This window comes from Moschus berezovskii, chromosome 12 (assembly GCF_049115385.1).
Source record: "Moschus berezovskii isolate FMDL1 chromosome 12, NW_MosBer_1.0, whole genome shotgun sequence".
Lineage (NCBI taxonomy): Eukaryota > Metazoa > Chordata > Mammalia > Artiodactyla > Moschidae > Moschus > Moschus berezovskii.
Genome location: NC_142471.1, coordinates 57,680,992 through 57,825,170, shown reverse-complemented (window position 1 = coordinate 57,825,170; position 144,179 = coordinate 57,680,992). Strand labels below are relative to the sequence as shown.

Here is a 144,179-nt window from a genome sequence, read left to right as displayed (position 1 = left end):
ACAGGCTGGAATCCAGATTGCCGGGAGAAATATCAATAACCTCAGATATGCAGATGACACCACCCTTATGGCAGAAAGTGAAGAGGAACTAAAGAGCCTCTTGATGAAAGTGAAAGAGGAGAGTGAAAAAGTTGGCTTAAAACTCAACATTCAGAAAACTAAGATCATGGCTTCTGGTCCCATCACTTCATGGGAAATAGATGGGCAAACAGTGGAAACAGTGTCAGACTTTATTTATTTATTTTCTTCTGAGGTATTTTTTTTTTAAATTGGAGGCTAATTACTTTACAATATTATATTGGTTGGTTTTGCCATACATTGACATGAATCTTCCTGGGTGTACATGTGTTCCCCATCTTGAATCCTCCTCCCACCTCCCTCCCCATCCCATCGGCTCCAAAATCACTGAGGAAGATGATTGAAGCCATGAAATTAAAAGACGCTTACTCCTTGGAAGGAAAATTATGACCAACCTCGAAAGCATATTAAAAAGCAGAGACATTACTTTACCATCCAAGGTCTGTCTAGTCAAGGCTATGGTTTTTCCAGTGGTCATGTATGGATGTGAGAGTTGGACTGTGAAGAAAGCTGATCGCCGAAGAATTGATGCTTTTGAACTGTGGTCTTGGAGCAGACTCTTGGGAGTCCCTTGGACTGCAAGGAGATCCAACCAGTCCATCCTAAAGGAGATCAGTCCTGGTTGTTCATTGGAAGGACTGATGCTAAAGCTGAAACTCCAATACTTTGGCCACCTCATGTGAAGAGTTGACTCACTGGAAAAGACTGATGCTGGGAAGGATTGGGGGCAGGAGGAGAAGGTGATGACAGAGGATGAGATGGCTGGATGGCATCACCGACTCGATGGACATGAGTTTGAGTGAACTCCGGGAGTTGGTGATGGACAGGGAGGCCTGGCGTGCTGTGATTCATGGGGTCGCAAAGAGTCGGACACGACTGAGTGAACTGAACTGATGCCACTTCTGGCCTGCATGGTTTCTGATGAGAGATCTACTGTTTGTTGTTGTTGTTTTCTTATAGTGTTTGACTGGGCTAGAACACTTATTGGCTATAAGTTTTATATCTTGGTAAACTCTTCCTTTCCTGGTCCTTTGACTGGAGAGGATCAGGACTCTTATTTCCTTGGGGATATTATGTCTGTTCTCACTGGCATCTCCTGATTACTGGCTTCTCCAGCATCCAGTCTTGGATATATGAGTCAAAAAAGAAATCCCAAGGTAACTAAAAAATATGTCACTCCTTAAACTCCTAGCCAGTTTGCCCTCTTTATCTCACCACTCAGTCTCTTATATTTGTTTTGCATTTAAGGCCAATCATTTCAGCTGTACTTAGTTGGAGGACTAGGAAAAAATACGTCTACTCCATCTTTAGGGAAGCAGAAGTCTTCATCCCTATTGTTTAATTTTGTTTTTCTCTGTACACTTTTACAGGGTTCTGCCATGCCTGGCCCTCCCTTGCAGTGTTTTGTACCTCTCTTTATTTTACTCTTTTAACAGAATCATAATAGACTTCATTCATACAAAGTTCTTATCTATTCAAGAAAAGACCTGATAAATTAATTCACTCAGATATTAATGGCTAAATCTGACTTACTATGGTATACAAACAGGTCTATTTTCATTTTAACAGATAAGAATTTCTAATACCAAGTACAGTAGTCTCAAGTGCTTGATTTAGTGGCCCTAGAGCAATCCTATCAAGGTAGACCTAATGGTCAAAGGTAACTTCTTTTGATAACCTCAGACAATGTCTGTTTTGACCATATTTGTAGGTGAGTCGCTTTGCATTATAAGCCAGATTCTTAGTTTCAGAATTAAATCTGGGCCCTTTAGGTATGTCCTCAAAGTGGAAGCCTGTCCTCTCATTTGGGGTTGATATTGCCACTGAAGTGTTCTAAATCAGCAGTTTTAATGGATATTTTTTAACTCACTTAAAATGACATTACTGCATTTTAGTTCAATTCAGTCCAGTTCAGTCGCTAAGTCATGTCCAACTCTTTGTGACCCCATGGACTGAAGCACGGCAGGCCTCCCTGTCCATCACCAACTCCTGGAGGCTACTCAAACTCATGTCCATTGAGTTGGTATCCATCTCATGTCCATCTCATCCTCGTTCATCCCCTTCTCCTCCACTCTTCCATCTTTCCCAGCATCAGGGTCTTTTCAGATGATCAGTTCTTTGCATCAAGTAGCCAAAGTACTGGAGTCTCAGCTTCAGCATTGGTCCTTCCAAAGAATCTTTAGGATGGACTGGTTGGATCTCCTTGCTGTCCAAGGGACTCTCAAGAGTCCTTTCCAACACCACCAATTCAAAGCATCAATTCTTCAGTGCTCAGCTTTCTTTATAGTCCAACTCTCACATCTATACAAGATTACTGGAAAAACCTTAGCTTTGACTAGACAGACCTTTATTGGCAAAGTAATGTCTCTGCTTTTTGATATGCTGTCTAGGTTGGTCATAACTTTTTGTCCAAGGAGCAAGCATTTCACTACCTATTAAATAGATATATTAGCTGAACATGAGCAATTTTTCCCCTCACTTGGTTTCTTAGGGAAAATTAGGCCATGAAAAATTATTGAAATGTAATACTTGTGACAAACCTTGTCCCAGTGAAATTTTCCACCGTGATAACTACTAACCCATGATTAAGACATCGGCTAAAGACTTCCAAGAAGTTATCTAATCTTTTGGAAGAACAGGTGTACCTTGGGAATAAAAGATTTGACAAACTATCATTGTTTACCTGGTAGCACTATTGTCTTCTCTCTTTGATCCTCCTGTCTCCTTTCTTCAAACTGGACAAACCAGGCACAGGCTGTGACATGGGGGGACTGGGAAAGTGAATTTTGGTGGTAACAGAATGGCTAGATATGGAAATACTGGAGGAAAAACAATACCTTGGGAAGCACTGAAACTCAGCAATAGACAAGTGGGCTTCTTATCACATGGGAAATGAAGCTGAGAACATTCAGAGTCAGTTTTTATTGGTATTGGGTGAGGTTAAAAAGCAGGTGGGGAAAAAGGGGGGTGGGTAGGGAAGTGAAGAAAATTCACAGGACTGTATGTGTGAGGAATAATTCTGATTTTTTGCTGACGGTTGTTTTATTATTTAGCCTAATTTAAATGCCGGACCTAAATCCTGTATGACCTTAAATGTGTGCCTGGTGAAATTTTCAAATTATTTTGAATGGAACTGTGTAACTCTGTGTGCACACATGTGTGTGCATATGTATACAGCATGCAGGCACAAGCACATTCACATGTACACATTCATGTCAGGGAGTACTGGGTGAAAAAATAACATTGAAGGAACTTCAACCTGCTTTTTTATTTCCAACAAGAATCTAAAATATTGGAGATTTTTAAGTACCTGCTTCTTATTTGCATTTAGAAAAGAAGGTCATATAAAGTAAGGAAATAGATTTAAATCAAAAGTGTGCTTAATTATGAGGTGATATAAGGGTCAAATAGGCAAAGATATTTTCAGTAAATCACAACCTATCTTTGCATCATGACTAGTTGCATAAAGTGTGCAGAAATGTAATGGCCAGTCTTCAAAATCATGACTTCCAATATGACGAAAACCAGAAAAAGAAGCAATTAACCCACAAAACAAAGATTTAACACTTAAATAGAAACTGTCAGTGATTACTTAGGTTGAAGTCATTCTAGTGCCAATTCATTTAACAATGGTTTGAAAATTAAGCAATTTTTAGTCTGCAGCACATGTCCAGGAAAAATTTGGTCTGCTTGATTGATTGAAGCATTACAGAAATTTCTAATTTAGAATTTAGAGATGCAGAGACTTGAGTGGTTACCATTACAAGAATTATTTGTCCTATTTCTCAGTCACCTCACTATTAGTTTGATTATTGAACTTAAAGGGATTCAGTTTGTTTATAAAACAAATTATTCCATTGTCAAATAGCTCAAAAAACTGAAAAGTAAATATTCCTCCTAATACCTTCACATCTGTAAATTTGGCCACTGGAGAGTAAGTACAGTCATAGTGGGCATTGGATCAGCAATCACAAGTTTAAGTCAACATTCTGGCTCTCCCAGTCACTGGCTTTGCTCCCTTGAAACAGTGTCAGACTGTATTTTTTTGGGCTCCAAAATCACTGCGGATGCTGATTGCAGCCATGAAATTAAAAGACGCTTACTCCTTGGAAGGAAAGTTATGACCAACCTAGATAGCATATTTAAAAGCAGAGACATTACTTTGCCAACAAAGGTCCGTCTAGTCAAGGCTATGGTTTTTCCCGTGGTCATGTATGGATGTGAGAGTTGGACTGTGAAGAAAGCTGATCGCCGAAGAATTGATGCTTTTGAACTGTGGTGCTGGAGAAGACTCATGAGAGTCCCTTGCACCGCAAGGAGATCCAACCAGTCCATTCTAAAGGAGATCAGTCCTGGGTGTTCATTGAAAGGACTGATGATAAAGCTGAAACTCCAATACTTTGTCCACCTTATGCGAAGGGTTGACTCACTGGAAAAGACTGATTCTGGGAGGGATTGGGGGCAGGAGGAGAAGGGGACGACAGAGAATGAGCTGGCTGGATGGCATCACCGACTCGATGGACAGGAGTCTGAGTGAACTCCGGGTGTTGGTGATGGACAGGGAGGCCTGGCGTGCTGTGATTCATGGGGTCTCAAAGAGTCAGACACGACTGAGCGACTGAACTGAACTGAACCCTTCATCACTTTTTGTTTGTTTCCTCCTGTTTGAAATTGGAACACAATCTCATTTCTAGCCTATGGAGCTGTTATGAGATTTCAAGAAATTAAGTGAAAGTGCCTTTTAAATCAGCAAGTGTTGAATACAATACATTGTTGCTCGTTCTAACAGACTTACAGGTAAAATAAGTCTACAAGCTCTTCCACATTCACAATGAGACTTAATTTTAGTAAGCCAGTGATCATAAGATTATATACTAAAGGCTCATAAATCACTTCCTACATAAGCAGTTTCAGGATTCTGCTGTTGGTTCAATTACATGCTTATAAAATCCATAATTTACAGCATTTTATCTTTTTTTCCTCTTTAAAGTATTATTTGCCAGTCTCTAATGCAAGAACCTATGTAACAATGCCCTCATTCTCCTGTTCTCTCAAATTCAAGGGTATAAACTTTGGATTATAAAATGAATAAATTCTGGGAATCTAAAGTCCAGCATGGTGATTATAGTTAACAATACTCTATTATACACCTGATTAGCTAATACAATAGATCTTAAATGTTCTTACTATATATACACAAACACACAAATGTGAGATGATGGAGGTATTAATTAGCTTGATTATGGTAATCACTTCATAGTGTATACTTCATATATAAAATCATCACATGTGCATCCTAAATATGCACAATTTTTATTTGTCAATTATACCTCAGTAAAGATGAAGGCAGGAGAACAGTGGATGTACTATCACAACCACTATTTGAGAGATCTGCCATTTTCAAAGGAAGTGGAGTTTCTTCTAGTATTTTATGTTAGGAATTTCAGAGTCTTTTTGAAGCCAAAGTTAAATTAAGTGGGAAATGAGAAGATAGGACCCAAGCCCCTAAAATAACTGCAAATTCTTTCTTTCAGTCTGAAAATTATTCATTTAGATTGAAGCAGAAATAAATTAGGGATAATACTTTTTTACCTTCTCTACAACTTCTGCAAAATTCTTGGCACTGAGGACCATAGGTTAAAGGGAATATTTAAAAAATAAGGTTCACATACTGTTTGCTTTATCCAAATCACTTGACAGAAATATATATTTAGTCCAATATTTTATATTGCTCAGAGAAGTGACTAGTTATCTCCCAGGGTCCAGGACCCAGTAATGGTATCTAACTGGATGTGATAGTTCAGCTGTAGAAGTGTGGCTGCTCTAAGACCCAGGTGCCTTGCTCATACTTGATTTTAATGTAGGTCATCTCTGTAAGGCAGGGAGAAGTGGACAGATTTGGCCTAGCATGGAGGTGGGCCAGGCAGACCATCACTTACAGTGTAACAGTATATGTGAGTTTGAAGGGCATCAGGGATGGTTGTTCATTCATGAATGCACTGTTTACAAATATGTGATCTCTGTAGATCCTGTGGACAAACTATTACTATTATAGTATCTAACATCAGAAAGAAACTGTGACCCAGAGGAATTAAGAAACCTCAAGTGATAAAGGAAGTGGCAGATATGGGTCTCAAACTCAGGTCTTTAGATTTCCAAATCTCCAGCTCATCTGACACCACTGATATATTAAAACACATATTGATCTGTGATGTAGCTCATATTGTTAGTTTTTAAAACTCTGGTGTTAATTAGGTGTTCTTATTTATAGTCTCCCAAACTTGAGTATAAGAACCATGCTTGCTATTTATTTTTCTCAAGAACCTAACATGTACCCTTATAAGAAAGTGTTTGTAAGAAAAGATTTCTTTTGAAATATAGTTAGTATATTAGTTCTTTAGCATCAATTGGTATTTAACAGATATCAAGATGTATGCATTTTGACAGGTAAGAGAATTATAAATCCTGAGCAGATGATATGGACAGAAATAATATGCAATCCTAGGAATTATGAACTTAAAAAATTCATAAGGGGAGCTGAGATTGGGCTCCTGGTGGAACCACTGAAGAAGAAAGTCAGGTGAATGATAAGAGCATATCTGAGGCGGAAGTGATACAATACAATATTTTAACATCTGGCCAATAGACCTTAGCCATAGACTGAAGCAACTTAGCAGCAGCAGCAACACAGAGATGAACTCAGGGTAATTAAAGGGCAAATTTCTCTAGAGGATTTTGTCTTTTATTCTGATCTTCTTATGTTTTCCCCTTTAGCATTCTTTGCTGCCAAATCTTTAAGTTAGGGGATGTCATTCCAGATACCTCTTCTCTCTCCTTCCATCTTGTCTTTCCTTCCTGTATTTCTAGCAATGCCCATAAAGCTTAATAAGTATCTAATTATAAAAGAATACATATTCAAAAATCACAAAAAGTATGACCCTGCTTAAAAATTAAAAAAGAAAATCTCTAAAAGGTGTTTTAAGAAATAGCCACCATTCCGATTATATGGCACTTCAAACTTAGAACTGCATACAGAGTAGAATTCAATACTATTTTATCAACCTCTGTTTTAACCTAGCATCATGTGTGACAGTTACATAAGATGTTATTGCAATGCCTGGTCCATACTGAAAACCAATTTCCTATTATTGGGTATTGAGGTTGTTTTAATGAACATCTTTATACAATCATCCTTGTCAATTTGCATGATTATTTTTGATGGACAAAGTCATAGAAATGGAATATTTTTAATATTTCCTTGAGAAGTCTGCTAACAAGGTTGCCCTTTTTACTCTCTTTGATACAGGCCATTATCAAACTTTCTAATTTTTATAAGAGTTTGTTTTTTTTAAAGTTTCAATTTGTTGTTTTATTGAAGTATAGTTGATTTAAAGTGTCGTGTTAATTTCTGCTATATAGCAAAGTGACTCAGTTATACATATATATATGTAGACTCTTTTTATATTCTTTTCCATTATTGTTTATGTTAGGATATTGAAGTAGTTCCCTGTGCTATACAGTAGGACCTTATTGTTTATCCATCTTATATGCCATAGTTTGCATCTATTAACCCTAAACTCCCAGTCCATCTCTCCTCCACCTTGCCACCCCTTGGCAACCATATCTGTTTTCTTTGTCTGTGAGTCTATTTCTGTTTCATAGATAAGTTCATCTGTGTCATATTTCAGATTTCACATATAAGTGAAATCATATGGTATTTGTTTTTTCTGACTTACTTCACTTAGTATTATAATCTCTGGCTGTATCTTTATATTTATATTCAATTACTGGTAAAGTTGACCATTTTAAAAATAGAGATGGGACATATATTATTTCTTATTTTGTAAATTTTCTATTCATATTCTTGCTTTAGTATTATATTCTTTCCTGATTTGCAAACATACTTTATATATATTTATGTCTAGATAATATTTTGAGATATAAATTTTATTTTTTTCCTGCATTCTTGTGTCATCTCCCTGGCATTTTGTTCCTTCCATTTATGACTCTGTGCTTTACTACCTTAGGGGAGATATGAGTTTTAGGAAATAGGAGTAACCTACAAGAAATTCTGGTTTCCTTTGTACCTCCCTCCACCTCAAAGCCTTAGATTCATTGAAGAGCACAAGATTTGAGAAAACTATTGAGTGACCAGAAGTGGGAAGGGGAGAGAATTTTCTCCTAAGAACCCAAAAGAGTGATTATTTTGTCTGGAGAATTAGCAATATTTGACAACCAAATGTTCATATTCATGAGTGAGTGTAACTCATCTGGCTGGGCAGCTAACTTTACAGGAAGCAGCTCTTTTATAGCTATCTCCAACACAGACACGTCTATGAGACTTGTTACATTGTTTGCAAACACTGTGGGTATTTAACTCTGTCACTATCAAGTTAAGACAGGAGATTGCCTGGAAACAGGATACTGTTGTGGAAAGGTCACTCTCTGAGGACAGCAGAAAGATTGTCTAAGATTTACTTCTGCCTCTGATACTGATAGACCTTGGATAATCATAGTACTTCTTAAAACTTCCCTTCTCACTGTATGAGAGACATGATCAATAATACCAACAGGAGTAAATCAGAATCTGTCATGTTGACCTTGGGTGACCTCAGCCTGCAATGGCTTAGAGTGGGACTTGAGTTCCCAGCCAGAAATTGAGACCAGGTCGTGGTGGTGAGAGCACCAAAGCCTAGCCAGTAGACCAGTGGTCAGTGACAAGGGCCCTGGCCTTCAGCTTTGCAGAAAGGAGTTCCTGCAAAGATGGAGAGTGGTGAAGCAAGTATTTATTAGAAGGAAAAAGAGTACAGTGCATGTGGGTAGATACACAGGCAGACTCAGAGGGAGAGTCCCTGAATCATGCCATCATAGCAGTTTGCATTACTTTTATGGGGCGTTTCTTCTGGTTTCAGTTTGGCCAGTCATTCTGATTTACCTGGTTCAGAGTCCGTATTTGGTATCTAAGGATCCTCCCATAAGTGCTCATGCATCTCTAAGCCAAGATGGATTCCACTAAAGAGGCCTATGGGTAGACCATTCCTTAGCATCATTTCCCTTTGACCTCCTAGGAGCCTTTCTGCACATGTGTGGTTGGGGAGGTCTCCTGATTTTGAGATTGAGAATTATGTGATCTGGGCAGGGCCCAGCCTCCTCTCTTAATTATCCTGCTGTTCTTATCTTGGTGTTTCAGTCCAAAGGGAATGAGTTTCCTATTGCTTTACCCAGTGGGTGGGGGAGCCCATCTGCCTCCTAACTCAGTGTCATTTATCAAACATTGATTAAGTGCCTGCTGTGTGCCAAGCATTGTTGTAGGCAAGAAGCTACAAGCAGGAAAGAAACAATTTCTGTGCCTTCAGGGAATACAGACATATACACAGGGAATTCCACTACATCATAACATCTATACTTTTGTATTTTATATTTTATGTGTTTTTTATATAAAATGTTTATTGTGATTTTACAGTAGTATTTTTCAATGCTCCAAATGAGATGTGAACAAAAATCATAGAAGAGCAAGTAAAACAATAACTGTTTATAAATTATAATTTTATTCTCTAAAACTCAAATGGCTTGGTACTATAGGATTTTTGAAAAAATAATTATCTTATTCAGTGCTTGATGATCTAACTGGTAGGGAAAGTTTATGCTCATGGAACAGTAAAACAATTGTAACCTCAAAATGAATGAGCAAAAATATCTGTTCATAATTAAATATTAGATATCTCCAGTGAGAGGGAAAATAATCATGAAGAGTTTAAACTCTCTCAAAAATGAGAGTTTTGTTGAGTTTCACTGCATTTCATCTTATAATTTAGAATCTTTTTACTTTGAATGAACAATGATGGGAGTACCAAAGGGCTTCACCCAGTCAAGCTGCCTCCAGGTACCTGATTTACTGGCAGTCTGACTGTTACAAGATTGGTTCTTTAGATATATGGATCACTCTCTGGACTCTCCTTGTAATTAATGGACATTTTGTCCAAGCATTCCAGCTGCAAGGTTAGTAGATGTGGGCAAAGAAGAGAACACCAAAAAAGCCTGATTTTAAAACTTGCTGGCAAGAGTTTTTGTGGCAGGAGCTATTCTAACAAGGCCTTTCCTTGAATTCTCTGCTATATTCATGTAAGTGATTAAGAATTTGGCCTTATATCTAAAATTCATTTGGGAACCTTCATTCCATTAGGATTACCATCAGTGTCTCCAGACTCTCCACTTCCAAAGTAAGAGTCTAGATAACAGGATTCTTCAAAAGTCTCATTCCTTAAGAAGGTTTGCTAATACTCAGTTGGAAAGGTTAAAATCTGCAAGGTTGATGACTTAAATGTTTTTGAAAAATCAATTAAAAAATGGTACCTCCTGCCAGCCGTTGGAACCGTTGATGAGTTGAAATCCTTTCAATTTCTCTTGCTATTCAAAATGAGTCTCTAGTGTTTTTGCACTTTAGCCAAAAGCTTTTAGGCTTAGTAAAAAGCCCTCTGAGTCACAAGATAAAATGTACGTGCATTTCCCATTGCCTATCTTCAATCCAGATTTTCTATGTTTGAAAAGAAAATAACAAAAATGGAAGATTTCAGAAGCCCCTGGTCGCCTGTAGTCAAAATTGCATTTTACTCAGTTAACATTTTCTAAGCTGAACATATGACTGAATGCTGCATTATCCAAGTAGCTTCTTATTTTTAGCATCAGAAGAGATTTGATGGTCTATATTAGCTTGAACACTCTTTTTAGCAAATATACTGAGTTATAAGAAAGTATTTAAGCAAAGTGGGCTTTTTAAAGTTTGAAACCCATTGTGTTCTATATTACTTCTTTGTAGGATGATGCTTAACTTCGTGTTTTCTTGAATCAGGAAGGAAGATGGGCAGGCTTGAACCAAGGCTGTGCCCTTGTGCCTCAGTGGGGTGAGGCGGCGAGGGCGTGGGTGGCAGGAAAAGGCAGTAGGTGTTGTACCCAAGATTCATGTGGCACCATGCACATATTACATACCTTGTCTTATTTCATCTTTATAACATGCTTACAGATTTGGGCATCATTATTCTTGTTTTACAGATTAAAAGGCCAAGAAAAGTTCAGAGACTGCATAAATCATGTAGCAAACACTTGGTTATGAATTAACCTCAGGCTTAGTCTACTCAAAAGTCTATATGCTCCATGCTGGTTTTCTACATAAGCCTGGGAGCTCAGAAAAATGGAAATCCTCTTCCAGGTGTGTTCCTAACAAAATGACCACATGATTATTCTGATGAGTTAGTGGAAAGTGTACCAGATTAAGGATCAAAGGATCTTGGTCCTGATCTGGGCCTTGATCCTACTGCTGAACAACCATGTGATCCTGGCCAGGTAGAACTTCGCATCTGCTTAGTTCAGTGGTGGGTAAGGAGAAGGTGAGAGATCAGGCATCATGCTGCCCTAGGAATCTAACAGTGAAGTCTGCTCCTTTTCTTCTGTTTTTGTATTAGAATTTGCTGGCTCAAAAGTTGCTTTAGGCTCAAACTAGTTCTGTATTCTCTAAGAAAGGACTTTGTACACTACAAAACACAGTGTTGATCTAAGGATATGTTTTAAAACTGAAATTTTCATATTATCACCTCTGCTTTAAGGCACTAAAGATACTTATTTAAATTAAAATGTTAAATTGGAGTGGTAAACATATTAAGCCATTGTATAACATTAGTGATTGAGCATAATTCATGACTAGATTAGTTTTCTGGTCATCTAATTTAGGTTCAAAGAGAATTATTAGAAGACAGTGAAGAGGTTCACTATTTTTTTATTTATTTTTTTATTTTATTGGAAGCAAATTACTTTACATTAATATATTGGTTGATTTTGCCATACATTGACACGAATCCGCCTCGGGTGTACATGTGCTCCCCTTCTTGAACCCCCCTCCCACCTCTCTCTTCCCCATATCCTCCTTCCAGGTCATCCCCATGCACCAGCCCCAAGCGTCGAACCTGGACTGGTGATTCATTTCACATATGATAATATACATGCTACAATGCCATTCTCCCAAATCATCCCACCTTCACCCTCTCCCACAGAGTCCCAAAGACTGTTCTATACACCTATGTCTCTTTTGCTGTCTCGTATACAGGGTTAAGGTTACCATCTTTCTAAATTCCATATATATGCATTAGTATACTGTATTGATGTTTTTCTTTATGGCTTACTTCACTCTGTATAATAGGCTCCAATTTCATCTACCTCATTAGAACTGATTCAAATGCATTCTTTTTGATGGCTGAAAAATACTCCATTGTGTATATGTACCAAAGCTTTCTTATCCATTCATCTGCAGATGGACATCTAGGTTGCTTCCATGTCCTCGCTATTATAAACAGTGCTGCAATGAACATTGGAGTACATGTGTTTCTTTCAATTCTGATTTCCTCGGTGTATATGCCCAGGAGTGCGATTGCTGGATCATATGGCAGTTCTATTTCCAGTTTTTTGAGGAATCTCCACACTGTTCTCCATAGTGGCTGTACTAGTTTGCATTCCCACCAACAGTGTAAGAGGGTTCCCTTCTCTCCACACCCTCTCCAGCATTTATTGCATGTAGACGTTTGGATAGCAGCCATTCTGACTGGTGTGAAATGGTATCTCATTGTGATTTTGATTTGCATTTCTCTGATTATGAGGGATGTTGAGCATTTTTTCATGTGTTTGTTAGCCATCTTTATGTCTTCTTTGGAGAAATGTCTGTTTAGTTCTTTGGCCCATTTTTTGATTGGGTCGTTTATTTTTCTGGAATTGAACTGCAGGAGCTACTTGTATATTTTGGAGATTAATTCTTTGTCAGTTGTTTCATTTGTTATTATTTTCTCCCATTCTGAAGGCTGTCTTTTCACCTTGCTTAGAGTTTCCTTTGCTGTGCAGAAGCTTTTGATTTTAATTAGGTCCCATTTGTTTATTTGTGCTTTTATTTCCAATATTCTGGGAGGTGGGTCTTGGAGGATCCTGCTGTGATTTATGTCGGAGAGTGTTTTGCCTATGTTCTCCTCTAGGAGTTTTATAGTTTCCGGTGTTACATTTAGCTCTCTAATCCATTTTGAGTTTATTTTGGTGTACGGTGTTAGGAAGTGTTCTAGTTTCATTCTTTTACAAGTGGCTGACCAGTTTTCCCAGCACCACTGGTTAAAGAGACTGTCTTTTGTCCATTTTATATTCTTGCCTCCTTTGTCAAAGATGAGGTGTCCATAGATGCGTGGGTTTATCTCTGGGCTTTCTATTTTGTTCCATTGATCTATATTTCTGTCTTTATGCCAGTACCATACTGTCTTGATGACTGTGGCTTTGTAGTAGAGCCTGAAGTCCGGCAGGTTAATTCCCCCAGTTCCATTCTTCTTCCTCAAGATTGCTTTGGCTATTCGAGGTTTTTTGTATTTCCATACAAATTGTGAGATTATTTGTTCTAGTTCTGTGAAAAATATTGTTGGTAGCTTGATAGGGATTGCATTGAATGTATAAATTACTTTGGTTAGTATACTCATTTTTGCAATATTTATTCTTCCAATCCACGAACACGGTATATTTCTCTCTCCATCTATTAGTGTCCTCTTTGATTACTTTCACTAGTGTTTTATAGTTTTCTATGTACAAGTGTTTTGTTTCCTTAGGTAGATATATTCCTAAGTATTTAATTCTTTTTGTTGCAATGGTGAATGGAATAGTTTCCTTAATTTCTCTTTCTATTTTCTCATTATTAGTGTATAGGAATGCAAGTGATTTCTGTGTATTGATTTTATATCCTGCAACTTTACTGTATTCATTGATTAGCTCTAGTAGTTTTCTGGTAGAGTCTTTAGGGTTTTCTGTGTAGAGGATCATGGCATCAGTGAACAGTGAAAGTTTTACTTCTTCTTTTCCAATTTGTATTCCTTTTATGTCTTTTTCTGCTCTGATTGCTGTAGCCAAAACTTCCAGAACTATGTTGAATAGTAGTGGTGAGAGTGGGCACCTTTGTCTTGTTACTGACTTTAGGGAAAAAGCTTTCAGTTTTCACCATTGAGGATAATGTTTGCTGTGGGTTTGTCATATATAGCTTTTATTATGTTGAGATATGACCCTTCTATTCCCACTTTCTGGAGGGTTTTTATCATAAATGAATGTTGAATTTGTCGAAGGCTTTCTCTGCGTCTATTGAGATAATCATATGATTTTTATTTTTCAGTTTGTTAATGTGGTGTATTACACTGATTGATTTTTGGATGTTGAAGAATCCTTGCATTCCTGGGATAAAGCCCACTTGGTCATGATGTATGATCTTCCTAATGTGTTGTTGGATTCTGATTGCTAGAATTTTGTTAAGGATTTTTGCATCTATGTTCATCAGTGATATTGGCCTGTAGTTTTCTTTTTTTGTGGTGTCTTTACCAGGTTTTGGGATTAGGGTGATGGTGGCCTCATAGAATGAGTTTGGAAGTTTCCCTTCCTCAGTAATTTTCTGGAAGAGTTTGAGTAGAACAGGTGTTAGCTCTTCTCTAAATTTTTGGTAGAATTCAGCTGTGAAGCCATCTGGACCTGGGCTTTTGTTTGCTGGAAGATTTCTGATTACAGCCTCTAATTCCGTGCTTGTGATGGGTCTATTAAGATTTTCTATTTCTTCCTGGTTCAGTTTTGGAAAGTTGTACTTTTCTAAGAATTTGTCCATTTCTTCCAAGTTATTCATTTTATTGCCATATAATTGCTGCTGCTGCTGCTAAGTCGCTTCAGTCGTGTCTGACTCTGTGCGACCCCATAGACGGCAGCCCACCAGGTTCCCCCATCCCTGGGATTCTCCAGGCAAGAACAATGGAATGGGTTGCCATTTCCTTCTGCAATGCAGGAAAGTGAAAAGTGAAAGTGAAGGTGCTCAGTCATGTCTGACTCTTCGTGACCCCATGGACTGTAGCCTACAAGGCTCCTCTGTCCATGGGATTTTCCAGGCAAGAGTACTGGAGTGGGGTGCCATTGCCTTCTCCGATAATTGCTGATAGTATTCTCTAATAATCCTTTGTATTTCTGTGTTATTGGTTGTGATCTCTCCATTTTCATTTCTAATTTGATTGATTTGGTTCTTCTCCCTTTGTTTCTTGATGAGTCTGGCTAGTGGTTTGTCAATTTTATTTACCTTCTCAAAGAACCAGCTTTTGGCTTTGTTGATTTTTCCTAGGGTCTCTTTTGTTTCTTTCTGCCCTAATTATTATGATTTCTTTCCTTATACTAACCCTGGGGTTCTTCATTTCTTCTTTTTCTAGTTTATTTAGATGTAGAGTTAGGTTATTTAGTTGACTTTTTTCTTGTTTCTTGAGGTGTGCCTGTATTGCTATGAATTTTCCCCTTAGCATTGCTTTTACAGTGTCCCAGAGGTTTTGGGTTGTTGTGTTTTCATTTTCATTCATTTCTATGCATATTTTGATTTCTCTTTTGATTTCTCCTATGATTTGTTCATTATTCAGCAGCGTGTTGTTCAGCCTCCATATGTTGGCGTTTTTAATAGTTTTTCTCCTGTAATTGAGATCTAATCTTACTGCATTGTGGTCAGAAAAGATGCTTGAAGTTATTTCAATTTTTTTGAATTTACCAAGGCTAGATTTATGGCCCAGGATGTGATCTATCCTGGTAAAGGTTCCGTGTGCACTTGAGAAAAAGGTGAAATTCATTGTTTTGGGGTGAAATGTCCTATAGAGATCTATTAGGTCTAACTGGTCTATTGTATCATTTAAAGTTTGTGTTTCCTTGTTAATTTTCTGTTTAATTGATCTATCCATAGGTGTGAGTGGGATATTAAATTCTCCCACTATTATTGTGTTATTGTTAATTCCCCTTTCATACTTGTTAGTAATTGTCTTTGATATTGCAGTGCTCCTATCTTGGGTGCATATATATTTATAATTGTTATATCTACTTCTTGGATTGAGCCCTTGATCATTATATAGTTTCCTTCTTCATCTCTTTTCACAGCCTTTGTTTTAAAATCTATTTTATCTGATATGAGTATTGTGTCCATATGAAAGTTGTGCATGACTCTTTGCAACCCCATGAACTGTAGCCTGCCAGGCTCCTGTAATACCTTTACATTAAGAAGCATAAAGCCTTGTGAAAAATTTTAGAAATAGTTAGAAATAAAAGATAAACTATTATTTTATTATCTAAAAATAAATAGTAAAAGTTATTTACATATTTCAGAGGGCTTCTTTTTCTCCCTTCCCTTCTTTCTCTCTTTGGAAAGTAGTTCTATATATGTGTTTTTGTGTTCATACGCACACATGTCTCTGTGTTTGAATATATGATATAGGGGTCATTCAATAAGCATAACTATATTCTGCTGATTTCACTTTCAGTCAGTTCAGTCACTCAGTCGTGTCCGACTCTTTGCGACCCCATGAATCACAGCACATCAGGCCTCCCTGTCCATCACCAACTCCCGGAGTTCACTCAAACTCATGTCCACAGAGTCGGTGATGCCATCCAGCCATCTCATTCTCTGTCTTCCCCTTCTTCTCCCACCCCCAATCCCTCCCAGCATCAGAGTCTTTTCCAGTGAGTCAACTCTTTGCATGAGGAGGCCAAAGTACTGGAGTTTCAGCTTTAGCATCAGTCCTTCCAATGAACACCCAGGATTGATCTCCTTTAGAATGGACTGGTTGGATCTCCTTGCAGTCCAAGGGACTCTCAAGAGTCTTCTCCAACACCACAGTTCAAAAGCATCAATTCTTCAGTGATCAGCTTTCTTCACAGTCCAACTCTCACATCCATACATGACCACTGGAAAAACCATAGCCTTGACTAGATGGACCTTGGTTGGCAAAGTAATGTCTCTGCTTTTTAATATGTTATCTAGGTTGGTCATAACTTTCCTTCCAAGGAGTAAGCGTCTTTTAATTTCATGGCTGCAATCAGCATCCGCAGTGATTTTGGAGCCCCCAAAAATAAAGTCTGACACTGTTTCCACTGTTTCCCCATCTATTTGCCATAAAGTGATGAGATCAGATGCCATGATCTTTGTTTTCTGAATGTTGAGCTTCAAGCCAACCTTTTCACTCTCCTCTTTCAGTTTCATCAAGAGGCTTTTGAGTTCCTCTTCACTTTCTACCATAAGGGTGGGGTCATCTGCATATCTGAGGTTATTGATATTTCTCCTGGCAATCTTGATTCCAACTGGTGCTTCTTCCAGCCCAGCGTTCCTCATAATGTACTCTGCATATAAGTTAAATAAGCAGGGTGACAATATACAACCTTGACGTACTCCTTTTCTTGTTTGGAACCAGTCTGTTGTTCCATGTCCAGTTCTAACTGTTGCTTCCTGATCTGCATACAGGTTTCTCAAGAGGCAGGTCAGGTGGTCTGGGATTCCCATCTCTTTCAGAATTTTCCACAGTTTATTGTGATCCACACAGTCAAAGGCTTTGGCATAGTCAATGAAGCAGAAATAGATGTTTTTCTGGAACTCTCTTGCTTTCTCCATGATCCAGCGGATGTTGGCAATTTGATCTCTGGTGCCTCTGCCTTTTCTAAAACCTGCTTGAACATCTGGAAGTTCACGGTTCACATATTGCTTATGTCTGGCTTTGAGAATTTGAGCATGACTTTACTAGCATGTGAGATGAGTGCAATTGTGTGGTAGTTTGAGCATTCTTTGGCATTGCCTTTCTTTGGGATTGGAATGAAGACTGACCTTTTCCAGTCCTGTGGCCACTGCTGAGTTTTCCAAATTTTCTGGCATATTGAGTGCAGCACTTTCACAGCATCATCTTTCAGGATTTGAAATAGCTCAATTGGAATCCATCACCTCAACTAGCTTTGTTCGTAGTGATGCTCTCTAAGGCCCACTTGACTTCACATTCCAAGATGTCTGGCTCCAGGTGAGTGATCACGCCATCGTGATTATCTTTGTCGTGGAGATCTCTTTTGTATTCTTATCAGTGGTTTCTAAAAGTCTGTTTTGCTTTATCCTTGTCTACACTGAATATTTTTAGTAAAAATTTTACTAATTTTTTAGTAGATTAAATAGACATCAAGTTACATTTTAAGAAATAGAATTAAAACAGACAGCATAGGATGAAAAAATAATTACAAAGATGCCTATGATTCACTGAAAGTATGTACATAGTGATTAATGTGGAAAATCACTCTTACACCTCCAAATTTTTTCATTTCACTGTGGTACAACTAAACAAAAAGTTAGGAGTAAAGTAGTGATTTGTCACCTTAAATGCCATACAAACACTGTCTACACTGAATATCATTGTTTAAAATCATAGCTGAATTGGTAAATAACAGCTTGCTGTTTGTTTGGTTTGATTTGTAGTTCTTTGATTACTAGAGACACAAGGATTTTCTTCTATACTTAGTCTCTTCATTTATTCTCAAAAGACAATACTTGCGGTCTTTGAGATTGTAGTCTTTGAAGGCAGGCAGCCTGGTTTGAATCAAGGTTCTGATACTTTCTTGATATTTGACCTGTATCAAGTTATTTAAGCTTTCTGTGCTTTAGTTTCCTCACCTAAAATATGAGAATGCTATTAATAGTATGTATCGTAGAATTAATTCATATGAGTAATCAGTGTATTAACCCACATGCATATTATAATGTTTGACATTTATAACATATAAGAATGGTATAGTAATCCTTAATAGATGTTAATTTTAATTTTATTTATTTATTCATTTTGTATGTGGATTCATTGATAGCCTTTTGTATTTTTTCTATTACAGTTCTTTTCTCCTATTGATTAAAAAAAATGTTAACCTTAGCTTTATAATTTGCTGTTTTCCTTCTCTTGAGAGTGGGCAGTAAAGTAGGAGATGAGAAGGAAGATGAGACTCAAAACTGGCACAGACAGCATGCATCCTTTTTTCTACAAGGACTACCCTGGATATCACCTTTCATCACTAGCATATAACTAGTGCAGTGGAAGGAGTCTGGGACAGCACAGATAATTGAATCTGTATGCATAATGAATTCAGCTATCCTAAAGACATTCAAGGTATCTCAAAGCATCCAAGATATTTGTGTGCTCTTTTGATAGACCTCATCTTTTGTGTAGGTGCAAGATAAGAGTCATTCACAATGTAATAAGGTGATAAAGCTAGTGCAAGTCAGACTGCAGGCCTTAATGGTGTGGCTTGTCAGTCCACTATTGAGGTTGGGATCTAATATGTCATCAATCTGTGCAGCTCCCATATGAAGCAGTTGCTGGGCAACCAGACTGTGATTTGGTAGAAATAGTAAGCAATTCTTTGAATTATGATTCCACTTGACCATTTTCACTAACATATTTACTGTTCGTCACAATTTCCTTCCATTTGATTTTCTGACAATCTAATGCCAATGTTCTCTGACTAAAAATACTTTCAAGTTTAATGAGATTTCCCCTCTTCACTCTGTTCATTCTCATCAGCAAAACTACTAATGGGTTGCCAAGATATATTTATTTTTTCTGTGACAGAGGTTATAACCATAACTTTACTTACACTCTGAACTAGAATTGGAACCTCATGATGATCTGGACCTGCCAGCTCTAGATGGCTACAAACCCAGAAGCCTGTTTATGAGCTATATGTGATAAATTTGTATTGTGATGTTGACCTAGGCAATGGTAGAGTGAACTAGAAAAAAAATCAGTAATCCCTTGATTAAATTTATCCATGTAGCCTCATTCATTCCATCAATCACCATTCCATAGGTGTTTTCCAAGTGTCTGTTATATGACTGGGTTTCCCCAGGTGCCTTAGTGATAAAGAATACCCCTGCCAATGTAGGAGATGCAGGAGACGTAGGTTCAATTCCTGGGCCCAGAAGATCCCTTGGAGGAGGAAATGGCAACCTGCTCCAGTATTCTTCCCTGGGAAATCCCATGGACAGAGGAATCTGGCGGGTCACAGGCCATAGGGTTACAGAGTCGGATGTAACTGAGCAGTAGCAGTGGTTATGTGACTAGCCCTATACTCCTGGGTTCTGAGGATTCAATTATGAGTATAACAGAGCCTCTGTCTCCAATTTGCTTGTTGTCAAGAGGAAGAGGCAGAGAAGGAGCAAAACCTTCATCAATCCGAGGGACATGTGCTAAGTGAGCACAAAGGAGGGACACTTATCTAAGACTTAGGTAGGGGAAGCTCTCTCAGAGTGACAATGTGAACCATGAAGTATGAGTTAATCAGAAGATTAGAAGAGGGCATGGGAAAGGGAATGAGTTGTACAGACTGAAGAGACTTCACAGCAGGGCTGGGGATCTGTAAGTGGTTGAGTGTGACTGGAGAATGATTGGAAGATGAGATAATCCAGACTGAGTGTATCTGTATTTGGGGGAGAGGAGTTAGGTCTATTCTATAACCTGCTGTCTCCTTAGTTCAGTTTTAGTTTTCCACTCCAGACAAAAGATAATGTTTTATGCCCATTGGCTACTGCCCTTAAATTTTAGGAAATGTATCCCATAGAGAATAGGGTACTATAGTTATAAGATCCAAGCTTTTCCAGATATATTTCTTGTAATAAAGATGGTGGTTTGCCACTTGCAGTTTGAACATGGATTCTCTACATTTTATTTATAGCAAATATAACAAAGCACTGTGCTTTCAGTTAATTATCACCAAGGAGCAGCTTTCCCAGTTGTACACCCAAGTCATCAGATCCTGACTCTTCTTTTGCAGAACCACATTGTATAGGTAGGCAGGTAGGCAGAGAACCACACATGGTTTTCAATGAAAGTAACTGCCCACAAGACATTTTATTAATGGTACCTGCCAGGAACAAATGACCATCCTTTGGATTATCCATCTATACTGTAAAAGCAGCTGAAATAGATCACTTCCTTTAGCAATTCTCAATTTTCTGACTTGAGAGAAAATGATAGTTGTATTCAAATGAGCACCATACTTTTGAATGGGAATATTACTGTGAGACTGAGCAAAACAATATTTGTTCAGGTTCCTTTTACTTACATGGTGGTTGCTCATACAGATCTACTCATGCAGGTATGAATATGTAAGGGAAGCTTGCTTTCTTTCAGAGTGTGTCTTTCCGAGTCTTCAAGTTCAGGAGAGTTTTCTATAAAGAAATGTGTTAAAGCAGTGTATTAGCTGGAACAATGATTTCTCCTTCATTTATCCCTGAACTGCCTGTAACACCCTTGAGTTAAAGAGCAGAAGTCAATTCACAGAAGGGGAAGCAGATGCTATTAAATGACTCACTCAAGATAGCACAACAAGTAGAGCTGGAGCTGAAAATAGAGAAGACTCACTAGGGTTGCTTATTGGACAGCAATTATATTTGACCAGAAGTTGGTGCTCTGTCCTCTGGTTTGCTGTTTGCAGATACTCCCAGAATGTGGGAGTTTTTCTTTGATTGGAGTAACCAGTTGTCTCAAAGGATAAAATTCATGTAATAATATTGGCTAAGGTTATATCATGTGCTTTATGCCAGGCACTGTGCTAAGTTCTTTTCATGTCCTTAAACATTTAATTCTTAATATTTACTATTTATGAGGTAGATATGATTATCTTTATTTTACAGTGGAACTGATTATAGTGCAGAGTGGTTAAGCAACTTTGCTAAGGTTGCACAGCTAATAAGTTTTGGGACCAGGAATGCAGATGCATGCCCATTATCTTCATCACTTTATCCCTAGTGTTTGCCACATGGTGGGCTTCCCTGGTGGCTCAGATGGTAAAGAATCTGCCTGCAATGCAGGAGACCTGGGTTCGATCCCTGGGTTGGAAGATCCCCTGGAGGAGGGAATGGCAACCCACTCCAGTATTCTTGCCTGGAGAATCCCATGGACAGAGGAGCCTAGAGGGCTAACAGCCAATGGGTCACACAGAGTCAGACATGACTGAGCAACTAACACCTTCACTTTCACTTTTTTAGGAATCATTTAAATATAGTTTGCTATATATCCAGAAGCTATGGCAATTGGAGACAGTTTTGATACAATGAGCAGATTCTTGTCATCCACACAGCCTCAGTTTCCCATCTGTACAGAACCCACTTAGCCTCACCTTTTCCATACAAGCTCATGGAGACTCAGCACATTGTTTTCCTCTTCTCACTCAGTATATCACCTTTCTTGTTCTTTCTTTTCTTTTTTTGGTCTTTATTGAATTTGTTATGATATTGCTTCTGTTTTATGTTTTGGTTTTATGGCCCCAAGACATGCGATACAAACCCACACATGCATTGGAAGGCAAAGTCCTAACCACTGGACCACCAGGGAAGTCCCTCACCTTTCTCATTCTGATGGCACTTTATCATCTCTCTGTTAACTTTGGACGGCTCATGTTATGGTTTCCTCTTTCTTTACTCAACTTACTATCTTTTTTTTTCCTACCATGTTCCTCCCTCTGCTGCACCTCTATTTTGCTCTGCTTTAAGATCATACCCCAGGATGTTTGACCATCTTATTCTCTTCATCTGCTAGAACATAGACTTTGGAGGCAGACAGTCCTGGGTCTGAATCTCAGTCTAGCTGATTTCTAGCTGTAGTAACTTTGAGCAGACTATTTAATCTCTCTTTAAACAACTTGCCTAAACATCTACAATAGCTAATTCACATGTCCAAAATCCAAAAATCTTGAAAAAAGTATTTTGGAAATATATGACAAACATATTGATGATTACTGATGTAATACTTTTTTCAGTGGGTGTGTTTTTAGCCCCGCTTAATAGGCTAGTAAAGTCATGCTCAAAATTCTCCAAGCCAGGCTTCAGCAATATGTGAACTGTGAACTCCCAGATGTTCAAGCAGGTTTTAGAAAAGGCAGAGGCACCAGAGATCAAATTGCCAACATCCGCTGGATCATGGAGAAAGCAAGAGAGTTCCAGAAAAACATCTATTTCTGCTTCATTGACTATGCCAAAGCCTTTGACTGTGTCGATCACAATAAACTGTGGAACATTCTGAAAGAGATGGGAATCCCAGACCACCTGACCTGCCTCTTGAGAAACCTGTATGCAGGTCAGGAAGCAACAGTCAGCACTGGACATGGAACAACAGACTGGTTCCAAATAGGAAAAAGAGTGTGTCAAGGCGGTATATTGTCACCTTGCTTATTTAACTTATATGCAGAGTACATCATGAGGAATGCTGGGCTGGAAGAAGCACAAGCTGGAATCAAGATTGCTGGGAGAAATATCAATAACCTCAGATATGCAGATGACACTACCCTTATGGTAGAAAGTGAAGAGGAACTCAAAAGCCTCTTGATGAAAGTGAAAGAGGAGAGGGAAAAGGTTGGCTTGAAGCTCAACATTCAGAAAACCAAGATCATGGCATCTGGTCCCATCACTTCATGGGAAATAGATGGAAAAACAGTGGAAACAGTGTCAGACTTTATTATTTTGGGCTCCAAAATCACTGCAGATGCTGATTGCAGCCATGAAATTAAAAGACGCTTACTCCTTGGAAGGAAAGTTATGACCAAACTTGATAATATATTGAAAAGCAGAGACATTACTTTGCCAACAAAGGTCCGTCTAGTCAAGGCAATGGTTTTTCCCGTGGTCATGTATGGATGTGAGAGTTGGACTGTGAAGAAAGTTGATCGCCAAAGGATTGATGCTTTTGAACTGTGGTGTTGGAGAAGACTCTTGAGAGTCCCTTGTATCGCCAGGAGATTCAACCAGTCTATTCTAAGGGAGATCAATCCTGGGTGTTCATTGGAAGGACTGATGCTAAAGCTGAAGCTCCAATACTTTGGCCACCTCATGCGATGAGTTGACTCACTGGAAAAGACTCTGATGCTGGGAAAGGTTGGGGGTGGGAGGAGAAGGGGACGACCGAGAGTGAGATGGCTGGATGGCATCACCGACTCTGTGGACATGAGTTTGAGTGAACTCCGGGATTTGGTGATGGACAGGGAGGCCTGGCATGCTCTGATTCATGGGGTCGCGGAGAGTCGGACACAACTGAGACTGAACTGAACTGAACTGAACTGAATAGGATGACTCTTGTGTTTTACTGAAAATATTTATTTGCCTCCAAAATGTTGTACCAGCACTCACTTGGTTGCAAAACATGGGATACATGTACCTTATTATCTCTCTCTTTCCTTATTTTTTTTTGGGGGGGGGCATGTCACAGGGATCAAACTGGGGCCCTCAGCAGTGAAAGCATGGAGTCTTAACCACTGGATAGCCAGGGAATTGCCTTTTCCCCTTTATTATCTTTTAATATCTAAACCATTCTGAATTCTGGAATACACAGGGTTATAAGGTTTTTGGAAAAGGATTTCATTATCTGTAATACTATGTAATAAGTTTAGCACATTGGCACAAAGTAGGCACTTGGTAAATTGTAGCACTTAATTCCAACGTTTCTTTTAAATTCCTGTTTCTGTGTTTTACATAGGAGGAAAACCTCAATAAAGATTATGAGAGTGCAATGAAGCAGAGTGAGCATAAAGCCCTGCAATGCAGCATTAAAAAAAAAATTAACTGTTCTATAAATTATTTTTAGTTTGCTCATGAATGTTGTCATGCATAAGTAAGCTATTCTCTCTATTAATGTCCACCCCAGACCTAAAAATTGTTTCCAGGCTCGATACCTGTCTACCTCTTAAGGAATGATTTGGTCGCAGAGAAAACATTGATGGGGAAACATTGTGTTTAATTAGACTTGAATTCTCTGCTCTGGGAAATCACTCTGTAGAAGCTGGGCTTGTTTTAAGCATAAATCAGTATTTTGAACCAGAAAGTTAAGTGCTGCTGCTCATCTGGAAGAAATTATGCATAATGACATCAAGTTCACTACTGCTAATAGGAAACAGGGTATCCTCCAATGAGTGATTAAAAGAGATAAATGCAAGACCATGCCACCTCTGGGAATAATTGCAATGACTGTGCATCATGTATTGTGAGCTTATAAAAGAGGAAAAAGTAAACTTTATTGTTGGTGTTAAAGGAGTGAAAAAAATAGAAGGAACTATTGCATAAAGTGTCACAGCTGTCTATGACAAAATGTGGTTAAAAATGGCCTGGCATTTCTTTCTGCTAAACAATTAGAACTATGCTCGGAGGAACAAACTTCTCCTGCTCCCAAAAGATAATTGCTCTAACACCTTCTTTCAGCATTTCAGTGTATTATCTTCCTGAGCGGTCCTAAGTCTCAGCTCAAAGGATGCTTCCTGGCAATGAAACAACCGGAATGCCCACACTGAATGTCTTTTTGGTGTCCGGCTTTGTGCTAGAAACTGGAGCAAAGTAGTCGCCAAAGATAAAAACTGATCAGCAGGACAATTTCCACCTCTGATGAAATCCACACTCAATTACATCGCAGGTAGTGTTTTCCTCATATGAAACCTGCAGTCTGTCTGTTTGCCAATCTCATGGCAGTAACTCAATTTCCAGTGACTGTAGAAGGGCAAGTTCTGTGAACGCCTTTGTCATCAAGATACTCATTGCTAAAGCAGGCCATTAGAGCCAGAGCTCAGATCTGTAGCGTGTGGAGTAAAAATGCTTCACTAGTTCTTCCTATATTTAATCAGTCAAAAGAAAAAATAGGAGATAATACTTTCTATTAGTATACCCATGCCAAGCATTTTCATCTAATTTTTATTTTAGCCCTCCAAACTGTGTTACCTAAAAACAGTTCATCATGAAAAAAAGTCTGCGAGAAGAATAGAGTTCAATGAAGAAGTTAAAAATAACAAAAATGGCAAAATTGATTTAACATGAGATTAAATAGAGATAAACAAAAATAATTTTTGTTTGCTGGTTTCTAAAGGGATCTTGGAAGGAAAGAAAACATTACTCTCTTCCAGTTGTTAAAAATTATGTTTTGTTTTTCTCTGAGGTCCTTCTCTTCATAGCCTATGAGAATTACTATTGCATGAAATAATATATTCAATGTTATCCCTCCATCCATATATTCAGGCCCTAATCCCAAGGTGACAGTATTTGGAGATGAGCTTTTGGAAGATATTTAGGTTTTGTTCAGGTCATGATCAAAATCAGGTCGTGAGAGAAGAGTCCTCATACAGGATTCAGACCCTTACAAGAATGGGCACCAGAGAGGATGCTCTCTCTGTCTCCTTCCCTTCCTCCTCCTGCCATGGGAGCACATAGTGAGAAAGCAGCCACCTTAAAGTGAGGAGAAGAATCCTCACCAGAAAACAGCAGTGCTTGTGCCTTGATTCTGGACTTCTAGCTTCCAGAACTCTGAGAAATTAATCTCCTCTTGTTTAAGCCACCCAATCTATTTTGTTACGGAAGCCTGCACAAAGGAAGACAAGATCCAACCAGTCATCGCTGAAATTTAGCTCATGTGGACATGAAGATCAGGCCTATTAGATTGTCTTATTTAAACGTTGTAGGTAAATTGTTAACCAAATGAGCAAATATGAGCCATCCATTTGTTGTACAGAGAGAAACAGCAATGCCATGTTAAACCAACTCTGGGGTTCTAGTGGAAATCTAGCAATTGACACATATTTACTACAATGATGACCTCAGTAGATAATGACATCTTAAAATGGGAATATTAGTAGTCTCATGTAGACACACATGCACGCGCACACACACACACACACACAAACACACATATAATTATTTATCTCAGAGCAGGGACAAAAATAAGTTAAATCACACAATCATAGAATGTCAGAATTAGAGCCTTCATCTTTGTCTACCATTGAGTCTTTCAACCCACCCTTGAATCTCTTATTTTCTTGGACACAGATTTGGACATTTCAGTTGGCTCAAGATCACTCTTGCAAGGCGAAACTCCCTCAGTCTGGATTTAACAAGAGTGTCAGTAGGTTATTTGCTTTACATATAGGAACTTCAAAAGACTTCATTTGAAGACATTGTTCTCAGACCCTTTGCTCTACTTCAGCCTTTAATTTTGCTAATGAGAATGAATTTCTGAAACTAATGGGTCACTTCCTTCTTTCTCTAGCCCAGGCCATATGTATATAGTCCCCTCAGCTTCTCTAACAGATCCACTTTGCTGCTGGCTTCAGCATCACTACATTGCCATGGTCTTCCTCCTACCTTCTGTTTCCTTCTCTCCCCGTCAAGAGCTTATTGTGACAGATATTGACTTAGGCAAATCTCTTTCCCTCCCACCCTAGGCAGAAAGAATAGCCTAAGCTAGAAGTTGCCAAATTACAACCTATGGGCAAAATCTGACCCACTACATATATATATATATATTCACACAGACACATATACATATATTGGAGGACATCCACTCTGATTTTTGTATTTTCTGTTTGTCATGCGACAAGTTAACTCCCTGGAAAAGACTCTGATGCTGGGAGGGATTGGGGGCAGGAGGAGAAGGGGGTGACAGAGAATGAGATGGCTGGATGGCATCACCGACTCGATGGACATGAGTTTGAGTGAACTCCGGGAGTTGGTGATGGACAGGGAGGCCTGGCGTGCTGTGATTCATGGGGTCACAAAGAGTCGGACACGACTGAGCGACTGAACTGAACTGAACTGAAGCAGTTACAGCAGAGATCATGTGGCCTGCACAGGCTAAAATATTTATTATCTGACACTTCATGGAAAAAGTTTGCCAATTCCTGACCTACATCTTGAAGTCTGAACAGCCTACTGATTACTTAGAACTGAAAGCTACAATTTAGATCAATTTGATTCTGATATTTTTCCTTCTTGTTTCACAAAGATCACAGGTAGGTGATCATCTAACTAGACTTTTCACCAGTGAAAGTAGTCATCCTATATCTAAGCAACATTTAGAAGGCTTCAGTTCAGTTCAGTTCGGTCACTCAGTCGTGTCCGACTCTCTGCAACCCTGTGAATCACAGCACGCCAGGCCTCCCTGTCCATCACCAACTCCCGGAGTTCACTCAAACTCGTCCATCGAGTCGGTGATGTCATCCAGCCATCTCATTCTCTGTCGTCCCCTTCTCCTCCTGCCCCCAATCACTCCCAGCATCAGAGTCTTTTCCAGTGAGTCAACTTGTCGCTTGAGGTGGCCAAAGTATTGGAGTTTCAGCTTTAGCATCAGTCCTTCCAATGAACACCCAGGATTGATCTCCTTTAGAATGGACTGGTTGGATCTCCTTGCAGTCCAAGGGATTCTCAAGAGTCTTCTCCAACACCACAGTTCAAAAGCATCAATCCTTCAGCAATCAGCCTTCTTCCTAGTCCAACTCTCACACCCATACATGACCACTGGAAAAACCATAGCCTTGACTAGACGGACCTTGGTTGGCAAAGTAATGTCTCTGCTTTTTAATATGCTATCTAGGTTGGTCATAACTTTCCTTCCAAGGAGTAAACGTCTTTTAATTTCATGGCTGCAATCAGCATCCGCAGTGATTTTGGAGCCCAAAATTAAAGTCTGACACTGTCTTCACTGTTTTTCCATCTATTTTCCATGAAATGATGGGACCAGATGCCATGATCTTTGTTTTCTGAATGTTGAGCTTCAAGCCAACCTTTTCACTATCTTTTTTCACTTTCATCAAGAGGCTTTTGAGTTCCTCTTCACTTTCTGCCATAAGGGTGGTGTCATCTGCATATCTGAGGTTTCAGAAAGCACCAAAAATATCTTAAAGTTGTTTTTCTTTTTGTTATGTCTTATTTCTTTGATTTATAATACACCACTCAATATTTGGAGAATTCTTTCCCAAGAATTGTTTTCTTTATTTTCTGGGATGTATTCAGCTTGACAGATGGGCTAAGTGGAAAACCTGACATCATGATGATGATTTTATGTATAAGTTTTTGTTACTCTGTTGTGAATTGCAATGATTTGCACTGGGCTAGATTTCACTATGCTCTGTAGGAATGTAGTCAGATCTATTTCCCTTGACCTTATGCTAACAAGTTCAAGTCTACAACTTAATCAACAAGGAAAGCAGGTGACACAGAGAAAGTGAGACAGGAGGATGGAGTTGTATGGACAAGGACTTTAGCATGAAACAGACATAATTAGAATTCCAGCCCTAGTACTCATTAGTTGTTTCTGAGTCACCAGGGAAGCCTATGAATTATTTATTTGGGGGCAGATTATTTACCCTCCTGAAATCTCAGTTTCTTCGTCTGTAAAACTACAGTTCCTTTTGTACTGTAAAGATTAAATAAAATTGTGTGTGTGAAGCTACTCCCCAATATTTGTCACAGAGATGTTCACAACATTATATTTAACTTCTTTTGTTCTCTTCTTCCTTTATTCTCTTCTTTTTCTATTTACTAGGCTTGTTTAATTATTAACATTTAGAATATAGAACTTCATCAATACTTGGAGATAGTAAATTGTTGGAAAGATTGTTGGTGAAAAGGGTGAGTTTATGTAGCTTGAGGTAACAAATAGATCAGACATCACTAAAGTTTTTTCATTAAACTTGATAAAGTTCAAAGCCTTCAGTTCAGCCAACAGATAAATTGAGCCAGCTCAACCAATACCATGGTACAAATCACATCCTGTGCAAACATCATTTAGGGCTGTATTTCTTATGTGTAGATTGAGCTAGACAATTAAGATAGTATACGTGTTCTTCAAAGTGACCAAATATCACTTATTGCCTCAACATTCCAGGTAAATGTGTTTTGTGCTATAGATGTCCCACAATAATTAAGTTACTTTTCATTTTCATTGGGGCATATACAATCTTCATGACTTAACTGAGTGGATAACTTATAATTCAGTTCAGTTCAGTCGCTCAGTTGTGTCCGACTCTTTGCGACCCCATGAATCACTGCACGCCAGGCTTCCCTGTCCATCACCAAATCCTGGAGTTCACTCAAACTCATGTCCATCAAGTTGGTGATGCCATCAGCCATCTCATTCTCTGTCGTCCCCTTCTCCTCCTGCCCCCAATCCTTCCCAGCATCATAGTTAGATATACTTTGAGTTGATTATTTGTGGCTTACTTAGGAGTAATATGGACTTTATGACTTTATTGTCTCCATCAGAATTACCACTCTCTTCTGTAAAAATTTCATTTATTATGAACTTTCCTGAAAAGAAGGGGGAGGGGACTTTCCTGGCAATCCTCTGGTTAAGACTATGAAAAGACTATGCACTTCCATTGCAATGGGCACAGATGCTATCCTTGATTGGCGAGGGAGAAATAGAGAAAGAGAAGGGTGATGGGAGAGGGGAAAAAAAGAGAAGAGAAATAGAGAGAGACAGACAATATATATTGACATTGTCTCAATTCTGCTAGCAACCTTTCCCTATTGCTATTCTAATTGAAAGGTTGTTGCTGAACCACGAAAAGATGCCAGGATTCTTGGCCTCTGGAGGAGAAGAATTCAATCTGGGGCCAGAGATGAGGCTTGATCCCTCAGAGCTTTTGTGTAATAAAGTTTTATTGAAGTATAAAGGAGACAGAGAAAGCTTCTGACATAGGCATCAAAGGGGGCAGAAAGAGTACCCCCTTGTTAGTGTTAGCAATGGAGTTATATACTCTCTAATTAGTTATTATCTGTGAAGAAAGCTGGTCGCCGAAGAATCGATGCTTTTGAACTGTGGTGTTGGAGAAGACTCTTGAGAGTCCCTTATACTGCAAGGAGATCCAACCAGTCCATTCTAAAGGAGATCAATCCTGGATGTTCATTGGAGGGACTGATTCTGAGGCTGAAACTGCAATACTTTGGCCACCTCATGCGAAGAGTTGACTCACTGGAAAAGACTCTGATGCTGGGTGGGAGGAGAAGGGGACGACGGAGAATGAGATGGCTGGATGGCATCACCGACTCTGTGGACATGAGTTTGAGTGTACTCCGGGAGTTGGTGATGGACAGGGAGGCCTGGCGTGCTGTGATTCATGGGGTCACGGAGAGTCGGACATGACTGAGCGACTGAACTGAACTGAACTGAATTAGTTATTACAGTGAATCAAAAGAATGTCTGGAGGTTGTAAAGACCTCACTGGACCTACTCCCATAATTTACATTTTAAGATAGCAGGATTAGCCAGAAGGTTTTTACCAGAGACTGTCCTCAAGCAGGATACATTATTGTTATATAATCTTAAGGAATGTAGAGGGAAAAAAGTTTGTCCTTTCTTCCTCCTTGAGAATTCCAGACCCCTCTCTCCTTGGGGACCCCTGGGCTTCTTATCTGCCTAGGAATTGACTCTCTCATAATGATGCAGGATTTGACCTTCCACAGTGATTCACCAGCATCTAAAAACAATTTAGCTATACTTTGGTGACCTGGCACTTAGAACAGAAGTAGTAGACAGTACTTTAAGAGGTACAATAAGAACCAGTGCCTATTTCAGTTAGATAAATATGGCTTAATGTTCTATAAATTACATTTGCTATCAGAAATGACAGAAGATGTTTTACTATTTCTCCAAACTGACATAAAGCCAAAAGCATAATGGGCTTTAACCTTTATCAATATACAATAAAATTAAAAGATGAACACAGCAAATTTCCTAAAATTATTGACCTAATTAACTGTCATTTACCTTTTTTCTTCTATATGTTCTGAATTAAAGGTCTTTTGCCTCATTTTTGGTACAGATGCCTTTTGAAGTTGTTTGCGGTAGAAAACTCCCTCTTAGTTGTGTGTTAATCACCAAAAAAGGTCCTATATCACTAGAGTGACAAGGGTCAAATTTGCTGGCCCCATCATATCAGACATCATAACACAGCAGTCCAAATGTTCTTCAAATGGATTGTCTTAGCATTCCTATGTGTGAGCTGCTGGATAGTGGAACTCCTGGATAGAGTGGAATTGACAATTGCCTTCTGTCTAGGAGACACTTGAGACCCACCATTCTCTGTAGCAGACTTTATTAGTTGTACAACACAATTGTTATTTGGGGCTCAACTGTAATCCAGAAATTCAGATAATGCCTTTTCACTGAAGTCAATGGATAGTGATGTTAGGTTCTTGATAGCAGATACTGAAACTCAGCGGTGCTTGGTAATTAACTTGGACTTCCTGTCCATGTTTTTTCTCTCACTTAGCTACTAAAGTATGTCTCCTGCCATCTGATACCACAGTAAGATTCCCTATAACTTTTATCAGTTAAATTGTGCCTTTTCAAAATCCATTAGAAAACTGGCAGTGTTTCTTTGATTGAACTTGAGGACAAGAAAATGAAATTTCAAGGGGCTGAAGCTGACTGTCTGCAAACACATTTCCCCTCTCTTCCCATGTGTATGAGGTCTAGAAGAGTAGGTGGGTTTGTTACATAGATAGGAAGCTTAGCTAGGCAACTGGGTACAATTCTAAGCATCCACAGATTGGGTATGTCCAGTTAAATGGTAATTGGCTCAGATGGAGTTATAGATAGTTTCCTTGTTAGTACCAAGGTATTCATTTTGGAGCTGGGTAACTATTACTTACTTAGCTACTATAACAGACAATCTGCCAAACTGCAGTAGCTTCATACAATATAAAGTTTATTTTGCTCTCATGTAACAGCTTGATGTCTATGTTTGGCAGGTGGCCTTCTATGTAATCATCCAGGAAACCACACTAGTTCTGTTCTCTGCTTTAGCTTTCCCTTCTCTTTCATCCGGGCTTCCCAGGTGGCTCAGTGGCTAAAGAATCTGTCTGAGATGCAGGAGATGCAGTTTTGATCCCTGTATCAGGAAGAGCCCCTAGAGGAGGGCATGGCAACCCACTGCAGTATTCTTGCCTGGGAAATACCATGGATAGAGTCTGGTGGGTTACAGTCCATAGAGTCACAAAGAGCTGGACATGACTGAAGAGACTGACTGGACAGACATTTCTTTCACCTAGCACCTGGGGAAAGATACCTCTCCCAACCCGTGGGCCACACAAACAACTTCCCCTGTATTCCACTGGGAAAGGACTAGTTGCAGAGTTTTACCTACGTGCAGGTGGCCTGGGAAATGCAACCACTGGCAGCACAGTCTTTCCTTAGAAACAGCTCTATCAGTGGTTAACTGATAGCTTTCTTTGTCACAATAACAGATTTAAGAGTGAGTGAGAAAGGGAACAAAGATGGAGGAGGTGCATCAGGAAGAAAAATGGGCGTCTGAAGGGATTTCCTAGGTTGGTCAGAGTTCAGATGATTGCAGCCAAATTTACTAAATTTCTGAATCTTTTAACATGTTCTGTGAAACTTAAAGGAGTAAAAATGGACCAAAATGAAAATTCAGGAGAAAGAGTCTTCTTTTTTTCATTCATTGTGACCTAAAGTATGGATCTTCTTTCCATCCGTCTTTACACAGTGCCCTGTCATTCAGAGCTTTTGCAGAACCTTCTCTTCCCCATCATTACACACAATAAATTTGTCTTTGTGTGTGTGTGTGTGTGTGTGTGTGTGTATCTTGCTGCATGCTGATCTTCCTTGCCTTATGCACAATCTTTCTCATGCTGGATATTTTCGTTGTGGTCCATGGACTATCCAGTTGTGGCACCAGCTCAGTGATTGTGATATGCAGGCCGTTTCTCCTCAGCATGTGGGATCCTAGATTCCCAACCAGGGATCACACTCACATCCCCCACACTACAAGGTGGATTCTCAACCACTGGACCACCGGGGAAGCCCCCAGACATTCAGACAGTTCAGTCACTCAGTCATGTCCGACTCTTTGCTACTCAATGGAACCCATGGACCCCATGGAAGAATGCCAGGCTTCTCTGTCCATCACAAATACTCAGAGCTTGTTCAAACTCATGTCCATTGGGTCGGTGATACCACTCAACCACCTCATCCTCTGTCGTCCCCTTCTCCTCCTGCCTTCAATCTTTCCCAGCATCAGGGTCTTTTCCAGTGAGTCAGTTCTTCGCATCAGGTGGCCAAAGTATTGGAGTTTCAGCTTCAGTATCAGTCCTTCCAATGAATATTCAGGCCTGATTTCCTTTAGGATTGACTGGTTTGATTTCCCCAGACATTAACTTTTAAGAAAAGTACAGCTTAGAGAAGTTGATTGACCCAGGCGCTCCTTTCCAAATTGTTATCATTACTGAGTGCTTGATATGTAATTATCATTTTGCCCTTTGATACTGTTCATGGGGTTCTCAAGGCAAGTATACTGAAGTGGTTTGCCATTCCCTTCTCCAGTGGATCACATTCGGCTGTGGTCCATGTGATCAGATCAACTAGTTTCCTGTGATTATGATTTCAGTGTGTCTGCCCTCTGATGCCACCTCTTGGAGGAGGGGTAGCTCCTCTCCACCGCCCTCTTCCAACAACACAAGAGAAGACTCTACACATGGACATCACCAGATGGTCCACACCGAAATCAGATTGAGTATATTCTTTGCAGCCAAAGATGGAGAAGTTGTATACAGTTAGCAAACCAGGAGCTGACTGTGGCTCAGATCATGAACTCCTTATTGCGAAATTCAGACTTAAATTGAAGAAAGTAGGGAAAACCACTAGACCATTCAGATATGACCTCAATCAAATCCCTTATGATTATACAGTGGAAGTGAGAAATAGATTTAAGGGACTAGATCTGATTGATAGAGTGCCTGATGAACTCTGGACGGAGGTTCATGACACTGTACAGGAGACAGGAATCAAGACCATCCCCATGGAAAAGAAATGCAAAAAAGCAAAATGGCTGTATGAGGAGGCCTTACAAATAGCTGTGAAAAGAAGAGAAGCGAAAAGCAAAGGAGAAAAGGAAAGATATAAGCATCTGAATGCAGAGTTCCAAAGAATAGCAAGGAGAGATAAGAAAGCCTTCCTCAACGATCAATGCAAAGAAATAGAGGAAAACAACAGAATAGGAAAAACAAGAGATCTCTTCAAGAAGATTAGAGATTCCAAGGGAACATTTCATGCAAAGATGGGCTCGATAAAGGGCAGAAATGGTAGGGATCTAACAGAAGCAGAAGATATTAAGAAGAGGTGGCAAGAATACACAGAAGAACTGTACAAAAAAGATCTTCACGACCAAGATAGTCACGATAACGTGATCACTGACCTAGAGCCAGACATCTTGGAATGTGAAGTCAAGTGGGCCTTAGAAAGCATCACTACGAACAAAGCTAGTGGTGGTGATGGAATTCCAGTTGAGCTATTTCAAGTCTTGAAAGATGATGCTGTGAAAGTGCTGCACTCAATATGCCAGAAAATTTGGAAAACTCAGCAGTGGCCACAGGACTGGAAAAGGTCAGTCTTCATTCCAATCCCAAAGAAAGGCAATGCCAAAGAATGCTCAAACTACCGCACAATTGCACTCATCTCACACGCTAGTAAAGTCATGCTCAAAATTCTCCAAGCCAGGCTTCAGAAATATGTGAACCGTGAACTCCCAGATGTTCAAGCAGGTTTTAGAAAAGGCAGAGGCACCAGAGATCAAATTGCCAACATCCACTGGATCATGGAGAAAGCAAGAGAGTTCCAGAAAACATCTATTTCTGCTTCATTGACTATGCCAAAGCCTTTGACTGTGTGGATCACAATAAACTGTGGAAAATTCTTCAAGAGATGGGAATACCAGACCACCTGACCTGCCTCTTGAGAAACCTGTATGCAGGTCAGGAAGCAACAGTCAGAACTGTACATGGAACAACTGACTGGTTCCAAATAGGAAAAGGAGTGCGTCAAGTCTGTATATTGTCACCTTGCTTATTTAACTTATATGCAGAGTACATCATGAGGAACGCTGGGCTGGAAGAAGCAGAAGCTGGAATCAAGATTGCTGGGAGAAATATCAATAACCTCAGATATGCAGGTGACACCACCCTTATGGTAGAAAGTGAAGAGGAACTCAAAAGCCTCTTGATGAAAGTGAAAGAGGAGAGTGAAAAGGTTGGCTTGAAGCTCAACATTCAGAAAACAAAGATCATGGCATCTGGTCCCATCACTTCATGGGAAATAGATGGAGAAACAGTGGAAACAGTGTCAGACTTTATTATTTTGGGCTCCAAAATCACTGCAGATGCTGATTGCAGCCATGAAATTAAAAGACGCTTACCTCTTGGAAGGAAAGTTATGAGCAACCTTGATAATATATTAAAAAGCAGAGACATTACTTTGCCAACAAAGGTCCGTCTAGTCAAGGCTATGGTTTTTCCCGTGGTCATGTATGGATGTGAGAGTTGGACTGTGAAGAAAGCTGATCGCCAAAGAATTGATGCTTTTGAACTGTGGTGCTGGAGAAGACTCTTGAGAGTCCCTTGCACCGCAAGGAGATCCAACCAGTCCATTCTAAGGGAGATCAATCCTGGGTGTTCATTGGAAGGACTGATGCTAAAGCTGAAACTGCAATACTTTGGCCACCTCATGCGACGAGTTGACTCATTGGAAAAGACTCTGATGCTGGGAAGGGTTGGGGGCGGGAGGAGAACGGGACGACGGAGAATGAGATGGCTGGATGCCATCACCGACTCTGTGGACATGAGTTTGAGTGAACTCCGGGAGTTGGTGATGGACAGGGAGGCCTGGCGTGCTGTGATTCATGGGGTCGCTGAGAGTCGGACACGACTGAGTGACTGAGCTGAAGTGAACTGAACTGATATGTACCTGCCCTTTAGTAATACTTATCCCATTCAGGCCCTGGGTTGCGAAGATCGGCTGGAGAAGAAAATGACAACCTAGTCCAATATTCTTGCCTGGGAAATCCCATGGACAGAAGAGCCTGGTGGACTGCAGTCCATGGGGTTGCAAAAGAGTTGGACATGACTTAGTGACTAAACAACAAAAACAACCCCACTTGGTCCTCCCATTGACCTAAAGAGTACATATGTTAATTTTAACATTATCATTAAGGTATGCTTCAAAGACATTTTATAGGAACAAAATGGCCTTCTTAGACTATGCTTGTACTCTCAGATCTAAAACACTGTTAGGGGACAATATTCTCTTAGATGGATCAGAATTAAGAATGGGAATATTGATTTTAGTAAAACACAGTAAACAAAATGGGGAAAAAAGAATATATTAAACAAAAGTAATAGGCTAAACTATTAGAAAAATTGTTGATATGTTGTCTCTTCTTCCTTCAAAAAGGCTCATAACTACTCTCATAATTCTTCAGTCCAGTTAAGAAGAGAAAATATACTCTGCCTTCCTCTCTTGGGATTTTATTTGTTGCTAAACCATTACTGTGGCAGTTGTAGAGGTTTTACAAAGAATAAAAAAGTTATCACAGGCTCACACTGTGCTATGACCCAAGTGGTTTTTACAACTATTTCCTTCAAGTCTGTGTCCATATGCCTGCAAGTAAATAAACCATCTTGACATTCACTGCACAGAGTAATATTTCCAGCTTTATTTCCCCTTTGGTAAATGCTAAAATATTCTCAACCAAATGTGAAAATTTTAAATGTAGAAAATACACATATAAAATTTTTTCAATAGGCTAAACCATTAAAAGTAGTTGTTCCTGAAAGTTTGAATCATATATAAATTTGTTTTTCTTATACTCGCCTAGGTTTTACAAACTTTAAAAATGGCTATTTATTACATTTTTATTATATTTTTAAATCTGCAAGAGGCTAACTCATCACAGATCTGGTATTTGATTTTTTGGAATTCTAAAGGAGGTATTGAGCTGCAGGAACTGCTTGTATATTTTGGAGATTAATCCTTTATCAGTTGCTTCATTTGCTATTATTTTCTCCCATTCTGAAGGCTGTCTTTGAAACTGCAATACTTTGGCCACCTCATGCGACGAGTTGACTCACTGGAAAAGACTCTGATGCTGGGAAAGGTTGGGGGCGGGAGGAGAAGGGGACGACCGAGAATGAGATGGCTGGATGGCATCACCGACTCTGTGGACATGAGTTTGAGTGTACTCCGGGAGTTGGTGATGGACAGGGAGGCCTGGCGTGCTGTGATTCATGGGGTCGCGGAGAGTCGGACACGACTGAGCGACTGAACTGAATTGAACTGATAGTCTCCTTTGCTGTGCAGAAGCTTTTGATTTTAATTAGGTCCATTTGTTTATTTTTGCTTTTATTTCCAATATTCTGGGAGGTGGTTCTTGGAGGATCCTGCTGTGATTTATGTCGGAGAGTGTTTTGCCTACGTTCTCCTCTAGGAGTTTTATAGTGTCTGGTCTTACATTTAGCTCTCTAATCCATTTTGAGTTTATTTTTGCGTATGGTGTTAGGAAATAAGTAAACTTGAAAAAAAAATAAATAAAAATAAAGGAGGTAGGTATTTCCCAGAATTATGTAGTTCAGTTCTAAGAGAAGCTAAAGAAACTTAAAATAATCTATTTAAAACAATAGCTTCAAGAAAGATTGTTATTTTAGATTTTTGATCATTTACTAAATTCAAATTTTTCCCGCCTTCAGTTGAAATTATTTAACAGTAATTTACAGAGTGAAACCCATGTTGCTTGCCTTTCCTGACAGATTGCTAGACCATGTGGTAGCCCCTCTCTAAGATAGCCCCCAATGATCCCCACCTCTTGGTTTTCATGTCCTAGTGTAATCTCCTCCCCCTGAATGAGGACTGGACCTAGTGATGCAGTTCCAACAAATAAAATATAGCAACAGTGATAGAATGTCACTTCTGAGATTTGGTTACAATGAAGCTGTGGATGTCTCTCTCCACCTCCTTCATACTCTTTCCCTTTCTTTGCTAGCTCTAAGGAAATTTCAAGAATCATGTTGTGAGCTCTCCTATGGAGAGGATCATGTCATAAGAAGTGAATGTCTTTAACCAACAAAAGACATAAGGTGGTCTGCTTGTAGCCATATGAGTTAGCTTAGGATGAGATCCTAACAAAGTGGAACTTTGATCTTGATCCAGAGGCACCCAGCTAAGCTAAGCCTGTATTTCTGATGCACAGAAATTGAGAGATAATAAATATTTGTTGGTTTAGGTCACTAATCATCATGTTAGGGTAATTTAAACATGTGCATGTGTACTAAGTCGCTTCAGTCGTGTCTGACTCTTTGCAACCCTATGGACTACAGCCTTCCAGGCTCCTCTGTCCTTGGTATTCTCCAGGCAAGAATACTGGAGTGAGATGCCATGCCCTCCTCCAGGGGATCTTCACAACCCAGGGACTGAATCCACATCTCTTATGCCTCCTACATTGGCAGGTGGCTTCTTTACCACGAATGTACATATTAGTACTGGTTGTCTGGAGTAGGGTGTTGCAAAGGATTTTGAGACTCTGTCTATGAATTTGTTAAGTATAGCCGATCAATTGCAATTGTCTACCATGGACATAGGACAGGAGGAATGGTGACATATGTGCTATTTTTTTATATTCATTGTCTAGTTGGTCTTCATTATGATGAATAGAATGGTATTAAATAGAATGGATTCTTTTAGGGATTCTGAGAACACCCTGGTATTAATATAAGCTATTATTTCACCATCAGTTATTAATATCATGACATATTGGCCAGATTGGTCTGTGTGTGATCTGATTTGTGTCTGTCTCCTGGGTAATACTGATTATATGATTTAAGGGGGCAGGCAGGATCTGAGGCAAGATTCTGCACAGCCCAAACAAGCCCAGGGTACTGGTCTTTCCTGTCATGATCTCCAGAACAGGTATATAGACAAAGAACGAGTATGCAGAGAGAAAGAATGTTGATTTTCCTATACTGCACAAATGGCCTGATGTCAGTCCCACCTTCTAGAAGATTAAAACACTCATGAGTATAAACCAAGTGAACTAGAAAATGTATAATCTTACATCTATTGGAAGGAACTTTCCAAATATTGGAAAGTTATTTGAGCTGCTTTCCAAATACTGATACTAAAATATCCTCCAGAAAACCTCTAAACCCAGTGCTCATCAAAACATGTCTGGAGCACTGTTGAAATGAGAATATATTCCCTTATCCAGAGGCCCTGAGTCTCTAACGAACATCAGCCTGTGATCCAAAGGACTGGGAAATTTTAATGAAAAAAATTATATTGATTAAAAGTTCTCTATGAGTCAGACCCATTTCATTTCATAGGAAACTTAAATTTCAAGCATGTTCCTTTTTCATGGGTTGGGGTTTACTTTGTACAACCAAATGCCATATTTTTGAAAGCCTCAAAGGAAGTTTTCTGTAATTCCTTAGAAATTGAAATTAAAATGAATTTTCTGTAAGACATACCTGAGGACTGCTGAGGCATGAGCAGTGCTAAGAAAATGTTTATATAGCTGAAGTATGCTTAACTTATTTTTTAGTGACTAGTTAGAAGACTATCCTAGAATTTAAATGACTTTGGCCAGATACTTTGAGTATTTTCAAGGATATTTTGTAGAGAAAAATAAGTGTGTGTGTGTGTTTAACCCAAGAGCAAGATTATACTTGCTCCTTATTGAGTTATTCATGTTCCTGAAGAATCAGTACATTCACATATTTAAAGAAATTCAGAAAATGATAACAAAATATGTGAGAAATTTGAGGTTTCAGTAATATGTATGTTCTGTTTCCTTATCTGGTTACACGATGTTGAATATAAATATGAATATTATAAAGGATCCCCCATGAGATTTCTCCCCATGACTGGAACATTCCTTTATTTCTCTGTATTAAAATGTTCTTATTTATTCAGCCTCAGAAACACTTTCCACATAAGGGAAATATTTTTCTATTTCATTTTCTTCTGACCCCTTTGGCAGTTCTAGGAAGGCTTTTTTCCATTCAAGTCCATTGGGAGACACACACTTATACACACCTGCTCACACAAGCTGAGAGAAAAATGTTTTATTTACCTAAAGTTGAGAAGAGAAAGGCTAATAATTTCCTTAGCTTAGTCCAGGCAAGTACAATGGAGAAGGTAAAAGGGACCTACTGGGTAAATGACTATTTAACCCTTGTAATGGAAAGAATGAGGCTCTCCAGAGTCCAAATCTGGGTTCCTGGCTTGGCACTTACACATTCACCAGCCCTTAGGAAACTGATGGTTTTTCCAATTTTATTGAGAAAAGAGGTAAAAGATGCTTCCCCTAAGAGTTTCAAGGCACGCATGATGTTTTTAAAGCCCAAGAATAACATAGTTAGTTACTTGCCTGATGTTTTCTCAAGTTGTTTCCTGGACAGACTTTGAAATGCCAGCTGGTTGGATCAAAAGAGAGTGCTTGCTCCTCATCCCACGTCGCTCCTGTCCAACCGCTCTTGTTTCTCCTCCACCATTTTGATCATCTGTCTCTTCACAATAGAGCCTGTCATTGGAAATTGGATTCAAATTTTAGTTTCCGCCTTAAAGTGAAACAAGAACTAGTGGAATTGAAGATGATTAAAATATTTATTCTCTGGCCTACTAAACAATCCCCATGGTGGTGGAACAGGTACTTCTGTTTCCTCAGTCTTGTGGAGTCCTATGATTCTTTTCAACTGGATATTGCAACCTTATCCATTCCACTACGCATGGAGATTACATATACTCTACACCTTCCTGACAAAGAAAGTACTATGTCTTAGTAAGACTCCAAAGGAAATCTATGCATTTTCTATAGGGGTCAGAGGGGTGAACTCTGGGTTTTCTCTGGTGGGTCCCACCCGATCTGTGTATGTTCTGAGAATTTCTTTGTGAGTTGATTCCTTTGGTTTTGTTTCACCCACCATTTTTTTCTACATTTTTTCCTGATATTTGAACTTCCCAGTTGTTTCCATTAGAGTTGATCCTCTCGCTTTCTTTTTAAAAAATACTATTTTTTTTCTCTTGCTGTGTCCTGCTTTCTGAGAGATAACTCTGAGACTGTCTTAGTCGCATCTTCCAACTTGTGTGTAGTGGGCACATATGTGTGTGCTCCTGCTCTCACATGTTCTCAATTTCTAAGTGCTCTTTTTGAAATTCTAGGATTGTAAATTTTTATAATATTTTTATTTTTTCTCTACAGAAATTAATTATAGACTTTTTTCTACTCAGTCTGAAATACTTGATTTTTAAGCCTGCTGCGCAGTTCATTCCAGAATTCCCTGCTATCATCATTCGAGAAATTTCTTTCACCTTTCTCCTTTTCTTTTCCCTCTTGTGTTAGATCCCTGTTTTCTGATGCCATACTCAGAACCTACATTTCTAGAAGGAAAATATCCATTGAAGACTCAGCTTACTCACTGATAAACTTTCACTGAGGCTCATGATTGTCAAATTCCAGAACTCTGCATTTAAAGAGAGGACCTGGAAAGGTCCCAGAGAACACAAATGTATAGATCATTTACAAATAATCAGAAATAAGTTTACGATCAGATTTCTTACCAGGAATGCTGGAAGATTTACACTTCCAGGTAAAATTATTTTCAACCTGGAGTTAACCATATTCAGTGCAACCATACTGGATGTTGAACGGGCAGAATAAAGGCATCTTTGAGCACAGTAGTTGAGAAAGCTACCAGGGCATGTGCTTCTCCAGAACACACTGTATTGTATGATGCCATGATGACATGGTGTAATTTTTTCTGTAGAACTGCAACTAAAACGGCATGAATTCAGGTAGTAGATGAGATGAGAAGTGAGGCTCTTGAGTTCAGGTTATAGAACTCCTTGTACTCCATTCTGAGGCCCAGTACACAGCATCATGGGTAATAAAGACTGAGCAAGACTCTATTTCTTCCTCAAGTTACTTACAATATAACAGGGGTAGAGAGATATACAAATAAAGAGCAATCATATCAGGCATAACTGTGAACTGGAATGCATTTGCCAAGGAGAAAGAAATTGCATCCAAATGAGAGAAAAGGTTCTCCAAAGGGGGAAACATTTGTACGCCCTCAAGTTAGATAAAGAGAGCTTTGGCAAGAACAGACTGAGATAAAAGGGAATAAAATGAGGATAAACATGGTGCTGGATGAAGAAAGAATAACTGGAAAAATAGATGGTTCACTCTGGTTGGTAGGCAAGAAGGCAAGATAAATCCTATACTTTGGCAGTGCCGTGAGGTGGATGGTCTTGGTTGCTGGGCTGTCTGTGCTGAATTGTGTAGGCCAAGGGGACATGTGCACACAGTCAAACCTACTTAAAACGAAAATCGGTGTCCCTGGTGTACACCTTTATCTCTCTTCCTTGTTTCCAGTGAATGGCCTTCAATCATAAAAGGTCTTCAAGCCTTTAAGCATAAAACATCCTTGAACTACAAGTAAACAGTTTTTAAACCTGTTTTTTTTCTTATATTCATCCTCCAGTTCATTCTTCACACTTTATCTTGTGAGTGGAAATTTTTAATACAAATTGAGTCCTCGAATCTCTGCTCTTAATGGCTGACCACTGCCCTTGGTATGAAATTCAGATTCCTTTCTGTGGCCAGCATGATCCAAAAGGCCCTGGCTCCTGGCTGCAGCTCAGACACCATGTCATACCACATTCCTTTTTACTCTCTATTTTCCCATCCAACATCAAATTGGCCTTCCTCTAACTCTTTGGCCTTCACATTTACCATTCCCTCTGTCAGCGTTGTTCCTTTACCATGATTGGTTCCTGTGTGACTTTTAGGTGTCACATGGAATGTCAGTGGTTTTCTTTGGCCATCATGTTGAAACTACCTTCTACCTCTTCCTCCTCTTACTTTGTTGTATTGTCCTATTTATTTTCTTTGGAACACTCTTTAATGTGCTTATTTTAATATAACATGATAATATATTATACATTAAATATAATATAATATTCCATTATATTGCTTAGTTATGTGGTTTAATAATTACCTTTTTCTCAACCCACTAGAAATCACCCTTCAAAAAGTCAGGGACCTCATCTTTCATATTTTCTGCTGCATCCCTGATACCTAGAATAGTGCTTGGCACATAATAGTATTCAGTGAATATTTATGGCATAAAGGAAAAAGCAGAGAAGTGATTATGTGAAATACCTCTCCTCACTCTTATTATACTACTTCACTAAATATTGAGTGGATCCTTAAGGACTTTTTTCTTTAACCAAATCTTTTTTTCATTGTTTTTATTCTCTATTCTTCCTTATTTCTAAAAACACTTATATACTGTAAGCTCCATGAGGGAAGAGACCAGATTCTGTCTTTAAACATTTTACTTTTGGTGTCTCAATATAGTAGATGCTCAATAAATATTTTAAAGATGCCTGAATGATGAGTAAAGGTATGTAAGAAATAAGATAAAGGATGGATGGGACTTTCTCTTGCATGGAAGGCAGAAGCTTTGTTTATCCTCTTTCATAAGACACTCAGCAATTTCTTCTTCTCCTTCTCTACCTACTTCCCCTTATCATCATCATCATCATCTTTATCATTATCATTATTAATTATTCCTTGTCCTGGCTCTGCTGATAAGTGGATCTTTAACCTTGGGCATGCACATCTATATTTCTGAATTACAATTTTTTTTCATCTACAGTGTAGAAGTAGCATTGCTTCAAGTGAGTTCTAAGACGCTTACTCCTTGGAAGGAAAGTTATGACCAACCTAGATAGTATATTACAAAGCAGAGACATTACTTTGCCAACCAAGGTCCGTCTAGTCAAGGCTATGGTTTTTCCTGTGGTCATGTATGGATGTGAGAGTTGGACTGTGAAGAAAGCTGATCGCCAAAGAATTGATGCTTTTGAACTGTGGTGCTGGAGAAGACTCTTGAGAGTCCCTTGGACTCCAAGGAGATCCAACCAGTCCATTCTAAAGGAGATCAATCCTGGGTGTTCATTGGAAGGACTGATGCTGAAGCTGAAACTGCAATACTTTGGCCACCTCATGCGATGAGTTGACTCACTGGAAAAGACTCTGATGCTGGGAAAGGTTGGGGGCGGGAGGAGAAGGGGACGACAGAGAATGAGATGGCTGGATGGCATCATCGACTCTGTGGACATGAGTTTGAGTGAACTCCGGGGTTGGTGATAGACAAGGGAGGCCTGGCGTGCTGTGATTCATGGGGTCGCAGAGAGTCGGACACGACTGAGCGACTGAACTGAACTGAACTGATGGCCCAACTGCATTGGGGTTCCCTGAAGTACACAGTAAACTTGCACTTTCATGGTCTTTAACTGTATCATCTCCACCAGCCTAGCACCTCTGGGGCTGGAGCACAGGGATCTGAATTTTTAGCAACCTCTTTCAGTGATGCTTGTGTAGTCTGAGAAACACTAGTGAGCAGTTGTATTAAATGATCTTCCATGACTCTGAATTCGCCCATGGAGCTGAAATAGTGTGTATTGGTCATCTGGTGAGAGAAAGAGAAAGCTATATTCTTTAGTTATTGCTCATGTAGATTGCTGTTGCAGGAAGTTTCCTAGTAATTCGTGTCAGCTGCTAAGCAATGTGCTGTTTCTGGTGAGTAATAGGCTATTGTTTGCATTATATTGTATAAAATTACATTATTTCTCATGCTTTGTGTCTCAGGGAAAAATAAAACTGTGGTATGGTAATTTCTTGTAGGAAATATTTCTGCTTATATAGATCACCTAGTTCATGAGTTAGATTCTTTAAATATATAACTTTGGGGGAGTAACCCATGTATTTGGGAAAGCTGTATTAAATTCTTCCAGCTATGGGTTCAACTTGGTACGCTGATGCTGTTTATTGTGCAGCATGTTGACAGTAAAGGGCCATGTAAACTCACTGGTCAGTGAGGACCACTGGAGACCACTGTGGAAAAGTGACTCTATCAAATCAGAGTAGATGATATCAAAAATGAAAAATAATTGCCAACCTGGAGTAGTTTTCCCGTCCCTGGCAAAATTTGAGAAGGTCTGTGGGAGAGGGTAAATTGGATGAGCAATAATTGCCAACAATGTTTCCATGGTAGGAGGGAAGTTAAGAAACTGCCAGCTTATCAGCGTGCATAGGTGCAAAAGTGGGGTAGAGGTGGACTCAGGAGGAGAAATACCTTTTCCAGAGACCCAGCTCAAAGGAACTAATTTCTGTCTGCACCTATGATTCAGCAGGTTTAATAGAATTCTAGAAAATGATCATTGGCTGAAAATGGAAGCAAAGGCACCCACTCACATGAATGTTAGAAGATTTGTTATGAAGGAAATGTTTCTCATTCCCAGCATTTCAGACTGAATTTCATGTCTATACATCATCTACCCACTTAATGTTTGAGACATATACACATATAATAGTTTTTATTAATTTCACCTCTTACTATAACTTGGCTAAGAACTTTTTCCTTGTGTTTTAGATATTCCCAGAAATGCTGAGAACCACTCAACAATACTTACATTGAGCAACACATCAAAACTTGCACATATGCGTAAACTAAACACAAATTATTACTAAGAATAATGACAGTGACGCAATATTGGTGGCACAATTTTATAATTTATAAAACACTTATAATTCCCTTTTGTCATTCTCATTTCAGCATCATCTCATTTAATCCTCACCACAATCTGGTAAGGCAGATCTTATCTCCCATCATTCAGAAGGTACAAGTGTTTTGCCCAAAGTAAAAATACTACATAGTAGTTTGGATAGCAAAAAGAAACAGTCGTCTTCCTTTGTGTTTTAAAGATGACTGGAAGTTGTGTGGTTCTGGATAGGAGCAGAATTTTCCCTTTTGAATACTTGGTCGTATCCTCAATGGTCTAGGGTAAAAACTCTGAAGGAGAAGTAGAAAGTAGGAAAAATGTTGTGACTATAAGTAGACTGACATCCAAGATCATCATTGGGGGAGTGGTGGTTGGAATTGGACAGGGATTCATAGCTTCTTTTTCATGAATAGGGATATGGACAGCTGAAGTGGGCCTTGACATGGTGATGCATGATAGTCAATTCCCAGGTTAGTTTCCTCACCACTTTTCCAGCAGTAACTTGCCTGGGCAAATTACCCCTCTGAGGTTCACTGCAGGATGGTTTCTGCACTCTGGTAACACCACCTGCTAATTTTCCAGTTCACGTTTTACATAGGATTGAAACATCCTGGGTTTCATGTGCCTAAGGGGATCACAGGATAGCTCATGGAAAGTGGGAACAAGAGTTTGCTTCTGACTTGATGCTATCATGTCCTGGGGCAGAGCTTGAACCCCTACATTCTATTAAAAAAAATACTGGTACATGGTGTGAATTCCTAACTGAAGAAAGAAAGAATGCTGCTGTGTAAAAGATGTTTAGAAGGGACATCTTAGCAACCAGTAAAAGGCATCAAGTGATATCAAGAGAGAATCTAAGCAGTAAGCAGTTGATTTGGAAGTTAACAACATGTTTTAGTGTATTTATGACTTTCAACTTCCAGAAAAATTAAGTCTCTCAGTAAATACCAGACAGAAAATCACTGGAGAAGCCAGGAGAAGAATCGCCAACCCAGAGGTGTTCCTTTGTTTCTGCTCTATCTTCCAAGGTGAGCGGTTCATTCATAGGCAAAATCAGAGGCATCAGCCTGCCCAGCACACAGAGAAGCCCCAGAGTGCTGTCCTCTGTCTTTCCCAGTTCAGGAAGACACATTAATAAAAGACTTACACTAATCATTCCACTAAAAGCCTCACATTTCCCTTTTTAATGCAGAGAGCAGAATGCAAACACCTACAGTTGCAGAGGGAAAAAAGATATAAACTGGAAAAAAAAAGTGCAGTTCTTGGTAAATTGTGCATCCTCTCTTTTCAGTGTGCCATAGGTCATTTGGATGAAAAAAATCAGAGTTCTGAAAGTCATCTCCTCCTGCAGCCTGTTTCCCACATGAGGGCGTAATAGCCTCTGCCACAGGGACTCTGGGTCCTTGGCAGTGCTGCATATTACTTACGGGGTTTAGACCTCCAAGTGAGGCAACTCCCAGCAGGAGCAGATGGACTTCTAAGCAACCAGACAATAATTTCCTAATGCAAGTGCTGGGAGCTGGAGCCAAGCACGTTTCATTTCTTACCCTCCCTATGGTGCAGAGATTGATGAGCAGAACATGAGGTTTTCCAAGATAACGTATGCAAGCAACCTACTTACAGCAAGCTTTTTCCAAGTGTCACTATCTCTCTCTCTACTTGCAAGTGGAGCCAGTCAGACAATCCAACAGTACCCCACGAGGTGGGACAGAAAGCTTTAGGGGCTGAAGCCTCTGGTAGACAGCACAGCATATGATTTAAACACACCTTATTTGTCCTTCTTTACCTTGGGTTTAGTGTGACTAGTGCGTGGGACTTTGTCTGCAATTACATTTAAATGAAGCAATGCTTGTTAAACTTGATGAGAAAATGGCACTGCCATCATAACAATTACTGCTAGCAAAATCTGGTATGAAAGAATTAGGGTCAGTGCTGCTATTGTCATCTTAATGATAATTATTATTACAGTCGTCATGACTATTGTCAGGTTTGTTGAATAAGAAATAGCAATGTAGTACAAGCAAGAAGGAGGATGACACATCCAAATTAAAAGAGACTGAACCTAAAAAAATCATTTCGTTTTTTCCCAACTTTATTGAAGCATGACTGATAAATAAAAATTGTCTATATTCAAAGTGTACAATTTGATGTTTTGACTATAAATATACATACATATTGAAATATTTGCCACAGTCAAGCTAATTAACATATCCATCACCTCACATAGCCATACCTTTTTTGTGTGGTTAGGAAATATAAGATCTATTGCCTTAACTCCTTTCGTGTATATGCTGCTGCTGCTGTTTAGTTACTAAGTTGTGTCCAGCTCTTTGTAAACCCCATGGACTATAGCCTGCCAGGCTCCTCTATTCATGGTGTTTCCCAGGCAAGAATACTGGAGTGGGTTGCTATTCCCTTCTCCAGGGAATCCTCCTGACCCAGAGATCGAACCTGAGTCTCCTGCTTGGCAGGTGGATTCTTTACCACTGAGCCACCTGGGAAGCACTTTTCACGTTTGTGTGTGTGTGCGCACGCGCACGCACGCGCGCACGTGCACACTTAGTCGCTCAGTCGTGTCTGACTGCAACACACATGTGTATAATATGTTATTAACTGTAGTCATCATACTATACCTTAGGTCTCCAGAGCTTATTCGTTGTATAACTGAAAGTTTTTACTCTTTGACCAGTAGCTCCATTTTCCTCCACTCTTCAGCCCCCAGTAACCACTGTTTCACTATTTTATTGTCTGTTTCTATGAGTTTGTTTGTTTTGAGATTCCAAATACAAGTGGGATCATATGGTATTTGTCTTTTGCCTACTTCATGTAGCATAACATCCTCTGTGTTCATCCATGTTGTCACAGATAGCAGGGTTTCCTCCTTCTTTGTGGCTGAATAATAAAAGCATGTGTGTCTATATATTTTTTGTTGTTGAACAGTCACCCAGTTGTGTCCAACTCTTTGCAACCCCATGGACTGCGGCACATATTGTACACATTATATATATATAAGGTTGGTGCAATCATAACTGTGGTCTTGGACCATGAATTTTAAATCATTATAACTAGGCTCAAACACATCTTTATTAATCAAAACAGGAACAATTGCAATCAGTACATTTTTGCCAATGAGAAATGTTTGTTTATTCCTGTAGCATAAAAATCTATGCTTCAGGATTTGACAAACTGTTGGAAAGCATTTTCTGTATCCTCCTGTTTATGGAAACATTCAGTTCATTTCAGTTCAGTCACTCATTCGTTTCCGACTCTTTGCGACCCCATGAATCGCAGCACACCAGGCCTCCCTGTCCATCACCAACTCCCGGAGTTCACTCAAACTCATGTGCATCGAGTCGGTGATGCCATCCAGCCATCTCATCCTCTGTCGTCCCCTTCTCCTCCTGCCCTGAATCCTTCCCAGGATCAGGGTCTTTTCCAATGAGTCAACTCTTTGCATGAGGTGGCCAAAGTATTGGAGTTTCAGCTTTAGCATCAGTCCTTCCAATGAACACCCAGGATTGATCTCCTTTAAGATGGACTGGTTTGATCTCCTTGCAGTCCAAGGGACTCTGAACATTATTTCCTTGCAAAAAGTTGTGGAGATCCTTGAAGACGTGGTAGTCAGTTGGCGAGAGATCAGGTGAATATGGCGGATGAGGCCAAACTTCATAGCCCAATTCATTCAATTTTTGAAACATTGGTTGTGTGATGTGCAGTTGGATAATGGGTACCATTCTGTTGACGAATGCCAGCTTCAGCTTCAGGGGCTGCAGTTTTTGGTGCAGATGCACCATTGGTTTGCTGAGCATACTTCCCAGATGTAACTGTTTCACCAGGATTCAAAAAGGTGTAGTGGATCAGACAGGTAACATACTGCCAAAGAGTTGACTTTGGGAAGTGCTTTGGAGCTTCTCCTCAGTTCAGCAATTGAACTGGTCATCGCTGGTTGTCATATAAAATCCACTTTCCATCACACATCACAATCAGACCAAGAAATGGTTCGTTGCTGTTGTGTAGAATAAAAGAAGATGACACTTCAAAAGGATGAGTTTTTTGATTTGTGATCAGCTCATGAGGCATCCACTTATTGAGCTTTTTTACCTTTCCAGTTTGCTTCAAATGCCAAACAACCATAGAATGGTTGATACTGAGTTCTTTGGCAACTTCTTGTGTAGTTGTAAGAGGATCAGCTTCGATGATTTCTCTCACTTATCAACTTCCGATGGCCAGCCACTGAACTCCTCATTTTCAAGTTTCTTGTCTCCTTTGCAAAACCTCATGAACCAACACTGCATCATACGTTCTTGGGCCAAATGTGTTGTTGATGTTGCGAGTTGTCTCCACTGCTTTACAACCCATTTTTAACTCAAATAAGAAAATTGCTTGAATTTTCTTTTTGTCTAACATCATTTCCCTTGTCTAAAATAAACATAAAGTAAGCAGCAGGCAATAAGTCATTAGCAAGAAAATATAAATAAAGTGAGAAATGTGTATTAAAATGATATATATCATAACCACTTCTATTTAAGAATGTATTCCAATATCCAATGGCAAGTTTCAATAATGCAAAACTGAAATTACTTTTTCACCAATCTAATGTAAAGCATTTTCTTTATCCATTCATTTACCAATGGGTTGTTTCCATGTCTTAGCTGTTGTGAGTAATGCTGCAGTGAACATGGGAATGGAGATATCTCTTTGAAATACTGATTTCATTTCCTTTGGATACAACCTAGAAATGAGATTACTGAATCATTTGATAGTTTTATTTCTGACTTTTGGAGGAACCTTACTACTGATGTCCGTAGTGGCTTTTGGAGAAGGAAATGACAACCCATTCTAGTATTCTTACCAGGAGAATCCCTTGGACAGAGGAGCCTGTGGGCTAAAATCCATGAAGTCGCAAAAGAATCAGACATGACTGAGCATGCTTGCAGTGGCTATACCAATTTAAGTTCCCACCCACAGTGAACAAGTATTCTTTTTCCTCTGCATTTTTCCCCAGTACTTTTTATCTTTTGGCTTTTTGCTTAGAGCCATCCTAACAAGTGTGAGACCAAAACAAGGTTTTTTTTTTTCATTTAAGTATAGTTGAGATACAATATTGTGTTAGTTTCATGTATACAACAAAGTGATTCAGTTACATACATATATTTCAGATTATTTTCCATAATAAATTATTATAGGATACTGAATAGAGTTCTCTCTGCCATATAGTAAATCTTTTTTTTTTTTTATTTACTGTAGTTTGTATCTGTTAATCCCATACTCTTAATTTATCACCTCCCTCCCTCCCTTTCACCTTTGGCAATCACAAGTTTACTCACATGCACAGAAAACAAACTTATGGTTATATCATTGTGATTCTGATTTGCATTTCCCTGATGATTAGTGATACTGAGAATCTTTTAATGTACCTGTTGACTATTTGTTTTCTTTGGAAAGTGTCTATTCTGGTCCATTGCGAATTTTTAATTGAGTTGTTTGGAGTTTAATTTTTTTGCTATTGAGTTGTATGAGTTCTTTATGTAATTTGGATATTGACTCCTTATAGGGTATGTGGTTTGCAAATATTTTCTATTTCTTTTTTTTTACAGTTTTATTTATTCACTTACTTTACAATATTGTATTGATTTTGCCATACATTGATATGAATCCACCATGGGTGTACCATCCTGAGCCACCATGTTCCCATCCTGAGCCACCCTCCCACCTCCCTCCCCATCCTATCTCTCTGAGTCATCCCAGTGCACCATCCCCGAGTACTCTATCATGCATCGAACCTGGACTGGTGATTCGTTTTCTCCTATTTCATAGGTTGCCTTTTCATTTCATTGATTGTTTCCTTTGCTGTGCAGAAAATCTTTAGTTTGATGTAGTCCCGCTTATTTATTTTTGCTTTTGTTTCCTATGTTCTTGGTGTCATACCCAAATAATCATTGCCAAGATCAAGGAGCTTTTTCCCTTATGTTTTCTTCTCAGGAATAGTATAATTTCAGGTTTCAATCTCTTTTGAGTTGATTTTTGTGTATGGTATAAGTTAGGGTTCAACTTCATTCTTTTGTGTGTGGATAGTCCTGTTCCCCACCATAGACCCAGCTGTGGGACCTGGCTCCAGGACCACTCTACTGTTAGTACAAAGCCAGCCCTGCCCTCAGGAGGACCCAACAGAAGACACACCAGTCAGTTTTCCCCAACCACCTAGCTGCCCATTGAGGATCCTGAGGCAGCCCTGTGACCCAACCCACTCCTGCTTATACAGGACCCAGTGGGAGCCATACCCATGCATGACTGCTGGTAACAAGCCTGCCAACCTGGAACCCAACTATGAATCAACAGCAGCCATGTGGCATGGGGCCAACCTTACTTGACTGAGATCCCAGAGTCTATCCCTTCAGGCAGAAGATCCAGTGGGAAAAGTTCTTTACCTGCTGAAAAGACAGGAGGAAGTGTTTGCTCCTTCAAATACATAGACACCAAAGCAAGGCTACACAGATCACGAAGAATTGGGCAAACATGATTAGTTTATCAAAGGAAGTGAATGAAGTTCCTGTGTGTGCGTGCTAAGTCACGTCATTCATGTCCAACTCTTTGTGACCCCATAAACTGTAGCCCACCAGGCTTCTCTGTCTTTGGGATTCTCCAGGCAAGAATACTGGAGTGGGTTGTCATGCCTTCCTCCAGGGGATCTTCCCAACCCAGGTATTGAACCCATGTCCCTTACGTCTCCTGCATTGGCAGGCAGGTTCTTTACCACTAGCACCACCTGGGAAGCCCATAAAGCTCCAGTAACTGACCCTAAAGACATGGAGAGCTAAAAATTTCCTGATAAACAATTCAAAATATTTGTCTTAAGTTCAGAGAACTTCAAGAGAATACAGATGGATAATTCAACAAGGTTAGGAAAAATCAGTTCTTAAAACACTGATATCTATATTATTGCTTAAAAATAAAAAGCCTTGCCAGTGCTATAGTTTCCTGAGAAAGTCCCATTCAAAAATGGGATTTCTAAAATTGTAGCAGCTTCATATAAAAGATGATTTTAACAGATAAATCTTTTACCATAGCCCTTTAATCTTATGAAATACTGGACCATCTCCTGCTGTGACTATCACCCTTTCTCCAGACCTACTCTCTTCACCCTGCAGAGTGAGCATGAGAAACTCATCTGAGATCTTATACCTTATGTGGAGTGGGTGTGAACACATGCTTACGAAATTGTCATTGTGCTAAGAAGTAAAGCTCAGCAGTGGTAGCACGTGAGTTCTAGCTCACAAAGTTCCAGCTGTAAATCAGCACCTGAGTGACTTTAAGAGGCTCCTGAAAAATTCTGAACTTCAGTTTCTGCCTATGTAAAATAGAAGGTAATAATATTAATTTCTCAGAGGTGTTCAGAAAATAGAGTAAGTTAATATAGACCAAGCACTTAGGGCAAAGCAGTAGCTTATCAGTGACATTTTCTTTCTCATTGCCCTAAATTAGCCCCCCAAATCCTACATCCCTGTTCTTAGTACTATTTGTGTGCAACTCACAAATATCCTTCCACTTAAATTTTAAAATATAAAATAATTAATTTTTTTTAAATACTGAGAAGGCTAGCAATAAATAATTTCTAAGTCAAGATCTAGGTTAAAAATAGAAAATATGGAGAGGATCATAACCTGCAAATCCAACAGCCAATAAATATATGAAAAATTTGATTTTGGAGTGACCAAGAAGGAGAAGGCAATGGCACCCCACTCCAGTACCCTTGCCTGGGAAATCCCATGGATGGAGGAGCCTGGTAGGCTATAATCCATGGGGTCACTAAGAGTCGGACGTGACTGAGTGTCTTCACTTTTACTTTTCACTTTCATGCATTGGAGAAGGAAATGGCAACCCACTCCAGTGTTCTTGCCTGGAGAATCCCAGGGATGTGGGAGCCTGGTGGGCTGCCATCTATGGGGTTGCACAGAGTCGGACACAACTGAAGTGACTTAGCAGCAGCACCAGCAGTGGCCAGGGAAATGTAAATCAATGTGAAATATGTGAAATATAAATTTATAATCATCCAGATTGTCATAAAAATCTAGAAAGTGTTAATATTAATACCTGCTCTGGGGTTGTAAGAGAAGGGGTACACTCACATATTGCTTGCGGGAATATGAATTTTTACATTCTTTTTGGAAAGAAATCTCTTTGTGTGTGAGTATGTGATAATTATACCTTAGAAATAGAAGCACTAGTATGTTTATTACAACACTGCAGTAGTAAATTTCTAGAAACAATGCAATCATAAAAAATATGGTTCAAATATTTATTTAAATTGTATACATTTATTTGGTGGAGTATAATGCCACAAGATAAATCTATACCACTTTAGTTGGAGAGATTTCCACAATATCTTAAGTGAAATAGCAAGATACAAGAGGATAGATGATTCCATTTTGGAAAAACAAACAGTAGCAAAAATACCTCTCATCTCTGTGCAGGTGTGTGTGTAAGTATATGAGCATAGAGAAGTCATATGAATAGAGCCACTGAGTAACTAACAGTACTTAACAGTGGTGTGTCTAGGGGTTGTAAAAAAAGGGGGGGAGCAGTGGGCAGGAATGATACATAAAATCAAAAGTTTGCATGCTATATATTGTAGGTTTGTGCACAGCATATATGGAGTCTGTAATTACAAACAAGTGGCATTTATGTTTCAAACTTCATAAAACTATAGAGGTAGGTATATGTAAAGAAATGCATGAAAAGTTAGCTGCTGTGGTATTAAAGGCAATCATGGTATTCATATAACTTCTCTTGTTTACTTTTATGTTTTTTTCAAATGCTTTATGTTGAAGCTATATTATTTACATAATTAGAGAAAAGCTATTTTCAGTGTACAGGAAAGGAGAGAGAGCAATGGCCAGGCTGGCTATGATTCCACAAGGTGAATTCAGAAAGAAAGAAGAGACTTTAGAAATCTTTCTGTATTTGTTTCAAATCATGGAAAAACTTAGATGCAGGTTGGGAACTCGGGAGAGACTCTGAGATGGAGCTTGTGTGCAGGATGCTTATTAAGGAGAGCACTTGAGATGCACAGCTAGAGGGGAAGAGAGGAAGGAAGGTTGAGCAGAGGGCGAGGTAGATATGACATGCTGGTCCAGTGACAGCATCAGCCAAGCCCACAGGGAGCTTTCAAGGTGAAATGGCCATTCAGGGTTGACTGTGTTGAACTGAGACGGTCAGGCCTTCATAACCCCAGCAAGGAAAGTTGAGTTCATCCCTGAGGGAGCTGAGCTAGACTGTCAGATGACAGCACTGCCAGCAGCTGGGACGTCAAGTTCTTTCCTGAAGGGGACCTGTGTGGTGGATCTCATTGTTTTCCCAGAATGGCCTCAATGATCCTAATGAGCTGGGAATGCTGGCTGGCCTGGTTGCAGTTTAGGCATCTTCTGCAGGATCAAATCTCCATTCAATTGAAAGAGACAATTGCACAGGATGATTTGTTGTTAGGCTGAGTTTCTTATGAAACCATTCCAGCACGCACTCCAAGAGCAGGGATTGAAGCATTTCATCAACCAGGAGAAGGGTTTACTAAGCCTCTAACACGGATCCAGCACTGAGATGGGTTCTGTGGAAAAAGCCAGGATATGCAAGCTAGTCACTATCCTCTCTCAAGTTTACACAGAAGATGAAGCTTGGTACCAAACACCAGCCCTACAAGACAGTGGTAAGTGCTTCCAGATGGGCAAACAAAGTGCCCGAGAAAGAGGGAAGGAAGGAGCATCTTGATATCAAAACATGAGTGTCATGAAGTGAGCAAGTTAACTGGCTGTGGAAGCTATGTTCATGTTTCTGGATGTAGCAGGGCAAGTTTACAAGTAGAAGGCAGCTATGATGTACAGAAGAATATGAAACTGGAATTTAGCATACCTGGGTTTGAATTATGCTTCTTGAACCTCCTTGCTCATGGATTTTGGGGAAATTGTTTAAAACTGTATAAGCCTCAGACTCCCTATATCTCAAGGGCGGATAAAGCCTATCATGTACATTGTTTGATGTTCAAGCTGGTTTTAGAAAAGGGAGAGGAACCAGAGATCAAATTGCCAATATCCGTTGGATTATCGAAAAAGCAAGAGAGTTCCAGAAAAACATCTATTTCTCTTTGACTATTCCAAAGCCTTTGACTGTGTGGATCCCCATAAACTGTGGGAAATTCTGAAAGAGATGGGAAGACCAGACCACCTGACCTGCCTCTTGAGAAACCTATATGCAAGTCAGGAAGCAACAGTTAGAACTGGACATGGAACAACAGACTGGTTCCAAATAGGAAAAGGAGTATGTAAAGGTTGTATATGGTGATCCTGCTCATTTAATTTATATGCAGAATACATCATGAGAAATGCTGGGCTGGAGGAAGCATAAGGTGGAATCAAGATTGCCGGGAGAAATATCGATAACCTCAGATATACAGATGACACCACCCTTATGACAGAAAGTGAAGAAGAACTAAAGAGCCTCTTGATGAAAGTGAAAGAGGAGAGTGAAAAAGTTGACTTGAAGCTCAACATTCAGAAAACTAAGATCATGGTATCCAGTCCCGTCACTTCATGGCAAATAAATGGGGAAACAGCTCAGTTCAGTTGCTCACTCGTGTCCGACTCTTTGTGACCCCATGAACCGCAGCATGCCAGGCCTCCCTGTCCATCACCAACTCCCTGAGTTTACCCAAACTCATGTCCATTGTGTTGGTGATGCCATCCAACCATCTCATCCTCTGTCGTCCCCTTCTCCTCCTGCCCTCAATCTTTGCCAGCATCAGGATTTTTTCAAATAAGTCAGCTCTTCTCATCAGGTGGCCGAAGTATTGGAGTTTCAGCTTCAACATCAGTCCTTCCAATGAACATCCAGGACTGATCTCCTTTAGAATGGACTGGTTGGATCTCCTTGCAGTCCAAGGGACTCTCAAGAGTCTCCTCCAACACCACAGTTCAAAACTATCAGTTCTTCAGTGCTCAGCTTTCTTTATAGTCCAACTCTCACATCCATACATGAATACTGGAAAAACCATAGCCTTGACTAGACGGACCTTTGTGGACAAAGTAATGTCTCTGCTTCTTAATATGCTGTCTAGGTTGGTCATAACTTTCCTTCCAAGGAGTAAGCATCTTTTGATTTCATGGCTGCAATCACCATCTGCAGTGACTTTGGAGCCCCCCAAAATAAAGTCAGCCACTGTTTCCACTGTTTCCCCATCTATTTGCCATGAAGTGATGGGACCAGATGCCATGATCTTAATTTTCTGAATGTTGAGCTTTAAGCCAACTTTTTCAATCTTCTCTTTCACTTTCATCAAGAGGCTCTTTAGCTCTTCTTCACTTTCTGCCATAAGGGTGGTGTCAATGCATATCTGAGGTTATTGATATTCTCCCGGCAATCTTGATTCCAGCTTGCGCTTCTTCCAGCATTTCTCCTGATGTACTCTGCATATAAGTTAAAAAGGCAGGATGATAATATACAGGCTTGAGGTACTCCTTTTCCTATTTGGAACCAGTCTGTTATTCCATGTCCAGTTCTGACTGTTACTTCCTGACCTGCATACAGGTTTCTCAAGAGGCAGGTCAGGTGGTCTGGTATTCCCATCTCTTTCAGAATTTTCCACACTTTATTGGAAACAATAAATAAATAAAATAGATGGGGAAACAGTGGCTGACTTTATTTTGGGGGGCTTCAAAATCACTGCAGATGGTGACTGCAGCTATGAAATTAAAAGTTGCTAACTCCTTGGAAGGAAAGTTATGACCAACCTAGACAGCATATTAAAAAGCAGAGACATTATTTTGCCAACAATCGTTTTTCCAGTAGTCATGTATGGATGTGAGAGTTGGACTATAATGAAAGCTGAATGCCGAAGAATTGATGCTTCTGAACTGTGGTGTTGGATAAGACTCTTGAGAGTCCATTGGCCTGCAAGGAGATCCAATCAGTCCATCCTAAAGGAAATCAGTCCTGAATATACATTGGAAGGACTGATGCTGAAGCTGATTCCAATACTTTGGCCACCCGTTGGGAAGAACTGACTCATTTGAAAAGACCCTGATGCTGGCAAAGATTGAAGGAGAGAGGTGAAGGGGACGACAGAGGATGAGATGGTTGGATGATATCACCGACTCAATGGACATGAATTTGAGTAAACTCCTGGAGTTGGTGATGGACAGGGAAGCCTGGTGTGCTGATGTCCATGGGGTCACGAAGAGTCAGACACGACTGAGCAACTGAACTGAATGCCATGCTAGATGTCGTGAGGATGACAGGGAATAAGGATGCTCTGTAAACAGTTAAATGCTACACAAACATGAGGTATAATTTTTGTTATGTTACTAAGTTGTGCTTCACTGATCCATGAGACTTATAATGAGTGTCCCAGATAATCAGTTTCACAGAATATGTTGGATGGCATACCATTCTTCAGTGGCTTCCTGGGAAGCTCTGGGGAATATCTGAAACCAGTGACAAGAGTTCTCAGCATAATGCTATATTACACAGAGTAATTGATGGGATTATGTATAAATGTATCAAGTATTAGGTAGAGGAGACTTTTATGCTGATATTGATAAATCCTGAGTAAACTCAGGCATCATGTCTTTCCCTTTCCCCAAATCCTGTTACTGAATCATTTTCCCAAGTGATAATGCAGAGTCTTGTGGATATTACTTTTGTGATCATCATTTCAACATTTGATGCTGCTGCTGCTGCTAAGTCACTTCAGTCATGTCCGACTCTGTGTGACCCTATAGACGGAAGCCCACCAGGCTCCCCCATCCCTGGGATTCTCCAGGCAAGAACACTGGAGTGGGTTGCCATTTCCTTCTCCAATGTGTGAAAGTGAAAAGTGAAAGTAAAGTCGCTCAGTCGTGTCCGACCCCTAGCGACCCCACGGACTGCAGCCTACCAGGCTCCTCCATTCATGGGATTTTCTAGGCAAGAGTACTGGAGTGGTTTGCCATTGCCTTCTAGGACTCTATTAAATCATTTTCTGAATTTTAGAAGCAGGTAGAAATTTCCTTTTAGCTAGGTCCCCAGCCAAAAGTCATTCTTCTCCTGGTACCTGCCACTCCTTCCCTATTACTCAGGTACCAAAAGGAGCAGAAATTGTTCACCTGACCCCATGTTACTCTAAGTATTATTAGTTATTTAGCAGCCCTGACTTAGAGGTCAATTTTATACCTTATTCCCTGCACCCTTGCTTTTCTTCTTACTTGTGTTAGGGACATGGCACTCCCCTTTTGACTTCCCTACTCAATCAACTGCTCTGCACCCAAGTCACTTCTTAGAGACTTTTTATTTAAAATAAACAGTTGTAATTTTCTAACTCTGAAGTAATGTGTGAATAAAAACATCTTTCCCAAGCTTTGCTCTTTTTATTTATCTGTGATATAAAACAGATTTAAAGCATCAATTGTATGTGTGGTCCGCAAGTGTAGTTTCAAAGCAAGGGTCATTGACTATCTTTTCCAACCAAGTTACTGCTTCTAAACTCCTGCTATAAAGAAAATGTAAAGCTACCTCTCCCTAAAGGTAACTGTGTTTATGAATATTTCTCAGTTCCTTATTCCCACACTTCTCCCCTCTGGCTGCACTGAGACCAAGGATTACCAAGTGTGATCAAGGCCTGATGAAGCCAGTCCTCTAGTGCTAGAGCAGGATCCCAATCCCTTACTCAATTTGTTTCCACTCATCAGACCACAAGACCAGGACAGGTAAAGGGACTCATGGAGGAGAGCACAGGTGCAGAGTCTAGAGATCAGAGAGCCTGAGAGCTGGCATGTCACAAAGGCATTTGTAGTAATTACTCAAGTGGCAACCAACACATTACAGAACATACTGCTGCTGCTAAGTTGCTTCAGTCGTGTCCGACTCTGTGCAACCCCATAGACAGCAGCCCACCAGGGTCCCCCGTCCCTGGAATTCTCCAGGCAAGAACACTGGAGTGGGTTGCCATTTCCTTCTCCAATGCATGAAAGTGAAAAGTGAAAGTGAAGTCATTCAGTTGTGTCCGACTCTTTGCGACCCCATGGACTTCAGCCTACTAGGCTCCTCCATCCATGGGATTTTCCAGGCAAGAGTACTGGAGTGGGGTGCCATTGCCTTCTCCACAGAACATACTAGAGAGAGGTAAAAGTCCCAGCTCTAATTTTACCAGATGCTTCCTTATTCCTGGCTAACAGCACTCTCAACACATTCATGTATCCACCTGTAAACCAGAGATCCATGTGCATCTAGGAAGTCTGATGACATTGCAAGTTGTAGTGGCTGTGTCTTGATTAAGTCTTAACCAGGGATTCTCTGGTTAAGAGAATCCAAAGAAACCAAATTCTTTGGTCTCAAGAACTCTTTATACTATTTAAAAATTGAGGAAAGCAAAGAGCTTCTGTTTCTTGCTTTAATCTATCGACACCATTATGGAAAGGAAGACTTTAAAATATTCTAAAATATTTATTTATTCACTTTTTATTGATGAATAGATGATACACAGAATTAGAAAAGTTACAAGTGTATCCCATAGTGATTCAGTTTTTAAAAGTTATATTCCATTAATAGTTACTGTAAAATACTGGCCATATTTCCTCTGTTTTATAATACATCCTTGTAGCTTATTTATTTTATAAATAAAAATGTGTAACTCTTAATCCCCTTCTCCTATCTTGCCCCTATCCACTTCACCCTCCCAACTGGTAACCACTAGTTTGTTCTCTGCCTGTGAGTCTGTTTCTTTTTTTGTTGTTGTTATATTCTCTAGTGTAAATAGTCCACATGTAAGTGATATCATTCAGTATTTATCTTTCCTGACTTATTTCACTTAACATAATAGTCTCCAAGTCCATCCGTATTGTTGCAAATGGCAAGATTTTGTTCTTTTTATGGCTAAGTATAGTATTCCATATACCACATCTTCCTTATCCATGCTTCTGTTGATGGACACTTAATGTTGCTTCCGTATCTTAAGACTTGTAAATAATGCTGTTATGAACATTGAAGTGTATGCATCTTTTCAAATTAGTGTTTTCATTTTGGGGGGGGGTATAATACCTGGGAGTGGAATTGTTAGGTCATATAGTAATTCTGTTTTTAAATTTTTGAGAAGCCTCCGTATTGCTTTCTACAGTGGCTATACCAATTTGCATTCCCACCAACAGTTTATGAGAGTTCCCTTTACTTCACATCCTTCCCAGCACTCTTTGTTTGTGTTCTTTTGGCTGATATTCATTCAGATAGGTGTGAGGTGATAAGTCATTGTGGTTTTAATTTGCATTTCCCTGGATGATTAAGCATGCGGAGCTTCTTTTCCTATGCCTGTTGGCCATCTGCATGTCCTGTTTGGAAGAACATCTATTCAGTTTCTCTGACAATTTTTCAATTAGGTTGTTTGCTTTTGATGTCGAGTTGTATGAGCTATTTCTATATTTTGGTTATTCTCCTTATCACTCATATCTGTGGCAAATATTTTCTCCCATTGAGTAGGTCATCTTTTCCTTTTAGTGATAGTTTCCTTTGCTGTACAAAAGCTTTTAAGGTTAATTAAGTCCCATTTGTTCATTTTTGTTTTTATTTTCACTACTTTAGGAGGTAGATCCACAAAGATATTGCTGTGATTTATGTAATAGTATCCTTCCTATGTTTTCCTCTTAGAGTTTTATAGTACCCAATCTGCCATTTAGGTCTTTAATCCAGTTTGAGTTTACTTTCATTCTTTTACAAGGACTTTTCTAGCTCAAATTAGAAAAGAGTTAGGGCTTTAGAGAAGAAAGTATGTTTAAGGATACATATAATGTGTTTGAGAGTTCTGTATGATCTGTCTCTCAGGAAGCCCAAGCTAGGCAGAAGGTAGCAAATAGTATATGAAGGCCAGAAGAGAGAACACCCTCCAGTAGGTAGAGAAGAGCAGAGATAATTTACAGGTTTAAAGGAAGAAGTATATTTAATGTTTATTGTAAGGTGGGACACTCTTAACAAGTACTGTTGCAGGTGTATTCAATTGATTATTTTTTCTAATTATGAGGAATAGGGCTTCCTTGGTGACTCAGAGGTTAAAGCGTCTGCCTCCAATGCGGGAGACCCGGGTTTGATCCCTGGGTCAGGAAGATCCCCTGGAGAAGGAAATGGTAACCCACTTCAGTATTCTTGCCTGGAGAATCCCATTTACGGAGAAGCCTGGTGGGCTACAGTCCACGGGGTCGCAAAGAGTCGGACACAACTGAGCGACTTCGCTCACTCACTCACTTTCTAATTATACTTGCTGAAGTAGCATATATACGTTGGATTTTCAACTGGAATATCCCCAGGATAATTAATCCAAGTTTGCCAGCCATCCAATTGAGGATTGGAAGTGTGCCCAATTTCCTTTCTGTTACATTCTTCTGCAGGGAAGGGAAATATGAACAAATCCTTCTTCCTTGACTGATGGAAGGAGTCAAGGAAAAACAGAACCTTCCCACTGCTAGCAACCAGCCTTCTGCCTCATTTACTTCTCCCCTTTCTTTCTAGTGACCACAGGTCTAAGACTCTTCTCCAAAGTGTTTTCTGTTTTGTTTCTATTCTCTAGTTGTATAAAGCCTTGTCAGAGTTGAGTGGTATCAGAGGAGGCTGGATTGTTCAGAGAATGAGAAATGGATAAAATGAAAATGTTAAAAATCTCTATTTTAACATCTGTGACTATTCTAGTCTATGTCCTTATTGGTGATATACATCCTTAAAGCAGCTATTCCTCATTTATTTTTTAAAATGTAGCACTTTTAGCACTGTTAGTTGGGTTGGGGGAGGGAGGATACTGTTACTGTGAAAGTGGCTAGATTTGATATGCAAGATTTGTAGGTCAGAGATCTGCTGTGTGAGTCTCACAGAATTTTATTCATGGCTCTTAGGAGCTAGAGGACAGAACCTAAAGCTTCTGGAAAGACGATTTTGTACTGTGAACACGGCAGATGATGCTTTATAGGCCATTCTTAGGCAAAAAATAGGCTTGTCTGTAGGCTCTGAAACAATTTCAAGAAATGCTTCATCAACACTGAACTGATCTGAATGCTAAAATGCTTCTATGCTCCACAGTGAGCAATTGCTTCTCAGTAAAAATGAGTTCTTACATCGGGAACAAAGGAGCAAATCCTTTCTTTCCTTCTCCCATAATCAAAAGCAGGCTGAAGAGCTGAGTTGGGAAATGAGCAAAGGGCACATTCGGATGTTCATTATCTGACTTGTGTAATCACAGAAGCCCAGGGCCAGGAGCAGACTGTGGGAAGATCACTTATAGAGTAATCAACTGTGGGGAAAGCAGGGGTGGGGGGATGGGGGGAGGGAGAGTGGCAGATGACTATTAAGCTCTGGACACCCCTGACTGGCTGAGTCAGGCTTCCTGAGGGTACAGCCCATGAATCTGAGTTTGAACAAGCTCTCTGGAAGATTCTCAGATGCTTCCCTGGTGGTTCATCTGGTAAAGAATCTGCCTGCAATGCAGGAGACCTGGGTTTGATCCTTTGTTGGGAAGAACCCCTAGAGAAGGGAACAGCTACTCACTCCAGTATTCTGGCCTGGAGAATTCCATGGACTGTATAGCCCATGGGTTCCCAAAGAGTCTGACACAACTGAGCGACTTTCACTCATTCTAATTCCAAACCTCATTTATAGGTGAGAATATAGGAGTCAACCCCTGATTTAAAGGTAAAAACATTGAGCACTGACAAACTACTAGGTACAAAATTGAAAAAACTATGGCTCTAGCCCTTAAAGGGCTTGTGGTTTAGCTGGAAAGGATAATATGCCAAGAACTTTTCTAGCAGATTGAACAAAACCCAGCAGGGAAAGAGATTTCTTCTGTAGTTTTGGGAAGTATATGGGATAAAGAAGATAGGAGTACAAAGTTATAGTTAAAAAAGGTTTTATTAAAGAGGTGAGATTTGATAGGGATCCCAGGCTTTCCTCTTGACTCAGATGGTAATCTGCCTGAAACGTGGGAGACCATGGTTCAACTCCTCATTGGGGAAGAGCCCCTGAAGAAGGAACTAGTAACCCATTCTGGTATTCTTGCCTAGAGAATCCCATGGACAGAGGAGACTGGTGGGCTAGAGTCCATGGGGTTGCAGAGAATTGTACATGACTAAGTGACCAATATCAGCACCCATGCATCCCCCAGGGTATGTGTACCAGGGTGAGTGCCATATTTTTCTAGACAGATAGCTTGCAAGGGAGCATGAGTATACCTGTTTTCTTAACACAAATATTCCTAGAAGGTAGGGTTCACTCATATAAGTATTGTTGTTAATAATATTAATAGTAACTCATTTATCAAGTATGTTGTATGTACCAGACTTGATCTTAAATGCTCTGTATCATTTATTCTTGATGACTACCCTACAAGCTGGTATTATTATCTTATAAAAATTAATAAAAAGAAATCTTCATCATAATAGAGTCAGGAGGCTAAAAGTGGGAACTCTCATGCCCCAGGACAATAGCAGAGCCCAACGGGAAGAGAAAACTTCCTCTTCTTTTCCAGCAAGAGCTCAGCCAATGAGAAACTGTCATAACTCAGCCAATGAAAAGCCACTAGACTTCAGACTCTCAATTCCTCCACTGGACTCTGTTTACTCCAGCCTTCCTAACTTCCTTTCCGCCTAGAGGAATTGTCCCCTCCATTTTTGTGGGCTATTTTCAGATGCTAGCCATGGTTGTAGAACTGAAATTGCAATTCTTTTTAAACTCAAATTAATTTGCAGAACTCAAATTTATCCCAAACACACCCATTTTTGTTGGAAAAATAACTGGAAGCCTCTGTTTTAGTTCAACAATCCTCATTTTACAGATGAGGCCATGCCAGAGAGGGTAAGTGACTTGCTCAGGATCTCACTCTCTGCTGCAAAAGCAAGATGAAAATTTAGGATTGGGATGATGAAAGTGAAGCAGGTTATAATATTTTGAAAAGGCACTGAGGGAAGATGAGGATTTACTGCTGCTGCTGCTAAGTTGCTTCAGTCATGCCGACTCTGTGTGACCCCATAGACGGCAGCCCAGCAGGCTTCGCCGTCCCTGGGATTCTCCAGGCAAGAACACTGGAGTGGGTTGCCATTTCCAGATGCCATGATTTTAGTTTTCTGAATGTTGAGCTTTAAGCCAACTTTTTCAGTCTCCTCTTTCACTTTCATCAAGAGGCTTTTTATTTCCTCTTCACTTTCTGCCATAAGGGTGGTTTCATCTGCATGTCTGAGGTTATTGATATATTTCCCAGCAATCTTGATTCCAGCTTGTACTTCTTCCAGCCCAGCATTCCTCATGATGTACTCTGCATATAAGTTAAATAAGCAGGGTGACAATATACAACCTTGACGTACTCCTTTTCACTTCATGGCAAATAGATGGGGAAACAGTAGAAACAGTGGCTGACTTTATTTTTTGGGTTCCAAAATCACTGCAGATGGTGATTGCATCCATGAAATCAAAAGAGGCTTACTCCTTGGAAGAAAAGTTATGACCAACCTAGACAGCATATTACAAAGCAGAGACATTACTTTGTCAACAAAGATACATCTAGTCAAGGCTATAGTTTTTCCAGTATCCATGTATGGATGTGAGAGTTGGGCTGTGAAGAAAGCTAATTGCCGAAGGATTGATGCTTTTGAATGGAGAAGACTCTTGAGAGTCCGTTGGCCTGCAAGGAGATCCAATCAGTCTATCCTAAAGGAGATCAGTCATGGGTGTTCATTGGAAGGACTGATGCTGAAGCTGAAACTCCAATACTTTGGCCACCTGATGCGAAGAGCTGACTCATTTAAAAAGACCCTGATGCTGGGAAAGATTGAAGGCAGAAGGACAAGGGGACAACAGAGAATGAGATGGTTGGATGGCATCACTGACTCAATGGACATGAGTTTGGGTGGACTCCAGGAGTTGGTGATGGACAGGGAGGCCTGGCATGCTGCAGTTCATGGGATTGCAAAGAGTAGGACATGACTGAGCAACTGAACTGATCTGTATTGTCCCTTCGTGAGCCTGACTTGAAGGATAAAGCTGCTGGGGAAAAGGGAACCATTGGTTAAGGAAGGTGTGATATTGTGATTTTTAATGAGAACAGTGTATTTGTCCTTTGTCCCTGTCTCCAGCACAAAGCTCAGTTAAAACCTTTCAGTTTAGTCACTCAGTCACGTCCCACTCTTTGCGACCCCATGGACTGCAGCATGCCAGGCTTCCCTTTCATCACCAACTCCCAGAGCTTGCTCAAACTCATGTCCATCGAGTAGGTGATGCCATCCAACTATCTCATCCTTTGTTGTCCCCTTCTTCTCTTGCCTTCAATCTTTCCCAGCATCAGGGTCTTTTCCAATGAGTCAGTTCTTCGCATCAGGTGGCCAAAGTATTGGAGTTTCAGCTTCAATATCAGTCCTTCCAATGAACACCCAGGACTGATCTCCTTTAGGATGGACTGGTTGGATCTCCTTGAAGTCCGAGGAACTCTCAAGAGTCTTCTCCAACACCACAGTTCAAAAGCATTAATTCTTCAGTGCTCGGCTTTCTTTATAGTCCAATTCTCACATCCATACATGAATACTGGAAAAACCATAGCCTTGACTAGATGGACCTTTGTTGGCAAAGTAATAAGAACCCCATGGACAGTATGAAAAGGCTTTGGGAAAACCTCTAGGTATACAAAGGATGGGGCCTGTTTGCTAGGAGCTGCTAAGTGATTGTGGTTGCTGTTTAGTCCCTAAAGCCCGTCGGACTCCTCTGTCCATGGGATTTCCCAGACAGGAGTACTAGAGTGGGTTGCCATTTCCTTCTCCAGGGGATCTTCCCTACCTAGGGATTGAACCTGCATTTCCAACATTGCAGCAGATTCTTTACTGCTGAGCCACGAAAGAGGAGTGGGTGTGTGTGTGTGTGGCGGGGGCTGTTGGTTGGAAATTCAATTGCATCCTCCTGACCTCCAAGGTTCCTCTTGAGGAACCTGTATGCAGGTCAGGAAGCAACAGTCAGAACTGTACATGGAACAACAGACTGGTTCCAAATAGGAAAAGGAGTATGTCAGGCTGCAGTCCGTGGGGTCACTAAGGGTCGGACACGACTGAGCAACTTCACTTTCACTTTTCACTTTCACACATTGGAGAAGGAAATGGCAACCCACTCCAGTGTTCTTGCCTGGAGAATACCAGGGAAGGGGGAGCAAGGTGGGCTTCTGTCTATGGGGTCACACAGAGTCGGACACCACTGAAGTGACTTAGCAGCAGCAGCAGCCGCAGCAGCAAGGCTGTATTTTGTCACCTTGCTTATTTAACTTATATGCAGAGTACATCATGAGGAACGCTGGGCTGGAAGAAGCACAAGCTGGAATCAAGATTTCTGGGAGAAATATCAATAACCTCAGATATGCAGATGACACCACCCTTATGGCAGAAAGTGAAGAGGAACTCAAAAGCCTCTTGATGAAAGTGAAAGAGGAGAGGGAAAAGGTTAGCTTGAAGCTCAACATTCAGAAAACAAAGATCATGGCATCTGGTCCCATCACTTCATGGGAAATAGATGGGAAAACAGTGGAAACAGTGTCAGACTTTATTTTTTGGGCTCCAAAATCACTGCAGATGCTGATTGCAGCCATGAAATTAAAAGACGCTTACTCCTTGGAAGGAAAGTTATGACCAACCTAGATAGCATATTAAAAAGCAGAGACATTACTTTGCCAACAAAGGTCCGTCTAGTCAAGGCTATGGTTTTTCCCGTGGTCATGTATGGATGTGAGAGTTGGACTGTGAAGAAAACTGATTGCTGAAGAATTGATGCTTTTGAACTGTGGTGCTGGAGAAGACTCTTGAGAGTCCCTTGGACTGCAAGGAGATCCAACCAGTCCATTCTAAAGGAGATCAATCCTGGGTGTTCATTGGAAGGACTGATGCTAAAGCTGAAACTCCAATACTTTGGCCACCTCATGTGACAAGTTGACTCACTGGAAAAGACTCTGATGCTGGGAAGGATTGGGGGCGGGAGGAGAAGAGGATGACAGAGAATGAGAAGGCTGGATGGCATCACTGACTCGATGGACATGAGTTTGAGTGAACTCCGGGAGTTGGTGATGGACAGGGAGGCCTGGCATGCTGTGATTCATGGGGTCGCAGAGTCGGACACGACTGAGTGACTGAACTGAACTGAACTGAACTGACCTCCAAGGAAGGGAGCAGGCTGGAGGCTGTGTTCAATCACCAATGGACAGTGATTTAATTAGTCATGCCTATTTAATGAAGCTCCCTAAAAATCCAAGAGGACAGGGTTTGGGAAGTTTCCAGGTTCCACTCTAAGGAAGCAGGTTTGTGAACATGTGAAGATTTAGGGAGGGTGGTGTACTTTCCCCAGACTCTGCTCTATGCATCTCTTCCATCTGGCTATAAAGTAAACTGTTTCCTTCTCTGAGTTCTCTGAGCTGCTCTAGCAAGTTAATCAAACCCAAGTGTTGCAGGAAATGGAACCCCTTCTAGGGCCCCAAAGCGGGTTCTTGTCTAACACTCAGAAATGAATTGTCTGAGAAAGCACACATGCTGATAAAGCAAGAGACTTTTTTGGGAAGGGATGCCTGGGTGGAGATCAGGAGGGTAAGGGAATCCAGGAGGACTGCTCTGCCCTATGGCTTGCAGTTTCTGGTTTTATAATGATGGAATTAGTTTCTGGGTTCCTCTGGCCAATCATTCTGACTCAGGTCCTTCCTGGTGGCACATGCATTGCTTAGCCAAGTTGGATGCCAGTGAGAAGGATTCTGGGAGGTTGTATGACGTGTGGCCTCTTTTTGAACTTTCTCAGAATTCTTCCAGTTGGAGGTGGCTTGTTAGTTCCATGTTCCTTACCAGGACCTCCTGTTTTAAAATAACTCACAAAAATGTTTACTATGGTGTCTGGCCAGGGTAGACTGTTTGTCATTGTTTCCCCCTAATGCAAGAAGGGGGTCATAGGAACCCTTACAGTTGGTTAGTTAGAAGCACAGGAAACAACTTGGACTTGCAACTGGTGTCTCAAGGTGGCTGAGGGGATGCTGCCTTGCAGGAACCCTTATCCTGGGGGATCTGATGCTCTCTCCAGATATTGTCAGAGTTAACCTGAATTGTAGGCCTCCCAGCTGATGTTGGGGAATAGCTTGGTGGTAGAGAAAACCCCTTTCACATCAGAATTGCTGTCAGAATCATTAGTAGGATATAATCTGCACCTTCAAACCATCTCTCCTGGTGATAGAAGGAGGGAAAACACTTGTCACTGACCACATGCATGGCAGCAGTTCCAAGTTCACCTTCACCTTTCAGTGGGTTGCTGTGGATTTATTGAACCAAAACAGACAGTCAAATATTTCTCTAGCAAAGATGAGTTAATGTGAGATCAGCAGGGAATTGCAACTCAGGGTCTGCCACCATGGTGTGCATGCATGTGTGCATGCATGTGCTCAGTCGCTTCAGTCATGTCTGACTCTTTTGGGACCCTATGGACTATAACACACTAGGCTCCTCTGTCCATGGGATTCTGCAGGCAAGAATACTGAAGGGGGTTGCCATGCTCTCCTCTAGGGGAATCTTCCCAACCCAAGAATCGAATCCTCATCTCCTTCATCTCTTGTATTGCAGGCAGATTCTTTACCCAACGTGAACATCATACAGATCCCCACATGGCCAAGACAGGAGAACTCTATTATAGGGAGGACAAGGAAGTCGGGAGGGCTGTAGTAGACAAAAATACCATGGCTTTTCATTGGCCAAGTCCTTGACAGGAAAGGAGAAGAGCCAGTCTTCTTCCTGTCGGACTCTGCTATCATTGTAGGCAAAAGAGTTCCCCTTCCTGGTCTCCTAACATATTACATGGAGGTTTCTGCTGATTACCTTTTACTGCTTTTATGTGTATTTTAAACTGAATGTTGATTACCTGTGCCACCTAAGTCTGAAATGCTGAGGGCATGTCACCTATAACTTGTTCAGGGGCCCCTCCAGGTGAGAGCATTTTCCTAGGCTGTTCCTGGCATGAGTGAGTTGACAGTAGCAAATTTCCCCCAGAATCTCCTGCCGCTGGGGTCCTCTTGCTCCAGTGGGGGGCCCTCCTTGGGGAAGCCAGCTATCTTGGGCAGCATCCACTCAGCCCACAGGAGACTTGTGCGTTCTCCTAAGAGAAGGCAGTTGGTGGCTCCCTCCCAGCTTCACCCCTGTCACCTGCCCCCATTCCTTACCCTGGCAGCATTAAAGAAGTCTGAAAAACAAATATCATATATTAACACATGTGTAAAATCTGGAAAAATGGTATAGATGATTTTATTTGAAAAGCAGAAATAGAGACACACACACAGAGAACAAATGTATGGGTACCAAGGGGGGAAGGGAGGGTGGGATGCACTAGAAGATTGGGGTTGTCATATATATACTGCTATGTCCTGGTGGGCTACAGTCCATGGAGTTACAGGAGACATGACTGAGCATGCACACACGCCTGTATAAAATAGATAACTAATGAGAACCTACTGTATGTCATGGGAAACTCTACTCAGTGCTCTGTGGTGACTTAAATGGGAAGAAAATCCAAGGAAGTGGGGTTATATGTATTCATGCAGCTGATTCACTTTGCTATACAGCAGAAATTAATGCAACATTGTAAAAGCAGCTATACTCTAGTTTTTAAAAATGTGGAAAAAGAAGCATAAGTACACTGCAGATTCAGTGACTTAGCAACCTTCAGGCCAGTGACTACTGACCCTACATAATGGCAGAAAGATTTGGACTCATTCTTCGAGAAAGAAAAAGGTACTGAGTCTAATGTATCCCCTTCTCCCATGGGGAGAGGAAGATGAAGATATAGTATATTAGTCTGTAGAACTGCTGTAACAATACCACAGGCTGGATAGCCTAAACAACAGGGATTTGTTTTCACAGTCTAGAGGGCTACAAGTTTAAGATCAAGGTGTCAGCATGACTGGTTTCTTCTGAAGCCTCTTCCCTTAGTTGTATATGGCTGCCTATTGTGTTCTCATTTGGCCTTCCCTTTCTACCTGTCTGTTACAAATTCCTTTTCTCATAAGGATAGCAGTTATATTGAATTAAGGTCCATACTAGTAACCTCATTTTAACTTAATCACCTCTTCACAGACCCCAGCTCCAGAAAAAGCTCACTGCATCTTCCCAGACATCCCATAGCCTGAAAGGCTTCTGGCAAAAGGCACCAAGTTAAAATAACTACCAAGAATGGGAAGTTTAAACACTGTGGTTTTAGCAAGGAGACATATCTGTCTGGCTAGCTGTGCTTCTTTTACTTTTGCATTTTATCTCTTAGAGTTGAAGAACAGACAACACCCCCGCAAACAAAATCTCTCTGGTTGCATTTTGTTTTTTATACTTAAATGACATCAAAATGAATCATATTCTGAAGACCAAATTTCTCTTTACATTTGAATATATAATTCATTAAAAGGTACAGTTTGTACCATAATGTCAGAAGAGAAGAGATAGCGATTTTTAAGAAGTTGAATCTCAGAGAGAACCTTTTAATACTCTTTTTGAATTTCAAATTGAAACCAAATCAATGGACATAACTATTTTCACACTGCAAATAATATATGATTAATAGCAAAAAAAAAAATACTTTTATAAATTATGTCATTGATTTTCATTTCATGAGATAGAAAAACTGTCAACACCTATTAATATAACATTTGGATTTATCTTGTAGATATTTATTGCCTTGATCAATACAAGATTTTAATCCATCAATAAAATGATTTTTGTAACTTTATGAAAGCTAATACACCACCCTTTTGAGCTAGTCATTGAATGTTGCCTTGTGAAGATTAAATGAGATTCTTTCAACAAATATCTGAATGTTGACTATGGCACCCTTCTGGAAGCTAGGGGATATAGCATTGAGCAAAACAGACACAAATCTTTGCCTTCATGGATATTATAGTCTAGAGGAGAGGGACTAAGCAGGTCAAATAAGAACATTTTACAGCTTCTTCAGAAGATAAGTGCAATGGAGAAAAATATAGGATGTATGTGTGTGTGTGTGTTGTGGGGGTGTTGTCTGGAAAGATGCCATTACAGATGGGATAGATGGAGATGACCTTACCAAGGAGCAAGGGATTGAAGGAGGTAAAGCCAGAGCCATGGGGTGATTTGGGTAAAAAGCATTGCAAGCAGGGGCAGGAGCTGTGAGGGGCAGGCTTTGAGGCCCCACCTGCCTCTTGAGCTCAGGAAGCAGCGGAATTGGAGGTGGAAAGAGGAGTCAGAGACAGACGGGAAAGGGGATGAACCCCAACTTTGTTGATATTCTAAGAACTCTGATCCTACTCTCGCTTGAACTGCTTAGAGAACAAGTTAAAATGAATGTAAATGAATTCCAAGGGAGGGTTTTGGCATTGCTTTCTTTTTAACAAACTCCACCCACATGCCACTGGTTGCCTTTCAATAGCTCTAGCCTGCCAGGCTTTGCCCCCACCTCAGGGCCTTGGCACACCCTCTTCCTTCTTCCTGAAATACTCTCCCTGCCACTTCTGCCACACTCTTCCCACTCCCTTTCTTTCCTCTTACACCTCCATGCCTCACTGAGAACATGAGCTCCTGGAGCTAATACCCAAAGAAGGTTTATTCTGTTTTCCTTTAGGACTCCCTTTTTCTCCTCTCCCTGGGCTGCATTATAATTTGCTAAAGTATGCTTATGGGTTTCTGTTGTTTCACTGATTCCAAACTTTAAGTTACTTGCTTGCTTGTTATCTATCATGAACTCTGCAAGAATAAAATAAATATCTGGCTTATTATCTAATTAATGCTGTTCTCAAAGTGCCTATCACATGGTAATAGGTACTCTGTAAGTATTTGATGAAAAGTTAAAGGAACAAATTAAGGCCTAAATGAAAAATGAATGGGAACAGCTTGGGGGGTAGCAAAACGAGAATTTGTGTTATTGTTTTGCTCTCAAACTCTGCTTTGCTGATAGAGATCCTGAGACCCAGACAGTTTTTTCAGGGTCAAGCATGAGCTGGACACAGGCAGAGGTCTCCTATACCTCTTGTCACTCATATGACTGAGAATGATACACTGTTTTAATGCAGTTCCCTGTCACTGAGGGGGTTTCTCCTTCCTGCTGAGGCCACAGAATGTTGTGCCCTTGTTATTACACTTATCAAACTCACTTTATTGTTACCTCCCCTTTCCCCCTCTGTGCTGTACAGTAGGTTCTCATTATTTATCTACTTATACATAGGAGTGTATATATGCCAATCCCAATCTCTCCATTTAAACCCCTCCTTCCATGCTTGGTGTCTGTATGTTTGATTTCTATGTCTGTGTCTCTATTTCTGCTTTGCCACTAGGTTCATATGTGCTATTTTTCAAGATTCTACATATATGTGTTAATATACAATATTTGTCTTTCTCTTTCTGACTTCATTCTGTGTGACAGTCTGTAGGTCCATCCACATCTCTGCAAGTGGCACAATTTCATTCCACTTTATTTATATCTTTCAGTGAACTCCTCCAGCACTGAATTATAGGTCCTTTGAGAGCAAGGACCTACTTTTATTTGGACAAGGGTGGATGGTATGTGAGTGGCACACAATAGGGGCTCAAAGTTTGAGGAATGAAACTATTATAATTATCTGATATGTTCCTGCTATGTACAAGGTATTCTGCTAGGCACTCTTCCCCCCCACCAAAACATGGCTTCTGAGTTTATCCAAATTCACTTATATATGCCAGTTTCAATTCTCCCAGTCCATTGCATATTTGGACCAAGTTAAATGATTGCTGTTTAGTTGTTCAGTCATGTCTGAGTCTTTTGTGACCCCATGAACTATAGCCAGCCAGGTTCTTCTGTCCATGGGATTTCCCAGGCAGCAATACTGCAGTGGTTTGTCATTTCCTTCTCCATAAATATGTATTAACACTAAGCAAAGTTCTAGACACAAAAGAAAAGGTAAAAACAGTATCAATTGTCTTTGACATTCTTAGGGTGGACAAAACTGGATACAGCAAATGTTGATGACTTCTGGGTTGAGATTTGGTTGCTGCAAAATCCTGATGTTTTCATTACTTTTCTGCTTCTTGAAGGAGAAATCTGAATTGATTCTCAAAGTACTAATGAACAAAAAGATATGTACTGAGATAGTCCTACTCCTTGACTGCTCAGTTGGAACAAAACTAACGTCTTAATGGTCCCCAAAACATGTTGTTTTAAATATAGGGACTTTGTTTTCAACTACTTTAATTTGGCATACTGGAAATCAGAATATCTAGCAAGATTGTGCACATCAGTCTAAAAATATCTCTGATCCACAGTATGTGGGAAACAAAAGCACCTATTCTCTGAGCCCTGACAGAAATCCTCTTTCCATGGGATTTCCCAGGCAAGAATACTTGAGTAGGTTGCCATTTACTACTCCAGGGGATCTTCCTGACTCAGGGATCAAACTGCATCTCCTGCATTGGTGGGGCAGATTCTTTACTGTTGAGCCAAGAGGGAAGCCCTTAAACACCTATGGTTTCTCCATATTAAACTTCTTCCACGATGGATAAATAGACGAATGGGTGGATGAATGCATCAAAGGATAAAAGGATTGCACAAGAAGCAATCTTTATATGTATATATAGGTCACATCTGATGTGTAACATTTGTATAAATTACCTAGGAAAATATTACCTTTGAAAACTGGTAACATTTCATTTGAGTCATAATTTGGGTATAGAGGTTTTAATAATGCTAGATCTATTTAATGGAACTGTACTCTTGCGATGGAAATATATCACAAAATAGTTGGATCTTTCCCACATGGTATATAAAACATCATGAGTAATTAAACTTTATTAAACTCAATTTAGAAATATATGTTGATATATCTCTAATAGTCACCTAGGTTTGGCTGAACCTAATAGAATCCTCCATGGGCGATTAGTGTGCAGGCTATCGTTTTCTGGTGGTTTTATTTGAATGGAAAATAAAGTTTACACATCTGCATTTTGATCCACAGGATGACAGTATTCTTTTTCTTCAAAGTAGGACTGATAGTGAAAATGGTTACAATGCTCTGGAGGTCTGTTGGAAAGTCCAAGGGGTATTTTTCCCTAGTATGCTCAAGTAAGCTATCTCATGTGTCACCTGCATGCATATGAGCTCTGCTTCCAGATTGTAAACCTCATGAGGGTTTTCTTTCCCTTTTACAGAGCATCGAGTATTTTGCTAGGCATGCATTAGAAGTTTAATTAAGCTTATTGAATGACTAAATTTCTCAAAGTTAAAGGAAGCCCTTGGTACAAGACTGGACTATGACATTTCAGAGTAAGGAGGTACCTGCTTGGACTTTGCAGGTGGCGCTAGTGGTAATGAATCTGCTTGCCAATGTAGGATACTATATAGATGCAGGTTCAATCCCTGGGTTGGGAAGATCCCTTGGAGGAGGAAAACGGTAACCCACTCCAGTATTCTTGCCTGAAAAATTTCATGGACAAGAGAAGCCTGGCAGGTTACAGTTCACGGGGTCGCAAAGAATTGGACATGACTGAGCGATTCAACACACAGACACACACACTGGTTCCTTGCTCAGAGAGGGAAATTGGTATCACATGGAAATAGGGGAGACAGGAGAGATCCAGAGGTGTACTTTTTCTGCAGGTGTCATCTGATTTGGATCCCACTGTGTGCCCCTTCCCTTCATGCCAGGAATAATCTGGCCTTGAGTGTGAAGATATATTACTACCAGGCTGGAGCAGTAATACAAGTGTGGAAGTGGAAACTCCCCAACAATAGGCAATTGTTAGAAAAAAATATATTTTCAAGTAAACGTCAATGGTTGAAAGCAGGTAAGTAGGTTGTATGGCTGTTAAGAAATAGAAATGATATATTCTTGTTTATTTTCCATCCTGAAGTTTTTATTGGAAGACAGAAAGTGGTGATATACAGAAGAGTGCCTCTTCTTATATAACAGTGAGAATAACTTATAGTGCATATCCTTTTGGCATATATTATTTCATTTGAAACTTGCAATAACCTAAGTGGATGAGGGGAGTGGGTATATTTCCCCTCATTTAGACAAGAAAAACACTGAGATTCAGAGAGCTTATGTAACTTACCTGAGCAAGTCTGTATAATGCAAAGATTTCTGACTCTTCATCCAGCTCCATTCCCTCTCCGCCCTGCCGGCTCTCTAGTAAGGATAACTATAGGATAATAATCACTCAGTTTTATGTGAAGAGGCAAAGATCATGCACTCCTTTTCTTTCTCATGCTTCCTCTCCTCTCTCCCTGACTTCCTTCTGCTATTCTGCAGCCTGTTGTTTTCTTTAGATACCAAAGGAATGAAATGTTCATATGAAATCTTTGTTACTATTTTTTTTAGTGATTTTGGAGCATTTGGCTTAATAGTTTGAGAGGCTCTTGGCTTATTTCACCATTTTACCATTATAGGGAGTGTTTTGGAGAAAAAATAAAAAATAGCTCTTGGTGACAAGTCACTCACCAGTATTTGTGAGGTCAAAATGACCCTCATTAAGATGGTTGAAAACGAAATACAAATGGCATTCTGTCATGCTCCTTGGCATGGCAAAAGAAATTTTAAAGACATTCCAAAAAAAACAACAAGGAAATTGCAGTGAATAACACAGTATGGAGCAGCAGGGGAGCAGAAATGGTACGGGAAGAGAGCCACTAATGAGGCTCCACCAGCAGCTCCCTGGGCTTGCACTGTCCAGTACAGTAGACAGTGCCTGAACTAGTTAAAATATAATCATATTAAAAGCTCTTTAATTATACTGGGCACGTTTCCCATATTATACTTTGTATTTTGCTTCCTTGTAGTGTCAGTTCCACACCTCTTTTTGACCGTAAATGTAGAGACATCTGTTCCCAAGCCAATGCTCTCTCTCTCATGCACACACACACACACACACACACACACACACACACTCACTCATATATCTTACGCTGTATTTTCAGAGTAAGATATCAGGGTAAGGAAGACACGTTGCAACTCAGTGTTGCCAGGAGACAAAATTATATAATGTAGAAAGTGTGGATTCTGAAGTCAGATAGACTTGGTTTTAAATCTCAGCTTCACTAAATCTATTTGTAAGGTTTGTCCATGTTGCTGAAAGAAAACAGTTGATGGCTATTTACTAGATGAATGACAGAACAAATTCATTTTTCTGAGCCTTGGGTTTCTCATCTGTCAAGAAGAAAAGCAATAATACTTACCTCCATAGAACTGTTGGGAAAATTAAATCAGGTCATTGAAAGAAGCACCTAACACATAGTAGGCACTTGATAAATGACTGTTTATTTCTGCCTTTTAATTGTGCCCTCCTGTCTCTTGAGAAACCTGTATGCAGGTCAGGAAGCAACAGTTAGAACTGGACATGGAACAACAGACTGGTTCCAAATAGGAAAAGGAGTACGTCAAGGTTGTATATTGTCACCTTGCTTATTTAATTTATATGCAGAGTACATCATGAGGAACGCTGGGCTGGAAGAAGCACAAGCTGGAATCAAGATTGGTGGGAGAAATATCAATAACCTCAGATATGCAGATGACACTACCCTTATGGCAGAAAGTGAAGAGGAACTCAAAAGCCTCTTGATGAAAGAGGAGAGTGAAAATGTTGGCTTGAAGCTCAACATTCAGAAGACGAAGATCATGGCATCTGGTCCCATCACTTCATGGGAAATAGATGGAAAAACAGTGGAAACAGTGTCAGACTTTATTTTTTTGGGCTCCAAAATCACTGCAGATGCTGATTGCAGCCATGAAATTAAAAGATGCTTACTCCTTGGAAGGAAAGTTATGACCAACCTTGATAGTATATTAAAAAGCAGAGACATTACTTTGCCAACCAAGGTCCATCTAGTCAAGGCAATGGTTTTTCCCGTGGTCATGTATGGATGTCAGAGTTGGACTGTGAAGAAAGCTGATCGCCGAAGAATTGATGCTTTTGAACTGTGGTGTTGGAGAAGACTCTTGAGAGTCCCTTATACTGCAAGGAGATCCAACCAGTCCATTCTAAAGGAGATCAGTCCTGGGTGTTCATTGGAGGGACTGATGCTGAGGCTGAAACTGCAATACTTTGGCCACCTCATGCGAAGAGTTGACTCACTGGAAAAGACTCTGATGCTGGGAAAGGTTGGGGGCGGGAGGAGAAGGGGACGACGGAGAATGAGATGGCTGGATGGCATCACCGACTCTGTGGACATGAGTTTGAGTGTACTCCGAGAGTTGGTGAGGGACAGGGAGGCCTGGCGTGCTGTGATTCATGGGGTCGCGGAGAGTCGGACACGACTGAGTGACTGAACTGAACTGAACTGAACCCCTTGAAAAGTGTGACCAAAGTAAACTTGGATCTGCTTGCCCCCTGCAGCAAAGCCAATTTACTCGCCCTGGGTTGTGGTGAAGGAGAGTACAGTGTTTATTGCAGGTTATCAAGCAAGGAAAAGGGGAAGCTCATGCTTAAAAGACCTGAACTCCCCAATGGTTTTCTGGAAAGGATTTTTATAGACAATTTATGGACTTCTTTGGTTAGCGGTAAGGTAACAGGGTGATGTTGCAGGAATCTTAATATTCAACCTTCCAGTTCTGACTGGTCTGGGCTCTGCGTGGTGGTGGTTAGCATGTAGTCACTATCCTCCACTTGGGTTGAGGGTCATTAGTGTCTGCAGAACAACTCAAAGATATGCATCAGACTGTTGTGGGTATCTCTTGAGGAGGAACTAGCACTCTGTTTTATGCTAAACTCTTTGTTTTTCTTTTCCTTCTTCATTCCCTTACCTCCCTAATTAGTAACTACTTATGTTGGCTCTTTGGAACTCAACAAACGGCCTGAAGACTAAACCCTTTTTCTACAAACAAGAAAGTGGTAACACAGAGGGACTTTTGTGCCCCACAGGGTCCTGCTTGGTTTCGATGCACTCCCTCTTTTTGATACTTCTCAGTCCTGAGGGGAGCAAGAGGTGGGACAGGAAAGAGAATAAAGTTTTAGATAGAGTGGTTAATCATAGGCTGTGCAGGGGAATTCAATTTTGGGGAAACTTATTTTCAGTGTTCCTACAACATCAATATGGGACTTCCCAGGTGGCTCACTGGTAAATAATCTGCCTGCCAATGCGAGACATGGGCTTGATCCCTGAATTGGGAAATGGCAATCCACTCCAGTGTTCTTGCTTGGAAAATCCCATAGACAAAGGAGCCTGGTGGACTATAGTTCATGAGATTGCAGAGTCAGGACATCTGAATGACTGAGCACACACACACATACCAACATCAATACAAAGTCTCAAAGTACAAAATTTCTGATGATATTTAGTTCCTATGGATGCTATAAACGGTCTCTGCTAAGTTCAGCACAGAAAGTGTGGCCAGAATCTCTTGTTCACAAGAGAAGTGATTAACTTAGCCATCTCTTCAAATGTTGCCATAGTAGTTACCATGGTGATCAAACAAAAATGCAATTTGAGTAATTCATAATGCATAACTCTTCTCTGAAAGACAAAAGGAGTACTTTTAAGATAACTGAATTCTTTGCGTGATGTTTGACTGCAACCTGTTACTCACGTGAATAATTCAGACAATAGGTTGTAATGAATAGAAGATTAGACTATTTGAATTTGCAACCAAATGTACCAAGTACATTCCTAATGTGTTAATTAACATTTTTTTCCAAATGGAAAAGGAAAACATTCCATTTAAGAAGACAGGTAAGAATCTGAATGTAATGCAGACTCATATGGCATTCAAAAAGAAAACAAAAAAATCTTTTGAAAAATGAGTTAAGTAACCACAACATTCAAAAAGGAACATTCTAAACTGCTAAGTCACATACAAAGTGCTGTCATTCAGTTGCTAAGTCATGTCAGACTCTTTGTGACTCAGTGGACTGCAGCATACCAGGCTTCCCTGTCCTTCACTATTTTCCCAAGTTTGCTCAAATTCATGTCCATTGAGTCAGTGATGCCATCCAACCGTCTCATCCTCTATCACCCCCCTCCTCCTCCTGCCCTCAATTTTCCCTGGCATTAGGGTCTTTTCCAATGAATCTGCTCTTCACATCAGGTGGCCAAAGTGTTGGAGCTGCAGCATCAGTCCTTCCAATGAATATTCTGGGTTGGTTTTCTTTAGAATTGACTGATTTGATTTCCTTGCTGTCCAAGAGGCTCTCAAGAGTCTTCTCCAACACTACAATTTGAAAGTATCAATTCTTTGTCACTCTGCCTTTTATATGGTCCAACTCTCACATTCATATATGACTACTGGAAAAAACCATAGTTTTGACTAGACATAACTTTGTCATCCCATGAACAGTATCAAAAGGCAAAATGATAGGATACTGAATGAGGAATTCCCTAGGTCGGTAGTTGCCCAGTATGCTACTGGAGATCAGTGGAGAAATAACTCCAGAAAGAATGAAGGGATGGAGCCAAAGCAAAACCAATACCCAGTTGTGGATGTGACTGGTGATAGAAGCAAGGTCTGATGCTGTAAAGAGCAATATTGCATAGGAACCTGGAATGTTAGGTCCATGAATCAAGGCAAATTGGAAGTGGTCAAACAGGAGATGGCAAGAGTGAAGGTCGACATTCTAGGAATCAGTGAACTAAAATGGACTGGAATGGGTGAATTTAACTCAGATGACCATTATATCTACTACTATGGGCAGGAATCCCTTAGAAGAAATGGAGTAGCCATCATGGTCAACAAAAGAGTCCGAAGCTGGCAGAGATTGGGGGTAGGAGGAGACGGGGACAACAGAGAATGAGATGGCTGGATGGCATCACCGACTCGATGGACATGAGTTTGAGTGAACTCCGGGAGTTGGTGATGGACAGGGAGGCCTGGCGTGCTGTGGTTCATGGGGTCCCAAAGAGTCGGACATGATTGAGCGACTGAACTGAACTGAACTGAACTTTGTCATCAAAGTGATGTCTCTGCTTTTTAATACACTGTCTAGGTTTGTCATAGCTTTCCTTCCAAGGAGCAAACCTCTTTTAATTTCATAGCTGCAGTCACCATCTGCAGTGATTTTGGAGCCCGAGAAAATAAAATCTGTCACTGCTTCTACATTTTCCCCTTCTATTTGCCTTGAAGTGATGGGACTGGATGCCATGATCTTAGGTTTTTGAAAGTTGGTAATTACTGCTAAATAATGAAATAGATCAATAAAGAGTGTCTATTTTATAGGTATTCTAATATAGCATAAGTTTCTGTTCAAGATTTGTAAAGTTAAATAGAAAATATCCCTTTGAAATTCATTAAAAAAAAAAGAAAGTGGAAAACAGTTTAAAATGTTAATGCTAGAATATTTGTTTAAAATATACAAAATATTATCTGGATAAATGATAAATTTAAAAATATAACCCCAAAGTCTCAGATCACTCCTTCTGCCCCAAGGTACCAATGCTGGTCCATCTATGCCTCCCCATGGTCTTTTCCTCAATACTGTTTTTACTTTTAAAGCGTTCTGGGTCTGTGAACTGACTCAAGTCAGAGAAGTGGAAAAGGGACTGTGACTATCATGGAGTCTCCAATCAGATCTCTGTTCACTCGCTTTAAATTTTTTTTTTTAATTTCTTTTATGTGCTTGCCTTTTCTTGTACTTTTGAACTGTCTAGTACTTTCAATATAGGATGGGATTAATGTAGTATTAAAAGATACTTTTGTCTTGCTTCTGATATTTTTTTGCTACTGTATTTTTTTCCATTAAGAGTATTTGCTTGACAGAATTTTGTGGTTTTCTGTCATACATCAAGAATCAGCCATAGGTACACCCATGTCCCCTTCCTTCTGAACCTCCCTTCCATCTCTTTCCCCATCCCAACCTTCTAGATTGTCACAGAGCCCCTGTTTGAGTTCCCTGAGTCATACAGCAAATTCCCATTGGCTATCTATTTTACATATGGTATTATAAGTTTCCATGTTACTCTCTCCATACAACTCATGCTCCCCCTCTTCTTCTCCCCCCAGGTCCTTAGGCCTGTTTTCTATGTCTATTTCTCCATTGTTGCCCTGAAAATAAATTCATCAGCACCATCTTTCTAGATTCCATAAATATGCACCAGTATATGATATTTATATTTCTCTTTCTGACTTACTTCATTCTGTATAATAGGCTCTAGGTTTGTCCACCTCATTAGAACTGATTCAAATGTGTTCCTTTTTATGGCTGAGTAATATTCCATTGTATACATGCACCACAGATTCTTTATCAATTCACCTGTTGATGGACAACAGATGTCTAGGTTGTTTCCATGTTCTGGCTATTGTAAATAGTGCTGCAATGAACATTGAGGAACATGTGTCTTTTTCAGTTTTGGTTTCCTCAAGGTATATGCCTAGGAGTGGGATTGTTGGTTTATACGATGGTTTTATTCCTAGTTTTTTAATGAATCTCCATACCGTATTCCATAGTGCTTGTATCAATTTACATTCCCACCAGCAATGCAAGAGGGTTCCCTTTTCTCCACACCCTCCCCAGCATTTATTTTTTGTAGACTTTTTGATGATGGCCATTCTGACTGGTGTGAGGTGATATCTCATTGTAGTTTTGATTTGTATTTCTCTAATAATCAGCAGTGTTGAGCATCTTTTCGTGTGTTTTCAGCCATCTGTATGTCTTCTTTGGAGAAATGTCTGTTTAGGTCTTCTTCCCACTTTTTGATAAGGTTGTTTATTTTTCTGACATTGAGTTATATGAGCTGTTTGTATATTTTGGAAATTAATTCTTTGTCCATTGTTTCCTTTGCTATTATTTTCTCCCATTCTGAGGGTTGTCTTTTCACCTTGTTTGTAGTATCCTTTGCTGTGCAAAAGCCTTTAAGTTTAATTAGGTCCCACTTGTTTCTTTTCGTTTTTGTTTCCATTAGTCTAGGATGTGGGTAATAGAAGATCTTGCTTTGATTTATGTTATCTAGTTTTCTGCCTATGTTTTTCTCTAAGAGTTTTATAGTTTCTCGTATTACATTAGGTCTTTAATCCATTTTGAGTTTATCTTTGTATTTGGCATTAGGAAATATTCTAATTTCATTCTTTTACATGTAGCTGTTCATTTTCCCCAGAACCACTTATTGAAGAGGCTGTCTTTGCCGCATTGTATATTCTTGCCTCCTTTGTAAAAAATAAGGTGCCTATAGGTACATGGGTTCATCACTGGGCTCTCTATCTTGTTCCATTGGTCTGTATTTCTGTTTTGTGCCAGTACCATACTGTCTTGATAACTTTAGCTTTGTAGTATAGTCTGAAGTCAAGAAAGTTGGTTCCTCCAGCTCCATTCTTCTTTCTCAAACTGCTTTGGCTCTTCATGGTCTTTTGTGTTTCCATGTGAATTGTGAAATTTTTTGTTCTAGTTCTGTGAAAAATGCCATTGGTAATTTGATAAGGATCACATTGAATCTGTAGATTGCATTTGGTAGTGTAGTCATTTTCACAATATTGATTCTTCCTACCCAGAAGCATGGAGTAGCTATCTGTTTGTGTCATCTTTGATTTCTTTCCTCTGTGTCTTATAATTTTCTGTACAGTTCTTTTGTCTCCTTAGATAAGTTTATTCTTTTTGTTGCAATGGTGAATGGGCTTGATTCCTTAATTTATCTTTCTGATTTTTCATTGTCAATATATACGACTGCAAGTGATTTCTGTGTATTGGCTTTGTATCCTGCAACTTTGCTGAATTCACTGGTTAGCTCTAGTAATTTTCTGATAGCTTCTTTTGGGGTTTTTTCTATGTATAGTATCATGTCATCTGCAAACAGTGAAAGTTTTATGAAATTTGTTGGGTTTCTTGTCAGTACAAATCAAGTAGCAACTTAGTGGGCTCCACATCTATTTTAGACCGATATTCACAGAAATGGAAGTGTTAGTCACTCAGTTGTGTCTGACTTCTTTGTGACCACACAGACTGCAGCCTGCCAGGCTCCTCTATCCAAGGAATTTTCCAGTCAAGAATACTGGAGTGAGTTGCCATTTCCTTCCCCAGGGTATCTTCCTGACCCAGGGATTGAACCCAGGTCTCCCACATCGCAGGCAGATTCTTTACCATCTGAGCCAACAGGGAAGCCCAACTACAAATTCTTTAAGAGCCCTGTGTGTCAGACCATTCTGATATATATGCCATGTGACAGGTCCATTGGCATGCCCCTTGAGATTTCCTGCTATTACTTGCCTTTTTTTTTGGTCACCTCAGAATTCTCTGGTCCTCATTGAAATCAAAGTGCTCATCTCATCTTTAGATCTCCTAGGCCAGTGGCTCAGACAGTAAGGCGTCTGCCTACACTGTGGGAGATCCGGGTTCAATCCCTGGGTCAGGAAGATCCTCTGGAGAAGGAAATGGCAACCCACTCCAGTACCCTTGCCTGGAAAATCCCATGGACGGAGGAGCCCGGTAGGCTACAGTCCACAGGGTCGCAAAGAGTCGGACACGACTGACCGACTTCACTTCACTTCAGGCCAGTTCAGTGGAACTTAAAATTTTAGATTACCTGCATTAAATCATCTGGGGGTATATGTTAAAGTGCAGATTCCTGGGAGGCACCCCAGACCTAAACTGAATAAGGCTAATTATGAGTGAAGTGAGTCTCAGAAATCTACATTTTAAATAAACACTCCAAATTATTCCCATGTGCACTAAAAGCTTTCCCACGAAAGCTAATGCTCATTGTGCATGATTATTAGAAGTTGGAGTTGAAGGATTCTAGTTAGCAAAAATTAATAACAGCATTGGTAATAAGAATCTATAAAGCCTCATTTATAAAGCTTTACTATTTATTTTAATGCCTGATATGTGACTCTTAGAAGATATGTTTTACCTATTATAAAATCAGTGTTATATGGGGAGACAGCTTATAAGTGAGAAAAAAAGTAAAAGCCTAGTCTTATCTTTTAAATTAGGATATTATTCTCATTTATTTTTCTTGTCTTGGCTATAATCTGAAGAAGAAGAAAAAAAGCTTGAAAGCAAATCAAGAGATAGATAAAGCTACTTCAGCTACCTCTCAGTTAAGCACACTAATAAGCTCTCCTTAGTTCAGAATAAGGAGGGAGGGCAGCCTACAGTGAAAACATTATGGCAATATTCTTTGGCATTACCAAATCCACAAGGGCAGTCATTGTTATAGGACTTTCAAAAGTCTGCATTGATGAGAATTGTGCAAAAACAAAGCTTTTCCTACCTTCTGAAATGACAGTGCTTCTTCAGGAATATTTCAAATATACTCTTAGTTTCTCAACAGAAGGAAAAGAAAAAGACATATTGCTTTCTCACCTATAGAACACTCCTGGAAGCATCAGCTCATTTGAGCTTCACATCTCTGGTCAGATGGGCATATCTGTTTCTCAAATTTGAAAAATAAAGATAGCAAATGTGAAGAGATTTTTTTTCAAATTCCCACCAATTAAATGGGGCTGTAAGACACAGAGTTTCATTTTAAATAAATAAACAAATATATATCAGTCTTTCCAATGAACACCCAGGATTGATCTCCTTTAGAATGGACTGGTTGGATCTCCTTGCAGTCCAGGGAACTCTCAAGAGTCTTCTCCAGCACCACAGTTCAAAAGCATCAATTCTTTGGCAATCAGATTTCTTCACAGTCCAACTCTCACATCCATACATGACCACTGGAAAAACCATAGTCTTGACTAGACGGACCTTTGTTAGCAAAGTAATGTCTCAGCTTTGTAATATGCTATCTAGGTTGGTCATAACCAGACCACCTGACCTGCCTCTTGAGAAACCTGAATGCAGGTCAGGAAGCAACAGTTAGAACTGGACATGGAACAACAGACTGGTTCCAAATAGGAAAAGGAGTACGTCAAGGTTGTATATTGTCACCCTGCTTATTTAATTTATATGCAGAGTACATCATAAGGAACGCTGGGCTGGAAGAAGCACAAGCTGGAATCAAGATTGCTGGGAGAAATATCAATAATCTCAGATATGCAGATGACACCACCGTTATGGCAGAAAGTGAAGAGGAACTCAAAAGCCTCTTGATGAAAGTGAAAGAGGAGAGTGAAAAGGTTGGCTTGAAGCTCAACATTCAGAAAACAAAGATCATGGCATCTGGTCCCATCAGTTCGTGGGAAATAGATGGGGAAACAGTGGAAACAGTGTCAGACTTTATTTTTTTGGGCTCCAAAATCACTGCAGATGCTGATTGCAGCCATGAAATTAAAAGACGCTTACTCCTTGGAAGGAAGGTTATGACCAACCTAGAAGGACTGATGCTAAAGCTGAAACTCCAATACTTTGGCCACCTCATGCAACGAGTTGACTCACTGGAAAAGAGTCTGATGCTAGGAAGGATTGGGGGTGGGCGGAGATGGGGACGACAGAGAATGAGATGGCTGGATGGCATCACCGACTCGAAGGACATGGGTTTGAGTGAACTCCGGGAGTTGGTGATGGACAGGGAGGCCTGGCATGCTGTGATTCATGGGGTCGCAAAGAGTTGGACACGACTGAGCGACTGAACTGAACTTAACTGATATATATATATATATAAAGAAATGTGAACAGCACTAAAACAAAGTGAAATCCACTACTACTGTCTTCCACATCAAACCTTACTATGTATAATTAAGAAGAGAGAGTTGTTTCCTCTACCTGTCTTATTTGTCAACTAGAGATAAGCATAAGCACAGTTTGGCCAATTTGGTATGCTTTCAGACATTTCTTTAGGCTCACAAAGCATATATATCTGTATGCATGTGGTACACACACACTCTCTCTCATACATATACATGCAAAACATAAACACATACATTTTTAAAAAACACAGATGGGGCTACACTTTTTTTTCCTATAACTTCCCTTTTCCCCCCCAGTGTGTTTTCACTGCACTCTGATGATTCTAGGAGAGAGAAAGATTGGTTGCTCAGCTTTGCTTTTTTAACGTTGCTGCCACGTAGTGACTTTGAGCTCTTGTTCCTCTGCAGATTATCTTCGTGAGCCGTGAGGTTGCTGCAGGTGACATGTCTGGCATGACTAGTGCTGCCACCATGTTTTCAGCAGCTTCTGAACAGCAGTGCTTGGCTTCTTGGCCCTTTGGCTCCTCTGCTGTGGTCTACTTGATCCTACCCTCCATCCATTACTTCCAACATCACAGCACTCTCTCAATGACACTGTGTCTTCTCCCACTAACCATAGTAACTGCTGCTCTTCAGTCCCTCAGTTTTCCAGAAAGCCTGCTTCTTCTGATCAACACCTATCTTCAGAAAAGGTATGGAAGCCTACAGGTCAACCTGGCTGGCCAAAACACCATCGGTGAGGGACCTGGATGTTTTCCTCTCCAACCCATAGCCTGTGCTTTGCTCTATTTCTTCTGAGGCTTAATCTGAGCTCCTGTTGTGGAAGATTGAGAGTGCTCTGTAATGTCATCATTCAATATTTAAATAAAGCTCAGGAGTCTAGCCAGCCAGCTGAAAACCAGATATAATTAAATGTCCAGATAGAATGTTGGCTGAAAAGGAATTGCAGCACTGAGGATTTGGTTCCTGGTGTGACTGATGTGGTGAAATGGGTATATTTGTTTATGGTGCAGGACCACCTTTCTCTGCCTTTGGAAATAGAATAAATAGTGCTGATAAATTTCTAGAAGAATAAAATGTCTAAAAAGTTTCTCAAATTCAGATGTTTTCTGTTTGTATTGAATTATTCTATTATGAATCAGACAGAAATGAGGTATTTAGAAATGTATGGAATATACAAGGTGATATACATTTGTACCATGTGATTCCACACAGCTAAAGTTTGTGTGCCTTTTGAGACTAAGAGAAAATAACATCATGTTTGTTTACTCTTTCATAAAAGCTTTTTAATGGCATATTCTAAAAGAGATTTATAGTCACTAGAGATTATTTCTAAAAATTTAAAAATATTAAATTTTTATAAAGATTTAAAAATTTCAAAAAAATGTAAGAGTACTTGGGTTCTGCCATATTGGATTAGACTTGGTCAGTTTCTCTCTCTGAATGTCAGCTTCATTATCCAAAAATAAAAATAAAGGAGTTTAACATTTTCCCCCAGAACCTATCAAATTCCAGCCCCTTCAGCTTCTAATACATTTGGTCTTTTCATTTTTATCCAGAGATTATTTAAACTCTCACTTATGTGTGTTTGGGGCTATAGAATCATAGGACTAGATTTAGAAGTTGACATGTGCTCTTTGTGATTATCAGTGAATACAGTTGCAGCCTACTCTGGAATTGGATACGAAAATCATCTTCAAAGGAGAACAGTCACATATGGTCGAAATTACCCTTGAAGATACCTTAGGAAGTGGTTACAGCAGAGCCAGACATACTGTGTCTCAGTGAGTCCAACATGGCCAGTATTCCCTGCAGCAGTGGAACAGATTGAGTCCCAGATGAAGCGGTTGACTTTTGTTTAAAGCCAACATTTTATGGAAAATACGTATCCTTCTATAGCTCTCCAAGGGGCTAGTTGGTCATGCATAAAATGTACTTGATAACAAAATTCCAGGAACACAGTCTCACACACAGTCTGGAGTTTGCTATCATTGAGTGCAGTGGCAGGCTCACTAGCCTGAAATAATTAAGTGACTCTTTTCCTCATTTAGTTATTTTTGGCCAGGTGCACACAGTTTAATTTATCTAAGAAATATGTGTTTGTGACTGCACTGACCTGCTAATACTGGCTTGGTTCAGATCTTATCGTCACTTGACTAGTTCTTACAAAAAATGCCTAAACACTACTCCTTTAATTATTTATTTATTTTGCCACACTCCACAGCATGTGGGTCCTTAGTTCCCCACCAGGGATTGAATCACACGCCCTGCATTGGAAAGAGCAGTCTGAATCACTGGAAATTCTCTAGCCTTTATACTTCATTTTCCCCTTTCTCTACTCTCTCCTCTGACTACTGACTTCCCTATAAGCAATTTTCAAAAGAGACACAGATGTATAGAACAGTCTTTGGGACTCTGTGGGAGAGGGTGAGGGTGGGATGATTTGGGAGAATGGCATTGAAACATGTATATTGTCATATGTGAAATGAATCTCCAGTTCAGGGTCGATGCATGTTGCAGGATGCTCGGGGCTGGTGTGCGGGGATGACCCAGAGAGAGGATAAAGGGAGGAGGGAGGTGGGAGGGGGCTTCAGGAAGGGGAACTCATGTACACCCGGGGCGGATTCATGTCAATATATGGCAAAACCAACCAATATAATATTGTAAAATAATTAGCCTCCAGTAAAAATAAAACAAAATAAAATGGAAATCTATTCTGTGTGAAATCCCTGCAATGGTTCTTATGTCATTTGTAGTTTTTTCTAAAGGGTGTTCTGTGACATAATTAAGTACTATACTTCATAACAGATGAAAAACTTCACGAGTTATTTTTTAAGGTAAAGTTACAGAAGGGTAGATATTCTGTCTCTTTACAGACAATTTAAAATTCATACTACTGCAATAAAGGCTGTCAAATGTTTCCCATCTATTTCACCATTTTTTTCCCCAATTTACTTCATAACATTATTAGCTCAGTTGGTAAAGAATCTGCCTGCGATGCAGGAGACCTGGGTTCGATTCCTGGGTTGGGAAGATACCCTGGACGAGGAAATGGCAACCCACTCCAGTATTCTTGCCTGGAGAATCCCATGGACAGAGAAGCCTGGCAGGCTACAGTCCATGGGGTCACAAGAGCTGGACATGACTTAGCGACTAAACTACTACTACTACTATAATAACATTATTGCACAGAAAAGTAAGAAATGTTGAAAGTTCTAACTTACCATGATCAGGATCTTAAATTTTATATGTTATTACAAGATATTTCATGAGCTTTCGCTAGCCTCCCTTTAGTGCCACCCTAAGACTTGGACAAGTTTCAGCCCCGATCTAAGCTTGGGCTTCAAGAAGCCTACTATAGTTACAGCACTTTCCTTAAAATTTTCTGAATCACCTTCCTGGAAATCCTGGGACTAACTTGGTGGAAATAACACCTGCATGAGGCATTTCAAGGTCAGAGAGGTACTTATGGGGCCCTGGACTTTATTTATATCCTTCAAGGTACTCTATAGCCTGTGAAGTTGACCAGAAACCCCCAAGAAACTCAGAGACTCAGACTATGGGGTTGTCCTAGGAACTGTGGCTGGACTTGGTTGCAGCATTTCTCTTGCTGATGAGCACAGTGCTTCTTTGGCATGATTACATGAAAATGGGTCACTGAAAGGATGCTGACATTTTGATTTGGAGTGATTGCCTTCATGATAAACACAGGGTGAGTTCAGAACTGTGGGCTATCGACACTTCAGTGCTGGTCTTTGAGCTTGTGCTGCATTTGTGGCTCTCACCCATCTGTGCTCTGACTATGGTGCCATCTCTAGCCTACAGCATTGCAGGGTGGCAATAGTGGTAGCACGTGTCACTTACGCTGTGTGTCTCCCACTGCTGGCTCTCCACCCCCTTCATGGGCTCCATGCCACGTGTTGTCTGCAGATGGATGTTTGTATATCATCTGAGGGCTTTTATGATGGCAGCAGCAGCAGCCCCTTCAGATGGATGTCCTCCCTTATCCCCACCCATGTGGTGACATTGTGTTCCCCTTGATCGATCTTGAGCTGGATGAGGGACAGGCATTACTTATATGGCCGAGAAAACTCTTCTTACCCTGTCTGACACACTCACCTACATTTCCTGTTTGTGGCAGTGTGTGAGAGACAGATCCACATAGAAAAAGCACATTCTAAGAATGCTGTGATTGCGGCCCCAAGAGTTCAAGAGAAGACAGGGTGTAGAAATGTCGTTCTACCATAAAGTAGATATGGTACCATTGTTCCATTACATTCTCTCTCACATCTTCCTGAATAAGGGTTACATTTGTGGTCATCATCATGACCATCATCATGGAACCATAATGACAACTTTTAAGAGAATCGCTGGAGACCAATAGTATCCACAGGTGGCATGAGAGATGATGTAGAATCATGAGTAGTGATATAGCCAGCATTAAATAGGTGGTATTAGGGAACTTCAGAGGCAAGATTGTCCATAGGGTTTCCATGCAACTATGTTCTGAGAAGCTATGGCATTATAAAAGCATCACTATATTTTTCTTGTAGTGGGAGATATGAAATTAGGTAGGAATGCTACTTGTGACAATACAGCATATGGTTACTTGACATAATCAGGAAAAGCCTAATATTACACAAAATCTTCACATGCACTGAAGCACAATAAACAGACATGTAAAAGCTTCCTTTCTACCCATTAGCCTGAATCTTCACCAACAAATCACTATACCTCATATGAGCCCAGAGTTTTGTTATATGACTTTAATCAAATTACTTATATAAATAAGGACACTGCAAACATATTTGCCTGAGGTCCTGCATGTGCTAAGGATAACCTTGCTTACCTTGCTGTACCCATTTCCTGCTATTCCCATGTGTGCCCTTTGATTTCCAGCAACACCAAACTGTTTATTCCATGATTTTGCCCATAGTATTCTCTTTCTGACAAACTTTTTCTCATCCTTTAAGATTCATTTCTGGCTTTCCTCAACAATCAGAAGACAAAGATCATGGCATATGGTCCCATTACTTCATGGGAAATAGATGGGGAAGCAGTGAAAACAGTGTCAGACTTTATTTTTTGGGGCTCCAAAATCACTGCAGATGCTGATTGCAGCCATGAAATTAAAAGACGCTTACTCCTTGGAAGGAAAGTTATGACCAACCTAGATAGTATATTAAAAAGCAGAGACATTACTTTGCCAACCAAGGTCCGTCTAGTCAAGGCTATGGTTTATCCCATGGTCATGTATAGATGTGAGAGTTGGACTGTGAAGAAAGCTGATCGCAAAGAATTGATGCTTTTGAACTGTGGTGCTGGAGAAGACTCTTGAGAGTCCCTTGGACTGCAAGGAGATCCAACCAGTCCACTCTAAAGGAGATCAATCCTGGGTGTTCATTGGAAGGACTGATGCTAAAGCTGAAACTGCAATACTTTGGCCACCTCATGCGACGAGTTGACTCACTGGAAAAGACTCTGATGCTGGAAAGGATTGGGGGCGGGAAGAGATGGGGATGACAGAGAATTAGGTGGCTGGATGGCATCACCGACTCGAAGGACATGAGTTTGAGTGAACTCCGGGAGTTGGTGACGGACAGGGAGGCCTGGCGTGCTGTGATTCATGGGGTCGCTAAGAGTCGGACACGACTGAGCGAGTGAACTGAACTGGTCTGTGAAGACCCCATGATCTTCCCACCCAGGTCATATTGGGGCACCTCCTCTGTGCTCCCCTAAGACACTTGGCCCACCCCTATTCTCGCACCTACTGCCCTGTGTCAACATTGTTTACATCTGCCTTCCCTGGGTGATTAATGCTAAGGCAGCAACTCTGTCTCCCTTATTCACTTATTCCAAATACATTATTTATCCATTTATGCCTAATACATTGTTATGGTTGGGTAATTTAGAGAAACTAAAATAAATCTAACAGATAATCCCATAAAATCTTTATTGCTTTAAGAAACTCTGAATTCACTGTGCTCAGTTGCTGAGTCGTGTCTGACTCTTTGTGATCTGTTGGGACTGCAGCCTGTCAGGCTCCTCTGTCCATGGGATCTTTCAGGCAAGAATACTGGCATGGGTTGTCAACTTCAGTGGAGAAAGCCGGTTGTGTGATGCTGACATTTACAAATTCCCTTGTCCTGCCTTCACATCTATGATACAAGCATGCTTAGTTTCTCCAGGAGCTTTGTATATGTTAGCTTACATCTGCTGGAACTTCCTTCCCCTTCCTCACAATTCTAGTTTAGACTTGGCCAAAGAGACATCTACATAATAACTGGATGGGAAAAGTAAAGCAGCAGCTATTACCTTCTAAAGGCTATCCTTGTTAGATTGAGTGCGAGATGTCTGCAGATGTACTGGCAGGTCCAAGCTTGTCCTTATTCAACCTTCAGTGAGAAACAGGGGAAAGATGCTGACCAGCTACAGCTTGTACTTGCTCTTCTTTGATTTGATTCCATCTCTTTACTGGCAGCTCAGTGACCAACTGTGAACCCAGGCTTATCATCAGAGACAGTGGCATCAATGCTCGGGTGACTCCTACACCAGTGTCTGGCAGCTAGACACACTTGGCTTCACACATTTTCCTGCTGGTTCTGGCTCTATCCGTGCTTTAGCAGGGCTGGCTGGTGACTTGCTCCTGGTCCTTCATTGCTTTCTGGGACTTTAATTCCTCAGCTCTTCCCATAGCTATGTAAACTATAATTCCTGTAATCAGTCTTTTATTCCATAACTTGTAGGGTCAACTTCCCTGATTGACACCAACAGATTCAGTCTTCTTACTTCTTGCCACTTCTTTAAAAAAAAAGTGAGTTTACTATTCTTTAGGGCCAATTGAAATGTGAAATGGAAAAATTAAAGGTGAAGAAACAGTGAGAGAAGGGCTGAGATCAGGAAAGGAAAGGCGAGTAAAGAGAAAATATATGATATTGAAAATGAAATAGGAAAGAGAACAGCAAAGCAAGTTTGGGGAAAGGAGAAAGCAATGTACAGAGTCCTATATTGTTCCGTCCCACTAGGAATTTATAGCCTGTTTAGGAAAGAGAAAAAATAATCCTGTCTAAAAGTCTATCATACAGTTTTAAACATTCATTATCATATGTACTTACTACACAGTGATTCCCTCTAATCAAGTAGGTATACATACACCGATGAAGTAATATTACCTCCAGGAAAGACAAGGAGACAAAAATTGAGTTTTCCTTTCTCCTCATAAATATTGGCAGAATCTCTTAATCTTGGGGTAATCATTTGGTTCAGTGTTAACAGCTTTTTTATTTGGTACCTGAAAAAAATGGGTATAATACCTATATACATTTTCTATCATTGCCATAACCTGAATGTTTGTGTCTCCTTACAGTTCATATGCTAAAATCCGAATCCCCAGTGTGATGCTATTAGGAGGCAGGCCTTTGGGAAGTGCTTAGGTCATGAGAGTAGAGCTTCCATGAGTGGGATTAGTGTCCCCATACAGCTCTCTAGCCCCCTTCCAACGTGTGAGGACACAGGGAGAAGACTATGAACCAGGAAACGGGTCTTCACAAGATACTGAATTAGTTGAAATTTTGGGCTTTTCAGCCTCCAGAACTGTGATAAATTGTACTGTTTATAAGTCACTCAGTCTCATATTCTATTATAGCAGCCCAAACTAAGACAATGAATAAAACATAATAGATTTTAGATTTTGTGGGTTCCAAGGAAATGGCAACCCACTCCAGTGTTCTTGCCGGGAGAATCCCAGGGACGGGGGAGCCTGGTGGGCTTCTGTCTATGGGATCACACAGAGTCGGACACGACTGAAGTGACGCAGCAGCAGCAAGGACTAACTAGAGCTGTATTCCAGGCATAAACCAGAGCAAAGTAATTTTAAATGTCTTCATTTTCAAAGAACATGAGTGGATCCAAATCACAACATGAGGAAACGTGATCAAATCTCTCTTTATCTTTATTCTGATTTGATATCTGTGGATTCTCATTTGTCCCACCTCAGAAATTATCCAGTTTATCTTTGTCCTTGTTGAACTTTTTTTTTCTCCCCACTTCCCACAAACACTTTCCCGTTCCTTGTTTTAATACCAGCCAGGCCTTCATGGTTTTTGCTGTCATTGGTGGGCTGGAGTTTACTGTTGAAGAATGGCAGGACACAGTCACTATATCTTCCCTGATCCTCTACCAACCCTCTTAGGAGTAAGCATACAGAAACTCATGAGAAGCATCATTCTGATGTTCCATTAGGTCCCTTCTTTCAATCTTTGTATTTAAAGATTGGAGAATTTCATGCAAGTAAAATGACTGTTGAAAGTTTCACTTTTATCTTCTCAAACGTCTATGAACCTGGAAAGGTGAGGAATATGATACGTTCCTAATTTATCTACCTCTTGTGAACAGAAGGCTACTAGTCATTTTTTGCTCCTCTAATTGAGTGCAGAGTTCCCTTCAACTGTTACAATTGTAGACAGTGTCACCATGGTTGTTTAGAGTATTCCATTATGCAACGGAAGAGGAAATACAAAGGAATAATTATAGCAACACAATCTCTTTGGAATAAAATTCCAGAATTCAGCCTCCAGTCTTCCAGTGGTCTGTCCCCAGATTGGGATGAAGGAGCTTTCCTCCTGCACTTGCCTAGACCTGGCTTGAATAAGGAAGATCTGACTTCAGGAGACCTGATTTCCTGCAGCATCATGGCTGCCCAAGTCCACTTGGCCATCACTGATCAAAGCTCTAATATTCTGCCTCATTGTGAAAGTACCGATGTGAAATCCTTCCGTCACTGTGCCCTGATTAGCTCTAACAAGGAGAATTCTGAGAATCTCTTTGGGTTACCATGAATTACAAAATTGCTTATTGAATCTGGACTTTAATTTGTTCCAGCACTTTTTTCTGTTTTGCTGTGGTTTGGCTTTGATACTCCGAGCATCATTTTACATCCCTGGTAGGAAATTCACTGCTAGAGTTCTGCTCTGAACACTTAGTGGTAGCGATCTTGCCCTGTCCACTGATAACCGGTCACAAGTTGGTCTTGTCAGTCCCAGCCGCTGTCAGCCTACCCCATGCTTGTCCTGAGAAGTGCCACAGTTTTCCCTGGGGATGGCTGTCTCTGCAGTTGGGTGACTGGGAACAGCCCTGAGGGTCTGTGGACTTAGCATCAGCATTTCTCAGCCTCTGAGGATTTAAATTCCAGCACCATATTAATGGAATATTTAAACCATGACTCGTGACTCAAAGGTCGTTTCTCTGTCTTCAGAGAAAATTCTCCCTCTTCATGAGAATTTATTGTTTCTGGAGGGAGAGCATTTTTATCCATGTATTAAAAGCCTGTTTCACTTAAGTTTCATAGAAACAGCCCAGTCCTTGGGGAATCCTGTCTCTACTGGGCAGTGATAATATACATTTCAAATGGCTCTGACGTTGACCTCCTCTTTTTTTAATTGAGATATATTTGATTTACAATATTATGTTAGTTTCAGGTGTACAGAATAGTGATTCAGTATTTTTATAGATTATACCCCATTAAGTTATTATAAAATAATGCCTGTAATTCCCCATGCTGTACAATAAATCCTTGTTCCTTATCTATTTTATGCATAGTAGTTTGTATCTCTTAATCCCATATACCTATTTTGCCCCTCCGCTCTCTCCTCTCCAAACTGGTAACCACTAGTTTATTTCCTATATCTGTGAGTCTATTTCTATTGTGATATACACCTTCATTTATTTTAATTTTTAGATTTCACACCTAAGTGATATCATCTAGCATTTGTCTTTGTCAGACTTATTTCAATAATCATGATATTCTCTAGGTCCATCCGTGTAGCTACAAATGGCAGACTTTCATTCTTTTATGCCTGAGTAATATTGCATCGTGTGTGTATACCTCATCTTCTTTTTCTAGTCATATATTATGGACACTTGGCTTGCTTCCATATCTTGGCTATTGCAAATATTACTGCTATGAACATCAGGATGCATGTATTTTTTTGAAGTAGTGTTTTTTTTTTTTTTTTTTTTTAGATATATACCCAGGAGTGGCATTGCTGGATCCTATAGCAGTTTCTAGTTTTAGTTTGTTTGTTTTTTGATGAACCTCCAGTTTCTTTCCATAGTGGCTGCACCAACTTACATTCCCACCAACAGTTCAAAAGGGTTCCCTTTTCTCTACATCTTTGCCAATATTTGTTATTTTTAGACTTTTTGATAATTCTGACAGGTATGAGATTATATCTCATTATTTTAATTTGTGTTTCTCTTATAATTAGTGATGTTGAGCATCTTTTCATGTACTTCTTAGACATCTGTATGTTTTCTTTAGAAAAATGTCTTTTGGATTTTCTGTCCATTTTCTGATTATTTGCTTGATATCGAGTTGTATGAGCTATTTATATATTTTGGATGTGAAAGTGGCTCAGTTGAGTACAACTCTTTGTAATCCCATGGATTGTGCAGCCCCATGGAATTCTCCAGGCCAGAATACTGGAGAGGGTAGCCTTTCCCTCCTCTAGGGGATCTTTCCAACCCAGTGATTGAACCCAGGTCTCCCATATTGCAGGCTGATTCTTTACCATCTGAACCACAAGGAAAGCTCAATATTTTGGATAACAACCAATATGGGATGTTAATATTTTGGATATTAGCCCCTTATTGGTCCTATCATTTGCAAATATTTTCTCTCATTTAGTGTGATTTTTGTTGTTGTTTTGTTGATGGTTTCCTTTACTGTGGAAAAACTTTTAAGTTTAATTTGGTCTCATTTGTTTGTTTTTGCTTTTATTTATTTTGTCCTAGGAGGCAGATAAAAAAAAAAAAAAGTATTGCTGCAATTTTTATCAGTGTTCTATTTCCTCTTCTAGGAGCTTATGGTTTCCTGTCTTACCTTTAAGTCTTTCATCTATTTTGAGTTTATTTTTGTACATGCATGAGGAAATGTTCTAATACATGTAGCTGTCCAGCTTTCCCAGTACTGCTTATTGAAGAGGCTGTCTTTTCTCCATTGTGTCCTTGTCTCCTTTGACATAGATTAACTGAACATGGGTTTATTTCTGAGCTGTCTATTCTGTTCCATTGATCTATGTGTCTTTTTCTTTCCCCCACTAATACCATGCTCCTTTCATTTGGCTTTATAGTATAGCCTGAAGTCAAGAAGGGTGATATCTCCAGCTTTGTTGTTTTTTCTCAAGATTGCTTTGGCTATTTTGGGTCTTTTGTGGTTCTATATAAATTTTAGGATTATTTGTTCTAGTTCTTTGAAAACTGTCATTGATGTTTTGGTAGGGGTTGCACTAAATCTAATAGATTGCTTTGGGTAGTATAAATAGTTTAACAATATTAAGTCTTCCAATCCATGAACAGAAATATCTTTCCATTTCTTTGAGTCATTTTCAATTTTATTCATCAGTATTTTATAGTTTTCAGGGTATAAGTTTTTCCCCCTCTTGGTTAAGTTTATTCCTAGGTATTTTATACTTTCTGATGTGATTTTTCAATGAGATTTTTAGCTTTCTCTTTCTGAGAGTTCATTATTAGTGTATAGAAAAACAATAGTTTCATGTACATTACTCTTCTGCAACTTTAATGAATTCATTTTTTGGTTCTAACAGTTTTTTCATGGAGGCTTTAGGGCTTTCTAGATAAAGTATCATGTTATCTGCAAATAGTGACAGTTTTATTTTTTCCCTTCCAATTCGGATGCCTTTTATTTCTTTTTCTTATCTTATTATTTTGTCTAGGACCTCTAACACCATGAGTCTGAATCTTTGTCTTTTTCTTGAATTTAGAGGTAAAGCTTTCAGTTTTTCTCTGTTGAGTGTGATGCTAGCTATAGGTTTGTCATAATTGGTTTTTATCATGTTGAGATATGTTTTCTTTGTACTCACTTTGAGAATTTTTATGCATGGATATTGAATTTTTTCAAATGCTTTTTCTGCATCTATTGAGATGATTTTGTTTTTTTATGCTTCCTTTTGTTAATGTAGTGTATCACATTCATTAATTTCAAAATTTCAAACAACCTTGTGTTCTTGGAATAAATCTTATTTGATCATGATATACAATCCTTTATATATACTTGGTTTGCTAATATTTTTGATGATTTTTACATTTATAATTACCAAAGATACTGGCCTGAAATGTTCTTTTTTCTCTAGTGTCTTTTTCTGGTTTTGGTATCAGGGTAATTGTGGCCTCATAGAATGAATTTGGGAGTGTTCCATCCTTTCCATTTTTAAAAATAATTTGAGAAGGATAGGTATTAGCTCTTCTTTGTATTTTAGGTAGAATTCCCCAGTGAAACCATCTGGTCCTAGACTTTTGTTTACTAAGAGGTTTTGTTTTCCTTTTAATTATAAATTCAATTTCACTGCTAGTTATCTGTCTGTTCAAATTGTCTGTTTCTTCTTGAGTCAGTCTTGACATCTTATATGTTTCTAGAAATTTGTACATTTCCAGGTTGTCCAAAATGACTGTTGTGGGGTCTCAGTGCAGGGCAGGCAGGGCCCACATGGACCCTCAGAGTGTATCTTGGTGTGGCCTCTGGTAAAACAGCCATCATCAGAGTTGTGGGCTGCTTCTGATGCACTGTTTGAGTACATGCCAACAACGACTGCTGCCCCTCCCCAACTCAGGCTCTGTCCTGGGACTGGGTTGCCTCTGCATCCTATGGCCAAATTTTCTCCCTGGTTGTGGCAGCCCTAGATCCTGTGCCATTGTGTGATGTAAAGTAAGTGATCTGGAGTGTTGGCTTTGGCTAAGGGGCTGGGGGTGCATACTGAGGTAGTTGCAGGAGACCCAGCAGCCACTTGAGCATTCTTCTAACTGCCCTTTCCACTTTGCTTCTGGAGGCAATCAAGGGTCACACACTCATGAGTGGAGCCCAGACTGCCCACAGCCCTCCTGTTAGTCCCAGAGGTCCTCCAATCAGCCAAGGAAGCTCATCTCCCCTGTGTAGGACCCCAGGACTGGGATGCCCATTCTGTGGCTTTCACTGCTCACTCCCAGAGCAGGTTTCAACCGTGTATTCATCCTTTTCCTCTGAGCCCCCTCCCAGGGGAACAGGTCCCAACCTGTTCACTTTTCTTGCCTTCCTATCTGATTACCTGTGGCTCTTTCTTACAGCCCTGGTTATAAAGGAGTCTTTTTGCCAGTTTACGGTGCAAACTGTTCTACATATAGATGTGTTTTTGTTGTGTTTATTGAGGGAGGTGAGTTTCATGACCTCCTACTTTGCCATTTTGACTTGACTGATCCCCCATGACCAACTCCTCTTGCCATCCTAAAAGGACTCTGGTGTCTTATGCTACTGAGGATCCATGGAGTTCAGGTTAAAAACTACATTCCTTTCAAGTTTAAAATTTCACGTAATGCTGTGCCAGTCTGCCTACCTACAGCATCTTGTCCTCACTTGTACTTTCTCCCCACTGACTTGTACTTATATTCCAAGAACCAGGATGACTCACATCTACCCAGTGGTCAGGCAATCATGGTGAAAATTTACTCGTGGTATAAGATCTGTGCTGGTTTTGTTCATCAGAAGCACAGCTGAGAATTATTACTAAATACAAAACCACAGGCAAGAAATGAAATCCTAAAAGAACAACATTAAGGAAAAATGCCCACAGAAAGCAGTAAACAAAAACCAAACCAAAACAAAAACCTGTGTGGCTCAGTCTCAGCACAGCATTGCAGTCCAATAAATAAATAAATAAGTCTAACAACTAAATGTAATTAAAGAAGGGATTCAGTGTATTGGTTAACCATCTTAAAATTACAAGTTTTAATCCATGCAATACTTTCCTTTTTCCCTTACCCACCTTCCCAGGCCTTGGCCCTGCACAGCTGCTCTCTTTTTTGCAAGGTATCTTTATTTAATTCTCATTTTAGTCAACATGCCTCAAACTCTCTTCCTCCAGCTTCCCCTCTGCTCCTAACTCTACACCAGCAGCTGATCTGAGTAACGGGGCTTCTGCTTCCCACTGAAGATCACACAAAGTCAAGCTGAGATGACTGGAGGACTTTGATTTCAGACTCCAAGTCTTCCCTTTCTATGGACATACGTACTCCATGGGAAATTTGACCTTTATCTCTGTAACTGACTTTCTTACAGGCAGTTCACATGAAACATTTTTTTGGAGAATCAAATTCTCCACCAAAACATGTAGCTGCTTCACATATTAGGAGATGACATTTTCGGCCTCAGTTAGAGATTCATCTGGAGTGCAGATTCATCCATCACTAAATTCATGGTTTTCCCAAAATCTTATCTGATGCTTGCTACCTTTTTAGGTTATCATGAGGGTCCAAGTATTTCCTCCACAGTGCAGAGGAATAATAAAAATGCATGGAAGGATGTTTAAAAAGAACAGTGAAAAACTACAACTGGAGAAAGTGCTGACAGGCAAGAAGCCTACCCAGGTTGTGGAACAGGCAGGCAGAAAGGTAGTGGAAGGCTTCAATCTCAAGATACCTGCTGGGAGGAGACAAAACAAAGGCAGCAGAAGCAGATCTGAAAGAGACCTGTCTCTGCCTCTCTCATCTTCAGCAAGAATGATAAAGACAAGGAATATAAGAAAGACTAAGAACAAACACTGAGGAACACAGTGAGAGGAAGATACTGTTTAGCAAACATTGTCAAGAGGAGGCTGACTTTGAGCATCAGCTTCAGAGACATTGAGAGGAGCTTTCAAACCATAGAGATTACAGGGGAGAATCTTTTTTTTTTTTTTTTAAATCTTAAATTTATTCAGCATACCTCTTAGACAATTTCATGAATCAGCCATAGGTATATGAATGTCCCCTCCCTCGTGACCCTCCCTCCCACCTCCCACCACATCCCACCTCTCTAGGTTGTCACAGCACCAGATTAAACCTCCCTGCATCATACAGCAAATTTCCCCTGGCTATGTAATTTTACATATGGTAATATATATGTTTCAATGTTACTCTCTCAATTCACCCCACCCTCTCCTTCCCTTCTGTGTCCACAAGTCTGTTCTCTATGTCTGCATCAAAGGGAGTCTCTTACAGACAGAAACCATATGACTCTGCTGAGCAAACTAAGGACGAAACAATCAATAGCTACATATTGGGAATTGATCAAAGAGATATTTTGAATCCCTGAGAGTTTAGCAAATATACTTATTTGAATTTGGACTGAAAAGTATAAATATAAAACTCTGGAATGGAGGGATAAATGAGTCATTTGTCTGCTGTCTTTTATTATAGTAGAGGATGATTAGTTTTGGAAGAAAAACTAGTCAAAGAAGTTGTCTTGTACCAATGAGAAATAATGGGAAAGGGGTGTACAAACCATATGTTCATTCATTCATCCATTCCAGTATTTACTGAGAATTTACTATCTGCCAATCATGGCGTTAGGTGTTAGAGTTATATCCATGAACAAAACAGCAAGTTACGGTCTCATACAGCAGGCAGCCAGCTGACAAATAAATAGAGAAGTAATTAAATTTTGATGAATGTGTCTCACAGAAGAATAATATACACTGAATATGTAAAATTAGAAACCTGAGACATCACAGTAAATTTCCTGTCATCTAAGTTCAGATATAAAAAGCAAAAAAAAAAATTGATCAGGCAAACAGTTTTCTTCTCTTTTGAGAAGAAAATTTTGATCCAAGGGATGATGAACAAACAGGAAAGCTCAGAGCTCAGAAACAGATTGGTGGGTAAAGAAAAATGAAGCATGATCTCTGAAAACAGAGTCAGAGAAGGAGCAGGCAGGAGAATGATTTCTAATAAAGCTGAAAAGAAGGAGGCAAAAAGGAGTGTGAAAGTGAAGGGGTAAGAACCTAGCAGTAGCCTCTATAAATTCAATAAATATGAATTTTGTTTGTAACTTAATGGAGAAAAGGGGAAAAGTTATGAAAATTTTCCAAGACCCTTATTCTAAAGCAAAGGGGACACAGTCAACCCAGCTATCTGGCAAAAGAAGACAGGGAGTGAGAACAATTCATGGTGAGAACACCCGGTCAGATGAACATAGAGAAGATGCTCTGACAGTAACAAAACAGACCATAGGGAGTTCAGGATTTCCCATAGAAAGGAAAAACCTTTTGACCTTGAGGAAGGAATGTTGGAAAACTGCAAAATAAGACAAAACTGAGAAACAAGGAGACAAGAAAAAGATGCACAGGGAGCTGAGGAGTTCCCACAGAGGACAGAAGTCTAATGTTATAAAATTTCTCTATGGGAATCACACCAATTTTTCTTCCCTATTATTTTTAGAAGTAGAAAGGAATAAGAGAGAAGACCTAAAAAAGTGGATCAATAATCTCACTTAGTGTGAATCCCAAAATGAAACGATGGCTAAGATTTTGACCATTTGCTGTACATAAGAATTGCCTATATTGTTTCACTTGATTCATATAGCAACCAAAAAATTAGGTACAATTATTTTTCTCTTATTAGAAATGAGAATGAGTAATAAAGAGGTGAAATAACTTGCCTAAGATCATGCAGCTATTAAATGAACCTGCTGACTCATTCTAATCCTTGAGAAATAGTACTTTGCTATTTTTTCACATTGCCTTCCCAGGAGGGAGAGATTAGTACTGGGCAACTGACAGATTGAAGCACGTCAAGTAAGGCGTGAAAGAAGCAAGGAAGAGAGAAGAGGAGTTGACAGAAAACTTGACAGATGTCATTAGCTCTTCACACAAGTGTCACAGATCATTTCTAGTTGGAAGAGTCAGGCACTCGTATTGATGCTTTTGATGTTAACATTTTTTAAATACAAAGTTCACACCTTCGTGGGAGCCAACTATTCCAGGTCTCCTTTTGTAGGTTAATGCAATGTAAAATTGTTCCATAAATGTGGGTTTATGGAAGGGAAAAATTACACCTCCTCTGCTGTCCCAGCAAGGAGGCAATGAATTCTGCTTTCCAAGAGCTGGCCTTTTTTTCTTTTTAATTTTTATTGAAATATAGTTCAATTGCAATGTTGTGGTAATTACTGCTGAAAAACAAAATGCCTCAGTCATACACACATACACATGCATATTATCATTTTTCCATATTCTTTTCCATTGTGGTTTATTGCGGGATACTGAATATAGTTCCCTGTGCTATACGGTAGGACCTTGTTGTTTATCCATTCTATATACACCAATCAACTAACCTCAACCTCCTACTGTATCCCTCCCCAAAAACACTTTCCCTTGGCAACCACCAACCACCTTGGTAATCTGTTCTCTATGTCCATGATTCTGTTTCATAGATAGGTTCATTTGTATCATATTTTATATTCCACATATAAGTGATATCACATGGTATTTGCCTTTCTCTTTCTGACTTATTCCACTTAGTATGATAATCTCTATTTGCATCCATGTTGCAGATGGAATTGTTTTATTACTTTTTGTGGCTGAGTGGTATTCCATTGTATATATGTACCACATCTACTTTATCCATTCATCTGTCAATGGACATTTTGGTTGTTTTCGTGTCTTGGCAATTGTGAATAGTGCTTCTATGAACAGAGTACATATATCTTTTTGAATTATAGTTTTGTCCAAATGTATGCCCCAGAGCGGGATTGCTGGGTCATATGGTAATTCTATTTTCAGTTTTATGAGAAACCTCCATATAGTTTTCCATAGTGGCTGCACCAACTTACATTCCCACCAACAGTGTAGGAGGATTCCCTTTCCAAGTGCTGGCCTTCAGCTTCACTCTGCCAGGACTCTCACTACACACGGGTCAAAGAACAGACCTAAGTTATATTTTTAAATGATTTTTACTTTCTCTTTTAATAAGAGTTGTAACACTTTATGACTTTTCTTATAAGATCAAACTAACTGAAAGGAAAAATGAAAGTTTGGGTAATCTGCCTTGTACTAATAATTTTGAAGTACCACGGGGATGGCTTTAAAGACACCTAGGAGTAAGGATTTTATGTGCTTAGATTTTCTTATGTGCAATAAACTTTTTTTTTCTCTTTTATGTGTTGACATCTATTGGAGGGTATTGTCAAATCTCAGGTACCTAACTCGACAGTGGTGTTAAAACATGATTGTTTTTATTGATCTCAAGATAGTATCTTGATACTGACTGAGCTAGTATCAAGCCAGTAATTTTAAATCAGAAAAATGAAAAGCACAAACGAGTTTTCTACTGTGCAGTATCCTGACACTTAATGAGCACAGAAGTAGGTGCTAAAGACAGTAAGGCTTTCATTTCATGTGTGTGCTGCAAACCAACATATTTTTCAGTATTTTCCTTCTTTTAGTTGCTCACCATCAAAGAGATTATTTGCATGCATTTTTTTCATTCAACCAGTGTGCTGGTGGTGTACCAGTAGACACAGTCCATACCAGTGAGACATGGGCAGTCTAAAAGAGCGTCTTAAGTTGTGCAAATATTTGACTGTTATACAAATTTTCAGAATTTATCTCCCAAACAAGACTGAGATATGAATCAATTTTTTCTTTGGGAATAAACATCAGTCCTAGAAAGGTGGGCAGCTGAGTGTCTTAATTTTCTCAGGCTGCCATTACAAAATCCCACAGGCTGATTGGCTTAAGCAAGTGAAATTTCCTCACAGTTCTGGGGATGGCAAGTCCAAGATTAAGATACCAGAAGAGGCAGTGTCTGTAAGGGCTGCCTTCCTGGCTTGCTGCTAGTTGCCCTCTCACTGTGTCCTCACATGGTATAGATAGAAAGAGAAATTCCTCTTTCTCTTCTTAAAAGGCCACAGTCCTATGATCTTAATCACCTCCTAAAGACCTCCTTTCCAAATATAGTCACTTTGGGGGTTCAAGTGTCAGTGTATGAATTTTGGGGGATACAATTAAGTTCATAGCAGTTGGGAACACTGTAAAGGCATTTGGCTAACTTGCTACCTCAATCAGGCTTCCCCAGTGGCTCATCAGTAAAGAGCCGGCCTGCAGTGCAGGAGACACAGGAGACTCAGGTTCAATCCTGGGTCAGGAAGATCTCCTGAAGGAGGGCATGGCAACCCACTCCTGTATTCTTGCCTGAGAAATCCCATGGACAGAGGAGCCTGGAGGGCTGACAGTCCATGAGGTTGCAAAAAGTCCCACAAAACAAGCGGCTAATCATGCACGCATGCTACCTCAATCAAAACAGTATTTGAATTTTTCAGATCTTATGGATTAATACAAACTTTGTGTTAAAAAAGGATTTAAGATGACCTAGTCTTATCGCTCTTAAAAATGGAAACTCTTTCTCCAACCAGAATGTTTCTAAGGAAGTACTTCAGAATTTCTGTATTTTATTCTATATGAGTAAAAGTAGTAAATCCTTTTGGAGAAGGAAATGGCAACCCACTCCAGTATTTTTGTCTGGAGAATCCCAGGGACAGAGGAGCCTGGTGGGCTGCCATTCATGGGGTCGCACAGAGTCGGACACGACTGAGGCGACTTAGCAGCAACAGCAGTAGCAGTAAATCCTTTAATGTCTTTAAAATGTTCTTGACTCTCTGAAAAAAAAAACAAAATCACTTCTTAAAAATAGGAACTTTTATAGTAATTTTTAGATACATTTCTCAATTGAGTGAAGAAAAATGTAGCAGTAAAACCCTGTTCTTGGCTTCACTTTCCCTTTCACTCCCCAGGACAAGAAGCAGTACTCACTCACTCACCACCCCATCACCACACAATGTCCAGGAACTGCAGTGCCCACTGTGCTGCCATTACAGTTGGTTAGGAAAGGTCACTGTGACTTAAGGCAAGCACTGCAGGTGACACGAGCTGGTCCATGAGTCAGTGATGATTCACACCCAGATTGTTTGGCTGGGCAGAGCTGAACAGTGTCTGGTATCACATGGTGAGATGCAAATGCTGAAAAACTTCACAGACATTCCAAGGTCTGCAAAATTTCTTCATCCACCTTATCTCCACAGCTCAAATCTAACTAATGCTCACTGATGATTTATCTCATTCAACAAGCACCATCTCTGGGCACAGGAGGCACTGGGGGTAAAATGCAAATGCAATCAGCAGTGGTGTCCACAGGAAGAAGGAAGCAATCTGAGAGCCCTGGTCAGTCCAGAGAGGACCTCAACTCTCCTTTACTTCCACATCAACACAAAACCAGGCCCTGCCCTTCCCACCTCAGGGATACTCACAGATTCATCATTATTACCTGCCTCAGCACCATCAGAGTTGAGCTCATTGTGATGTTGATTTCTGCTTCCCATCATCCAGAGCAACTCAGTGCTCCCAAGTCATTCTTTATCCTTCAGATTCTCATCCCCTTACCACTCCATGCAGACTTCTCCCAACCCATCACACACTCTACCTCCATGCCTAAAATCCTAAATTCCTAAAGCTGTGTGTTCTGAAATACAAGGTCAGTCATGAGCAGATTTCCTGATATCTTCTGACTCTTCACTAAATGTCCCCTTTGCTGTCTTGCTTTGACTAAAAACTCAGTCACCCTAAGTTTATTGCTTCCCCTGTAGAACCCATCTATGAAAGCATTTGTTTGCTCAGTTGTGTCCAACTCTTTGTGACTCTATGAATTGTAACCTGCCAGACTCCTCTGTCCATGGAATTCCCCAGGCAAAAATACTAGAGTGGGTAGCCTTTGGGTTGGGATCTTCCCAACCCAAGGGTTGAACCCGGGTCTCTTGTGTTGTAGGCAGATTCTTTACCATCCCAATCACCAGGGTAAAGCTGAGTAGAAGCTCTGAGTGGTGGATATTTTCCATCACAAACCCTCTTGCCGTTGGTCTCTGGGAGACGTTGGTGTGCCCCTTGCTCCTCTTAGCCACTTTAGACCATCTTCCTTTCCTCTTTCCTGCTCCTTCCACACACATACATGCATACTTTATACCACATGTCATCAGACTATAGTGTCCACTCTCTCTCCTTGTTCTGATCATCTACAGACCCCCAGAACACTCCCTCTCATTGCCTTAAGCTTTTAGTTCCTGGCTCAGTTAACTCTTTCGAGTTCTATTCTTGCCATCATTTTTAGTGAGTGTTTTTCCATGCCACACTGCTTGTAGGATCTTTGTTGCTCAAGCCCAGGGCTTGGCAGTGGAAGCACAGAGCCCTAACCTACTGGAATGCCAGAGCATTCCAGTTTTTGGTGATTTGGGTGTCCATTTATATGATCTTTTCAATCCATTAGTCCCTCAGTTCCTTGACCTTCTCTGTTTCGATGATTCATCTCTCTTGCTCACCTGTTTAATCCCAAGGTCATGCTTTTGACTTCACTATTGTTTTTGTTTTCAGTCACCCAGTCGTGTCTGATTGCAACTCCATGGACTGCAGCATGCCAGGCCTCCCTGACCCTCACTATATCCTGAAGTTTGCCCAAGTTCATATCCATTGTGTTGGTGATTCCATCCAGTCATCTCATCCTCTGACTCCCTCTTCTCCTTCTGCCCTCAATCTATCCCAGCAAAAGGGCCTTTTCCAGTGAGCTGGCTGTTCTCATCAGATGACCAAAATACCTGAGCTTCAACTTCAGCATCAGTCCTTCCAATGAATATTTGGGGTTGATTTCCCTTAAGACTGACTGGTTTGCTCTCCTTGCAGTCCAAGTGACTCTCAGTAGTCTTCTCCAGCACCACAGTTCAAAGGCATCAATTCTTTGGCCCTCTGCCTTCTTTACAGTCCAACTCTCACAACTGTATGTGATAACTGGGAAGACCATAGCCTTGGCTATATGGACCTTTGTCGGCAGAGTAATGCCTCTGCTTTTCAACACATTATCTAGTTTTGTCATAGCATTCCTTCCAAGAAGCAATTGTCTTCTGACTTCAAGCCTGCAGACAACATTTGCAGTAATTTTAGAGCCCAATAAAATGAAATCTGTCACTATTTCCACCTATTCCCCTTCCATTTGCCATAAAGTAATGGGGCTGGATGCCATGATCTTAGTTTTCAAAATATTTTGTTTTAACCTGGTTCTTTCCCTCTTTTCCTTCGCACTCATTATTATTATTATTCAGTTCAGTTCAGTCGCTCAGTCGTGTCCGACTCTCCGCGACCCCATGAATCACAGCACGCCAGGCCTCCCTGTCCATCACCAACTCCCGGAGTTCACTCAAACTCATGTCCACAGAGTCGGTGATGTCATCCAGCCATCTCATTCTCTGTCGTCCCCTTCTCCTCCCGCCCCCAACCTTTCCCAGCATCAGAGTCTTTTCCAGTGAGTCAACTCGTTGCATGAGGTGGCCAAAGTATTGCAGTTTCAGCTTCAGCATCAGTCCTTCCAATGAACACCCAGGATTGATCTCCTTTAGAATGGATTGGTTGGATCTCCTTTCAGTATAAGGGACTCTCAAGAGTCTTCTCCAACACCACAGTTCAAAAGCATCGATTCTTCCACATAATCTCAACTTCAAACATTTCATTTTTTGACCACCACGTCTCTAGGAACTACAATCTACTAAAACTTCCACATTTTCACTGTCCATTGCCACCTATGCCTTTTTGCCTTCCTTCTCATGAAGCTTAGATTCCCTCGCCCATCATGATATGTCCCTGCATTCGCCCCTAACTCCCTTGGCACTGTCTCTATCATCTATCTGGCAAAGCCCCAGCTCTAATTAAATCCAAATTTCTGCCTACTCTTTTCTGCTCCCACACAGTAGAATAGAGCTAGAGAAAAATACATATCCTTGCTGATTTGTCTTACTTTATTTTCATAAAAATCATACTCATGTCTGTGCTTAAGCAAAGCCCAGCAACATGATTTAAGCAACAATGCACCTAGCAGCTCATTCATTCTCTTACTCTATTCTAGGTGACCGTTTCAACCTGTTAAATGATGAACTGAGGTGTATTAAAAATTTTAAGAGTTTAAGAAAAGACTGATTCAAATCAGACAGCATCCAATCCAGCAGATAGGAATTCTTGAACTTCTGTACAAAATGAAAAGCTTTTATAGGAAAAAGGGAGGAATGAAGAAATTACACTGGGCAAAAAAGCAAGTTGGTCATCTCAACCTTCCTTTGAGGATGGCAGAGGTGTATAAGGTAGATCACTGAACTAATACCAATCAGGCAATTCCTGATTGATTGATTTAAGATTCCATTTCTGGGAGAGATGAAACTATAGATAAGTCTTGATTTGGTGATGTGGGACTTTGGACAAGTGACACTATCTGGGGCTTATTGTCTTGTTTTATCCTTAAAACCCACTATTGGCTCATGGGAATGGTTACTATTTTCTCTAGAAATGAAATGTCTGAAGAAAACTTGCACACAATTCCACCATCATGTCTCTATTTCTGTCTTCATCTGTGTTCTTGCTTATAACACTACCTTCCCTTTTGTAATTGGACAAACTGCTCATCTTCCTAAGGTTAATCTTATACTTGGAAATAGATTCTACTCCATTTCCTCTTCAACTCACTTCAGTCAGTGTTATACCTCTCCACCAAAATTGCCTTTGTTTAGCCTTTAGGTCAACAAAAATCTCAGGATCTCTGATTTCACCTACCCTGCTGACTGGATATGAATCTCCTTTTCTGGTTTCTTTTCATCCTTCTGAACTGGAAAGATTGGTCTTTGCCTCTGTTGTTACTCTCTTGATGACTGCCTTTAATATCATAGCTTTAAAACATTTGTATTCTGACCCTTAAATTTTATCTTCAATGGCACCTCTTTTATGGATTCAAAAGTTATATCTTCCTAATTAAAGTTATCATTTGATTATCACATAGTCATTTTATTATTAATCTGCTGGAAAACAAATTTCTTATTTTTCTATCAAATCTCACCCTCTGATAGTCTTTCTTATCTCTATAATGGTAACACCATCTTTCTAGTTGCTGAAGTTAAATCTTGAAACTTCCTTGACTCCTCTTGTTCTCTTATACCCAAAGTCCAACCCATCAGTAAATTATATCATCTCTACCTTTGACTGTGTCGATCACAATAAACTGTGGAACATTCTGAAAGAGATGAGAATCCCAGACCACCTGACCTGCCTCTTGAGAAACCTGTATGCAGGTCAGGAAGCAACTGTTAGAATTGGACATGGAACAACAGACTGGTTCCAAATAGGAAAAGGTGTACGTCAAGGTTGTATATTGTCACCTTGCTTATTTAACTTATATGCAGAGTACATCATGAGGAACGCTGGGCTGGAAGAAGCACAAGCTGGAATCAAGATTGCTGGGAGAAATATCAATAACCTCAGATATGCAGATGACACTACCCTTATGGCAGAAAGTGAAGAGGAACTCAAAAGCCTCTTGATGAAAGTGAAAGAGGAGAGTGAAAAGGTTGGCTTGAAGCTCAACATTCAGAAAACAAAGATCATGGCATCTGGTCCCATCACTTCATGGGAAATAGATGGAAAAACAGTGGAAACAGTGTCAGACTTTGTTTTTTTGGGCTCCAAAATCACTGCAGATGTTGATTGCAGCCATGAAATTAAAAGACGCTTGCTCCTTGGAAGGAAAGTTATGACCAACCTTGATAGTATATTAAAAAGCAGATACATTACTTTGCCAACCAAGGTCCGTCTAGTCAAGGCAATGGTTTTTCCCGTGGTCATGTATGGATGTGAGAGTTGGACTGTGAAGAAGGCTGACCGCCGAAGAATCGATGCTTTTGAACTGTGGTGTTGGAGAAGACTCTTGAGAGTCCCTTATACTGAAAGGAGATCCAACCAATCCATTCTAGAGGAGATCAATCCTGGATGTTCATTGGAGGGACTGATGCTAAAGCTGAAACTGCAATACTTTGGCCACCTCATGCAACGAGTTGACTCACTGGAAAAGACTCTGATGCTGGGAAAGGTTGGGGGCGGGAGGAGAAGGGGACGACGGAGAATGAGATGGCTGGATGGCATCACCGACTCTGTGGACATGAGTTTGAGTGAATTCCGGGAGTTGGTGATGGACAGGGAGGCCTGGCGTGCTGTGATTCATGGGGTCGTGGAGAGTCGGACAGGACTGAGCGACTGAACTGAACTGAACTGAACCTTCAAAATACATGAAGAAAGCTCCATTTTTCCCATGTTGACCACTGCCGACCTGGTACAAGTTATTATTATCTCTCATCTAGATTACTGAAATAGCTGCCTAATTGATCTCCCTGTTTCTCTCCTTGCAAACAAAACCAGATGATCATTTTACATTTTAAGTGAGATGATAACACTACTCTGTCAAAAATCTCTAATGATTTTCCCATCTTAGAGGAAAAGTCAAAGTACTTACAATGACTTGCAGTATTGCATGGTTTGCTCTCCCTTCCATTACCCTTTCTGACTTAATTTTTTCCTTTTATGCTCTTTGCTGATTCAGTTCCAGCCATACTGGCTGCTCACTGTTTCTCAGACCTGCTGGATACTGTCCCACTTCAAGGTTCTGCACTAACTGTTTCCTCTGCTTGGAACACTCTTACCTAGATCTGCCTGGTTTGCTTCCTCACTGCATATTGTTCAAGGGTCATCTTCTCAAATTCTTCTATTACAATTCCCACTACCAGACTCTTACTCTGAGATTACTTATTCCCTTTCTTCATTTTTTATGTAGAATTTATTACCATCTGACAGTCCACATATTTTATTTTCTTACATATGCAGAGAGAAATATCATTATGTTTATTGCACTAGCAAAGAAGGTTCATGTGAAGAGGAAATTTTTATTCCTTTTTCAGTTTATATCCTCTGTACCTTAAATCATTTCTGGCATCTAACTGACTCACAATAAGTACTTGCTGAATGATTAACAAGGCAGTTGGCAGTCAAATTGGGGGGAAAACTGAATTGAAATGATGATCTGTGAATTTCAACCTGCATTGTTGTTGTTCAGTTGCTATGTCGTGTCCAGCTCTTTGCAACCCTGTGGACTGCAGCACATTAGGCTTCCCTGTCCTTCGCTGTATCCTGGAGTTTGCTCAAATTCACATCCATTGAGTTGGTGATGCATTCTAACCATCTCATCCTCTGCTGCCCCCTTCTCCTTTTGCCTTCAGTCTTTAGCATCATCAGTGTATTTTCCAGTGAGTTGACTTTTTGCATCAGTTGGTCAAAGTATTGGAGCTTAAGTTTTAGCATCAGTCTTTCCAATGAATGTTCAGGGTTGATTTCCTTTAAGATTAACTGTTTTGATCTCCTTGCTATTCAAGTGACCCTCAAGAGTCTTTTCCAATACCACAGTTCAAAAGCATCAATTCTTTGGCACTCAGTCTTTTTGGGGCCGAACTCTCACATCCATACATGATTACTGGAAAAAAAACATAGCTTTGACTATGCAGACCTTTGCTGACAAAGTGATGTCTCTGCTTTTTAGTATGTTGTCTGTGTTTGTCACAGATTTTCTTCCAAGAAGCAAGAATCTTTTAATTTCAATGTGCATGCTACTGCTGCTAAATCACTTCAGTCGTGTCCGACTCTGTATGACTCCATAGACGGCAGCCCACCAGTCTCCCCCGTCCCTGGGATTCTCCAGGCAAAAACACTGGAGTGGGTTGCCATTTCCTTCTCCAATATGGTAATGCTGCTGCTGCTGCTGCTAAGTTGCTTCAGTCATGTCCGACTCTGTGCGACCCCATAGACGGCAGCCCACCAGGCTCCCCCGTCCCTGGGATTCTCCAGGCAAGAACACTGGAGTGGGTTGCCAGGTGCACGTTATTGACCGTCCACTTTAAAACTGGGATTCCCTGGTAGCTCAGCTGGTAAAGAATCTGCCCACAATGCAGGAGACCCGGTTCTATTCCTAGGTCAGGAAGATCCGCTCAAGGAGGGATAGGCTATCCACTCCAGTATTCTTGGGCTTCCCTAGGGGCTCAGCTGGTAAAGAATCCACCTGCAATGCAAGAGACCTGGATTTGATCCCTGGGTTGGGAAGATTCCCCTGAAGAAGGGAACTTCTACCCACTCCAGTATTCTGATCTGGAAAATTCCATGGACTGTATAGTCCATGGGGTCCCAAAGAGTTGGATACCACTGAGCAACTTTCTCTTTCACTTTCTTTTCCTTTAAAGCCAAATCTTTCACTCATTCTTGTGAGCATATCTGTGCAGGAATCAGAATCAGAACCTTTAGTCATGATGAACATTCTCAGTGTCCTACTGGTAACAATTGTTCATCTTTAGCTTTTATTCAGACTGTTCTTGAAGTGTAGTGGTGCTTATTATCCTGTAGACAAACTCTCTTGTTTCTTTTAGATTCTGTTTGGTATACTTTTGGCATTTGTCCCAGTCTCCCTGAGCCAGTCCAACACAGTTATGAGTTATGTGTAGATATTTAAGATTTCTGGTGATCAAAATCTCAATAATTATCCAGGAGAATCCTCACATAAGGAAGGAGAAATTGCGTGGACGACATTCATTCATTCTTCTTTCTTTCCTTCATTCGTTCATCAGTAGATGAATTTTCAGTGCCAACTGTGTCCATTCACCACTGGAGCATGCTGGGTATAACACAAGTGCACTTAAGGATCAGAAGAATCTCAGCTTTAATCTCACCTCTAATACTTCCTCTCTGTGCATGATTTTGTCCTTTTTTCCTCTCTGTTCCCTATAAAAGAATTATAGTCCCTCTACTTATAAAAATGGATCTTCCTGGGTGGCTCAGTGATAAAGAATCTGCCTGCCAATGCAGGATACAGGGGTCCAATCCGTGGGTCAGAAAGATCCTCTGGAGAAGGAAATGGCAACCCACTCCAGTATTCTTACTTTGGAAATTCCATGGACAGAGGAGTCTGGCAGGCTATACAGTCCACAGAGTCACAAAGAATCAGACATGACTGAGCAGTTGAGCACAAACACACAGCCTTCTAGAAATAGGCTTGAACATATGACTTGCTTTAGGCAAAGAAATGTGACTGGAGCATTGTACCCTAAGTCCCAGCCAAAGCTTTAAGAGCTATATGTGGTTCCACCATTGCCCTTTCACCTCTGCCATGCAAATGAGACAGAGCTGCTCCTTCAGTCTGGGTCCTGGAATAAAGGAGATATGAGACACAGTCAAAGGTATTTCACTACCACCCTGTACATGAGTGAGAAATAGACACTTGTCTTTGTAACCCACCACCAGCTCCCAGAGCTTGCTTAAACTCATGTCCATTGAGTCAGTGATGCCATCTAACCATCTCATACTCTGTCATCCCCTTCTCCTCCTGCCTTCAATCAAGTGATTGTTGGCACTCTAAATATATGACATTCTAAAGTCTAGAAGTATCTGTGTTTCTTCATCCCTGCACAGCAGTTTTTCAATGGAAACAGAGAACTTAGGGACACTTTGCATAAATTATGCTCTCTTCATTCCTGTTTATTAAAAAAAAAAGTTGATATCCAGACAATCAATGAAGGAGACTAGTAAGATATAAAAACATATCCTTAAGTCTTTATTCCTTTAAGGTGGCACCTGCTTTACCTCTCTGCTCACACACATTTGTTACATAAATCTCACACGGCTCTTCTCTTTCCTCTCTCCTTTGCCTAATACCACTTTTATAGAATTTTTAGTTTTTGTCTGGAGTCTCAGAATTCTGAGTTAATTTGATGGGGATCCTGAAGGCCACTAGGTGTGAGTGGCAGGGCCAGGCCACTGTTGACCTAGTGTGGGCACAAGGTTAAGTGCAGCTTCAAACTTTGCCCTCACTTCCCTAGAGAGGGAAGGCTCATCAGTGGGTTGGAAGGAAATGGAGCACCAGGACCAGTGGGCTAGTTTCTGTTGGATGGAGGAGAATAGTGGAGCACATATGTTATCTCATTAATCTTCACCACAACCTTACCACACGCGTATCATTATTTACATTTTACAAATGAGAAATCTGAGTCTCAGAATGGTGACATTTTTGTACAGATTGGTATCAGCCAGAAGCAGTTCCACAACCCAAGGCTTTCCATTTCAAATCTCTCAGTCTTTTCCATCATATGCTTTATCTGGGCATTTTCAGCTTATATACGGTGCCCTGGCAAGTAACAAAACTAAGTGTTATTTTGGCGAAAGCATTTAAACACCATATTTTATTTTTTAGCATGTAAGGGGATTCAACTTCAGTGAGATCTGCTGGATTTTGTTTCATGGCAGGGGATTTGAGGAGAAAGCAGAGAAGGTTGGATGGTGATTAGGATTCCAGTTTTAATGGTTTTAAAAAGTAGAATAAAAGTTTCATCAGATATCGGGGAGAGCCTAAATTTGTTTACACAGCACAGCTGAAATGCGACTGATATGAAAATCAGAAAGATCGTGAAATACTAAACTTTCTGTAGGATTAATTCTGGTATGTATAGAAAAAAAAATGAAAGTGAAGTGGTTCAGTCGTGTTCGACTCTTTTCAACCACATGGACTATAGTCTACTAGGCTCCTCCATCCATGAGATTTTCCAAGCAAGAGTACTGGAGTGGGTTGCCATTTCCTTCTCTAGGGTATCTTCCCAACTCAGGGATTGAACCTGGATCTCCCACATTGTAGGCAGACGCTTGACTGTCTGAGCCACCAGGGAAGCCTACGTATAGAATAATAGGCAATTGTTAAAAATAGGATCAGTGTCTTTTATAATGGAAGGCAACTTCATTATTATTCTCTGAGTTACTTATCAATACTTTGCTTTTGTCTCACAGAAGAATTTTTTTTTTTTACTCCCATCTTCTCTTCTTCTGTCTTGTGTAGACCAGTAATCCAGGTTATTGGATTCAATGGGTTTGGTAAGTAGAAAAGTCTGAGACAGTTACAACTTCTGCTTGTAAAATAGCCTTGAAAGTCCCTTAGAGAGTGACTGAGGAAGCTTTGAGCTGGCTAGTGTCTCCTGAGTAGAAATCTCAAAAGACGAAAACCAGAGAATGGAAAAAGTTTGATTAAGGTGCTTTTAAGTAATATAAAGGCTGATCACCGAAGAACTGATGCTTTTGAACTGTGGTGTTGGAGAAGACTCTTGAGAGTCCCTTGGACTGCAAGGAGATCCAACCAGTCCATTCTAAAGGAGATCAATCCTGGGTGTTCATTGGAAGGACTGATGCTAAAGCTGAAACTCCAATACTTTGGCCACCTCATGCGACGAGTCGACTCACTGGAAAAGACTCTGGTGCTGGGAAAGGTTGGGGGTGGGAGGAGAAGGGGACGACAGAGAATGAGATGGCTGGATGGCATCATCGACTCTGTGGACATGAGTTTGAGTGAACTCCGGGAGTTGGTGATGGACAGGGAGGCCTGGCGTGCTGTGATTCATGGGGTCGCAGAGAGTCGGACACGACTGAGCGACTAAACTGAACTGAAGTAATACAAAACTGTTGTACTTTACCATCAGTTAGTAGATAATTTTTTTTTTTGATGGAAGACATCATAATGCAATGAAAGAGTTTTGCTATTGAAAAGATGAGTTCCAATCCAGCCTCTTCTGTATACAAGCTTCCAGATCTCAGAAAGTCATGTAACTTCTTTTGTCCTCTTATCAGTTAATGAGCAAAAGTTACTCAGAACTTTGGTATACAGTAAGTACAGAACCTCCCTCCCACCTCCCATCCCATCCTACCCATCTAGGTTGTCACAGAGGTAGATGCAAACCCCACTGAATTGGAGTGGCCTCTTGAGCCTGTTCTGAAACTATATATTGCTTCTCTTTATCCTACCATTTGCCATCCAACCCTTTTATGATTTTAGACAAAGAAATGGCTTAAACATTCTGAAGAAGATTCTCCCACTTCTCAAGAATAGTGATAATTTCCTATAGAAAAAGCATTCTAATTTAAAATATATTTATTTTTCATCTTACATAAAAGAGAAAGACACATTCAAGGAACCTCAATCACTTCTCAAATAGGACTGCAATTGTCATTTATAATGAATAATTTTTTAACATTTCATATTCATTCAAAGTTCTTATTAACAGATGTTATTGATTTATAGTGTTAGTCTAAAAAGAAATTTAGATTTGACTCATGGTCTGTCTTGACATGCATGTAACAAAATATGTCGTTTAAAATTTACTTGATAGTGAAAGAAACATTTAAGAACAGAAAAATATAGAATTTTAAACTTAGCTGGGAAGACTTAATGTCACTTTACCTTACTCTAAGTGATCAGAATTGAATTAGTACAACTTCAGGGAAAAAATGCTTTTTTGTATCAATTATAATTAAAATGAGAGACTTTGATCTATTTATCACTGACAGAGATACAGCCCACATCTCTAGGGAACTGATCGCAAAAACTGATGAGAGAGCTTATTGTGGTCTTGACGCTCTTTCCTTTGAACTTACAGTCCAAAATCAATAGAATTCCTTATAAACCCCAAGGAAAAGTTGAGTCATGGGAAATGAGGGTCAAAAGTCTGCATTCTCTTATTATGTGCTCATTTAGGAAGAAACACAACTAAACAAAACAAAATAGTAGTGAGAGGGATTGGGTTCTTGATCTGACATGCTTTTTACTACATGGCGCTGTGCTGGTCAGTGATTCTTGATGAGAGAATAGTCTTCCTTCACCAAGGAGAATTACGCACTCTACTTTCAGAAGGGACACACTTGGAGTGGAGAAGGATGGCAGGATTCCCACCTGTCCAGCCAGAGAAATGGAATCAATCCTGCTAACCAATGAGGTGACAGGTGACCTGTACAGGTTGATGCCACTTTTTGAATGATAAAATTTAGAATGTGACCAAGTGAGCAGGTGGCAGAGAGGTGGCAGAGGAAGGAATACTTAAAAGTGAGGAAACTACAAACAGAATCCAAAGTGTTAGATGAAGTGCTAAATTCACCAAAATGAGAGAAAGTATATTTGGTTGGCCCTTATTTCTACACAGAAACCAACATCATTATATCCACTTAACTGTGTTTTCTTATTTTACTTTGCCCCAGTATTTCCTGCTGCTAAATTCATGTTACTGGGAACAACAGGCTGAGATTTCCATTCCTTTGCACAAAATCAATCATAGCTGCTTACTATTGGTAACACTAGGAAAAAATGTTTCTTATTCTGCATTTCTAGGTCTTCTGAAACACCTATCCTTTCTGCCATATTTAAATCATCTTTCCCTTACTCTTTACTCTCTGTTCTCTTATTCTGCACTGACTCTTTCGGAGTGTGTAAGACCTTCAGAAATCATTGGCTGTATGAATGAATTGTCAAGATAGGTATTGATAAAAACCTTAATTAAGATGATTCATGAGGCATTTTTTGAAGGGAAACCCTAAAGAGATTAATATGCTACTAACTTAATATGCTAGGGGAAAACTGTGATAGCACAGAATCTGTTGTCTAGTAATTACTTGAGTGTTTTTTCTTTCCAGGTAACAGCCCTGGACAAAAGGCCAACAAATGCTTCTCTACTTTCAAACAGCTTTCTTTTCCTTTTTTGCTATCTATCTCTTAAGGGTTCACAGGTAGGCTTTTCACAATAGGATCAAAGACTGGTTTGTTCACTTCCAACCATCTTGTCTCTTCATCCTCATTCCTACATTTTTGATCTTCACAGTTTCAGCTCACATATTCCGTAGTTCTACATATTCTTTCCCTCTGCTCATATACAATATTTAGAATTCTATATTTATAGTTCCAGTGAGTCTTGTCACATTGGTTCTTCATCAATAATTCTTGAATAATAAAAACACTTAGCATTTTTAAAATTTTTTTATTTTTAACTGAAGGATAATTGCTTTACAGAATTCTGTTGTTTTCTGTCAAGCATCAACAAGAATCAGCCATAGGTACACATATGTCCCCTCCCTCTGGAACCTCCCTCCCATCTCCTTACCCATCCCACCCTTCTAGATTGTTACAGAGCCCCTGTTCATTTAACATATTTTTATACCAAATATACCTGATGATTCTTCTCAGTGGGACCAATTATCAGTCATTTTGGGATGACTTTTTTCCTGTTTTAATTATGAAATGTTTATTTTTCTGATCATAATTTTATCTAGTTCTACATGCTCATTATAGAAAATCAGGAATATAGCTAAAACTAAAAACGAAACCAAAATAAATAAAAAAGCCACTCATTATCCTTGTACCCAATGATGAACACTGTTTTGTTATATACCTTCCCAGTTTTAATTTTTTTTTGCTTATTCAGGTAACAGGGTCACTAAGAAATAAATGTGTACTCACATCACTTTTCCCCAATTCTACCAATAGAGAAAAGAATTGGTTTCCCTTGTACCTCCTCCCAACCATTGTGAAAGCCTAGAACTTTAGGGCTTAATTCCCTTTATGAGGATTCAGTGGGTGCCTGACGGAGAAGGCAATGGCACCCCACTCTAGTACTCTGCCTGGAAAATCCCATGGACAGAGGAGCCTGGTAGGCTGCAGTCCATGGGGTTGCTAAGAGTCGGACACGACTGAGTGACTTCACTTTCACTTTTCACTTTCCTGCATTGGAGAAGGAAATGGCAACCCACTCCAGTTTTCTTGCCTGGAGAATCCCAGGGAAGAGGGAGCCTGGTGGGCTGTCCTCTACGGGGTCGCATAGAGTCGGACACGACAAATGACTTAGCAGCAGCAGCAGCAGGTCCCTGAAAAGTCTGAGAGGAAAGAGTCAGAAGCAAAGAGCCAGGGGAATTTTAATGCTTCCCCCTGAACTAGGGAGCAGTGGAGAAAGATCTCTAGACTGGAAAAGAGTTATCAGGTTCCAAATGTGTGTCAGTGTGCAGGACCACTGTGAGAAATATCCCTGAAGTTTCCAGAAGCAGAGCGATAAATGAGAGAAAGACAAATGGTAAGGACCATACTTGATAAGAATATCCTGTAGCTGAGGAGCCCTGAAAAAATGATAATTATTGTAGATTAGTAACTTGATTCCTACATCTATATTCTGTAACTATTAAATCCAATATTATTTTTAAGTTCCTGGCGGTAGAATGAGGCCCTAAGAATGACAGTGAGTGAGTAGGGGATTGACGGACATTAAATAATTAAAGAAATCTAGGAATGTATCACTTCCTATAGCCTGATGTGGGGTCTAAAATTCTTTCTCTGTGTGTCTCTCTTTATCTTTCTCTGACTCCTCTCTCTCCCTGAACATATGGGCACATGCAGTGTCCATGTACATAAAACAAATTTAAATTAATAATTTACCAATTTTAACTTGCTTTAAAAAAATTAAACATAATGACCATTTTGTAGTTCCAAGTGTTCCCAAACATGGTATTTTATGGCTGCATGATATTCCACCATCTATGTAGCTGTTGCATACTTTATCAGTTCCCTTAATGGTGGTGGAACATGGTTGTTTCTAGATTCCCCTAATCTAAAAGTGCTTTAGCGACTAAATAGCATGGTGCTATTGCTATTTAGTCACTAAGTTGTGTCTGATTCTTTGAGACTTTGTGAACTTTAGCCTGCCAGACTCCTCTGTCCATGGGATTTCCCAGGCAAGAATACTGGAGTGGGTTGTCATTTCTTTCTCCAGATTTTCCTGACCCAGAGTTGAACCCGCATCTCCTGCTTGGCAGCAGATTCTTTACCATTGATCCACCTGAGAATCGTTTTCACATAACCTTTGTTGTGCAGCTATCACTGATTCTTCAGAATACACGTATTCCTGAAAGTGGGATTACTGAATTAAAGGGAACATTCTCTTTTAGATTTTTTGATACCTAATTCCAAAACACCCTCCAGAATACTTGTTATAACATATCACACAACAATCTGTGATAGTGCCATATTTCCCTTCGCTTGAGAAGGGATTGAAGATTTGAACCATGTCACTTCTGAAAGAACCACTTCTGGTATACTCTGACTAATTCTAACTAGCTAGTATTGTGCAAAGAGTAATGGATACAATAATGGTGCTGATGTTTTCTGAGTTTTTGAGAAAGTAGAATATAATGGATTCTGAACATTGCCTAACAAAATTGATGTTGATTTCTGAGGAAAAAAAATTTAAATAGATGCATTATTAGAAAGCTCATGACTACTTGAACATTCATTTGGCTTTACAGATTTACTTGAATAAATTGAATCACAGCAGCACACAGCCAATTTAGTGACATTTTCACCCCCTAATAGAAATCTGTCTAATTAGGTGCTGTGGTCCTGACTGTATCTATTTAAAGAATGTCCTTTAATCTTCTTCCTGGATTTGGAAATCGTGATAACTGTTGTTTTAAGATATTCTTGAATCATGCAGAGTGTCAGGCAATGACTCATTAATAAGACTGTCTGTATCTTAGACAAGTCAGATGTTGGGACTGATTGGTCCCCAAAAAATAACATCATGAGTAAAAACTGTGTGGGTAATATAAAAGCAAATAATTGGTTGCCTATGATGATTCATTGATTATTTTTAAAAAGCTATATTAAAATATCAAAATCTCATCTCTCATATGATTGTGGGGAACTTGAAAATGAAACCCTGGTATATGACCCATTAGAAGATGTGGACATATGCCAACTACCAAAATATCTTTAGCTTACTCAGGTCCAGATGGGATCAGTGATAACTACTGAAAGGAAAATCATGATCATGTTTTTCTACTGAAAGACAGAAGTTTTGAGAAAGATGATTCTGGGTATATAATAGAAAAGTTGCTGCCTCCACCTGAAGAATATTTGGCATTTATCTCTCAGTTTCCAGCTTTTGAAAGGTCTGAGTCTTAGCAAGAATTCAGCTAAGAAAAATTACTGAAAGTGATTCACTAAACAGGACAGCTCGTTATCTTATAGGTTGTTCTAGATAATTGCTATGACAATTCTTATGGCAATTTATGGATTCCAAGAGTCCATGGAAAAAATGAGATAATGTTTTCAAATCTTCCATGAGGTGAAAACTTAAATACATTTTAATCTTAAAAGGCAAGATGAGGGAGATTCTAGGAAGGCAGGAAGTATAGTTGAAGTAACTTCCCAATCCCCATAGATAGAACTAGATAGCAAAACTAAAAGCCTATGGATGACAAAAATAGCACTCTTTCTAACCCCAAAATACAAATTTGTGACAAAAAATCTGCCAACTTCTAGAACTTCCTAGTGTCATAATTTCTGAAGGAGGAAGCATAAATGGAGTAACTAAAAAAATGGAGTGACCTAAAGAATATAAGGAGCTTCAATGGTGGCTCAGTGGTAAAGGATATACCTGCAATGTAGGAGACGCAAGTTTGATCCCCAGAGAAGGAAATGGCAACCTGCTCCAGTATTCTTGCCTAGGAAATCCCATGGACAGAGGATCCTGGTGGGCTCTAGTCCATGGGGTCACAAGAGTTGGACACAACTTAGCTACTAAACCACCACCACCACCAAAGAATATAGAATCTCAACCCAGGCACTCGCTGAAAAGCATGGGAGGCCAACTTGAGAACAACATCTAAAGCTGAGAATGGTTTTGACCACTTCAAAAGTAGAGACACATGAGGGACCCACAGCAAAGTCTAAAGAAATTGAGCAGTTTAGGCCCTGTGAACTTTGACACTGAGAAGGACTCCCTTCCAAGAGAGGGTTCAAAGGTGAAGAGAAATTAGTGGGAGTGGAATCAAAATTGAATAGGGTATGGGCAACGGAGACAAAAGACTGAGAAGATCAAGTTAAAAATTGAGAGGGAAACAGAGCTAGAAATCTTCAGAAAGCAAGTCACCAAATTCTTGCACACTATGTGAAAACAATAGAGGACACAGGGGACTTGTTAGACTAGAAAAAAAAATGATCCTTAATTATGCCTTCTGAAAGTCCAAGAAAACTAGCTGCAATTGACCAGCATCTACTGTATTAGGAACAAATCCGACACAAAATTACTATAAAAAAGAATATAGAGCAAAATAACATCCTTTCTTATGGGATGCCTAAGAAAATTTAAACTGTAACTTACTGCTTCAAAACAAAAATATAAATACATGATTTAAAGAGCAATATTAATAAGAATTAGAAAAACTTAGAAATGGGAAGACAGAACTAAAAGAAGAATTAGAAATAAGGGGGGAAATAATTTTAGAAATTAAGACTGGACTAAAAAATACAGTGGAAGAAGATGAATGAATACAGTAAATAATGTCTTAAGATAAATAGAAATAAAAAGGAAATGAGGTGAAAAGAATTCAAGAGAAAATAACCAATCCTGAAGATAGACAAAGAAAATTCAACACATAAGTAATATGCATTCCTGAGGAAAATGCTAAAGCAAGGGGGAAAATATGAAAAACTATAATTCAAGAAAGCTTTTCGGAATTAAAAATGAAATATCTTTAACTGTAATTTGAAAGAGTACACTGTGTACCTATGAATATCAACCTAGAACAATCAACAGAAAGGTACTTTTTAGTGTCAACCCTAAAAATAAAGTATTTGGTTATCTAGACAAAAATAGTAAATAATAAATAATACTAGGTTATCTTCAAACTATTACACAGTAGTACCAATGCTGGGAAAAATTGAAGGCAGGAGGAGAAGAGGGCCACAGAGGATGGAATGGTTGGATGGCATCACCAATTCAATGGATGAATTTGGTCAAACTCCAGGAGATGGTAAGGGACAGGGAAGCCTTGGGTGCTGCAGTCCATAGGGTCACAAAGGGTCAGACACAACTTGGAGACTGAACAATAACAAAAATTTTATACCAGAGAAAATTGGCTTAATATATAGGAAATGACTTTATATCCAGCAAAGATGACTTGCAAGTATAGAATAGAACATGTGTTATTGGCATACAAGAAGTAGCATGCTCTTGCCATGCTCCCTGTCTGAGGAATTAAATAGCAAACTTCAGAAAATCCACATGTAGAGAGATACATCAATATGACTGGTGGTGAGCACAAAATATACACTTACTTATAGAATTAATAGTTATAATTCTATAACTAATAGAATTAATTAATTCCAGTAGTCATGTATGGATGAAGAAGGCAGAGCACTGAAGAGATGATGCCTTCAAATTGTGGTGTTGCAGAAGACTCCTGAGAGTCCCTTGGACAGCAAGGAGATCAAACCAGTCAATCCTAAAGGAAATAAACCCTCAATATTCATTGGCAAGACCAATGCTAAAGCTGAAACTCCAATATTCTGGCCACTGATATGAAGAACTGACTCAGTGGAAAAGACGCTGATGCTGAGAAAAACTGAGGGCAAGAGGAGAAGGGGGCAACAGAGGATTAGATGGTTGGATGGCATCACTGACTCAATGGACATGAACCTGAGCAAACTCCAGGAGATAGTAAAGGACAGGGAAGTCTGGCATGCTGCAGTCCATAGGATTGCAAAGAGTTAGATATGACTTAGTGACTGAACAACAATGAACAGAATTAATAGTGAATGTAAGTAGAAGGGAGAAAATATAGTATGTAATGGCTATATGCCCTTATACGCAAATATGCTATGCAAAAAGCCACACACAAATAAGGGAAATAAAAACAACCAAAATTTTCTTAATTGTTTTCAGTTAACATAATTGGTGGTAACAGAATTGGTGTTATGTACATAATTAGAAATTAGATGCCTTAGAAAGCATCACTACGAACAAAGCTAGTGGAGGTGATGGAATTCCAGTTGAGCTATTTCAAATCTTGAAAGATGATGCTGTGAAAGTGCTGCACTCAATATGCCAGAAAATTTGGAAAACTCAGCAGTGGCCACAGGACTGGAAAAGGTCAGTCTTCATTCCAATCCCAAAGAAAGGCAATGCCAAAGAATGCTCAAACTACCGCACAATTGCACTCATCTCACACGCTCGTAAAGTCATGCTCAAAATTCGCCAAGCCAGGCTTCAGCAGTATGTGAACCGTGAACTCCCAGATGTTCAAGCAGGTTTTAGAAAAGGCAGAGGCACCAGAGATCAAATTGCCAACATCCACTGGATCATGGAGAAAGCAAGAGAGTTCCAGAAAAACATCTATTTCTGCTTCACTGTCTATGCCAAAGCCTTTGACTGTGTGGATCACAATAAACTGTGGAACATTCTGAAAGAGATGGGAATCCCAGACCACCTGACCTGCCTCTTGAGAAACCTGTATGCAGTCAGGAAGCAACAGTCAGAACTGTATATGGAACAACAGACTGGTTCCAAATAGGAAAAGGAGTACGTCAAGGCTGTATATTGTCACCTTGCTTATTTAACTTATATGCAGAGTACATCCTGAGGAACGCTGGGCTGGAAGAAGCACAAGCTGGAATCAAGACTGCTGGGAGAAATATCAATAACCTCAGATATGCAAATGACACCACCCTTATGGCAGAAAGTGAAGAGGAACTAAAAAGCCTCTTGATGAAAGTGAAAGAGGAAAGTGAAAAGGTTGGCCTGAAGCTCAACATTCAGAAAACTAAGATCATGGCATCTGGTCCCATCACTTCATGGGAAATAGATGGAAAAACAGTGGAAATAGTGTCAGACTTTATTTTTTTCGGCTCCAAAATTACTGCAGATGCTGATTGCAGCCATGAAATTAAAAGACGCTAACTCCTTGGAAGGAAAGTTATGACCCGCCTTGATAGTATATTAAAAAGCAGAGACATTACTTTTCCAACAAAGATCCGTCTAGTCAAGGCTATGGTTTTTCCAGTGGTCATGTATGGATGTGAGAGTTGGACTGTGAAGAAAGCTAATCACCAAAGAATTGATGCTTTTGAACTGTGGTGCTGGAGAAGACTCTTGAGAGTCCCTTGGACTGCAAGGAGATCCAACCAGTCCATTCTAAAGGAAATCAATCCTGGGTGTTCATTGGAAGGACTGATGCTAAAGCTGAAACTGCAATACTTTGGCCATCTCATGCGACGAGTTGACTCACTGGAAAAGACTCTGATGCTGGGAAATGTTGGGGGCAGGAGGAGAAGGGGACGACGGAGAATGAGATGGCTGGATGGCATCACCGACTCTGTGGACATGAGTTTGAGTGAACTCCGGGAGTTGGTGATGGAGAGGGAGGCCTGGAGTGCTGTGATTCATGGGGTCACGGAGAGTCGGACACGACTGAGTGACTGAACTGAACTGAACATAATTAGAAGTAAGGTAAATGGGCAATTATGAGACTATTCTTCTATCGTCACCACTGTAGCTGAAAAGCAGAACTCTTGGTAAAACGTATGGTGTTTTAGATGTGATAAAAGAGAGATTAAGGAAAAAGGTGGTATACCAACTAAGTTAACCCTTATTTACATTTTTAATCTCAGAACACATACTCATATGTGTGTGTATATATATATATATATATATATACACATACACATACATATGACTTTTTTCTCTCTGGAAAGCTCTTCCTCTAACTATATGCTTGGTTACCTCGCATGCTTATTTCAAACTTTGATATAAATATTACCTTATCAATGAAGCTAATCCTAACTCTGCAATATGCCCCACAGTCTTGTCTCCCTTATTTTGCTCTATTTTTTATTTTCTCTGAAGCATATATCCTTTTCTAACATACTATGCAATTTATAAACTTATTATGTATATTACATATTGCTAGAACATGAGTTTCTGTAGCACAGAAATATTTCTCTGTAGTTCAGTGATGTAGCTCAAACATCTAGAACACTTAGAAGGTGCTCAAGTGTTGGATATGTTGGATGAATTGTTGAGTTTCATTATACTACTAATAGCTAAAAGTTTGTTTTGTTTGTATTACCTTCACTAATATAGATACTATCCTGGCTCACATAGTAAAGAAAACCATTTTCAAACTCAGTTGAAAGCTGTTGGAGATACTTTCACTGGATTGCAATTTATATGCTTCCATCTAAATCCAGGGAGAACTAGGCTACATAGATGCTCATTCAGTGCCATAGGGTATATTAAAAGTAGTCAAGTGAGTAAATAAACTCTCACATTTTAGATTATTACTAGCAAAGGCCAAAAGCAAACTTTGTAAAATAAAATCAAGTTACAAGCATACTTCATTTTATGGTTATTTGCAGATATTGCATTTTTTTTCAAACTGAAGGTTTGCAGTAACCCTACAAAGAACAAGTCTATCACTGCCATTTTTCCAATAGCATTATTTTTTGATTAAGGTATTGTACATTATTTTTTTAGACATATTGCTATTACATACTTAATAGGCTACAGTATAGTCTAAACATAACTTTTATAGGCACTGGGAAATCAAAAAATTCATGACTTACATTACTGCAATACTCACTTTATTGTCTGGAATGAACCTGCAATTTCTCCAAGTCATGCCTTCCGTTCCGTTTCGTTCTGTTCCGTTCCGTTTCGTGGCTCAGTCGTGTCTGACTCTTTGCGACCCGGTGGACTGTAGCCTACCAGGCTTCTCCGTCCATGGGATTCTCCAGGCAAGAATAGTGGAGTGGGTTACCATCTCCTTCTCCAGGGGATAGAACATAAAAAAATCTTGCAGAACAGTGAGAATAAATATAGTTCTCTACTCTATACTGTTTCTAGGAAGTTATTTTTTTTAAACTGATCCCTCAAGGACTCTTTTTTGTAAAGCATCAAAATGTACTATTTGAAATCAGCATTATAGACTAAAACGCTCTAGTTTTGTAATCTATCTAGACAATAGATTGTTTTGTAAAGCATATTCCGAGGAGAAAGATAATGTATGCACTTGAATCAACAGAGGGATTTTAATACAGTGTTTAAATCTAGACTTTTAAAACTAAGAATGTAAAAGATGTTCTCCATTCCCCATTTTAAAAAAATTTAGTTTTCTCAGGTATGCATATTGTACATTTTTTAAATGCAATATTTGAAGACATTTGTCATTTGGTGCAGGAGACACCAACATCAGGGGCTCTGTGTCACATGTCTTTCATCTATCCTTCCAGATATACTCGCTACCCTGCCTCACCTCTACCTGTGCTGGCACTCTGGCCATATGGACTGTATCAACATCCATATCTCTCTAGTTTCTGTTTTGTTTCAGCCAATAGGGAGCTCTGGCAAGAGATCAGAATGAGGTAGGGAAGTGAAGTGAGTGCATGTATTTCTCTTGGCTGTCTCTCTGAAAGGTTGTCTTGAATCGGCTGCCTTCAAAGTCACTGTCTGTTGGTCAGTGCTCCTCCCAAGGGTTATAACTCTTCCAAAATAGCCTATGTGAAACTGCATGTTATTGGTCAAATCTGCTTGTCTTTGTGTTATTTACCTTGCATTTCTAGCAAAGTTGACCATAGTTTCATATTCCTGTTCCTTTGTTCATTCTTCTGTAGGGTTATTCAGTTGTAGAGTTTCCCTACAAATTCAGAGTAAAAATTCTTTTTTGTCATATACATTGCAAATAACATTTTTTGGTCCTTGACTTACCTTTTGAGTTTATTTGTCGTTGATTCTTTGTAATAGATATGATTTTAATTTAATTTAATTTTTAAATTTTTTTAAATTTTATTTTATTGGAGGCAAATTACCTTACATTAATATATTGGTTGGTTTTGCCATACATTGACACGAATCTGCCCCGGGTGTACATGTGTTCCCTTTCTTGAACCCACTCCCACCTCCCTCTTCCCCAGATCCTCCCTCTAGGTCATCCACGTGCAACAGCCCCAAGCATCCTGTATCATGCGTCGAACCTGGACTGGTAATTCATTTTACATATGATAATATACATGCTACAATGCCATTTTCCCAAACCATCCCACCCTCACCCTCTCCCACAGAGTCCCAAAGACTGTTCTATACATCTGTGTCTCTTTTGCTGTCTCGTATACAGGGTTATCATTTGCATCTTTCTAAATTCCATATATATGCGTTAGTATACTGTATTGGTGTTTTTCTTTCTGGCTTACTTCACTCTGTATAATAGGCTCTGGTTTCATCCACCTCAATAGAACTGATTCAAATGCATTCTTTTTAATGGCTGAGTAATACTCCGTTGTGTATATGTACCAAAGCTTTCTTATCCATTCATCTGCAGATGGACATCTAGGTTGCTTCCATGTCCTGGCTATTATAAACAGTGCTACAATGAACACTGGAGTACACGTGTCTCTTTCAATTCTGGTTTCCTCGGTGTGTATGCCCAGGAGTGCGATTGCTGGATCATGTGGCAGTTCTATTTCCAGTATTTTGAGGAATCTCCACACTGTTCTCCATAGTGGCTGTACTAGTTTGTATTCCCACCAAGAGTGTAAGAGGGTTCCCTTTTCTCCACACCCTCTCCAGCATTTATTGCATGTAGACTTTTGGATACCAACCATTCTGACGGGTGTGAAATGGTATCTCATTGTGGTTTTGATTTGCATTTCTCTGATTATGAGGGATGCTGAGCATTTTTTCATGTGTTTGTTAGCCATCTTTGTGTCTTCTTTGGAGAAATGTCTGTTTAGTTCTTTGGCCCATTTTTTGATTGGGTCATTTATTTTTCTGGAATTGAGCTGCAGGAGCTGATTGTATATTTTGGAGATTAATCCTTTATCAGTTGCTTCATTTGCTATTATTTTCTCCCATTCTGAAGGCTGTCTTTTCACCTTGCTTATAGTTTCCTTTGATGTGCAGAAGCTTTTGATTTTAATTAGGTCCCATTTGTTTATTTTTGCTTTTATTTCCAATATTCTGGGAGGTGGGTCTTGGAGGAACTTGCTGTGATTTATGTCGGAGAGTGTTTTGCCTACGTTCTCCTCTAGGAGTTTTATAGTTTCTGGTCTTACATTTAGCTCGCTAATCCATTTTGAGTTTATTTTGGTGTATGGTGTTAGGAAGTGTTCTAGTTTCATTCTTTTACAAGTGGCTGACCAGTTTTCCCAGCACCACTTGTTAAAGAGACTGTCTTTTCTCCATTTTATATTCTTGCCTCCTTTGTCAAAGATGAGGTGTCCATAGGTGCATGTATTTATCTCTGGGCTTTCTATTTTGTTCCATTGATCTATATTTCTGTCTTTATGCCAGTACCATACTGTCTTGATGACTGTGGCTTTGTAGTAGAGCCTGAAGTCCGGCAGGTTAATTCCTCCCATTCCATTCTTCTTCTTCAAGATTGCTTTGGCTATTCGAGGTTTTTTGTATTTCCATACAAATTGTGAGATTATTTGTTCTAGTTCTGTGAAAAATATAATTGGTAGCTTGATAAGGATTGCATTGAATGTATAAATTACTTTGGGTAGTATACTCATTTTTACAATATTTATTCTTCCAATCCACGAACATGGTATATTTCTCCATCTATGAGTGTCCTCTTTGATTACTTTCACTAGTGTTTTATAGTTTTCTATGTAAAAGTCTTTTGTTTCCTTAGGTAGATATATTCCTAAGTATTTAATTCTTTTCATTGCAACAGTGAATGGAATAGTTTTCTTAATTTCTCTTTCTATTTTCTCATTATTCGTGTATAGGAATGCAAGGGATTTCTGTGTGTTGATTTTATATCCTGCAACTTTACTGTATTCATTGATTAGCTCTAGTAGTTTTCTGGTAGAGTCTTTGGGGTTTTCTGTGTAGAGGATCATGTCATCAGCGAACAGTGAAAGTTTTACTTCTTATTTTCAAATTGTATTCCTTTTATGTCTTTTTCTGCTCTGATTGCTGTAGCCAAAACTTCCAGAACTATGTTGAATAGTAGTGGTGAGAGTGGGCACCCTTGTCTTGTTCCTGACTTTAGGGGAAATGCTTTCAGTTTTTCACCATTGAGGATACTGTTTGCTGTGGGTTTGTCATATATAGCTTTTATTATGTTGAGATATGTCCCTTCTATTCCCACTTTCTGGAGGGTTTTTATCATAAATGGATGTTGAATTTGTTGAAGACTTTCTCTGCATCTATTGAGATAATCATATGATTTTTATTTTTCAGTTTGTTAATGTGGTGTATTACATTGATTGATTTGTGGATATTGAAGAATCCTTGCATTCCTGGGATAAAGCCCACTTGGTCATGATGTATGATCTTCTTAATGTGTTGTTGGATTCTGATTGCTAGAATTTTGTTAAGGATTTTTGCATCTATGTTCATCAGTGATATTGGCCTATAGTTTTCTTTTTTTTGTGGGATCTTTACCTGGTTTTGGGATTAGGGTGATGGTGGCCTCATAGAATGAGTTTGGAAGCTTCCCTTCCTCAGCAATTTTCTGGAAGAGTTTGAGTAGAATAGGTGTTAGCTCTTCTCTAAATTTTTGGTAGAATTAGGCTGTGAAGCCGTCTGGACCTGCGCTTTTGTTTGCTGGAAGATTTCTGATTACATACTCTAGTTCTGTGCTTGTGATGGGTCTGTTCAGATTCTATTTCTTCTTGGTTCAGTTTTGGCAAGGTGTATTCTGGAATTTGTCCATTTATTCCAAGTTATTCATTTTATTGCCATATAATTGCTGATAGTAGTCTCTAATAATCCTTTGTATTTCTGTGTTGTTGGTTGTGATCTCTCCATTTTCATTTCTAATTTTATTGATTTGGTTCTTCTCCCTTCTACCTTCTCAAAGAACCAGATTTTGGCTTTGTTGATTTTTCCTAGGGTCTCTTTTGTTTCTTTTGCATTTATCTCTGCCCTAATTTTTACGATTTCTTTCCTTATACTGACCCTGGGGTTCTTCATTTCTTCCTTTTCTAGTTTCTTTAGATGCAGAGTTAGGTTATTTAGTTGACTTTTTTCTTGTTTCTTGAGGTGTGCCTGTATTGCTATGAACTTCCCCCTTGGCACTGCTTTTACAGTGTCCCAGAGGTTTTGGGTTGTTGTGTTTTCATTTTCATTCATTTCTATGCATATTTTGATTTCTCTTTTGATTTCTTCTATGATTTGTTCATTATTCAGCAGCGTGTTTTTCAGCCTCCATATGTTGGCATTTTTAATAGTTTTTCTCCTGTAATTGAATCTTACTGCATTGTGGTCAGAAAAGATGCTTGAAATGATTTCAATTTTTTTGAATTTACCAAGGCTAGATTTATGGCCCAGGATGTGATCTATCCTGGAAAAGGTTCCGTGTGCACTTGAGAAAAAGGTGAAATTCATTGTTTTAGGGTGAAATGTCCTATGGAGATCTATTAAGTCTAACTGGTCTATTGTATCATTTAAAGTTTGTGATTCCTTAACTTTCTGTTTAATTGATCTATCCATAGGTGTGAGTGGGATATTAAAGTCTCCCACTATTATTGTGTTATTGTTAATTTCCCCTTTCATAATTGTTAGTAATTGTCTTACATATTGCGGTGCTCCTATGTTGGGTGCATATATATTTACAATTGTTATATCTTCTTCTTGGATTGATCCTTTGATCATTATGTGGTTTCCTTCTTTGTCTCTTTTCACGGCCTTTGTTTTAAAATCTATTTTATCTTATATGAGTATTGCTACTCCTGCTTTCTTTTGGTCTCTATTTGCGTGGAATATCTTTTTCCAGTCCTTCACTTTCAGTCTGTATGTGTCCCTCGATTTGAGGTGGGTCTCTTGTAGACAACATATATGGGGGTCTTGTTTTTGTATCCATTCAGCCAGCCTTTGTCTTTTGGTTGGGGCATTCAACCCATTTACGTTTAAGGTAATTATTGATAAGTATGATCCTGTTGCCATTTTCTTTATTGTTTTGGGTTCGAGTTTATATACCCTTTCTGTGTTTCCAGTCTAGAGAAGATCCTTTAGTATTTATTGGAGAGCTGATTTGGTGATGCTGAATTCTCTCAGCTTTTGCTTGTCTGTAAAGCTTTTGATTTCTCCTTCATATTTGAATGAGATCCTTGCTGGGTATAGTAATCTGGGCTGTAGGTTACTTTCTTTCATCACTTTAAGTATGTCTTGCCATTCCCTCCTGGCCTGAAGAGTTTCTGCTGAAAGATCAGCTGTTATCCTTATGGGGATCCCCTTGTGTGTTATTTGTTGTTTTTCCCTTGCTGCTTTTAATATTTGTTCTTTGTGTTTGATCTTTGTTAATTTGATTAATATGTGCCTTGGAGTATTTCGCCTTGGGTTTATCCTGTTAGGGACTCTCTGTGTTTCTTGGACTTGGGTGATTATTTCCTTCCCCATTTTAGGGAAATTTTCAACTATTATCTCCTCAAGTATTCTCTCATGGTCTTTCTTTTTGTCTTCTTCTTCTGGGACTCCTGTGATTCGAATGTTGGGGGGTTTAATATTGTCCCATATGTTTCTAATATTGTCCTCATTTCTTTTAATTATTTTTTCTTTTACCATCTCTGTTTCATTTATTTCTACAATTCTATCTTCTAGCTCGCTTATCCTGTCTTCTGCCTCCATTATTCTATTGTTTGTGCCCTCAAGAGTGTTTCTGATCTCATCTATTGCATTATTCATTATACATTGACTCTTTTTTATTTCCTCTAATTCCTTATTGAACTTTTCTTGCATCTTCTCAATCCTTTTCTCCAGTTTATTTATCTGTAACCCCATTTTGCTTTTCAGATTTTGAATCATTTTCACAATTAAAATTCGAAATTCTTTATCGGGTAGGTTCCCTATATCTTCCTCTTATGTTTGTGTTGGTGGGCATTTATCCTGTTCCTTTACTTGTTGGGGATTTCTCTGCCTCTTCATCTTGCTTATATTGCTGTGTTCGGGGTGGCCTTTCCATCTTCTGGCAGTTTGTGGAGTTCTCTTTATTTTGTAGTTACCTTCTTGTGTGTGGGGTTGGATGGGTGACTTGTCAAGGTTCCCTGCTTAGGGAAGCTTGTGTCAATGTTCTGGTGGGTGGAGCTAGATTTCTTCTCTCTGGAGTGCAATGAAGTGTCCAGTAATGAGTTTGAGATGTCAGTGGGTTTGGGTTTGGGCAGCCTGTATATTGAAGCTCAGTGCTGTTCTCCTGTGTTGCTGGATAGTTTGCGTAGTATGTCTTTCACTGAAACTTGTTGCCCCTTGGGTGGTGCCTGGTTTCAGTGTATGTATGGAGGCATTTAATGCGTACCTATCAATTAATGTTCTCTGGAACAGGAGATCTCTGGTGTTCTCAGGATTTGGACTTAAGCCTCTGCCTCTGTTTTTCAGTCTTATTCTTGCAATATGCTAAAGGCTTCTCCCTCTGTTACTTCCAAGGCAGTTCCTTCTGTTGGAAAAGCTCTTCTGTTTTCTGGTCTCCTCAGTGTCTAATTCCCGTCCTGACACCCGAATGCGGTGGTGGACTCTTTTTAAAATTTTTTCCCGGCTCATCTGTTCAGTCCTGCTGTGGGGAGGGAGGAACGCAGCTAACAAATATCCCTGGAGTCTGTAGGGAGTGCTCGCAGTGTCTCGGCTACACTAGGAATGCTCCCGCTCAAGTTGTGTGTGCTTTCCCTGTTTATGCTGCTCAGGCTCTGGGTTGCTCTGCCGGGAGCTGTCCGCGGCCGTCGCTGGGTTGCATGCACTTCCCAGGTCTGAGAGGCTCCAGTTCAGGTCCTCAGGTACTCCACAAAGGCGCAGACTTGGCTGGGCCTGCGTTTTGTGCCTTCCCCGGTCGAGCAGCTCAGGTGACCAGGTGTTTGGCGAGCGCGGTTGCTGCGACTTATCGCCTTCCCGGTCCCTGCCACTCGGTTTTCTGGGTGTACAACTGGCTCACTTTCTCAGGCGGTATCAACCGACTGAACCCAAGAAGTCTTGGTTAGCAAGGAAGCCTGCCTGCAGCTTGGTATGGGAAGCCTCTCTGGGGCCGCGGCTGCCCCTTCCGGCGCTGGCTTCTCTCCCTGCCTGTGTCTGCGGGGGCTGGGGGATGGGCCGCCCGCAGCTGGCTCGCTCTGCTCAGTCCTTGGTTCTGTGAGCGGGCTGGCGGAGTCTTGGGTTCGGGCTTTTCGCAGGCTTTTCGCCTTTCTGCTTCGCTATCTTAAGTTCGCGCCCTCAGTTTGCCCTGGGGCATTCAAGCCCGGTTCTCCCTCTAAGCGCTGCTGCCGGCACCTCCCTGCCCAGCCCCCGCCTGCTAGTGGGGGGTGCGGGCATCCGCGTGGTTTCTCCGCTGAGAGTTTCCTCTGGGCACTTAGTCCGTGAGTTTTAATTATTTATGTCTTTTGTCTCCCAGTTATGCGGCCCTCTGAGGTTCCACTCGCCAGTGTTTCCAGGTGTTTAGAAACTTCTCTCTTTTTTTTTTAAGCCTCCCTTCCCAGGAAGGAGCTCCATCCCTCCCTCTTTTGTCTCCTTTTTATCTTTTATACTATTTCCTACCTCCTTTCGAAGACTATGGGTTGCTTTTCTGGGTGCCTGATGTCCTCTGCCGGTATTCAGAAGTTGTTTTGTGGGATTTACTCAGCGTTCAAATGTTCTTTTGCTGATTTTGTGGGGGAGAAAGTGGTCGCCCCGTCCTATTCCTCCGCCATCTTCCCGTGCTCCTCCGATTTTAATTTTAAAACAGTAAAGTTACCAATCTTTTATTCGTGGTTTGTTCTTTTTTGTGTGCTTTACTTAAAGGCTTCTTTTCTATCCTTGTGTAAAAGATAGTTTCCTATGTTTTTTTGTTAAATTATTAAAATATTGTTTCTGAAATTTGGGACTTTATTTATTCAAACTCCTCCAAAGTCTACAGAAACAGTAATAAAATAAATAAAACTCACCTCATTCTTTTCCTTAGCATCATTTTGAATTTATCTATAATATTTGAATTCCTTATTGAATTATATTAATGAAAGATATGAGCAGTATCTTCAGAAAGCCTTAAACTTAATTTTAATCTGCCACTTACCTGTTATGTATATTTCAGTTGCATAATCATTATTGACCTTGTATTTATTCATCTATAAAACTGGAGTAATTATAAGCTCTCTCACTAGACTAAAAATTAAATTATTGTGATTATACTTTACAAACTAGAAAATTATCAGTTCAGTTCAGTTCAGTTCAGTCGCTCAGTCGTGTCCGACTCTCCGCGACCCCATGAATCACAGCACGCCAGGCCTCCCTGTCCATCACCAACTCCCGGAGTACACTCAAACTCATGTCCATCGAGGCGGTGATGCCATCCAGCCATCTCATTCTCCGTCGTCCCCTTCTCCTCCCGCCCCCAACCTTTCCCAGCATCAGAGTCTTTTCCAGTGAGTCATTTTAATTAATAGTCTTCATTGATTTTTCTATCAGGATTCCCTGTTAAAAATACTGACCGGGTCCCAAGCACGCCCCGTGCCCCAGGCCCCGCTCGCACGTCCCCAGCTCTGCCCCCGCCCGCACCCTCAACGCCCTGCGCCGCCCCGCCCCTTGCCGTGCCGCCCCGCCCCTTGCCGTGCCGCCCCGCCCCTTGCCGTGCCGCCCCGCCCCTTGCCGTGCCGCCCCGCCCCTTGCCGTGCCGCCCCGCCAGGATGAGCAGCGGGTTGGTCAAGCCTGAGCTAGCCAGAGGCTGTCGTGAGCAGGCCAGGGCAAGGTGGCTGTGCAGGTGGTGCAGGCGGTGCAAGCAGTCCATCTGGAGTCAGACGCCTTCCTCGTGTGTCTCAACTACGCTCTGAGCACGGAGAAGGAAGAGGTGATGAGGCTGTGCTTTGTGGAGGTTGACACCATCAGAATTGTTCACATTCATTCTGTCATCATCCTGCGACGTTCCGAGAAGAGGATGGATCACCTGGAAATTTCTCCAGAGCAGCTGTCTGCGGCCTCAACAGAGGCAGAGAGGTTGGCTGAACTGACGGGTCGCCCCATGAGAGTTGTGGGTTGGAATCACGCCCATCCCCATATAACTGTTTGGCCTTCACATGTTGATGTCTGCACACAAGCCATGTATGTACCAGATGATGGATCAAGGCTTTGTAGGACTTATATTTTCCTGCTTCATGCTGCTTCTGCTGCTAAGTCGTTTCAGTCATGTCCGACTCTGTGTGACCCCATAGACGGAAGCCCACCAGGCTCCCCTGTCCCTGGGATTCTCCAGGCAAGAACACTGGAGTGGGTTGCCATTTCCTTCTCCAATGTGTGAAAGGGAAAAGTGAAAGTAAAGTCGCTCAGTCGTGTCCGACCCCTAGCGACCCCACAGACTACAGCCTACCAGGCTCCTCCATCCATGGGATTTTCTAGGCAAGAGTACTGGAGTGGGGTGCCATTGCCTTCTTTCCTGCTTAATAGAGGATAAAAATACACAGACTGGACGGGTACTCTGTACTTGCTTTCAATCCATACAAGCCCCAAAGAGCTGAGTATGAGAGAATTGAAATCCCAATTCATATTGTACCTCACGTAACCATTGGGAAAGTATCCCTTGAGTCAGCAGTTGAGCTGCCCAAGATCCTGTGCCAAGAAGAACAAGCTGCGTATAGGAGGATCCATAGCCTTACACATCTGGACTCAGTAACCAAGATCCATAATGGCTCAGTGTTTACCAAGAATCTGTGCAGTCAGGTGTCAGCGGTCAGTGGACCTCTACTACAGTGGTTGGAGGACAGACTGGAGCAAAACCAACAGCATGTGCAGGAGCTGCAACAAGAAAAGGAAGAGCTTCTGCAAGAACTTCCTTCTCTAGAATAAGCAGGAGACAGAACGGGGAAGGATGAAAACATCCAGGAATAAAATTAATTAGGCCAAATCCATTTTGAAGGAGAAAAATTGGGAGGACTCACGTTACCTGACTTCAAGATTTACTTGAAAGCTGCAGGAATCAAGACAGCCCAACCGATTTTGACAAAGGTACAGAAGCAATTCAACGGGGGAAGGATAGTCTTTTTCAACAAATCATGTTAGTGCAGTTGACAAAGAAAAGGTACTTTGACCTAAACAATATACAAATTTGAAAATGTATCATGATGTTAGGTGTAAGATGTAAAACTGTAAAACCTTTAGGGAAAAAAAAATTGTAGAAAAATCTTTAGGATCTTGGGCTAGGCAACAAGCTCTTGGCTTTCATCCCAAAAGCACAGTCCTAAAATGAAAAAGTTGATATACTGGACTTTATCAGAAGGAAAAACTTCAGCTCTGCAAACAATTTAAGAGTGAGATGTTATTGACAGAAATCACTTGTAAACCATTTATCGTGATGAATCTGGAATATATAAAGTCAAGAGGAAAAAAATAATACAATTAAAAAATGAGCAGAAGACATGAATAGACATAGCACTGAAGAGGGAATGTGGATGGCAAAGAAGCATAGGAGAAAATGTTGAATCCTGTTATTAATCAGGGGATGCAAATTAAAACCACAAGGAATTATGACTATGTACTTATCAGAATGGCTAAAGAAAATAATAATGAAAATGGGGACTTCCTGGCAGTTCAGTGGTTGAGACTCTGCCTTTCAGTGCTGGGGGCATGGGTTTAATCCCTAGTTGGGGAACTAAGATCCCACATGCCTCAGGGTGTGGCCAAATTTTTTTAAAAACAGTGAAAACAGCAGATGCTGTTGAGCATACAAATTGGAGATCTCATACCTTGCTGAATGGAATGTAAAATGGTAAGCCACTCTGAAAAAAAAGGGTTTGGAAACTTCTAATAAAGTTAAACATGAAAGTGAAAGCATTAGCTTCTCAGTCATGTCTGACTCTTTGGACCCCATGGACTGTAACCTGCCAGGCTCCTCTGTCCAGAGGAATTCTCCAGGCAGGAATACTGGAGTGGGTTGCCATTCCCTTCTCCAGGGGATTTTCCTGACCCAGGGATCAAAGGTTAAACATACGTGTACTGTATTACCCAGCAATTGTTTTTCTGGACATTTATCCCAAAGAAATGAAAGCCTATTTTGGCACAAAAACTTCTATACAGATGTTATTCGGACTTTCATTCATAATAGCCCCAAATGAAACAACCCAGATGTCCTGCAGGTGAGTGTGCAGTTAAACCAACCATGCACACCATGGGATACAACTCTGCAATGTAAAGAAACAGAATATTGACATACACAACTTGGATGGACTTCAAGTGTATTATGATGAATGAAAAAAGTAAGTCTCAACAGGTTACCTACTGTATGACTGCAATTGTATAACATTCAAAATTCTTGAAAAAAATTATAGAAATGAAGAACAGATGAATGGTTGCCAGGGATAGGGACTGGAGTGGGTATGAGATATGGGTGATTATAAAGGGTAACAACACAAGCAGTTTACTTGTGCTGATGGAACAGTTCTATTTCTTGATTGTGGTGTTTATTACATGAATGTGTATCTGTGCTAAAACTATATCAGTTCAATTCAGTCACACAGTCGTGTCCGACTCTTTGCGACCCCATGAATCACAGCACGCCAGGCCTCCCTGTCCATCACCAACTCCCGGAGTTCACCCAAACTCATGTCCACAGAGTCGGTGATGCCATCCAGCCATCTCATTCTCTGTCATCCCCTTCTCCTCCCGCCCCTAATCCTTCCCAGAATCAGAGTCTTTTCCAGTGAGTCAACTCGTCGCATGAGGTAGCCAAAGTATTGGAGTTTCAGCTTTAGCATCAGTCCTTCCAATGAACCGCTAGGATTGATCTCCTTTAGAATGGACTGGTTGGATCTCCTTGCAGTCCAAGGGACTCTCAAGAGTCTTCTCCAGCACCACAGTTCAAAAGCATCAATTCTTTGGTGATCAGCTTTCTTCACAGTCCAACTCTCACATCCATACATGACCACTGGAAAAACCATAGCCTTGACTAGACAGACCTTTGTTGGCAAAGTAATGTCTCTGCTTTTTAATATACTATCTAGGTTGGTCATAAAACTATATAAAGCTACACAAAAAAAACCTCACAAATGAATGCATGTAAAATCTGGTGAAACCAAATAAGATCTGTAGTCTAGTCAGCAGTATTGTACCATTGTCAATATGTTGGTTTTGAAGTTGGACTATAGCAATATGTAAGGTCTTACCACTGGGGGAAACTGGGACTCCCTGTACTATTTTTGCACCTTCCTGTTAATCTTTAATTATTGCAAAATAAAGAGTTGTAAGTTTTAAATAAAAAAAATACTGACTGGCATTAGTTTTCTATTCATTTATTAAACTAATACACACTGATCAACTATAGCCAATTTCACTCATAAAAATCTCTACTGTCTTCCTCAGTAAATTTTAGAGCAAGTTTAGGTGAATGAATAAAAGCAACAGTTATCATTCTATTTTGAAATTGCTATAAATTAAAGATTTATTTTGTGTCTCTGTAAGATTCAACATCACCAGATGGCCAACATCAAAATCAGATTGATAACATTCTTTGCAGCCAAAGATGGAGAAGCTCTATACAGTCAGCAAAAACAAGACCGGGAGCTGACTGTGGCTCAGATCATGAACTCCTTATTGCTAAATTCAGACTAAAATTGAAGAAAGTAGGGAAAACCAGTAGATCATTCATGTATGACCTAAATCAAATCCATTATGATTATACAGTGGCAGTATACAGAAATAGATTTAAGGGACTAGATGTGATAGAGCGCCTGAAGAACTATGGATGGAGGTTTGTGACATTATATAGGAGACAGGGATCAAGATCATCCTTAAGGAAAAGAAATGCAAAAAAGCAAAATGGCTGTCGAGGAAGCCTTACAAATAGCTGTGAAAACAAGAGAAGTGAAAAGCAAAGGAGAAAAGGACAGATATGCCTATTTGAATGCAGAGTTCCAAAGAATAGCCAGGTGAGATAAGAAAGCCTTCCTCAGTGATCAGTGCAAAGAAATAGAGGAAAATGATAGAATGGGAAAGACTAGAGATCTCTTCAAGAAAATTAGAGATACCAAGAGAACATTTCATGCAGAGATGTGCTCAATGAAGCCCATCTTTATCGGTATGGACCTAAGAGAAGCAGAAGATATTAAGAAGAGGTGGCAAGAATACACAGAAGAACTGTACAAAAAAGATGTTCATGAACCAGATAATCACGATAGTGTGATCATTCACCTAGAGCCAGACATCCCGGAATGTGAAGTCAAGTGTGCCCTGGGAGGTATCACTACAAACAAAGCTAGTGGAAGTGATGAAATTCCAGTGGAGCTATTTCAAATCCTGAAAGATGATGCTGTGAAAGTGCTGCACTCAATATGCCAGCAAATTTGGAAAACTCAGCAGTGGCCACAGGACTGGAAAAGGTCAGCTTTCATTCAAATCCCAAAGAAAGGCAATGCCAAAGAATGCTCAAACTACCGCACAATTGCACTCATCTCACACGCCAGCAAAGTAATGCTCAAAATTCTCCAAGCCAGGCTTCAGCAATATGTGAACTGTGAAATTCCAGATGTTCAAGCTGGTTTTACAAAAGGCAGGGGAACCAGAGATCAAATTGCCAACATCCGCTGGATCATCAAAAAAGCAAGAGAGTTCAAAAAAAACATCTATTTCTGCTTTATTGACTATGTCAAAGCCTTTGACTGTGTGGATCACAATAAACAGTGGAAAATTCTGAAAGAGATGGGAATACCAGACCACCTGACTTGCCTCTTGACAAATTTGTATGCAGGTCAGGAAGCAACAGTTAGAACTGGACATGGAACAACAGACTAGTTCCAAATAGGAAAAGGAGTACGTCAAGGCTATATATTGTCATCTTGCTTATTTAACTTATATGCAGAGTACATCATGAAAACTGCTGGGCTGGAAGAAGTACAAGCTGGAATCAAGATTGCTGGGAAAAATATCAATCTCAGATATGTGGATGACACCACCCTTATGGCAGAAAGTGAAGAAGAACTAAAGAGTCTCTTGATGAAAGTGAAAGAGGAGAATGAAAAAGTTGGCTTAAAGCTCAACATTCAGAAAACTAAGATCATGGCATCCGGTCCCATCACTTCATGGGAAATAGATGGGAAAACAGTGGAAACAGTGGCTGACTTTATTTTTCTGGGCTCCAAAATCACTGAAGATTGTGACTGCAGCCATGAAATTAAAAGGGGTTTGCTCATTGGAAGAAAAGCTATGACCAACCTAGACAACATATTAAAAAGCAGAGACATTACTTTGCCAACAGAGGTCTATCTAGTCAAGGCTATTGTTTTTCCAGTAGTCCTGTGTGGATGTGAGAGTTGGACTATAAAGAAGGCTGAGTGCCAAAGAATTGATGCTTTTGAACTGTGGTGTTGGAGAAGATTCTTGAGAGTCCCTTGGACTGCAAGGAGATCCATCCAGTCCGTCCTAAAGGAGATCAGTCCTGAGTGTTCATTGGAAGGACTGATGTTAAAGCTGAAACTCCAATACTTTGGCCACCTGATGCGAAGAGCTGACTCATTTGAAAAGACCCTGATGCTGAGAAAGATTGAAGACAGGAGGAGAAGGGGACGACAAAGGATGAGATGGTTGGATGGTATCACCAACTCAATGGAGATGAGTTTGAGTAGACTCCGGGAGTTGGTGATGGACAGGAAGGCCTGGAATGCTGTGGTCCTTGGGGTTGCTGTGAGTCAGACATGACTGAGCAACTGAACTGAACTGAATTTATTATCCACATGTTTGTAGTCGTTTTTAGTTTTTATCTAGATGCCTGTTTAATCAACTATATGACTTTATCCATTATCTAGCTCGCAACCAATCATTGTGTAAGACTTGTAGGCATAGCCAGTGCTCCGCCACTTTGAAAACTATAAGGTCAGATTGGTCAACTCTGGTGGGTAAGATGCTGGAAATATCAGGATTTTCAGCAACACCAGCCAGCCATTTTGACTACCATGTCAATTGATTCAGATTGACTGAGAAGCAATTTTATGAACTCTGTGGGGAGTATGTGTTGCTATAACTGAAAACCACGGCTCCCAAGTGGCTTACTTTGGTCATTCAACCTTAATGAGAAAGCATAGGAATCATTGTGTTCACATTGTTACCATGGTGACCAATTCTGCTAAATAGAAATCCTGGAAAATGCCCATCATAAGGTTGTATGTTGTTTAAAAAGCATGAGTAGTAAAACATTTGTTTATATCATAGATTTGGTCTCACTGGGGGTTTAGTTATGTTCCTAATGTGTGGCCAGATGTTTTGTATCACTCTCCTCTTTTCAAAAAGTAAAAAGTCTGCTATACAGGCATTCTTGTTTATGAATATCAGCATATATGTTTCCACAGATTATTCTGAGCAGGGGTGGTTTCTGGTGGGTCTTCCCAGGTGGCTCAGTGGTAAAGAATGCACCTGCTAATCCAGGAGACCAGAAGACAATGGTTTGATCCCTGGGTCAGAAAGATCCCCTAGAGGAAATGGCAACCGATTCCAGTATTCTTCCCTGGAAATATCCCATAGACAGAAGAGCCTGGTGGGCTACAGTCCATGGGGGTGCAAAGAGTCAGACCCAATGAGCACGCATGCTAACTAATGGTTTCTGGTGAGGCCCAGAAAACCTGCTAAACAAATTCTAAAAGATCTATAACACTTCCACAGAGTATTTTAAATTAGTTTCATGTTGTATTTTGTGTTGAGGAGAAAAAAAAATCTCTGAAACATACCAACCAAATCTTTGAAAAATGATTACATATATAAAATCTATCATCTTAAAACATTTCTTTTATTTTTATTGAGACATAATTGATATATAAAAGTGTGTGAATTTAAGGTGTATGATATGTTGATTTGATACCTTTATATACTGCAATATGAATACCACCATAGCATTAACTAATATCTTTCTCATGTTGCATAGTTATTTCTTTTTTGTTGAGAGACCATTTAAGATCTAATCTCTTAAAACCATTGAGGTGTATAATACAATATTGTTTACTATAATGACTAGATTAGAGAGACCTCCAGAACTTACTCATCTTCTAACTGGAAGTTTGTACCTTTTAATGAACATCTCCCCAAACTGAGTAATCTACAATCCCTGATAACCACTATTCTCTCTGCTTCTAGAATTTGGCTCTTTTAGGTTACACATATACATGCTATCATAGAGTATTTATTGTTCTCTCTGATTTATCTCACTTAGCATAATGCTTTTGAAATCTGTTTTATCAGAAATAGGAGAATTTCTTTCTCATGGCTGAATAATATTTCATTTTATAGGAAGATAGATATAGATACAGAAACTATCCATAGG

General features: G+C 40.0%; 1 non-coding gene and 1 pseudogene across 1 annotated transcript; one reads left to right on the top strand and one right to left on the bottom strand.

Annotated features, from left to right (window-relative positions):
* The first annotated feature begins 55,697 nt into the window (after positions 1–55,697).
* LOC129555160 (lys-63-specific deubiquitinase BRCC36-like) lies at positions 55,698–137,728 on the top strand (annotated as a pseudogene).
* Positions 137,729–143,457: 5,729 nt separating this feature from the next.
* On the bottom strand, positions 143,458–143,518 carry LOC129556037 (U7 small nuclear RNA). Its single transcript, XR_008685878.1, has one exon. It is a non-coding gene; the product is annotated as a U7 small nuclear RNA (small nuclear RNA).
* Between the last annotated feature and the right edge of the window lie 661 nt (positions 143,519–144,179).